Raw genomic sequence first — 137,585 nt, 5'->3', positions numbered from 1 at the left:
CAGTGTGTCACTAGGCCCACTATTCAACTCCCCAGCTTGAGAGCTGGTAGGTACCTATGCTCCTACTGAACCTCTCGGGATTTTTCGGACGGTTAGGTTGGCGGGCTGCCGGATTTTTGCAGTAGCGCAATCTGAGCCGTCAGTGAACGGCGGGATTTGAACCCCGGATCTCTCGATTAGTAGCCAAGAATCATACCATTGCGCCACCATGGCGGGTCATAAATAACAATCACAATAATAATAATTTAGGTGGAAGGTGAATAATTATTCACCAGTCACTCTAAGCACTCAAGAAAAAAGACACATAGAGATTAAGGGAGTTAGTGCTTATCGCTTGTCTTACGAGGCGCACTGCAGGCGGTGCTGAAATATGTTCTGAGCAGCCTGCATTATTTTCTTCCTTTTACTTTCCTTCCGTTCCCTTTGGTTTCTTCCAGCTTGGTTGTTCAGCTTCTCTAACTTCGTCATGCTTCCATAAACATGCACCTCTGTTAAGAACGAATCTGTCGTCTCCTTTATACTAATAGTAAAATTATCATCTGCTTTTCATTGTTCATATTCAGCTTACACGACTAAGTGAATCTACGTGTGGCAAATTTCCTTTTTAGTTTTCTGAAAAGAAAAATATTTTGCCTGCTTTGTCTGTCCGTCCGCACTTTTTCTGTCCGCCCTCAGATCTTAAAAACTAGTGACGCTAGAGGGCTGCAAGTTGGTATGTTGATCATCCACCCTCCAACCACCAAACATACCAAATTGCAGCCCTCTAGCCTCAGTAGTTTTTATTTTACTTAAGGTTAAAGTTAGCCATAAACGTACTTCTGACAACGATATAGGATAGGCCACCACCGGACCGTGGTTAAAGTTTCATGGGCCGCGGTTGGTACAGAATTATACCGAGACCACCTAAAGATAGATCTGTTTTCGGTGGCATTGATTATGAGCTGTGCAGAAAACACGACTGCGCCGAAGAAACTTCGGCGCATTTTTTATTTTCTTTGTTTTCTTTTGATTTTTGTTTGTTTGTTATTTCTCGCACTAAGTAACCCGTCCGGATTCCGAAAGCTGTGATAAGGTACTTTAGTTTAGTATGCAATTAATGAGGCCACACAGGCGAGAGAAAAATGTGTGGATGTTTCCTACTCTAAAAGCAGAAGTTTTTTTTGTCATTTGCTTCTACTTTTTTTTAGACATTCTTATCTTAGCTTCTCTGCTTTTGCATTCCTATTGTGAGTTTACAACATAAGAGATCTTTACTAATTTTTAAGCTGGAAATGCAAAGTTATTTAAAAAAGTTATTTAAAATTTGAATATATTTTTTAGATCTTTTTGACATTGTGTGGATACTCCTTTCAATTAAGAAAAAATCGACATTCTTTAACATCATAATCGCCCCCCTTTTACAGCCTGTTCGATCTCCTTCCCCGAAAATATGTACCTCAACTATGTATACAAAAATTATGTGCCTAATAATCCACTTCAAATTTTAGCTCAGGCACTTTTTTTTTTTGCGTTGTTTATTACTTGCTTCTCCGTTCGTCATTCTAGAAAGGTTGGTTTTCAGGCAAGGGACAGGTCACTTCAAAATCTAATGTTTTCTTTCCGTGCTAATCCGTTTTCCGGCTGCAGATTTCATCATCTTGCTATCATCATCATCATCATCTCTTGCAGTAATTAGCATCAACGTCAGTATTTTGAGTCTTCCTAATACCTTATTTTAAATACATATTCCAGCACTTGCAAAGAATGCCTAACATAACTTCCACTTCATTATCTCTTCTGAACACAATATGAAATCCTATACTCTACTGCCTTCATTCTTTATTCCATTTTCGTATCTGTGGATATTCAAACGATTTTTTTTTATTCATTAGATAAAACCTATTCATATGGAACAAGCCTACAGGGTCATTGACTTGAAATCCAAGCTTCCAAAGGATATGGTGGTTTCAGCCTCCCACCACAGACCCCACACCGCGGCAGTAACTGATCATGATACAGAGCCAGTGATTTCTCATCGCCCTTGGGGAGATGCGAACTCATGACATCTGGGTGGCATTCAAGACACTAACCACTATATAGTGCAGCAGATTGCTGTAAAAATCGTTCAGATAGTGAAACAAGCATGAAATTTGGCACAAACATTCCTAAGACTACGCTCTCTTAGAAAAGGGCGCTGGCCACCTGAAAATCCAAGATGGCGGCTATTTTTCAAAATGGCCGCCATCTATGTTGAGATTCACTGGTTTGGGAGCATCTATTGGATGGAATATGCCAGTTTTTTTTTTTTTAAACCTCGACTTTTAGGTTACAAAAATGTTCCATACCACACATTTTATTGAAAACCCTTACTAAATGAATTGTAACCAAGATGGCGTACAAAATGGTTGCCATAAAAGTTTTTTTTTCTATCCACAGCGCTAGCAGACATAGAGACCAACTGTTTTTATTTAATGGTATATTCATGTGATCAGACAGTTTAACTAATATGCTATTTTCAACTGAAATAGTAATGGTATGGTCACATACAACATTGTGTCTAAGACTGTAACCATAAAAAGAAAAGAAGAGAAATACGGACTAAACGCGCAACCAATCTATGTATAGGTCTCTCAACCTACACCTTTGAAATATTCGAGGATAAGAAGGTAGGCATAGCATGACACGTTGGATGCTCAAGCTAGATTATCTACTGAAGAGAGGGCAATATTTATCTAGACTTCACATTTGCAAGTGCACAGAGCTGTGCAGGGAAGACCCAGCTTGTAGCACTTGCACCTTTCCCGACAGCCTGCTTTGCATCCACATTTGGTAAGCTGTTGGCAACTCTTGGCTAAGGGCGAGTTGGTTGTCCAGAGGACTTGCCATGCTTCACCAGACTTTGCCATCCCCACTCAGCAGGGTTCTCTGGCTGTGGCTGACACTGGGTGGCCTGCCCCCACACACAACCAGCCTGGTACACAGCACGCTTGGTGTGTTGGAGGAGAGCTCCCCTGGTTGGTGGGTGGCTTTGGTATTGCAGTGTTTGGTGGCACAGGGTTCTTTGTTTGAAAGGAAGCTGGTGAGATGTTTGTGAATGTGTCCGGCAATTCAGGCACCAACCTCACTTTCTCAGGTGCAAACTTTAGTTGCTGTCTTTCCTGTCCAGTGTTCTCCTTGGTGGGGTGCTGAAATATGGAGATGCTAGTTCCATGGAAGGAGGTAGTAGCAGTAGTTGCAGATGGGTTGTGGTCGATGTTGTCCATCACTGCAGTGGTGAACAACCCTTTTCGCAGTACTGGGGACAGACCACACCCTCCTCCACATATTTGCTAACTGTGGCATCTCCTAACTGTGCAGAGACCTCCAGTACTCTGTCATAAGAGATACTGAGGCCATACTGATGTAGCATTTCAACCAGGTTTCTCTTCCTGGTTTTGGCATAGACTGAGAGTCCCATGTAGACTGGGAATGGTGTTTCTCTGTCTTTGGAGTGTCTATGAGTTGTTGCTCCCTCTTTGTATCGGGAGTAGCAGTTGAACTGCATGAGCTGTGCAATGGCCTGGTCTGACTCTGATGCTCCAAATCGTAACTGTGACTTGATGTCAGCCCCATGCTCAACCATCCCTACAAACTGGAGCAGGAGAGGAGGCACAGAATTTCGTACACAAGCCTCAGAAAATGTGCCATCAAACCGTGACTGATGATCAAGTATAGACTTTCTGAGAATATTTGCTGCTTTAGCAATGATAACTGCCTCTGAAAGATCAGATGATTGAGCAAGTGCTTTTCCCACATCCTTTTGAAATGCAAGTAATACATCTCTGCCAGATTTATGAGCCTCAAGTTCTGGAATTTCTGCCAGAAGTTTGTCTTTGAGTCTCGTGGAATTTACACTTGGTGACTCTACACCTAATTGTTCCAGACGTTGTTGGTAGAGGTGGCAAATATCTGCCAGCCGAAATGTGACTGGATCATCTGAACAAAGGTTGTTTTCAACAATGTATGTCATCAGTTCTGACAGAACTAGTGGATACACATCTGATTCTGACTCAGTGCTACCTTGGTCTTTCTCAAGGCTCCTCAGGTAGGACCTTTTTCTGTTGTAGAGGGCACAAAGACAGGCATGGTGATACTTAAACTCCTGTGCAATGACATCCCCACCAGTCAACTTAGCAAGGAGCTTGCCATCACTAAGTATCTCTGCACATTCACGCAATTTCAAGTCAAGGCCCTTAGTACTAGCCTGTCTGAGATCAGATGCAGGTGCCACTTTCTCACAGAAAATGCAAACTTCATTGTCATGACTGGTTCGGCGCAGTTTTGCACGACTAGTCTCAGTGTTGCTGGTCTGGTCATTGGATTGTCGCTTTCTTGCACGGTCCAGTTTAGTGTTGTTAAACAACAAGCGACAGTTCACATGGTATTTTGCTGCATTTTTTCCTGAGAGTGGCCTCTATGCCATCACCTTCATCCAGCCTTGCTGGATCTATTATCAGTGGCATTTCATTAATTTCACTGAACATGGGAATGTTCCTTGCCAGCATTGTGTACCCATCATGGTCTAGGACATGATGACTTGGAGGTGATGTCAAGTGCTCACCTCTTTTGTCCTTCTGACAAAGACAACACAAACTCCAGTTTGTTTTTCTACTGCTCAATATTGGATTGGCATCACATTCTGCCATGATTTCACTTTTGATTAAGGCCGAGGGGTTATCCTTTTACCACCTTAAACAAAGCACACATTCCTGTATGGGATTCAACTAGGTTCGGTCTCCCTACACCTAGCCCGATCATTCATCCAGTGCCATTTAAGTCCCGTGTGATCTGTACACCATCCGGGTAAGTACATGAACCATCATGTACAGCCCCCATACCCTTGGCTCGGCTCTCCTGCACTGGCACATCCTGTCTATTCAGGTGCGGCTATCTAACTATAGCTGGTCTGGGGCTGTTAGAAAGCATTTGGGACACTAAACTAAACTATACTACAACTACTAGTCTAAGACTACAGGATTAGTAAAGCTGGATTAGCTGGCACTGAACCCCATGCTGAGTTACACAGCAGTGATGTCACCAGTGTGCCCTGGTTGTGTGCAGACATACACTCTTTTACATTTATTAATTTTCCTTCAAAATTGATGAGTTATTCGAAAGAGATGGCCTCATTAGGATCTAAAACCACAGAAACCAAGATCCATGCTTAAAACGATAATTGTTGAACGGGCATTATTTCTCATTATAATTATTGTTTCTACCTTTTCTTGGCAGCCATATAGCCCCATATTTAAAAGGTAAACTGTACTGGGAAGCTACAGAAACATAATATTCACAAGAAATAGTATGGAAGAGCTTTACCATATTGCTAGAAGCAAATACATGCCATTCTAGTGAAAAAATTAGCCAAAATCTGTCGATACTGGCCGCCATCTTGGAATTTGGCCGCCATATTAAATTTTTGCGTGGCCAGCGCCCTTTTCTGATAGAGGAACTTTAAAGAGCACTTGTGCAAAATTTCATGCTTGTTTCACTATCTGAACGATTCTTATGAAATATGCAATTATCTGCTGCACTATATACCAGCGACCAGCTATTTGACAGATGCAAACCTCTGAGAAAACCAAATATTATTTTTTTCACGTTCTCACACATAATTTTAGCTGGTCACTGTGGACTGCAGTTCCCCCATAAGGCCTTTATGCCATTCCTGTCCCATTCCCATTCCTGAAGACCTTTTTGCATAAACTTAGATAATCTAAGAGCCTCTGTTTTTATCGACTGTGTTCATAAACTTGTGTGTTTGAGAATCAGTTTCAGTCTTCAGACTTTCAGTTTTCTGAAAAAAGAAAACTATTGATATGGTTTTTTGTCTGTCCGTCCGCCCTCAGATCTTAAAAACTACTGAGGCTAGAGGGCTGCAGATTGGTATGGTGATCATCCACCCTCCAATCATCAAACTTGCCAAATTGCAGCCCTGTAGCCTCAGTAGTTTTTATTTCATTTAAAGATAAAGTTAGCAATGATCGTGCGTCTGACACCGATATAGGTGCCAACAACACAGGCCACCACCGGTCCGTGGCTGAGTTTCATACAGTCTTATACGCATTATAGAAACCTGGATTGCGCATTTTTTACTTGGTTGTTATTGGTTTTAACAGCAGATAGGTAAATAACTTGGCTAAGGCTTCTCTTACTTTTACTTTCGTATGGTTTAGTTTTCTGAACATTATTGAGACAAAATTGGCAGGAAACTGTATTCCCAAGTATCTTGCATCTGGCAAAACTGTTCTTTATACCTCATCTACTGGCTGGATCTACACAACATTAGTAGACTGCCTGCAAGCAAGTTTCACTTCAAAGTAAAGTGAAAATATGATTATCTTGAAACTGGAAAGGTCTTCCCTTGCATCTCACGGAAACCAGTACCACATTCTGAACATTCTCAAGAAATACAATAGCTTTAGGGATTTTCTGTCTGACTTTCATTTAGTTTTAAGTGGACAACACAGAATGCTCGTAAACTCTCTGATAAAGGAATAGTAGTTATACGGGTTGCGGGTACTTACCCTGATGATCTGCTGGACAGTGTAGTTTCCTACGAGATGGAGGCAACTGATCCAGTTGCTCCAGCCACTTGTATTCTCTCCTGGTATTGTTGGTTTCGGACCTTCGTTTTTCTGAACCAGTTTGCATCTACCAGTGTCCACAGTCCAGGTCCCAGCGACTGAGACGCACAGAGCTGTCATGTTTTTCTCATTCGTGGTGACGGCCCGTAGCGCAGCTGCTACTTGTCCTGACGGGCAATTGTCTGATGGAATGTCCTCATTCCCGATGGCTATTTCCTTCGTTGCTTCCCAGTCTGTCACTAGGGATGACCCAAATGTAGAGCAAGCGGCATATTCTACATCCTGTGACGAAAAGTCCAATCCCAGAGCAACTAAGGCTGCTGATCCTTGGTAGTTGCAATTTATAACTGAATTTCTCCTTGTTGCAAGTGACAGCGAGGGCAAGGGAGACAGAGCCTTCAGACTACAGCATGTGAAATTTATGCGATCATAACTGGATGCCGTTTGTTGATAGTACATATATGGATTTGTACTTTGATTAGCACTACTACTAGCGGCGATTTTCTTCAGTACGTCAGAGTTACCGCATATAGCCGGGAGATCCCCAGTGCTTCCTTGAGCAGTCAGCGTTGCGCAGGTTGTACCACTGAATATCAAATGAGAGGCCATTTCAGTACACCTCAAATAAAAGTTGTATCTGTCCATGAACATCTCAGTTGGAAGTTTGTTGGAAGGACATGTATTTGTGTACATTTCTGTCGCCCAGTCAATAGGGTCTAGAGTCTCAATTGTTTGACCACAAACAATTCCAGTGATAGCGTTGGGTGAAGGATTGTAAATGAATCCGTAAAGAACAAAAGTTCGAGGACACTGAAACCAGCCGTTAACGCTTCGGTTAACTGAAATCGTATCAGTGAAAAGTGAAGATGATGTGTTGTTAGTCATTATGGTAGTTGACGACGGCGTTCCGACATCTGTTGCGGGAGTCTCCGTAACTATGTTGGTCGCTGACGTTTCTTCTACGCCAGCTGTAGGAGAAACAGGATCTGTGGCAGTTACAGAAGGGGTGACAGATTCTGATGTTGCAGCGCTAGTACCATCGCCGGTGGCTGATCCAGACACCACAGTGCTAGTTGTTACAGAAACCTCCTGATTAGCTGTAGTTCCAGAAATGGTCACGCTTGCTGAAACGGAAGTAACCAGAGCTGTAGCCTCTGAGGTAACAATGGGTATCACAGAGGCCTCTGTAACGGTAGAGGAAGTATCAGGTGAACCAGATGTGTAGGACGAAGTAGAATCTGGAAAGGAAGTGGTACCATAAGGCTCAGATGAAACCACTTGAGATGTCTTGCTATCAGATGTTCCATCAAGTGGAATAGAACTCAGAGAATTGTGGTTCTCTAGTAACAGAAGATATTTGTGAATAATATTGAAAATATATGTAAGCATTTTCCATCTGGCTATTCATACATTTTTCTTAAAATGTGCAAAAATATCATTTAAGTGATGGGTTTGGGTAATTACAGATGCATTGTAGTTTTAAAGCAACAAGATTTTAACATTATGATAAAAATACAACTTAAAAGCAAGACAGAATACCTCTAATGTAACAGGTATATCCTTCCTTAGGCTGATACTGAAGCTCGCTATGTAGAAGGCATGAAGGCTTGGGATTATTTGATGTACTGAAGGCACAGCACGCAACGTCTGATAATATGAATGAATAAATGAGTATCCACAATGAACATTTATACCGTAGAACAGAACTTACAAATGTGACATAAAAAAGGACGATATAGAATTGAACACAAACACAAAAACTCACACACGCACACACACACACACACACACACACACACATATATATATATATATATATATATATATATATATATATATATATATATATATATATATATATATATAAGAAACTGCAAAACAATGGCAAGTGTTTGCAGAAGAAGGCTGAGAACAAATGTGATCGTTACAAGTGTTTTGATGAAAGACGAAATTATAGGAGGCTGGAACAATGAATGTTAACATGGAAGATTGAAGAAAAAGCTTCATTCGTGTCAGCATTTAGAAGTAAACAAAATGGACGATGGTAGGCTAAAAAAAAAAATGTGTCACAAGTGGGTGAAACAAGAAAGGCAGCTGGCTCAGCTCAAAGATTAAGTAGAAATTTGGATTGACTATGGGAACCAAAGTGGGAATGTATGAAAGGTTTGTTAAGCCAGTTGCGTAATATATGTGGCGTAAGACCATACAAGATAATGAGACAGGGAGAGAGGCAGAAGTAGTGAAAAGGTTGGCATAGGGGAAAAGATGACTCAGCGTTTTGAAAGAATTTAGTCATGTGGAAAGAGTCAAGGAGATGGTGGTAACAGTGCATAATTCTTAAGTACTGGGTGATTAGTAGTAACTGACTTAGGACCAAAACCAACTTTACAAAGAGTATATCTTAATGAAAACTCCCTCTCTAGACTTTATTATACAAAGATTTCGTGTATTCTTTGACGTAGTCCTTAAAAGATGTCATTTGACACATTGCATAGACCTATTAGGCTTCAGCCTCGTATTCTGTTCTCTGTGACCATCCAGGAAGTCAATTGCATGTCACCAAAATATCAACAGATTTATCTATAATATCAGCAGAGTTAACTTCTTTCCTCCAGAGAGAGAGAGAGAGAGAGAGAGAGAGAGAGAGAGAGAGAGAGAGAGAGGAGTAGGCCAAACCTTTGGAACAGAAAATAGCACACAGGAGGTCGTTGGCTACAGGCCTGGAATGGCTGACGGGACCACACACTGAAAAACCGACTTCGCGAAATCTGTAGACAGCCGCGGCGTCCTTCGCTCCCAGCATCAGCCAGTGGGAGAGGAAGAGCAGCAACGGCGCCTTCGTCGAAGGGAACTTCATTCCGAGGGCGAAGGTCCCAGGTATACCAGATGCTCTGAAGGTGAAGAAATGACGTGCAGGAAATCCGGACAGACCTCAGTGAGCTTTTATATAGATTTACCTGTGGGATGATCGTATTCAAGGCTTAGTGATTACATGTGACTGACAGCGTTGGCTTCACAGGCCTTAATTGGGCCCACTGCCTCTCACCGCCAGCCTTCCAGTGGCTGCCGAAGGTTTATAAGTACTGATTTTGGGGATGAGGTTGCTAGATACTTATAGTATGCGCATACACACACACACACACACACACACACACACACACACACACACATATATATATATATATATATATATATATATATATATATATATATATATATATATATATATATATATATATATATATATATATATATATATATATATATATATATATATATATATTTACTTATATATAATATATATGTGTGTATAAATACATATTTATACATATACATACAGTACATATGCATGTATATATGTACACACACATATATATATATATATATATATATATATATATATATATATATATATATATATATATATATATATATATATGTAATGATTCAGAAAATGTAAGCGTTACAAAAATCATTCATATTAAAAAATTAGTTATACAGCACACACACAGACACACACACACACACACACACGAAATAAGATTTACCGAAAAGTATTTTCGAACAAAAATTAATGAAATGGAGATAGCTTTTTACGAACGCCAATATCAGTTTTCCCTATCAGTCAGCGAAACAAATGGTGACCGTCAATTGCAGGAGCAGCTGTTGTATAAGCTAATATGACCTTTATTGCAACTTGAAACAGAACCTCTGGATCAATTATGGGTAAACAATGAGGCCCGGGAACCCAATTTCAGCAGCAACTCTGATGCTAGTATGTTCCATCAATCAATCAACATCAAAACTGAAGGAAATAGAATGCAGAGCAAAATCAGAGATGCCAAATCTGAAAAATGCAACCCTGATTGGCCGATTCGCCTTACAAAGCAACCAATCACAGCTGCCCATTAAAAGATAAATTACACTTTGGTCGTTTTATCTTTCCTGGAATGTATGATGAGCTCGAGATCTCATCACGAGGTCAATAAGACCCACAATTGGTACGAAAATTCTAAAGAACTAAACCGACAGAGTAAACGCGTCCTTTAAAGCGTGTCGACAAATAAACAGGCTCTATCATCGTCTGATGCGCGTCTGTGATTGGCTCTCTTTCCGGGCAAATGAGCCAATCACGGTTGAATGATCAGCTTTCTTATTTTCTTGTGTGTCCTGCTAGATGGCATTCACTGAGAGACAGGGTTCATCTGTTGTAAGGAATACGATTTCTGGTTTATTTTTGGCTCCCTTTGTCTTCATAATGTTGGTCTTTGTACGTGTATACTGTATAGTCGACCCTTTGTTGATGCATCTTTGTTAAACTTATTTTCTCTTTTGATTCTAGGTGACTATTTGCTTTTTTTAAATAATGATCAGGATAAGAATAATATACGTAAAATGATGGGAAATAATAATAATAATAATAATAATAATAATAATAATAATAATAATAATAATAATAATAATAATAATAATAATAATAAAAAGTAATGGAATCCTAAGGAGCCAGGATGCAACCCAGAACCCCACACCATAAAAATACCCAGTCGAATAGGATGACTGTGATAGACCAAATAATAATAATAATAATAATAATAATAATAATAATAATAATAATAATAATAATAATAATAATAATAATAATAATAATAATTATTATTATTATTATTTATTATTATTATTATTATTATTATTATTATATTATTATTATTATTATTATTATTATTATAGGTTTTATTGAATATTATTGCTGCTTCAGCTGCATTTATTTTGTAGAAGACTTTTTCTATTTTCCTTATGGCGGGCTTCTCTTCATTGGAGGTGCGTGCTAACAGCTCGCCTATATTTGTCATTTCATGGGGTGAAAAGTAAAAAATCTGGATTCTGCTTTTTATACGCACCTCCAATGAAGAGAAGTCCACAATAAGGAAAATAGAAAAAGTCTTCTATAAAATAAATGCAGCTAAAGCAGCAATAATATTCAATAAAACCTGTTTAAAAGAGGGTCTGCTGCCAAATAATAATAATAATAATAATAATAATAATAATAATAATAATAATAATAATAATAATAATAATAGACATAAAACATGGTATTATGTGTGTAGTAGAAATAAATTTATAAATCACATGAGAATCTAACTCAGGTTTTTCGAAACGAGTCAAAATGGGTAACAGGACCTAAAAAAATCAGGACCTGGGTAGATTGCACACCTTTAATAATAATAATAATAATAATAATAATAATAATAATAATAATAATAATAATAATAATAATAATAATAATAATAATGGAGAAGTTTAGACTTATGAGCAGTGGACAGTTTAGCGCAGTCAAAAATGCATCCGAAAATCTACGGATGTATAACATGATATCTCACCCTCATTTATTTGCGATTACGAGCATATAAAAAGTTAAGTAACCTTCACATACGTAAAAGACATGAGAATTTATAATACAAGGGTTCACCGTCGCATTTTAGCTTTTGATGATATAAAACAGTAACTTTTATTTACATAAGAAACAATAAATTAGTCTTTTTCAGCTCATCATCACATATAACTATATTTTACCTTCGTATTTTTAAGGGATATAAAACTATTTTTCTTCAATATATCTAACTTTCATGAAATTTAACAGTAAATTTCCTTCATCTATATAAGCTAGAAATAGATGAAATATGAATTAGTTTGAATTAGTTTTATTAAGTTCAACTTTTGATATAATAATGATATTTTTACCCCTATAAAGGCCAATTAAAATGATAAAATAAATAAATTTAAGGGATATGAAGCAGTGTTTCCATTCCATATAAAACTGGTAATCCCTATAAAATTAATAAGCTATATTCAGCAAGCATACACATATGTACTGTACGTGTATGACGGAAATTAATTGATTAATTGTGGGTCATCTGGCGTCACCACTACCAGGGTCACTGGTGCCTTGGTATACTGTATACACGAACACATAATTAAGCTACATGATGAATGCCTTATCAATAGATACAAAAGGTTGAATTTCAGTACTTGTTAAGCATATCAATATCACGTAACGAGAACTAGTTAGTCTTGTCATTCAACTCTTGAAGTACTGACTTTCCATATTTTACTCTAATACTGTTCTCCTTGCATTTTAATACATTTTATTCTGTTTGTTAATTTATTAACTTATTTTCTTTTTTATTAAATGAGACCTCTTTCTTTCAGTATTTCCCTTTACCTCTTGTTAATTCTTCCTAATGAATACCATATTCTTTGGAATAATAATAATAATAATAATAATAATAATAATAATAATAATAATAATAATAATAATAATAATAATAATAATACTGGCCAATGTTTCCTAGCACCAAAACATCCGTATCCAGCTGGGTAGTGCAGCCATAATTAGTCCGATGCCCCAACAGCAAGGCCAAAAGGCATAGCCAATCGGGTAGCCCCAGAACTCGTGACCCTAAAAGTAACCCCGTCCCCATCTTAGAGTGACTTTCGGACACACGAACCCAATTCTCAGAGGGTTGAAAATGAGTGTTTTTCGGAAGTCTAAGGTTATGTTTTGTTATTTAAGACAATCTTATACGAGAATCTGCTTCCTCTTACTTCTTCCTAAAGCCACCATGCGGATAGGGCTCATCTTCTGGATAATAATAATAATAACAATAATAATAATAATAATAATAATAATAATAATAATAATAATAATAATAATAATAATAAGAAGAAGAAGAAGAAGAAGAAGAAGAAGAAGAAGAAGAAGAAGAAGAAGAAGAAGCAAGTGATTTTGTTTTTCCCCATTAGGACCAAAGCGTGACAGTCAGTTCCGCTGTTAATATTAATAATAACGATGATAAATTAAAAAAAAATTTCCATACACGGAGATATTCGTGTGTCCGACTACGTAATTGTGAAGGCAAGAACCTTGAGGTAATAATGCATAGATATTTACAACTGATGCCTACTTATTTCGTGTCCAATGCTGTTAGTGTACTTGAAAATGGCAAGTGCAAATAAATTAATAAATAGATTTGCATGAACTTCGGTGTAGTAACAAATTGCACATAAGGAATTGAGAAATTACAATGTGTGCAAGTTAACAAAATAAACAATGTAAACACCAGATTGCTCTTTCACTACACTTACATGCAAGTCATCAAACAAAAAATAAATAGATAAACTAACAAGTTCACTGATTAACTACTGGTATAAATATTGCATTGGTAAACTTATATAAATATTTCACCGATAAACTCATATAAATAGTTCATTGATAAACTCATATAGATAGTTCACTGATAAACCCCTAGCACTCGCTAGGCCCGAGTTCGAGTCTCCGGCCGGCTAATGAAGAATTAGAGGAATTTATTTCTGGTGATAGAAATTCATTTCTCTGTATAATGTGGTTCGGATTCCACAATAAGCTGTAGGTCCCGTTGCAAGGTAACCAATTGGTTCTTAGCCACGTAAAATAAGTCTAATCCTTCGGGCCAGCCCTAGGAGAGCTGTTAATCAGCTCAGTGGTCTGGTAAAACTAAGATATACTTAACTTTAACTGATAAACCCCTATAAATATTTCATTGATAAACTCATTAAAATATTCATTTGATAAACTCATAAGAATATTTAATTGATAAACACGTGTAAATATTAAATTGCTAAACTCATAAAAAATATTTCACCGATAAATTCATATAAACATTTCAGTGATAAACTCATTAAAATATTTCACTAATAGACTCATATAAATGTTTCATTGATAAACTCATTAAAACATTTCATTGATAAGCTCATATGAATAGTTGATTGATAAACTCATATAAACATTTAATTGATAAACTCACATAAAAATTTCATTGATAAACTCATATAGAAATTTTCATTGATAAACTCATATAAACATTTCATTGATAAATTCATTAAAATATTTCACTGATAAACTCATATATATATATATATATATATATATATATATATATATATATATATATATATATATATATATATATATATATATATATTTCACTGATAAACTCATATGAATATATCATTGATAAACTCATGCAAATATTTCATTGATAAACTCTCGTCTTCCTGAGGTAAAAAAAAAAATTACCTGATGCAAGTCAGGGAATCTTGACCTGACCTTAGACGTCCAAATGAAGACTGATCATTGCTTGAGTGCTTTCAGAGTCTTCTACTGGAATCTCGGCGAACGAATGAGCGGCAAAGCAAGCACTCGTTGCCTTGGAAACTTGTACACTTGCTTTAAAGGGCATGTTCGGAACTTATATCGATCTTTACTTTCCAAAAGCTGTTATAAAAACACCATAAACTCACACACACACACGTATATATATATATATATATATATATATATATATATATATATATATACTGTATATATGTATATATATATATATATATATATATATATATATATATATATACATGCATATATATATATATATATATATATATATATATATATATATATATATATATATATATATATATATATATATGTATATATATATGTATGTGTGTGTGTGTATTTCTAGGTCTTTTACATGTCTTATCTAAGAAAAGAGGGTAATGCCGCCATCTCTTTACAATAAGGAAGAAACCCTATCAATAGCGCGTTTCAAGTCTTCATAAAATTGAAAACACATCCCTTTCGGTCCCCTCCGAAATAAAAAAAAAAATCACTAAACTTTGCTCCTCATAATTTAGTGAGGAATAAAGAAAGCACTGGAATTGAACTTGAGATACCTGGTAGCCATACTTAATACAGATTTTTTTATTATTTTTAATTTGCTTGTTATAATCACACTAAAACCATATTAGGGTGCTCTATGCGATGATACTATTATAGTATTAGTAGATTTTTCGACTTTATGTGAGAAGAAAAAACACACAATTTGTTGATCACATTAATTACTTCAAGTTTAATCGCAGTAATTACGCTCCATGAAGAAATTTGGAACATATTTCATATATGCTTGTCTATGTATCCAATGTGTACATATAAATGTCAACCATATGGTCAGCAGAAGCCATTACAGTCAGCAAAAGTAGAAAATATGGAGAGTGTTCGCATCAGGCTTACTAAAGCCTCTCGGTTCAATGACTTGAAAATTAGAGTTTGCGAAGTAAACACGACAACGTTCATAGACATAAATGACCAAGATAGCTGATTGATGAAGTAATCAGGGAAGCACAAGCACATACTCTTTTGCATTTGAGTGTGAGTGTTTGTGTGTGTGTGTGTGCATGTGCATGAGTGGTTGGATGGGCAACTTTCTATATAACCAGGCGATCTCTGAAAAACAATGCCCAAGCAGTAGAAATTTCTATTTGACCTTTGACCTCTGAGTATGACCTTTCCACTTTCTTCCCAAGCGCTGAGAAAAGTATCCTCTTGATGGAAGAGTTGGTTTTCATCACTGACTTCAATCTTGAGAACCAGCGTGGGTTCAAAGCCCATCCTACCTGAAAAAAGAAAACGCTTTCATTAATTTCATTTTTTATTTCAAGGCTGTCATTGGACAGCTCATCGAATAATATTGGGAGACTGATACGTTAAATTGTTCCTAGGGCCATTGCAATACATAGGACTGGTGTTCGTGACCATCAAAAACTTTACTGTTACGGGAAGTTAGGCCAATACTCTCGACTCATTTTGCCAAAAATAATTTTCCATCTCAATGCATTGCTCTTCTTGTACCTTCTGAAGTGAATTTTTCCTTTTATAACAATAGATATTACTGTTGGTTGGATAAATTCTTTAACCATACAGGTGAAGCTTTGTCAAATTAAAAAAAAAATTAATTCCAGAATTAAAACGTGAATGAGTCAAAAACGTAGGTGCCATATTTGTGAGAGCTTTTTGAACGCTGAATAACGCCCAAAGAGTTATAGGCTATGATTTCTTAAAATTCATAAGAAAACACTGTAGTTCCTTTAAGTCTATTATGTCTATAGAGATTTGTGTATACCATTGTCTTTCGTACTTTAACACTCAAATTCTAAACATTTCACGATTACCTTCACTGTTACGCCTGAAGGTGAGAAATGCATCAAATGTCAATATTATGTTTATAACTTATAATTTTTCAAAGGTTCGTTCTACATCATAAAAAAAAAAAAAAAAAAAATTAGGCAAATTCTTAGCAATGTTAATGCAAAAGATTTGAACCAAAATTATACATTGTTTGAGGGTGATATTGCGCAACTTTTTTCTCATTAACCCCATGGTGAGAAATGGCATTTGATGACGTGTGTTTGTATGATTTTGTGTTCGTTATATATATATATATATATATATATATATATATATATATATATATATATATATATATATATATATATATATATATATATATATATATATATATTTAACTCTCGCCATACCCGCGCAATAACTTCTCGCTGCTGGGAAGAAAGGGCGTTGGGTCGGGTATGATACATGAAACATACGTACCGGGGTCTAAGCGATGTCAGGCAGGGCAGCCGATCGAGACCACAGGTCTACCCCAAAGCCAAATCAAAAAGTCCTTCAAAAGAAGGCATCGTGCTTACCCATACAAAAATACAAAAATGGGAATAAAAGCACGTTAAAAGAAGAAGAAGAAGAAGAAGAAGAAGATATATATATATATATATATATATATATATATATATATATATATATATGTGTGTGTGTGTGTGTGTGTGTGTGTGTGTGTGTGTGTGTGTCTGACTGTGTAAAAATATATCTTTTCAGCAAAGGCATAGTCATAATAATTGAAACATTGCATTATTGGTATACAAGAAAGCCATTAAAAGTAGAGTATTGAACATGTACTCGTAAAAAAATTATCCTTCTTTAGGTTCTTTCCGGCCAGCATATTTTCACCGTGATGATTCAACATACTTTATGCTGGAACCATAATTATGTTAATAGTTGATCATCCGCTATTTCTTTTACGAATATTTTCCCTCATTGGATGTTTTATATTAAGCAACTACCTAGGACTGCATATGAGCTGATTTATTCTTATCTCTCTCACCAACGATGCTACTAACGTCAGAGCCACTGGTTTTGATTATGACCAGTTGTGTTTTTGTGGGTAAATAAAATTACGAATAGGCGAGTCCGGAATTACTGATCGTAAATAGGTTAAATTGAACTGCGATCTATTTTTTATGTAATCTGTTTTAGTAGTTTGATGGACGTATTACCTACACAGCTGGCGTTATTGATAACGCCATAAAATTACAATAAAACATTGTTTCATTTTGTGTAAAGTGTACGAAGAGATTTATTAAGGAAAATTTCCAGTCTGTTGTTTTACGCACTTTTCGGAAAATACACCAAAACAGCCTAAAAGTTCTTTAAAGCTATTTCGCAGCATGTGACTGGAGGTTCATCGAACTTCGATTCCAAAATTATTATACTATTATATATCGTGCCGTCATTACAATATTGTGTCTTAAACTGCGCGAAAAAGAATTTAATATCACAGACATTTCCTATTGGATCATGTGAGTGTTATGAAGAAAATATTTTGAGCCTTGAACTGAACGAGTAACTGGATACAGCGGAGGTAAATAGCGGTATAATAGGCGAGGTTGAGACAGAACAAAACAAACTTTTGAAAGAACCAAAACCAGAAGGTAGTGATTCATTGATACGGTTCGTCTGTTAATTCTAAAGTGTAACTGAGTGTGTTAAAGTGTTATATATTTCCCATATCTTGATGGCATGTGTTTTAGACACAGCGCAGCGAGCTAATATGTGACATATTAAGGTTGGGCTGTGTCTGACTCAAGGTAGTTAAGTGGAATAACCCTCTGTAGCTCGATCTAGCTTATCTCAAGGTTAAATTATTTTACACAGCCTTACAATAGTTTGTATGGCCGCCGATTGCCAGGAAGGTTTTAGATAGTTTTGTAGTTCTGTTTGGTAAAGCTTACCGCAGGTAGGCCTAATCGTAGCTTAAGCAGAGCTAGGCCTATCCTGTGTTATGTTTTACGTAGGCTTAGTGTTATAACACTAAATAGCCTAACCTGGTTAGGCTTAGGTCGAAAATAGCCAGCTGTAGACTACTACCTCGGGCTGGTTCCCGCCAGCTGCCGATTGTGGTATATACCGCCTATTCTTTAGTTTTTGTAGATGTTTTTGTCTTATGCCGATGTTTATGAGATTTACTCTTTTATTTATGCTTTCGCATTCATCCCCAAAGAAGTTGGTACTAAGTACGGCACCAAGTCTATTTGCACGATAACCGTTAGTCATCGAACCTAGAAGGGCGCGGTAGTAATCTTCAGTTTCATTGTAGGTATTCTGTTATAATGTTATAAAGAATTATTTCTTGTTGAACATATGAACCATATTTATCAAAGTACCCTAAATCAGGTAGGTCGTGTTAGGGCTTAATTGGCTAATGTTAACCTAGGCTAGGCTATATGCGTGTTTCTCACAGACCACCACTAGGCCTCTTACTTTCTCTTAGTGAGAAATGGGTTTTATGAGTTGGTGGGGAAACTAGGCTAGTTTTGAAAGTGATGTGAGTAGGCTCTAACATTACCTCCGAGTCGAAGTGTAGTCCATGTTTCTGATGTTTAGTGTTACTTGGGTGGGTACAGGGGGGAGGCAAAGCCCCCCTGCCAGGCCAAGAGTGCTGTACGTAAGGTTAGAAAGGTAAATTTTGGTTAGGTCGAGGCACGGCATTCTAGGAAAGGTTAGGTTTGTTTTCGTTCATCTGGCCCCAGAAGCTAAAAGCCAATATTTAGCCTATAGGCCTGTGGTGTGATACTTTTCAGTCTGAATGTCATGTGTTTCATAAATTTTTGACCAGATAATTAATGTTGATGCAGACCATTTGTTTTTGTATGCCCCCCACCACATCTAACTAGTACTGTATGCAGGACCCCAGTGGGACACTGGGGTTTTTGGGATGGGGTAACAAAGAGCTAGTGCAGTGTACCAGTCAGAAAAGTAGGAAATAACGTAAATCACCACACAACCAGCCAAAAAAATATGTGAATTATGGGTAGAACTATAGGGTAGGTCTGCGTCGCCGACGGCACTATAACTTGACATTTTCTACAGTTTTTTGGTTGCTAATTATGAATTTACCTTTCATTTTTGACACTCAAGTCTAATTAACCTGTAATTAACCCCCGAAGTCCATCCAACAAGGGGTTTACATACGCAATCTTCACAATACAGAGCACAGATACGTCTGTTTCGAATGGTTCGTATCCCGTCCGGCAAGTGTAATAACTTGTTAACGTATGGGTACCTAACCCCCCCCCCCTCCCGGGCCAGTACTAAACATGGCAAAGGGACATTCCATTTGGCCGACAACAAACAGATGTACTGCCAGTATCAGAACCCCTAAAAGTGTAGAAAAAAATCAGTTGAAAAGGTAAAAACAGGCGCAGAGCTAATATATAGAATTACCGAATTATGCATAGTCTAGCTCATCAAGAGTAACAATCACTAGAAAATGTCTAAAGGTAATATACATTTACTGCAAAATAGTTGAGCACACATCTTTTTGCTATGCGCGGTATTACATTTGGGGGTTGGGGACTGTGTGCAAAGCTGCCAGGTCATATAGTAAATTACAGGATCCCTCTAAAGCAGCAGTAATTAAAACTCAAATTCCTTAAGTTAAAGCATGTAGGTGTGCCTTTCCTTCATGCTGTAAAGCAAATGGGACATCTTAACACTGTAAACATTGAATTTTCTTTTTTTCAATTGTCAGCATTCTGATAAATCAAATTCTCTTCAGCATGGAGCCAAACACTCCTGCTGCATTTATGAAGTACTATAGTTTGTACATAAAAAAAATATTCCAGTATTTCAACAATTTTTCTTGGGATATCCATCTTTTGTTGTGGTCCTACCCTCTCTGCAATCCTGAGTATGGATGTTGAAGAGAGCTTGGTTCAACAGAATGCTCACAATAAAAATGAAGGGAATAGTTTATAGTGCTGTGCAGTCCCACTTATTTTTTGGCTCAAGGGTAGGGCCCATCTGTATGCTGCTGCTTTAGAAGGATCATTCTGCATTGATATGATACAATATTATTAGTATTGTTATTGCAAGACAAGTTGCAGCCCAAGTTTGGATAGCAGAATGCCTTCAAACCCAAGTACCCTAATAGAAAGCAGTCCAGTACAGGAAAGGAAATTGTGAAGTAAAGAATAAGCTATGAAAAGGGAAATACAGTAACAAAAAGAAGCAAATAAAGTAATACAGTAGCTACAGTAAGACAAATAACAAAATAAAATGGAGACAAATAAAAAATAAACTATGCAATGATGCTAATGTCAGCTTGCTCATCTAAAAAGCATTTGCTTGAAGTTTGAACTGAAGTTTGAACTGTAGGACCAGGAAGGTTTCTGTAATTTGTTTGCAACAGGAATGAAACTTATAGAAAACTGTGTTGTTTGAACAACACAAGAAAAGGCAAGAAAGTTAATATTCATTACATATCTGGTACTATGTGGTGGAATGCGAAGGATGATTAGAATTATGAAAAAGCAAGACTGTTAGGATTAATTAACTACATATCAATTACTACGTGGAGGATGGTATTCACTGAGACAGTCTGAATGCAATGGATGATCAAAATTGTGAAACATCTTATATGTCATGCACATGGACTAAATAGGAAAAAACCTTGAGATAGGCTATCACAAATGAGTAGTGCTTTATGGAGCCACAATATTATGGATTGCCACAATTTTTATAAACTTGGTGAGGACTAAAAGATTCAGTTGTTGTAGGTTGAAGTAATTCAAGTTTTTAATGTAAATAAGTTAGATTTCATGTTCTTAACTTTTAGTCATCAAAGACATGCAGGACTATAGCTTTCATAACTTATGGGGTTCCAGAGCAGTTTTATAACCTTAATAGCCTGTATTAACTTACAATTATAAGTAGTTAACTTATTTAAATGCAAACTTCAAGATTTTAAATGGTCTAGACTTGTCACTGATGGATGTGTTTTTTTTTTCCAGGGTAACATTCTCTTGAAGTTGTGAGGCAAAATAATTTTCTGATGTTTATAAAACGTATGAAGCTGGAGGAAATATGAAGTACAACGCAGTAACTGATTTGTATATGACACCAGTTCAGGCTTATTAATGTGGCAGAAACAGTGTAACAGGTACTGTGTGTTTAATTTTCTTCTTATCCAGTGGTTTATGAACTATTGTAATAAGAAAAGTACCAGTGCAACATTATAAGGTTTAACAGTGGCATGCGGTGGAAATTTACATTATACTGTTTGTCATAGTTACGGACTACCAATGTGGCTTTATTTGAAATACGTATACTGTAGTTGGGTTGCTGATTGCTGACAAAAATGTATTGTGTCAAACCTTTTGACAGTATGCATATGTTTTACACATTGTTCAACGTGCCTTGTTACCACACAATCACTAACCCTTGTTGACATAGGTCTTGCATTGATGCCCTCTTCCAGTGATAGACAACCCAGATTTTAGTAATAACCGAGGAAATTTTTGTGTGTTAGAAGTGGCACCTAATCAGTGCCCCATTGTATGAAATTTTCTGTCAGTATCATTATTATGAAGTAAATTAACCAGAAAAGTCTGTTGGATTTCTAGTTCTTTTGAGGCCAGCCGTCAGATTTGCTCCAAAGCATACAAAGTGTGGGAATTAAAGATTGGTCTGGAAAAAGGTGAAATAATTGAACACTCAAATGGCAGAAGAAAATAAAGGGAATTGTTGAGAAGTCAAAGTCAAGAAACATTGCGGCTGAAGGTCAGATGGATTAACAAAGAATCTATAATACAGTATGCCATTTGAGACATGCTGCAAGGAGTATCTTCACTGGGGCATTCCATGTTAATTTGTACAGGCTATTAGGAGGACTCTTCAGTTTTTCTAAATTTTCCCACATCACTTCTGCTACATGTTTGACCTGGGCCTGGATATCAGTAGTTTTCCTATGTTGTTTTAAACAGCAGCCCTTTTGACTCTAGTATGCAAGCCTTTTTGTTTCTCAGCGTCTTTACGTCACCTCAGTTTAATTAAGTCTGTTATGCAGAATTTATACTGTATACATAATGCATCGAATTGCCAAGGCATGTTGGTTTAATGAAACTGCTTGTTTACTACATATGATATCTAGTAAATTAGAATAGGTATCTCTTGAGCCATATGCATCCTTAGTTACTCAGTGTGGGAATAGATACATAAAGTATACCTACAGGCGATTCGTCATGAGGTGATTAACACCTTTTGATATTAAAAAAAATTTTTGATGGCAAGTTTCTTCCCAACCCCATCGATTGGGTCAGTCACAGCTGTCATTTGCTGAGATTTAGAATGACAAATGGTGAAGTAGTGAGCTTGGAGTTTTATATCAGCGGAGATTTTCATTTAGGAGACTGATCTAGGCACTTCTGTTAAGAATAACTTACTGCTAAGAAACAAATCTATTGCTTTCTTACATTAGAAAATAAGAAATTTATATTTATACTGTTAAGCATGTTTTAGAAACAAAGTAAATTTCTTCATACAAACACTACTGCTGAGAGTAGTGCATTCTAGTGTTAATATATGGATTATTAATTTTTTCTCTAGTTTTCATTGAAATACTCTTATTTACCAGTAGTAATAGCTAAACTGAGTTGAAAATAATGAGGGTTGATAGTCATAAGATTTTCACTCTGAGTGTGGTCATACAGTGAATTTCTCTTTATTTTTGCTGATACCATTTTATGATATTGAGTCACCCAATACCACTGATATCCAACAACTGGAACTAGAATGAAAGGGACAGAAACTGCAGTAGCGAGAAGAGGCATAAACAGTAACAGCAGTACTAATAGCAGGAACTTTGTACCCAGGAAATAGTTATTTTCTGTCAAACATTTCTTATCTAGTTGGCCCTGACAAACTAGGCAGTCCCCTGGAATTTAGATTGTAAGTACTGTAGTTGTTGTTAGTCTTCCAACTTAATTTCTATTAGAAAACTTATGAAGAATCTAAGCCTATTTTTACAGTGGAGGTGACTCACATTCCCTTGAAAAACCACCAGTTGTTTCATCAGATTATGAGAGGATTTTCAGGCCTGCGATAAAAGTTGTTAAGGCTACTAGAAAAATTCCTTGAGCTCCATTTTTGCATTTTTAATGTGCAGCAGTGTTAAATAAATGACAGATGTATTGGGGAAAGCATGTTTTTTTGTTTTGGTTATTGATATTTACCCAGAAATAACCTTGAGTTCTAACATCAAAATGTAATTGCAGTAAAATTAATTTTCATCACAAACCTATTAGACATAATAGCCCAAATTTTTGTTTGATGAATTCCTCCAGACATTCAGTCCTTGTAAAGAGAATGACAGTAAGGAGATGCACATTGATAAGTGTGCCCTCAAATTGCTGGGTGTCCAGTAACGCACTAGCTGCTTTTCATTTTGTCTGACTACTAGCCGCAAGAAAGGTGGTTGGAAGGTGGGAACTTTTTATTAAAGTAATGAGTTTGTATTAAAAAAGAATTAAAAGGAAATTACATTAGTTTCAAAACAAAGCTATCACATATAGTAATTTAGTCCAAGTTGCAATTTAGGGGGGAAGGATGGAGCTGCTGGAACCGAAGGTTGTCTCGTTGAGAACCAGGGTTAGTTAGTTATAAATGATTTGTTTAACCAGAAGGGTTCTTCTCGGGCTGGAATGAGAACCAGGTACCTATTTTAGTTTCAGCCCCTGGTATTGAATGCACAACAGAGTCCTTGATCCTAACAGTGACCAGGGATTTTGGTTGTGCGCCATAAACCTGATGATAAAGAGTGATTCTAAGAATTTTTAACTATATTCACCAAGTTAATATATCCACCGTCATGTCTTCCCTTTCAGGGTAGGAGGTGGGTGGGATATAGGGCCCCCTCCTGCCATGGGATACTTTCTGGATTGGCAAAAGTAGCTAAAGGCCGTATATGCCTGTTATGTATGATGTAAAGATAGATAGTTTCAGAGAGTCTTGAGCCTTGTAGGATGCTTTAAAGAGTAAATTACTTAAGATTAGGATCAAGATGATGTATCAACTGGATTCTGAATCTCAGCCGAAGTGGTGGACACCTGTCTCACATTTACCACAAACCATGAAGAGTAGGGCTATAGTGTCTGTGTGTTGTCCCTTTGATAAAAACTTACTTCCATAGTTTAACACTACCCCATGCTTGCCACTGAAATGAAATTAAAATCAAAATTATAGTTTTGACAAGCAATGAAGGAGAACTATCTCTGATTTCTTTGAGAAGTCCTTGACAGTTGTGAAAATATATTTTCGGGAGATCAAATCTTTTACTTTGGGGTAAATGTTCAGATTTACTTTTAGCTGCTGACAGTAGTATCTAAAAACAATTGTCATTTTAGTATAGGTAAGCCACTTTGAAGGCTTACCAATGGCTCTACTGCTTGTGCTGATGCAAGGCCCTCTGACTCTTCCTCCTCATCTTCATAACACTCTGGTAGTATCTTCATCATTAAACTCTCGGGTATCTGCCACTGTACTTTATACATGAAGTGAGAATATTTCTTTCTTTTCAGGTTACTAGGAGGTTTGACTAGAACAAATCATAGTCAGAACATAGAGGTCGCCTGATTCCAGTGGTTTGCCTGGCTTTAAAGGCCTTAACCTTATACTGTATTGTTGAACTGATGAGAGTCTCCCACCTAAATAGCTACGCAGGCTATCATGAAGTTAAAACAAGTGCAGTTTTTTAAAAACTAAAATTTTAATTTTTTTATACAAACCATTCACTTTCTGAAATTTTTCATACCCTTCTGCCTGCCCAACTCTTTCTCAGGAGTAGGTTAGACAGTACTTAGGAAGAATTTAAAGTATACTGCTATTTGAGGGTTCTTTAGAGCTGGGGTGTGCAGATGACCTTCTTCCGCTTTTGAGTGTGTGAAGAATGAGCTGATCACATTTAAAGCAATTGTAAAGTGATGGGTTTGTGTAAAAAGGTTTTTAAAAAATGCATTTTTCAGGTGTTTTTAGAATTTGTCACAGTAAATAGCATTTCCATATAAAGTGCTGCCTCTGTTATTTTTGTTCAACATATTTAGGTATTTTCCAGCAAGATCGCTTCATTGTAATTATGAGTTTAACACATACAACTTACCTGTTAGTTACATATAGCTTTAGTCTTTGGCGTCACGGCAAAATTTCAAAACGCATGCAGCGCCAGTCCGAATATCGGGTGATCGCCTTACCTGCCCTCTGTCGGGTACTAGGAACTATTCCAACATGCTTCAGAATAATTTTGCCGTCACGCCGCGACATTGTTGTCGGTACTCGAGCGAAATTTCATTGTATCTGCCTACATCGAGCTGTTTTCACTTGGTGAAGTACTCTCTTGTTGGTTTGCGGCTTTGCCAGTTATTTGTCACCTATTTAGTCAGGTTTTCTGATAATTATGTCAGATTCTGGGTCTTATACCTTTAGGGTATGCAGCAAAGGCTGTAAGACGAGGTTGGTCAAGGCTAGTCTTGATCCTCATTCAATTTGTGTGGCTTGTAGAGGTCAGGAATGTTCATATGAGAGGAAGTGTGATGAATGTGTCAGTATGACTGAAAAAGATTGGAAGGCTCTATCTAAGTATGTAAAGAAGCTTGAGAAAGATAGAGCCAGGAAAGCTTTAGCTAGAAGTTCTTCTTCTCTCTCTCAGAAACCGGAATCTCCCTTAGCTATGCAGGAAACTTCTATTAATATCCCCGTGGCTACTAATATTCCTATTCTGACTCTGATATCCCTGAACCCGTTACCGTGTCTGAGTATCAAGTCCAGATGGACGCCAGATTTAACCTTATTGTGGGCGCCATGGAGGATATTGGCGTTAACGTGAAATCCCTTCATGAGCGTATGGATTCTTTCCAAAATATTGTGAATAATTTAAGTGCAGTGCAAAGTGTTAGTGTGGTGGAGGAGGTGGTTGCTCGGCCTACTCGTTCTCCTAGACCTAAGCCTCTGTCAAGCTCCCCTGCTCCTGGGAGAAGACATGCTGAAAGTCCAAGGGAGGCGAGTGGGGTCTGCTCACGAGCAGCCGCCCCCTCGAACAGTCCTGTTGTTTCCCAGGCTGTTTCAGGCGCCGTTGGAAAGGCGACTCAAGGAAGTGTCTTTCTTCAAGCTCCAGTGATTCGCCTCGCAGAGGCTGGAGATTTCCGACGAGTCTAGACCATTGAAGAGGTCCAGGAATCTTTCGCCTTCAGCGGTTCAGAAGAAGAAGCCATTTCGCTTATCACAGCCTTCCTGTAGTTTTTGGGAGAGTCCGGAGAGATTTTCGTCGTCTGAAGAATCTTCTCCCAGGCGCAAGGCTCATGTGCATAAGAGGTATAAGACTTCCCATTCGGTATTGCCCAGCGTTCCCGGTGTTTCTCCTTTGGTTTCACGTAAGCCTATTGTGGCTTCTGCGCCTCTTCCTCATCACGATCCTGGCTCTACTGATCATCGTTCCCCAGTTGGATCCTCGTCTACTCATGACTTTCTTCGAGCGATGCACAAGAAAATTGGAAGCATTCTTGGCGGGCTCGGAAGGCCTGGTTCTTCTCCAGCAAAGCCTTCTGAAGTGTATTTGATGCCTCCTCCTTCGTCTCGAGCTCTCGGAGCGCCCAGTACGAAAGCTCCTCCTCGATCTGTGTCTCTTGATCCTCCTTTGGTTCAGGCTCAGGATCAGGCTCTTACGCCTAGTCAGGCTCAGGCGCTCCCTCAAGATTTAGCGCTCTCTCAGGCTCAAGCGCCTCAGGTAGCGCCTGGTGAGGCGCCATCCCAGGCTCCTTTTGTGGCGCCAGTTCAGGCTCCTCTTGTGGCGCAGGCTCCTCTTGTGGCGCCAGTTCAGGCTCCTCTTGTGGCGCCTACTCAGGCTCAGGCTCCTCGTCAAGCTCTTATTCAGGCTCCTACTCTTCCTTCACAAGATGTGTGTGTGCAAGCGGAAGGTTTTTCTCCTATTTCGTCTGAGGAAGAAGTTGTGGAAGAGTTTCCTGTAGACGAACCAGACTCCTCTCGCTCGGATTACAAGAAGCTTCTTCGCTTCTTTATTGATAATTTTCCTGAGGATTTTGCACCTGCGGCTCCGGCTTCCCCTCTCTCTCAGTACGCAAGAGACTCGAAACCTCCTACCTCTTCCTTTATGAAGTTAGTGCTTTCTATTTCAGCTAAGAAGGCATTAAAGAAAATGAACTCCTGGTTGGAAGACAAGCGTGATCAGGGGAAAACCACTTTCTGCTTCCCTCCTTCCAAGCTTTCTACTAAGCGAAGGCTTGCTACGACACTGGGGAAGTTTTTCTCTCTGGGAGCTTCTGCCTCCTCTCAGGGAGACTTCTCCAGTCTCGTTGATTCTACCCGTCGTTCTGCGATGAACTCGGCTCGGATTTTCTTCTCTCCTTCAGAGTTGGACCACCTTTTGAAGAACGTTTTCCGAGTTTTGGAAGTCATCAGTTTTATGGACTGGACTATTGGCGCTTTGGGTAGGAAGGTAAAGTCTTTTGGTCTTTCGAGCGCATTTCGATGATTTCTCTTCTGTTATGTCCTGCTTAGATAAAGGGATTCGTGACGGTGCGTCTGAGTTAGCCTCCATCTTCACGTTAGGAGTTCTTAGAAGCGACAACTTTGGTGCTCTTTTGTCGCTCGTGGAGTTTCTAGGACTCAAAGATCGGCTCTTCTTTTCGCACCTCTGGATAAGAAGTACCTTTTCCCTCAAGAACTTGTGGCCGAAGTGTCGAAATCCCTTACTCAGAAGTCCACACAGGACCTTTTGGCGCAATCCTCTAGTAAACCAAAAGCTCCTCAACCTTCTCTGCCAGCGCAAACTCGTCCTTTAGTTAATCAAAATAGGCCCTTTCGTGGCAGGCCCTCACCCGTACAGGATCTAGTTTCGGGCAAAGCAAGATTTGTCTCCAGGGCTATCAAACCCTCAATTAAAAAGTGATCTGCATGTCCTCCATGCACTAGTAGGAGCCAGACTTCAGCAGTTCTGGCAAACTTGGGAGGAGATCGGAGCGGACCAGTGGACCACGTCCGTGCTAAAGGAAGGATATTCTATCCCCTTCCTCAAGAGGCCCCTCTTGCAACAGAACCTTTAGCTTTGACAGCATATTCCAGCAACTTAGAGAAATGCTCGGTTCTGAGTGCGGAAGTAGACTCCATGCTTTTAAAAGGAGCGATAGAGATCGTGGAAGAAGTCAACTCTCCAGGCTTTTACAACCGTCTTTTTCTTGTTCCAAAGGCCTCAGGCGGCTGGAGACCAGTCCTGGACGTAAGTTCTCTCAACCTTTTCGTGAGAAAACCAGTTTCTCGATGGAGACGACGCAATCCGTCCTCAATTCTCTTCGTCCGGGGATTGGATGGTCTCAATAGATCTGCAGGACGCTTACTTTCACATTCGATCCATCCCGCGCCCAGGAAGTTTCTTCGCCGTTTTCCAGGAGAAGACTTATCAGTTCAGGACTCTGTTCTTTGGTCTGTCCACAGCCCCTCAAGTATTCACAAGAGTTATGTCCACTGTTGCCAAAGCTCTTCATCTCAGAGGAATAAAGATCTCTCTCTATCTAGACGATTGGCTCCTTCGTTCCCAGTCTCAGTCTCAGTGCTTGGAGGATTTGAAAGTAACTCTCGACTTGACTCAGAAGCTAGGACTTCTAATCAATTGGAAGAAGTCTCACCTATCTCCCTCACAATCCAGGATCTATTTAGGAGTGAGACTGGAAACAGTTCCTTTTCTGGCTTTTCCGTCAGATCAAAGAATCTCGGACTGTCTCGCATAAAAAGTCCAGAACTTTCTGGATATGGATACCTGTTCCATAAAGGCTTGGATGAGCCTCCTGGGAACTCTGGCGTCAATAGAAAAGTTTGTCTCCTGGGAGACTTCACATGAGGCCCCTTCAATTCTACCTCAGGGAGCAATGGAACAGGAAAACGCTTCCAGACTCCTTCTCCTTTCCAATCTCGGACCGTATCAAGGAGGATCTAAGGTGGTGGTTAGATCGAAGAAAATTAGAGAAAGGTCTCTCTCTTTTCCGTCGAACCCGAACCACGAACTGTTTGCAGACTCGTCAGAAGTAGGATGGGGAGCGGCGTTGGGGGTAAAAGAAATTTCAGGTTTGTGGAATGCGACAGAAAAAGAATGGCACATCAACAAGAAGGAGTTGAAAGCAATCCACCTGAGTCTCGTACACTTCCTACCTTTCGTACAGGGACAAACAGTTCTGGTTCATTCAGACAGCACCACAGCGTTGTCTTATATAAAGAAACAGGGGGCACTCATTCTTACTCCCTCAGCGAGGTAGCAAGAGACCTCCTTTTGTGGGCAGAAAAGCACAAGATTCTGCTCCTAACGAGATTCATTCAGGGAGCCCTCAACGTGAGAGCGGACTCCTTGAGCAGGAAGCACCAGGTTCTGTCCACAGAGTGGATTTTGCACGAAGAAGTGTGCAAGTCGCTGTGGAGACTTTGGGGTCAACCTCTGGTAGACCTGTTCGCGACGAACAAGTCGAACAGGCTCCCAATCTTCTGCTCTCCTGTCCCGGACCAAGCAGCCTTCCAGACGGACGCAATGCTACTGAATTGGTCGGGTCTGGACCTTTACGCCTTCCGCCGTTCAAGATGTTAGGTGCGGTGTTGAGGAAATTTCAGCACCACTCCAACACCAGGATGACGTTGATAGCCCCTTCTGGCCTTCCAGGGATTGGTTCCCAGTTCTCATGGATCTCTTGATCGACTTCCCGAGGAGCCTTCCAAACAGAGTAGATTTACTCAGACAGCCCCACTTCAGGAGATTTCACGAAAACCTGTCAAGTCTGCGGCTAACTGCGTTCAGACTATCGAACGTCTTCTCAGAAGCAAAGGATTTTTCAGAAGAAAGCGGCTCAATCCATCGCTAGAGCCAGAAGACCATCTTCGATCAAGGTCTATGAGTCCAAGTGGAATATGTTTCGTTCATGGTGCAAAGATCATGACATTTCCTCTTCCAGAACCTCGGTGACGCAGATTGCGGATTTTCTTTTGTTCCTCGGGAATAAGAACCTTTCTGTATCCACACTTAAAGGTTATCGTAGCATGCTGGCTACTGTTTTTCGTCACAGAGGTTTGGATATCTCTAATAACCAAGATATAACGGACCTTATTAAATCCTTCGGTACCTCTAAGAGGTCAGATGCTAAAGTTGTTTCGTGGAATCTTGATGTAGTCCTGAAGTGGCTTATGTCTGAGAAATTTGAACCTATGGATTCTGCTTCTTTAAGAGATCTTACGAGGAAAACCCTCTTTTTAGTTTTGTTAGCTACAGCTAAGAGAATCAGTGAGATCCACGCCTTGGATAAGAGAGTAGGATTCTCTGCTTCAAAAGCAATTTGTTCTTTCAAACTGTTTTTATGGCCAAGAACGAGACCCTTCGCACCCGTGGCCTCGCTCTTTTGAGATTCCGAGTCTGTCGGAATTGGTAGGTAAGGAGCAGGAGAGGTTCCTCTGCCCAGTCAGAGCCTTGAAATATTATTTGCGAAGGACTAAAGATATTAGGGTCCTTCAGATTCCTTATGGTGTTCGGTCAGGAACCCTCTTAGACCAATGTCCAAGAATGCCATGTCCTTTTTATTAGAGATCTGATTTCTGAAGCTCACTCCAATATTTCCGAGAATGATTTGAAAATGTGTAAAGTGAAGGCTCACGAAGTGAGGGCTATCTCTACTTCTCTCGCTTATAAAAGGAACCTCTCCCTTCAAGATATTGTGCAAGCAACCTACTGGAGGTGTAAGTCTGTATTTGCTTTGCATTATCTCTCATAAGTGCAGACAGTGTTTGTGAGTGCAGCACGTTAGGGCCCTTTGTTGTATCTGGCACGGTAATGGGTAAAGGGGTAAAGGAGGATTAACCTACCTTTACTTACTTGTTTTTTGGAGTGTGAAGGTTTTTTATGGTTGTCTGTGAGGGTAAGTGTTGGTTAGTTTTACCCCACAGTTGGTTTTGGTTTTTATGGTTATACTTTTTCTTTGGTGTTGGGTGACCCCTTTTGTAATTCATGATGTTTGTGCTGCGCCTGAGCAGGGGCATACTTGTGGTATTGTCACGGCCATGTCCTAGGTGACTGATACCCAGCTTAAGCAATCTGCGACCAGGTCATTATACCCAGCGGTTGCTCTGAGGATAGCAGGTTACTGAGGCAGTAACTGTGGAATCAGCTACCTTAGCAGGTGAGGAACTAAGAAATTTTCTACATTAATAACCTTAATGTTTCCAACAACTCTTTTTAGCTGTCATTGCCCCACCTCCTAAAGGTGTCAATCAGCTATATGTAACTAACAGGTAAGTTGTATGTGTTAAAATGACATTTTTATTCTAAAATAATGTTTAACACATACTTACCTGTTAGTTACATATACGAAAAGCCCACCCTCCTCCCCACGGGGACAGGTAGGCAAATTATTCTGAAGCATGTTGGAATAGTTCCTAGTACCCGACAGAGGGCAGGTAAGGGCGATCACCCGATATTCGGACTGGCGCTGCCATGCGTTTTGAAATTTTGCCGTGACGTCAAAGACTAAAGCTATATGTAACTAACAGGTAAGTATGTGTTAAACATTATTTTAGAATAAAAATGTCATTTTTGTTGCGTTGAAACAATTGTTGGAAAGAACTGGTGATAGATATATTACCGCATGCTATTGTAAAAGCCAGAAAAGTGCATGACTGCATTCAGTTATCACATTTATTTTAAATTCACTCATTTTAGAAATACAGCAGTAGAAATTATTTGCTCTGAAAGTCTTATAATAGCACATACATTTTTTGTATTGTAGGGCAGTATGTCACTGATTGCATCTTACATGCTTTTGTTTTTTGCCAACATCCAAAATTGTTTTTGCATGTAAAGTATGTTGATCCGTAGATTCAGACATGTGGCACAGGTATACAAGAAAACAAGTACTTGTCGCCTAACTTATTGTATTATGTGATAGAAGAGCCTAATAGCACATGTCTCTTTCAGTTTGGTGATGACAGGGTAAGGCATCTTGGGACATGGATTGAGATTGCTGCAGCAGGATCTCAAGTGCCCCCTTTTATTGCTGTCACCATGCTTTCCAGTTCCCGTAAGAAGGACTCAACAGCGAGTTGTGACAGCTTGGCTGGAAAGTACATCAAGAAGGAATCTCCATCTGGGGTTCCTATCATAAATGTATGGCCAAATCCTGGTCAAAATGATGTCAAGAAACGGAAAAGTACTGTTACCCCACCCTATGTCAGCAGTAGTAATCCACCCTCTCACAATGCATCTTTGTTAGTAAATAGGTACTCAACTGGATCTAGAACACCATTGAATGGCATGTCACATGGAGGAATTGAAGGAAAATACACTCCGAACATAGGAGAAGTTGCCCAGCGTCTAGGTGGCCTTTACCTTGGTAGCCGTGGAAGTTTAGATGGCATGTTGAAACAACAAGCACCTTCGTCCCCAGCTTTATTTAGTCACACATATATAAATCATTATACTGGGTCTCAGCGCAGCCTTGATCAGATTCTGTATGGTCCCAGGGCATCTGTTGACCAGCCAACTCAGGGTGTTAGTTTTTCTTTTATGATGCAACCTGGACAAAAGCAACAACAGCCACAACAGAGACAAAATTTATCCCAGTCTTCAACCCATATTGGGAGTGGATCACCACAGCCTCCTTCTCCACGTTTAGAACAAGAGCTTCCTCTTCCACCTGGTTGGTCTGTGGACTACACTTTACGAGGCCGTAAATATTACATTGATCACAATACAAAGACAACACACTGGTCACACCCACTTGAGAAGGAAGGATTGCCAGCTGGGTGGGAGCGGATAGAATCCCTAGAACATGGGGTCTATTATGTAAATCATATAACTCGGCAAGCACAGTATGAACACCCTTGTGCTCAACAGTATCTGACAAGAATTCCTGAGGAAAATGCCTTAGCATCACACAGACCCTTGCCTATACCCCACCATACTGAGTTCCGTCAGCCCTTGTCTCTTATGCCAGCTTCACCTTATTTACATGAAGAAATTCCATACTGGCTACATGTGTACTCCCAAGCATCCCCTGAGCATGATCACAAGTTACGATGGGAATTATTTAGACTTCCAGAACTTGATAGTTACCAAGCAATGCTCAATAGACTGTTTAAACAGGAGCTTCATGGAATCGTCATGAGCTATGAAATGTATCGCATAGCTCTCACCCGTGAAATTGAAAGAAGAATGCAGCAAATGAACATACCTACTCATGGATCAAGTGGTTTTGGAAGTGGTGTGACAATAACAGAAATTAATGATGACTGCCCCAGTAATGAAAGTGCTTCCACACCAGATCACTTAAAACAACAAATATTGAATGCAGACAACTTGTTTGAATCTAAAGTGTAGGACTAATGCAGTTTTTTTGAAACATAGTATGGGTCCATGTGGTTTTCTTCAAATTTTTTTATTTGCTTACTGTGGCAGCTTTGTGGGGACAATTGTTAGTGCCTTTTTTAGAATGTGGTTGATTTAGTCTTTATATCTGTGATTATTAGAAGTAATGTTTGGCTCTGCACTGAAGTATTGGATTTTATGTGTTTTCACTGCACTTTCCTTATTTTATTGTTGCCAAAGATCAGAGCTTAGCTGACAGTTGCTTTAGCACTTCTCTCAAGTAGTTTGAAGTTCAAACATGACGTGTCTCGAGCTTCAGCAGTTGTACGTTTGGTGAGTTTTCCATCCTGTTTTTATTACATTTTTAAACATTAGTCTAGATTGCCACATATTTCATTAGTCCATATTATTTGTTTCCAATTTTAAACAGTTAATTTTCCATTTTTTTTCTTGTGGGTAAGTGCAAGGTGCACTTTCCATTTCATATATATATATATTATAAAATTTCACCATAAACCATATCCTCGAACAGGGGAGTGGCTCCCAAGAGAAAAAAAAAAAGAGAAAAGACAACAGTTACTGCCGCATTCACACTTGAACTGCTGAATCATGGATGCACCTTGTGCAAAAAACTTCCACAATCCCAGCTGCTTTGTACACCAACACATAGGGTTACCAGGTGCACATTAAACACCCGGATGCACACCGTACTATTCACCTCTATCTTGCGTGCACTCTCATATTTGCTGGATGTGGAGGCCTGTCTTTTCCAGTACCTCTTTCATGTCATTTATCCTGGTCCTCCCTGCCAACTCTTCTGTATTAGTGTCAGTTTTCACCAACTGATCGTCTTTTGTCTTTCTTCATGAACAAAACATTCCGATCATACTTTCACCTATGCTGAGCCTTTTTCCACTCTTGCTTATCCACATTTTTTCACTCCAGTTCTTCTTATATCACAAATACTAAGCAAAAATTTTATCTCTAAAAGTTCTACCTTTTTTTTTTCTCTCATTCACTTTTGGTATATACACTTCATTTCCAAAAAAGGAGAATTGCTTCAACAGCCCCTTCTTGCATTCCAACCTTGGCTTCCATAGAGACTAAAGTCTCCCAGTTTTGTGCACACATCTACCTACCTTTCTGGCTTTGACTTCTCTTATAGTACCATCATCTGAAATATGTACTCCCAGACATTTATAAGAATATACTGCTTCATTCTCTCATTGTCCATATTGACATTACTGTTTCATCTTCATGATTCTCATTTACCCCCATAACTGTACTCTTGCTCATGTTTACTCTAAACTTTTCCAGCGTGCAAACACTCAAACTCTTCCACTAAATCTCTGCTGGTTTTTGCATGATGTCTAATCACTATTGCATTATCTGCAAACATTAGCCATTCCACACCATTTGTTAACTCTGACTTTTCACATCACTCCATTCGTAAAGGTACTTGTGGCCATGGAGCATGCCACACCCATTTTTACACCAAGTCAGTCACTATAATGCTTTCAGTTGCTAAAGCATACTTCACTTCTGTCATAAAAACTTCTTGTCTTTGCAGTTGACTCTATACCATATATTCTCAACACTGTCCCTAATGCCTCTATTTCTGTCATAGGCTTTCTTTATATCCATGCTTCCCACATAAATCTTTTCTCTTTTTACTCGTAAACCTCTTATATTACTGTTTCATAGTAACCATTTGATCCCATACTCTTCCCTGTTGAAGTCCAGAAACAGTTCTTTTCATTTGAAAATTTTTATCATCTGTCCTATCAACTATGCATGCAGAAATTATGCAAAAAATATAAACAAAGCAAACAGATGAAATAAATGCAAATTTGATCTCACTATACCTGTAAATGGGAGATTTGATGGCCTATGTGGAAGGTGAGAAGGAAGATGAAGAGGAGATGTTATTGTCTTGGAGAGGAGTCCCTTTTCATAAAAAACAGGCAACTCTACTTTTGGGGTTGTTTCTCGTCTGTCTCTTCCTACTGTTTTCTTTTTGAGACTCGCTGTTTCTCACTGAAAACCTGTCCAATGATGTTTGTTTTTGCTTGCATTTTAAAATGTCCCTAAAGTGAGAGATAGCATTGTCATTCAGGAGGTTTATAACACAGTTTGCTGGAGCTTTGTTAGGGCCATATTTTTCAAGGAAACACTACACTTATATGTTTTTCCATTGTTCACTTTTGAATTTATAGAATTTCTCTCTCTCTTTATCCTTACTGGCATCTCTAGTCTTCTTAGGAGCCATGATAATTAACATACAGCATGGTTACTAAGCACTTGATTAAGGAAAAACACACGTAGACAAAATTTAGCAGAGATGTGCACTGATTGAGACCCGTGCATAGTTGAACCATTCCCCTTGATCTAGCTGGGAATTGCTCACACATGTTAAATCTCAGACACATTCTAGCTGGTTGTTTTTATCCTTCCTTAGGGGCAGCTTTTTCCTTGGATGAAACTTCCTGTTACAAATGGTCGTCTGATAACTGATGTATAACTGTTTGCAGATGACACAACATTGTTTATTGGGAATAGTAAAGTGGTTAAAGAAGAAGAAGTTAGGAACAAATGTGAGCAACAACATTTGTTTATTGGGAATAGTAAAGTGGTTAAAGAAGAAGTTAGGAACAAATGTGAGCAAGAGTGAGTTGTAAAGGTAAAACAAACTAGGAAGATGAAGCAGCGAGTGTTGGTGGAGATAGTGGGAGAATGGAAGCAGGAGACTCATAAAATTATTTTCAAGTAAATATGTTGGATAATGGTATAGGTTGAGGGAGGAGGTAAAAAAAAAAGACAGGTTGCAGGATTTATGCAAAAGATTAGGAAGACGTTAGGAGAGTCTTTGGAGGCCAGTGAATGGATTTTTGAGCCAACTCACCTTTATGGATGTAAAATGCAAATGGAAGACAAAAGTTTAAAGCTGTTGAGATGAATTGTTTGTGCAGTATTTGCAATGAAACATAAGAGTTGAAAAACAAGAAAAGTCAGGATGTACAAAATCACTAGAACTGTTAGTGTAGTTGAAAGGATGGACTGAAGATTTTTTTTTTTTTTTTTTTAGAGGGTTTGGTCATATGTGAAGACCAGAGGATGATTGTTGGAGTGTACAATTCATGAGTGCAGTATTGGGAGGGAGGAGGAGAGGAAAACAGAAAAGTATGGATAGATGAGTGAGAGAAGTATTAGAAAATCAGGGCTTCAAAACCCAGAAACACTCACTGGTACCTCAGTGATCTCACCCTTGAATTTTGTTTATTTATTATAAACTCTCTCTACTGGGTCTCTTTAACAGTAGCCTATTTTTTGTGTAACTTCTTGCAAGTGATTTTCATTCCTTTCATATGCAAGTCGGTAAGTTATAGATGGAGACACATTTTGAACCTTCTCCCCAGTTAGAGATTTATATTTTAATTTTTTCAACAAGTTAACACACCAGGCACTTTACATCTCGTTGTGTTATCCATTAAGATACCATTTCCTCACCACATTCTTTGTCAGCACAACCTTGAGGATCATGGGTCTTCTTCCTTAGTTCCAACAATCGAACCCCTTTCAGAACACATTTTCCCAAGACTATCTGTTTTCATTATTCAACAACATAACAACCCACAGATCTATCTAAATACAATTAACAAAGTCATCAGCTAATGATTCTTCCATTCAGGTATCCATCTTGAGCCCCCCAAATATCTAACCCATTGTACCATGTATTTTAAGATGGGAAAATACTTCTAAGCTTACTGTGTTTATATTGCAATTAGTCTAAGCATGTTCTACTTGCCATTAGTGCTTCTGTTATGGTTTTCATTTCTTTTTTAAGTGCTTGTATGTATTCCGGTGTGGCTGTAGTTAGCAGTGTATGATGGGGTGATTCTGATGATTATTATTGGATTTAAGCTTTTGTTTGTTAGATATAAGCCTGTTTGTCACTCAGTGGAGACATGGTCACCATGCAAGGTATTTTTGGTAAATTTAGTCACCCAGTTTCTGAAAGACAATCACTTGCCCCCAGCAATGACTTGTGTGGGCCAGTATGGCTGATAAAATGACTCCTCATTCATCCAAATGCTGAGCTCTGATTAAAGGTAACAACTGAGGATCATCCCACAGGATTCCTTCTCTGTTCTCTAGTCCATACAGTACTTGGCATATCTTCTGAGATAATGCTACAGCTCATTCTTTTCATAGTCCCCAGGGGGGGTTAGTGCCGTCAGTGTACCTCATGCGATGCACTGTAGCATTACTTAAGGTTCTTTGCAGCTTCCATTCAGCCCCTAGCTGCAGCCCCTTTCATTCCTTTTACTGTACCTCCATTCATATTCTCTTTCTTCCATCTTACTTTCCATCCTCTTCTATCAGTTGATTCTTAGTGCAACTGTGAGGTTTTCCTCCTGTTACACCTGTAGAGTCTTGTTATTCTCAATTTCTCTTTCAGCACTGAATAACCTCATAGGTACCAGTTCTTGGCCTATGGCCTAAATTCTATATTCTATTCTGTATTCTCTTTTTGATAGTGGCAAATGAAAATAAAAAACTATAAGGTAGTCAAGGTTACTGGAACTCATTGATCTAGTTAGACCACTTAATACTGTAATAATAGTATTAAAATGCCTTAGTTAGATATGGAAGGGACCTGGCAAATAAACTGTCATGCAACTGGAAGTGGTTGATTGATTGATTGATCAGTTTATGTAAAAGGACATTGTAATGGCTATGTTCATCAAAACTTGCAAAAAAAAATTTTCAAGGAACAAAATGAAGGTACCTTTCAGAAACTGATTGATGTGATGTATGAAAATCCCTCCCTTCCAGTTTTTCTCAGGTAGCCAGTTTTTTTTTAGTTAACAGACAGTTGTACATGAAACAGCAAGACTTTACAGGAATAAATAAATACCTGTAACAGCCATTGCTTAAGCCATTACCAAATTATGCCATTAAATAAAAATGGCTATTTTGAGGGCTGTACGCCCTCGTCCATTTACTAGGGTTTTGCTGAATTCACCTTGTGCATCCTTTGTTGCATAACTACATTTCATACCTATATCAAGGTCAGATCTTAAGTTTTCTAGCTGTAATGTTAAAAGAGAAATGTGTACAAAAACATTATTCATCGCCCTCAGTGGGTGCACCTCATGGGTGGAATGACCTTAGGAGAATGTTGTTGCTTGATTCTAAAAACTTGGGTATTATAATCTACAGAGCTCAGGCATCCAGAGTGTAAGATAGACCAGACAAGGAGAAATAGCTGAATTCAGTCCTAACTTTTTTTTATTATTATTATTGAAAAGAGTAGCTGATACCACGAAATATTCATGAAGTCAATGGAAGTTCAAGCTGAATTTGTAGATTCTGCCCAGTTCATGTTTTCTGGTGTTTGTCTCAGCCTTGTAGATCCTCTCAAAGATGTCAGAAGTGCAGCTTACTGAGACCTAAATATTTACATAATGCAGTACATACAAAAAAAAAAAAAAAGAGTCAGTATCTGATTGTGCATATGCCATAGCTGAACTTCAGACTAGACTGTGAAATGCGTCAGGTCAAGTCAAACCAAAGCTGCCCTTTGGCAAAGTTGGATTCTCCACAACTCTCTTGAACAGTCTTTGACATCTGGAGGAAGCACAGCCCATTTCATCAAGACCCCATCAATACAATATGTCCTCACATTTGTGGTGTGGAATATCCACAGTCAGCAGTCTTTTGTCAAAAGGACAAGTATGTTAATCTAATGGTGTATGCGCCACCTGGACCAATAGGTACCCATCAGTCATTTTTCTCTCTTTTATTTTGAGGTTGCAGCACTGTTATTAACCACTTTCGGAATCCCCTGCTTGTATCTTTGCTGCAGGATTGCTATTTGTCGGTGTCCTTTTATTCTTAATTCTATTATTCATGAGTTAGTTTTTCATTTTTTCATACTCTTTTCACTTTTTTCCCTTCAGTTAGTGATACAAGTGAAATTTTTACTCCTAAGTGGGTTCTTTGGATTGCCAGCTTCAGGGCGAGTAATGCACAACTACTCTGTTATCCTGTGGTTAGCAATTTAGCATGATTTTCTGGTTTTTAAAGGTTTGAACACTTCTGCTTTATCTCAGTTATATTGTCAATGTCCAATCAATTGTTTACACTAACTAAGGAGCCATCGTCAGGTTAATGCTTAGAGGTAGGTGTTCCTTTTTTGTGTACAGAACCATTTTGTGATTTAAGGGAAATTGACTTTCCTTATTGTTTCATTCTTTATTTTTGCTAATAGGTCAGTTTTTGGCAAATTTGGCAGGGTTTGAAATTTTGGGTGCTAACTTCCTAGTGTTAGCAGTCAGTGTTTTTATGGCTAGGTAAGCATTTTTCTTGCATTTCGATTTCCTACTGAATTGTGATTTTTATGAATATACCAATTATGTCTATTGGCTACCATTAGTTGTTACCTAATCATTTGTGTTTTCAGCAGATTTTGTGGTATGTTATATGTACTAGTTCCTTTAAGTTATTTTTGTTGTGTTTATTGACTTTTTTATGCTAAATTATCTGCTATGTGGGTTATGTATAGTGTTTTGTGCATTTGATATCTTTCCACTATATACAGTATCTGTAAACATATGAAGGTCTTCTAATGGAAATCTCTCTCTCTCTCTCTCTCTCTCTCTCTCTCTCTCTCTCTCTCTCTCTCTCTCTCTCTCTCTCTCTCTCTCTCTCTCTCTCTCTCCTGCCCTGATCTGCTCCCTTTGACACTGGATTGCAAGGTTTTCCAGCACTGCCTTTTCTCCAAGGTGTTTCTGTACCCCTCCTGCTTTATAAGTGGCAGCCAACTAAAAAGTAGAGTTAGGAAACTCCTCCCTCAGATCCCATGTCCTTTGAATGGAATTTCCAATGTTTTTTGGGAGAAAGACAAGGTTTCAGCTTTTTTTTCCGGTGCACATTGTTCAAGTGAACTTTGGTTTTGGGTACTGAGTGCAGGATCCTCACTGACAGTTTAAGTGAACTTTGGTTTTGGGTACTGAGTGCAGGATCCTCACTGACAGTTTAATTGAACTTTGGTTTTGGGTACTGAGTGCAGGATCCTCACTGGATCTTCACCGACAGTTTAAGTGAACTTTGGTTTTGGGTACTGAGTGCAGGATCCTCACCAACAGTTTAATTGAACTTTGGTTTTGGGTACTGAGTGCAGGATCCTCACTGACAGTTTAGGTGAACTTTGGTTTTGGGTACTGAGTGCAGGATCCTCACTGGATCTTCACCAACAGTTTAAGTGAACTTTGGTTTTGGGTACTGAGTGCAGGATCCTCACCAACAGTTTAATTGAACTTTGGTTTTGGGTACTGAGTGCAGGATCCTCACTGACAGTTTAAGTGAACTTTGGTTTTGGGTACTGAGTGCAGGATCCTCACTGACAGTTTAAGTGAACTTTGGTTTTGGGTACTGAGTGCAGGATCCTCACTGACAGACTTGTGATAATAAACACCAAAATTTTAAAGATTATTTGTTTTTGCAGAAATACAATTCAGAGCCGTTTATCATAATCCCACCTCGGCCAACCTCACATTGCCCATGTTTGCCAGTGGAAAAATTGACAAATTACCAACAGGTGAATGGGCAGTACTTAGCTAGTCACCTGCTTCAACAATTGTTACCAGTTCTTGGTGGAAATACTTGTATTTAAAAGGCTCTAGTATGTACATCAAGGAAAAATACAGATTATTTTAAAAATTTGGTTCAGTGCAATATATTAGTGGTGATAAGACTACTTTTTATATTTAATAGACAAAAGACTAGTGAGCTTGGGGGTATACAGACCACAAATAAGGCTTATATGGTAGACAATTAATTGTTTGTATGAGAAAACTTTGTGTTATGAAAATATTTTTCGCTAAATATGAATCTATGGAATGAATTGTATAGCCAGTACACTACCTCAAAATCCCCCAAAAATTAGATAAGTGCTGAAAGATGACATACCATATATGCCGGCATATAAGATAACCCCCATTTTTCATGTAAAAATGTAGGTTTAGAGGTATGTTTGCTGAATAAGACAGCCCCCAATTTATTAAATTGAATAACACTTATCAGCTGATGTAAGTTAGTTGGTACATAAATAAAATCAATAGTTATTGAAATTATCATACCAGAAACGTGTAAAATCAGTATCTCCAAGATTTTAAAATGTTTGGCAAAGCTTACCATTACCAAAAATTACTTTTGTATGCCCTTACGAAAGATATACGGTAAACACCACGGCAAATGCTCAGCGCCTGTGACGTCACTAACTGCGGATTAATACTTGTTGGAAGTAGATCCTCATGAATGTACAGTATTCCTTTAAAACTGGAAAGAACCTCGATATTAAGGATAACTGGGGAACTGTCGATATCCCAAAACCCTTTTTAGTTTCATATTAAAATACAACTAAGGAAATATTGGCTTGGCTACGTTTCATAAACAAGAGTTAGACTACCCCGATTCACCCTTTTGGTAACTTCAAATTATCTGTCAATGTTAAAAGGACATTGTATAATAAGTATCAATAACAAAATTGTCTAATATTATTGTCGTATAATAATGGTACTCTGGATAAAGCTAGTAACAAAGTGAGAGCTCGCTCATCCTAATGTTTAATTATGCTAAATACCTGCTGTAATTACAGTTTTGTTTATTGTATCAATAGTTGTGTCGCTAGTGATTCACTTGAATTACCTACGGTGTTTACCGTTATTTTAGTTATTTTGTTTACAGTGTTGATAGTTGTGATGGTAGTTAACTATTGACACTTCAGGGGTTAGCTTATTAAAAATCTTGTTAGGATTTAAGGTTTGCTTTTTATACTCGACATATAAGACCACCCCCTATTTTGGGGGAGATTTTTTAAGGTTAAAAGGTCTCCTTATACACTGGCGTATATGGTATATTTTTAGTCAACTTCCATGAGCTCGGTGTCAACAGGCAATTTCCATTGGCGCCTTTGTTCCTATACTTCAAGAACTAGTGTGTGTGTTACTCATTTTGTAGAGCATCAGCCTCCACTTTTTGTAAAAATTCCATGCTGGGAGACTTACAAGAAACCTTATACAGTACTGTGCTGTTAAACTGGAATGAGCTGCATGGCATTACATTAAAGTATGATTGATGCTTGATGTACATAAGTTTAAGAGAGATATTTAACAATACTGTAATGCACTTTGCACCAATACCTTAGTTTTTGTTGCTGTTTTTGTAAGAAAATGTTTTTATTTATGCTTGTTTGTTTCTGTTTTGCTGTTTTAGATTTTTCAACATATGTTTGGGCTAGTTCCATATGAATTTTTGCTCACTTTGAATGTAAATGATAATTATTAGAGATGTTAAAGGAAAGATTTCAATTTTTCTTTTAGTTGCCATATTTTATTTAATTGATATACAGTATGCTGAATTGATATGTGCCTTTATCTTTTTGCATGTGCCCAAATACTGGTAACAAAGGTAATGCACTGCTTTCATATGCTGTCGATTCCGTTATATGTTGTGGCTTTTGTTATTGTAGAGTACTTGCTAAAATTCTTGCTGCATCCATGTCTGTTTAGGAGTATTATGCATACATGTAATTTTGCATGGAGTTTTCTAAGGTCTTTCTTTTAATTTCCATTTTCTTGTTCACATTGCAATAACTTTGATTTCAGGTAACATCGTTTATGCATTCCTTTGTTTTTCTTGATTGCTGGCAACTTGTATTTCACATAAATACAAACCATAATATTTTACACTTGCTCTTATCAGTTGAGACCAACAGATCTGTCACCCAAATATCCTCTGTTAGCAGAGAGTGGTGTTCAGTATTCTCCTTCAACATGCTGTACTATAATTTCATTTTCCAATTCCATAAATTTTCAGTATGGGGTACTATTGTCCTCTCTGAGATGCAGTTTGCTACTGCTACAACTTCTAGAATAAAAATGCTCATGATGCACTGCAAAGTTTTAGGTAAAAGGGAAATGTAATTGGCTATAGACATTTTATTACTCTGTTAAACAGTGGGCAAAACAATTGCATGCATCATCGACTGCCTAACTGTACAGCAAGCAATGCAGTGAGACTAGGGGTCCAGTTTCATTTCCAAACCAATAAAAGAGGTTTTGCTGATACTTTCCAAAGTTAGTAGGTTTGGGTGTTGACGAGTTTCCCCAAAGAAATTGATTATTGTAATGCTTTAGGAAAAAAGCTTCAAGAATGGAAAAGAGCTGTAACTTATAACTACTTGAAATGTATTTACAACTATATTTAGATCATCATGTTGCTTTGCTAGAGTAGGCAGGAAAACAAAAATGTATGAATTATAGGGTAATGTGTAAGGTATAGCAAGATAGTAAGAACAGGTTGATCTCAAATTTATTGAAGTATTCAAACATATACTGTATATACTAGGTACATGTAAAATAAAAGCAAAGTAGTCTTAAATTATACATTATGAATGCATGTAGATCTAGGTTTAAGAAGAGGTACTGTGTTAAAAGCTTTTCTGAATGGTTTGTTTTCCATGCTACATGCAACCAGAATAACTTTGACTGCTTTTAACAATGAAATAAAGAGTATAGTAACAGCAGAGATAAAGCTGGACTATATGATTTTACACTAGAATTATATTTGATATCATTAACATAACTTGCTGTCACTGCAGTACTATTCTGTCAATTTTTGTATCTTTTTGATTCCCATGAAGTAGTGTTTAATTACTGTATGAGTAAATAAGTGGACAAGGAGACAGAAGAGTATGAAGGAATAATTTATAAATGTAACATTGTAAAAATTGAAATGATTTTCAAACAGTTTTGATAAAGACATTTAATGTTTGTATTGTCAGGGGAAAGAAAGATATATTTTTACCCGCAGTCATGCTTGACCAAGAGTTGCAGTTTTAAGAGAGCAATAGGGAAACATGATAATATTAACACAGAGGGAAAGAGACGGAGAATCTTACACAATAACAGAAGCTGAGCAATTAAATTTGTATATGTATGAGAAGTCAAGAAACAAGTCAGAGGATTATACGTTAATAAAACTTGGTTTTAAAGACAGTTTAACCAGACCACCAGTTAAAATTCTCATTGCTCATTGAGCTGGAGGAACCATTGGAAGTGAAACAAGAGTCTGATAAGTAGTACAAAGTTATCAACTTCTCTCATTGTCAGGTCTTCAGAAGAATTTTTTTAGGAAGTAACTCTTGGTTTGGCTTGATGAAAGTAGAGAATGGAAAGTTAATACCATAAACATTCCTTTGAAATGATTGTTCAAATATCAGTACGGTACACATAGTGATAATAGATACTAATGGTTAATAAATAATCAAAATTAAGATTATGGTATGGCATAGGTATGTTGTAATGATAATGCTTATTGTGTTAAATCTCTCTCTCTCTCTCTCTCTCTCTCTCTCTCTCTCTCTCTCTCTCTCTCTCTCTCTCTCTCTCTCTCTCTCTCTCTCTCTCTCTCTCTCTCTCTCTCGTGTGTCTCCTTTATTTTTCACGTGAGAGCAGTCTTGTATTTTCAAATGTGCTATTACTAGTAGACTGAAGAAAAGTTGTTATTGAAGCTAACTTTTTCACAGTCTTTGTATAGCTCTTAGCTGCATTGTTTAGGCATTTTTCTTCAATATTTTCCTTTTTAAAGTTAGCTTCCCAAGGCAAGCTTTGCTCCAGTTTTCACCTCATTTAAAAAGACGTTCTTGAACTATTTCTCAAGAGAAAGCTATAATAGTAATGTGGCAGTCATGCAATCCGCAAACCATTCAAGCTTTCTGGAACTTCATTCATATAGTTTTCTAATCCATTTGTGCAGTCCAGGATGTGATTTGCACAGATCAAAAACAAGAACGTATGTAGTTTATTGTATGGATTCAGAACATCCCTGTCATAAAATAGGTGTATAAATCTGTTCCTTGTACAGTACTTAAATGGGTTGGGAGCCTTGTCTTTGGGGAGAATCCCCCGTTTTCTAGGACTCTCAAACACATCCCTTGGAAATTTCAAGGGCTTTATATTGTTATAAGTACCTTTCTCTCTCTCTCTCTCTCTCTCTCTCTCTCTCTCTCTCTCTCTCTCTCTCTCTCTCTCTCTCTCTCTCTCTCTCTCTCTCTCTCTCTGGGCCTGTGCCATTATTGCTTAATTTTTTTGACTGGACAGGGTGACATGAATGAGCACATTCCCCAAAATCCAGCATGCCTGTTTACCTTAGCAGTTAATTAGGTATATAGATGTTAGTTGACTGTTCTGAGTCACAGCAGGGATAGAGAAAAAGAGAGAAAGAAAGAAGAGGTAATACACTAAACATGAATGTTCGTTGCTCTGTCAAAATCTATTTCCTAATGAGGCTGTCTTTCTTCTGCCCAGTTGAAACCATTCATAAGATGATAGGACGAGACTCTCTTACATGATTGTGATTTATTTTCAGAATAGCTACATTTTTCATTTTGTTTGTGTCTCCTTGGATAGATTAGTAAATCATTGAGGCATATTTATTCATGTCTCTCTCTCTCTCTCTCTCTCTCTCTCTCTCTCTCTCTCTCTCTCTCTCTCTCTCTCTCTCTCTCTCTCTCTCTCTCTCTCTCTCTCTCTCTCTCAGCAAATTCAGCATCGTGTGTTTCTGTTGACTAAAAAAGTGAATTAGGTTCTGTATAAGACCGTTAGTTGGCATTTGTGGACTTCATGGTGGGTCGAGAGAGATAAAGAAATAAAGATAAAAAAGGATTAATTATTCACTACATTAAAATATTCTTAAATAAGATATTCTCTCGTAAGGTGTCTGACAGTCAATCTTCAGGTGTTTGTTGAACAGCTGTATAGAAAAATATTTATGAATTATTCTAAGAACATCGTAGAAGCAGTGGAAGCATTTCCCCAATTTTTTTTTTTTTTTTTTTTTCCTGCCAGAATTTGAGAAAATTTTTGTCATCAGTAGCTCACAGTTTTCATAAAGAACAGTAATACTGTAAATCGTAGCTTTTTGCATAGTACTTGATGAGCGTATGTATAAAGATATTAAAGAAGGCTCAGATAATTTCTTTGGTGGTTAATTGATATCAAATCTACAGTGCTGGTATCCATGGTATACTCGTACATTTCCTTCTTGTTAGTGCCCAGGAAATATTTGATGCAATGTCTTACTTTTTTCAGGAGGAGGGTGTATCATCTGTAAGGCCTTGGAATTGTCAGAATTCATCCTACAAAGTTTTCACATATCTTCTAACAGTATCTGAAATACTCAGCGTCGTAGCTTAGAGGTTTACAGTATCTTTAAAATGGGGTTTGATGCTTTAATGGAGTCCATATCAGTCATAGAATCCTTGAAGGAGTCTCTGTCAGCTTATGACAAGAAGTGTACTTCCTTGTACAATTTAGCGGATCAAATTACTGGGATTGAAAGGTAGGTTTTGTTTTGTTTTTGATATTTGATTATTTCCATGAGTTTCTTGTCATGTAATTTAAACAGTTCTGTTATAGAAAATATGCACATAGGAAGTTTCCTGGAAATTGGTTTGTGGTAAATGCATAAATTTGATGGGAACCATCCCTGCTGTATCAGAATTTCACCTTCTTGGGTTATGCATCATACCCAAACATGTACCATTTTATACAAGTGGTGAATTAAAAAATATGCATATGGGATTTGCTATCTAAGCATCAAGGAATTGTTGTTGTACCAGGTATTTTTATAAAGCAAAGGCAACTAGTATGTTTTGAAATTGTTGATTCTAGTTGATAACTTCTAACTTGTCTCTGTGGGATCAACAGTATTATCCTGGTCTCTACATCAATTTTTAAAGAATTATATTTATATATTCTGATAAAACCATTTTCTATAATAGCCCACATTCATTGGTGACGGATTACTGTAAGATTTGTTTGAGTAGTGTTAACAAAAATGTCAGTAGCCAGGTAAGTGAATACAGACTGGTGCCTTTTTGGCTCTCGAATCCCAGTTGTATGCAAAACAGGTATTCATTTATTTTTTGTGTTTAAGTGTATTGCCCTCATTGTGATTTTCCCCAGATTTTGCCATTGTTCATTTATTCATTTTTCACCCTTATTACCATTCATTCACACTCACCCATAAGTGAGTACCCACAACCATGGCCTTGGTAGTGCCTCAATTGTGAAGCCAAGCCAGTGCTGGAACTGTGCAGGTAGCTGGCTTCTTATTGTTCTTGTGTCAAGCAAGGAAGCTGTCTGCACCAATCATTAAGGGATATCTCTAATCTCTTTCCCCAGGTTTTAAGGTTCATGGGCTGGACTTGGGTTCTACTCAGAACCCAGAAGTTGGGGTCAGCACTTGAAGAAGGGATTACCAAGAAGACCAACCAAATGACCATGTTATGATCTTTCTCTTGTTCTGCAAAGTTTAACTTGGGCTCCTTTTGAATCTTTAGATTAAGACTTCCAGAAATCGTACACGTAGGACTATTTTTTACGAATAGAACTTACCTGGCAGTTATATATATATATAGCTTAATCCCTGTCGAACCGGCAGATTTTTCAAAACTCGCGGCAACCGCCCGAATGGTAGGTGTCCGATGGGTGGTTAACAACCCTTATAGGGTGGTAGCTGGAATCATTCCGTTTTCAGTTCCTCAGATCATCTCTGCGGTTGGACCGACAACATCGTTGTTGGTTCTCCGTCGGGTTTTTCGCTCGCTTCCCTAGGTCGCTGTGTTGGACCTTTTATTGGTGACGATATTTTGACCTTTGGATTGGCAATCGCTTTTGTGGCTTGTTTGGATTTATTCTTTTGACTGTTCTTGGATAAGATGTCTGATCCTAAGTTTTTCAGTATGTGTGAATGAAGAATGTAAGGTTAGGTTGCCCGAAAGCTTGGTGGACCCTCACACTGTTTGTTTAGGGTGCAGGGATTTTGAGTGTGCCTTGGATAAAAGATGTAAAGAATGCGAGGATTTGGATGAAAAGAAATGGATGGAAATGAAACGCTATGTGCGTAAATTAGAGATGGATAAGTTAAGGAGGGCCTCTAAATCTAAATCTAGGTCTGTGAGTGATGTTAGCCTAGACATTTCTTTTAACCCTTCTATTCCTAAATCACCCTTAGAAGTAGATCCTTCTCCCGAGGTGGTAACCCCCGCTCCTTCTACAGGAACTGTATCTGCTGTTATGGACCCTCAGTTCGCCAGGATGGCGGCTGAGATGAAAGAATTAAAGGATCAACTTGAAGCCTTGAAAAAGGTAAGAGTACAAGTGAAGTTTGTGATAATGATTGTGCTAGTGCAGTGGAGGTGGCGACTGATCGAGCCCTGTCATGCCCCTAGATCTAGACCTCTACCAAGCTCCCAGGACCAAGGAGAAGGTATGTCGACGATCGTAAGGGGGTGAAGGGACGTATCCTCGGTCAGCCGTCGCCTCAAGCAGTCCTGTTGCTTTTTCCCAGGCTGCTTATGACCGCCACAGGAAAGGCGTGTCGGGAAGAGCTTGCGTCTTCTCTAGCCCCTCTCCTAGACGTAGATGGCAGTTTGAGGATTCGAGACCGACCAAAAGAAGATGGTTGCAGCAAGAGGATCAACCCCGGACTCGCTCTCCCCTTTCGGGTGCGTGGAGCTCCCCTGAATCTTTTGCTTCCGGCGACGGCCGAAACGCCTCTCCAGCAAAAAGGTCAAGACCTTTTTGGAATGCTCTCTCGCTGTTCGGAGGAGGGAGAGTTCTCTTCTTTCTGCTTCTGGAGAATTCTCGAGGAATCCTTCTCCTGCTCCCAGCTTGTCGACAACCTTCTCCCTCGGATCCTCAAGATGCAGCTGCTGCGGCTAAATCATTTATGACCGTCATGCAAGGCCAATTGGCTTCTCGTTCAGGCCTTTAGTCGTCCTCCCCCCCAGTCGGTCAGGCGTAAGGACTCCAAGTTACCAGTGAAGAGATCTAGAAGGGAGTCCCCTGCTGAAGTTTCTCCTAGGGATAAAGAGAACTGGATCCCTCTCCCGTTCGAGTCAACAAAGGCGCTCTTCTGGCCTGGAACATAAGAATCTTTTCGTTTCTCCCAAGCAAAAACCTCAGGGTTCTTCTCCTGAGGCTCGACTCTGCTCTCTCCACGCCTTAAACGACAGGAATTTTCTTCCTCTCGCCGGGAACATTCTTCCTTTGTTCAGCAAGATTACGACTTGGTTCTCCAGGGAGGAAAGAACGCAGTGGATTTCCTCGGACGCCAGGCGCGCATTCGCTCTCGGCGCCAGGACGCATCCAATTCTCGGCGCCAGGGCGTATCAATGCTCGGCGCCAGGGCGCTTCCAGCTCGCGATACCAGGGCGCATCCAGCTCTCGACATCGGGATTCTTCTAGGGCTGTTTGTCAGGGCGCAACCAGCTCCGCCAGGGCGTAACCAACTCTCGCCGCCAGGGCGCCGGCGATCAATCGTCCTCCCGGGTACAATACAGCGGGAAGAGAAAGAGACAGAGTTGGAAGGAATGCATGATTTGGAAGACGTTTCAGAAGACGAAGATAAACCTTCTAATGCGGCTGATGACTATAAGGTTCTTTTCGCTCTCTTTTGGAGCTGTATGGTGAGGAGTTTAAGCCTGCTGCTCCTCGTTCTCCTCAGTCCCAGTTTAACAGGAAGAAATCGAGGAAGCAGTCAGCCTTTATTAAAATGAAGCTTTCCATTTCTGCTAAGAAGGCTCTGACCAGGATTGATAACTGGCTTAAGGAGCGTAGGCAAGCAGTAAAGTCCTCCTTCTCGTTTCCTCCAACTAGGCTTGCTTGAAGGCGGGTATGTGGTATGACACTGGAAGCTCTTGGCCTGGGAGTACCTGCCTCCTCCCAGGGGACTTCTCTGGTTTAGTAGACTCTTCTAGAAGACATGCCCTTAACTCAGCTAAGGTGATGTGGTCTATGTGGAACTAGACCATCTCATTAAAGGAATTTTAGGTCTTTTGAAGTGTTCAGTTTTTAGACTGGTCTGTTGGAATTCTATCCAAGAAGATGGAAACCATGCAGGCTACAGGAATTGAAGACCTTTCCAGTATTATGGCCTGTATGGATAAGGCTCTGAGGATGGAGCAAATGAGATGACTTCTCTTTTCACTGCAGGGATTTTGAAGAAGAGGGCTTTGTTATGTTCCTTCACGTCAAAATCTACTACAGTCGCACAGAAGGCGGAGCTCCTTTCGCCCCCTCTCGGAGCATTTGTTTTCGGAGTCCTTGGTCAGGATATTTCTCTGACTCTGGCACATAAAACTCATAAGATTTACTTTCTCGCTCGGCTAGGAGGTTTCCTTGGTAATTCCTCCAGCTGCCAAAAAGGAGGAAAGAGAGTTCAACAGCCCTTTGGGGCAGAGTTCCTTCTAGAGCTGATTTCAGAGGAAAAGACAAGAAACAGGGGTAGAACTAACAGAAGGGCGTTTAGAACACGCTCTAGAAATTGAGAAACAAGTCCTCCAGACAACAGTAGAGCAAGGCTGTCTCTATTTTGGCAGGCTTGGGAAGCAAGAGGGGCGGACAACTGGTCTCTCTCAGTCATCAAGGAAGGGTACAAGATCCCTTCTCGAGGAAACCGCCACTTTCAACAAAGCCACTAGCCCTAGTGGCTCAGTACTCGAATGCATTGAAACGAAGGGCACTCCTGAATCTAGTAGACCAGATGTTGGAGAAAGGAGCGATAGAACCAGTTTTGGAACTAGGATCCCCAGGGTTCTACAATCGTCTGTTTTTAGTGCCCAAGAGTTCGGGGATGGAGAACGGTCCTGGATGTCAGCGCATTGAGCGGTTTTGTGGAGAAGACCAAGTTTACCATGGAGGCGTCTCAGTCTGTGCTGGCAGCAGTCCGTCCAGGGGACTGGATGGTATCCCTGGACCTGCAGGACGCTTACTTTCATATTCCCATCCACCCGACTTCAAGGAAGTTTTTGAGGTTTGTGATCCAGGACAAATGCTTCCAGTTCAAAGCTCTTTGTTTGGCCTCAGCACAGCTCCTCAAGTGTTCACCAGAGTAATGTCAAATGTGGCAGGATGGCTTCATCAAGAAGGGATAAGAGTATCCCTGTACCTAGGCGACTGGCTGATAAGGTCCCAGTCGAAGAACAGGTGTCTGGAGGACTTACACAAGGCGTTTATGATTGCTCAGGATCTGGGTCTCATTATCAACAAAGAGAAGTCTCAGATCGAACCGAGTCAGACGATTCTTTATTTGGGGATAGTTCTGGACTCAGCTCGTTTTTGGCTTCTCCCTCACAAGAAAGACAAATCAAGTGCCTCGAGAAGGTTCAGTATTTCCTGGGGAGGCAGAAGTGCTCGGCGAGGAGTGGATGAGTTTGTTGGGCACCCTCTCCTCCCTCGAGAAATTTGTCTCTCTGGGAAGGTTGCACCTCAGACCTCTTCAACACTTCCTTTCAAGAATCTGGGACAGGAAGAATCAGGAGGACTCATTTTCCTTCCACATTCCAGCAGAGATCAAGAAACATCTGAGTTGGTGGCTGGACCCGTCGATCTTAGGGGAAGGAATCTCCCTCAGAAAGAACCCAGACCTAGTGTTGTTCTCAGATGCTTGAGTCGGGATGGGGAGCAACACTGGGGAACAAGGAAGTTTCAGGCTCTTGGGAAGAGGGACAAATCGGATGGCACATCAACAGGAAAGAGTTGATGGCCATCTGGTTGGGTTTAAAGCCTTCAAGGAATCTGTCGCGGGGAAAGTAATAGAAGTGAATTCCGACAACACCACGGCTCTTGCGTATATCAGCAAACAAGGAGGGACTCATTCTTTACCTCTTTCGAAACAGCAAAGAGAGCTCCTTCTGTGGACAAAAGACCACAGGGTGGAGCTTTTTGAGATTCGTGCAGGGGCAGAAGAATGTAAGAGCAGACATGCTCAGCAGAAGAGGGCAAGTTCTGCCCACGGAATGGACTCTCAATCTTCAAGTTTGCCAGAAACTGTGGAGTTTATGGGGGAGGCCTTCAATAGACCTCTTCGCCTCCAGCCAGAACAAGAGAATCCCGAACTACTGCTCTCTAGTCCCGGACAGAGAAGCAATAGCAGTAGGCGCCTTCTTGATGGACTGGACGGGGATGGACACTTATCGTTCCCTCCGTTCAAAATAATCAATCTAGTAGTCAAGAAATTCGCCCTCCTAGATTCAGGAGAATGACCCTGGTAGCCCCCTTTTGGCCAGCAAGAGAGTGGTTCACAGAGGTGGTGGAGATGTTAGTGGACTTTCAGAAGTCTTCCCCCCAAGTCCAAGGCTTCTCAGACAGCCCCACTTCGAGAGGTATCATCAAAACCCCTCGCTCTTCAACTGACTGCATTCAGACTATCGAGAAGCTTGTCAGAGCGAGAGGATTTTCAGCTCAAGCTGCAAGAGCTATCGCCAGAGCGAGGAGGGTCTCTTCACAGAGAGTTTACCAATCAAAGTGGGAAACCTTTAGATCTTGGTGTAAGCAGCATAAGGTTTCCTCAACCACTACCTCTGTGAGCCAAATAGCTGATTTTCTCTTGTCCCTCAGGCAAGATTCTAAGCTGGCCGTATCCACCATAAAAGGATACAGAAGCTTGTTGTCTACCGTCTTTAGGCACAGAGGCATTGATTTGTCTCAAGATAGAGACTTGAGAGACCTTTTAAAGTCTTTCGAAACAACGAAGCAGACTTTGAGACCCCCGTCCTGGAATTTGGATGTGGTTTTGAAGTTCTTGTGCAGCAGGAAGTTGAACCCATCTCTCAAGCAACCCTGAGAGACGTAACAAAGAAAACTCTTTTCCTTCTCGCTCTTGCTACAGCGAAAAGGGTTAGCGAGATTCAGGCTATTCAGAAACAAGTAGGCTTCAATCGTAATGGAGCAATATCGCATTAAGGCTTGACTTCCTTGCTAAGAATGAGAACCCTTCCAAACCCTGGCCGGGGGACGTTTGAGGTTCCTAACCTCACTGATTTAGTGGGCCAAGAGGAGGAGAGACTACCCTGTCCAGTTAGAGCCCTCAAGGCTTATATTTCCAGGACAAAGGACGTAAGAGGTTCTTCCAGTTCCTTGTGGTGTTCAGTGAAGGATCCTCAAAAGCCCCTCTCGAAGAATGCGTTATCATTCTTTTTGGGAGACAATAAGAGAAGCTCACCTTTTATGTGAAGAGGAGAACTTTGGTTTGTTGAAGGTGAAGGCTCACGAAATAAGAGCCATTGCAACTTCTCTGGCTTATAGAAAGAATATGTCAGTTAAACAAATTATGGAGGCCACTTTTTGGAGAAGTGACTCTGTTTTCGCTTCTCATTACCTCAGAGAGGTAAGAGTAGATTATGAGAAATGTTCGCCTTGGGCCCATATGTAGCTACAGCTTCGGTATTGGGTAAAGGAGTGACTGCCTCCCCTCAACCTTAACTTTTGTTTGGGATACCTGTAATTGGGCTGGTGTTTTTATGGTTGTCTGAGGAAGCTTCCTTGTGGGAACAGCAACCCCAGTCTAACTAGATAGGTGTATATCTAGTCTGCAAGGTTAGGTGGTTAGATTGAGTAAGGTTACAGGTAATAGAAGGGAATAGGAAGTACAGAAGTCTAGTCACGTTGTTGGTCTCACCCGTTTGACAGACTCGATTGAGTTGTTTCAGTATAACAGGTCTTCACCTGACTGGCGCTCCCTAAGGGAAAGCGGCTCAAGAGGCAGGAACCTTTGAAGTCAGCTACCTTAGCAGGTAAGGAATCAAGGTGTTTACCTACGACTTTTAGTTGTTTCCCAACAATGTTGGCTGTCTTTCACCCTCCTCCAAATGTGTGAATCAGCTATATATATATATAACTGCCAGGTAAGTTCTATTCGTAAAAATGAAGTTTTATGATAAAACAAAGTTTTATGAATACTTACCTGGCAGTTTATATATATTTTAAATCCCACCCTCCTCCCCTCAGGAGACAGGTCGGGCAGAGATGATCTGAGGAACTGAAAACGGGAATGATTCCAGCTACCACCTATAAGGGTTGTTAACCACCTATCGGACACCTACCATTGGCGGTTGCGCGAGTTTTGAAAAATCTGCCGGTTCGACAGGGATTAAGCTATATATATATAACTGCCAGGTAAGTATTCATAAAACTTTGTTTTATCATAAAAACTTCATATTTTTAGATCATTTGCAAGCTTGCAGTTGGTGAAATTCACACAGTCTCAAGTAGAGTCACTTACTCTAAGGATTGGATGGAAATTGGCATGTCCTTCTCTCCAGTTTGTCAAAGTCCCTTGCATCAACTTTTGCTCTTCCATGTCTTGCTTATTAGACAAGGGATGTGGAGGATCATGTGTGTCCCATCAGACTGTCATGGAGGAACGTTTTTGGACCAAGGACTTTAGAGACGGAGTTTAACAAATGTGTCTATCCATAAGGAGGAATTAGGCCAAGAAACTGCTCTTGTACCATTATTCTTCATTAGTGCTGATGATGTTTTTGTCACTTGCAACCTATGTGTTTAGAAGATAAGTTTCTTGAAATACTATCAGTGAACCAGTTTGCTTCTGAGTCCTTCAGTGAGTCAAGCCTCCATCATTCACAGTTTTTACTGAATCAAGAATAGGCTAGGTAAATATAAGTTGGTAAAAGAAAATAATTTTTAAAAATTTCATGTTTACATAGTATAGGTAAATTATAAAGTAAATAAGATATACAAAAGTATACAAAAGTAAAGCAAGATTATTAAACCATTACAGTATAAGGGCAGAAGAAAAATAAAGCAAGCAGAAGCATAGAGCAGTACACTAGGTTAAGCACTTTAGTAAATCCTATGAAAAAATGAGGACCAGGACTTGTGACAAGGTAATTGCCTAAATCCTTTATTATTTAACCTCCTCCAACCGATAATTCACAAAACAAGTGTCAGTCGACCGTGAAAGTGAGAGAAAATAGTAAATACAGTAGAAATATTTACATGTAAGTTTATACAGTAAATGCCTAAAAGTATGCAATTTATAAAGAAGGATATGCATAAGCAGTATGTACATGTTTAAATACCTTATGTTACTGGGCATTACAGCATTTTACATAAGGATATGTATCATCACAGAGTTTTACTTACCAAGAATGTTGTGTCCTGGAACCAGGCACCCATCTAACACGAGAGTCAACAATAATGAGTTTGCTTGGAAGAATTGATTTTATTTATAAAAAATTACATTTTTATTTCTGAGGGAATATTTGGATTATTTGAAGATAGCAGCATTCAAATTTCCATCCTTGTGCTATGTTAATGCTAGTAAAGAGCTGTAGTGTATTTTATGTCCTTGTTTTCTCCAGGTGTGAGAAGGGGCTTTTCAACTTGCATCAAGATACATTTCATCACCTTCAGAGCAGTATTACATCGAAAATGATCAGTGAACTGCATAGTCTCACACTTATCATGTTAGTATTATCCTTTCAAATTTGTGTTAGAAGTTCTTTAAAACGTTAGTATTTTCAAGGTTTTTTGGTTACTGTATTCCTTTGAAAAGAGATTTGAAATAGAAATTTAATTTCTTCACCCTGGAAGTCTTTTATCATGAGCTGACCCCTCTAATCAATCCAACATTTGCCTCTGTTGCTGAAGAAAAAAGTGATGCTGATAGTCAAGTTAGTGAATGATGGCCGTATTATTATTATTATTGTCACTAAGTAGTTTAACCAGACCACTGAGCTAATTTAGTTAGCTCTCACAGGGCTGGTCCACTAGGTAACTACCTTGTCTTCATCAACCAGAGCAGCTTTTGTCAAAGATAATCCATCTAAGACAGGTTTTGTATATCTAGGAAAATTGCAAATTTACTCATTTTGTAATTTTTACTTCCTTATTGGATACAAAACACTTTGAGGTAAGATCTACTTATTTGTTAGTTTTTATTTTTCTTTTGTTCAGAATATATTTGGGTAATTTGGAGTATATTTGATTCGTAAGTGTGAACCATAATTGTTCAGATTGGTAAAAAATGGGGAAGAGTTGTCAGTACGTTAATGACACATTTATTTTCTCAAGAGATGTTTTCGAAGAAATAGGGTACGCAAATATTGTAGTAAGCTTATTTGTGAATATTGCTTCTTGAAAATTTAATTCTACCCAGTTGAATAAACTTGGTTGTTACAAAGAAACTGTAGGAGGTTTTGAACTTGCTGGCTGCCAGATACTATGCTTCATTTTTGGGGTGTGTTGGAAAGATATTATAAATGAAGTTGAGGAAGGATGTGGTGTCCAGTGATTGTAAAACAGACTAACATCTGAAAAACTGCTGTGGTTTGTCATGTTAGATATTCATGTTCATATGTTATTGTATTGAAATTGTATTTCATTTTAATTTTTTACAGATCAGATATGGAAATGCAGAAGACATCCATGGAATCTGTTGTCACCCGAATGGAGTCGCAGTGCAAATCTTTGATCAATACCAGTCCAAATAGTGAAGCATTTGCCCAGCTCAGAACTGTTTATGCCATTTCAAATTACTTAACAACTTTGATAGATATGAAGAGATTCCACCTTGAAACAATGGATCCCAGTGATGTAAAATCAATTTCAAAAGCAAGGAAGGACACAAGTTGCAAACCTATTGAGAAGGAACTTGACCGATATGTTGCTGCATCAAAAAAGAAGTGATCAAGTAGGATGAGTTTTTCAGCTGTGATATATTTTGTTGAGTTGTCACATTGTGACTCTTTGATTTGATATAGTAACTATTTTCACAGTCACCAGGTGAAAGGGGATATACACGTGGGAAGGGCATGTAATTCGTACTTTTTCCTTCTTTAGATTAATGTTTATTGGCATTATAGTTGTTTAAGATTTTTCCTCCTGTTATAGGACCAGGTCTCTGGCCAGTGTTTCATTCACCTTGATGATATAAACTAAAGGAGGGAAAAACAGTCTGTGATTTCATCCAAGCCGCTGCTATGAGAGGGCTACCTTGCTTTTTTAAAGTATTTAAATTTTATGCTTGTAAAGCATGAGATAACTTGTAAATTGACAGCTATTACTTATTGGAACTTATGTGTAATTTTTTTTTTTTTAATGTTTTATTACCAAGAGTTTTGTAGGTTTGAGAGGTTTATGTACGGGGCAGTGAACTGCATTTGTTAAATGTCTAATGAACCTCATAATTCAGGTAGGTGATTTTTTGTAATTTTCATAATTTATTTGAAAAAAAGATTTGCGTAAATAGTCTACAAACTTTAAAACCGTATGGTAAATTAATTAAGTTCAGAAAGATAAAAAGGATACAGAAACTGAATTAAATGACAGTTAGGACTTTGATACTAAAACAGGTACCTATTATCTTTCATTTGTTGAATTACAATTAGAAGTGAGGTTTAGGAACTGATAGTTCTTGGTGAAGAGTAAGTAAACAAGAAAGAATACTTAAGCACTAATATGTGTTTTTTGCCAGAATTATATTTTGGTTTGGTGTGAAAACATGTTCATCACAAACCCATTTCTTTTATATAGCCTGCTTGTGCATTGCAGGGTGATACCAGACATAACAGTTCATTTGTAGAAGAAATAGATCAGGTGACTCTTATATTTAGTAAGCTCACTGATGGTGCTTGTATTAAGTCATATGTTGTTCATGATGGTCCAGGTGCTATTCCATTTTTTATCCTCCAAGGCCCCTTTTAGCTACTCCATGTGGTTTGTTTTCCCATTGGATCTTCTATTGTGCCAACATCCTCAAGTTTATGTTGATTTTCTTTACAGTATTTCAGTTTTCAAAATACTGCCTCTATTGTTCCATTATCTCATTACAGTACTTTCAACTGTAATTTCTCCATTTTCATCACTTATTTTCTTTGACCTATTTAATGCTTTTCCATTATTGGTCAGCCACTACTATCCTGGATGCTTTCTCTTAACCCTCTGCTATGTTGAGATTCTGATTTCATTCCTCCCACCATTTCTTCTCTCCCCCTGCCACTTACCTTTTAGCCTCCCTAGTATACATCTCTATCCTCTTCCTAGGTCTTTTTTTTTATTTTCTTTCTGTCCAGCTTAGAAATTATTCAGTGTGTTTCCTCCTAAAATTCTTCCTTTCATGACTTAATTTTTCCCTGCTGGGTTTAATTCAAGGGCCCTCTATGGAAACTCAGTGTTCCAGAGACTAGAGGATGATTGTGTTGGTATGTCTTTCAGTCACAGTGAGAATGATTTTCAGCCCTATTATCCTTGGTAGCTGTCAGTTCATGGAGTCTCCCAGCTTGGGAAAAGTTTCCCGAGAAGTCATACTTGTTATTTTTCATCCAGGAAAGTGGGAATCTTTCAGCACCCCATGGTGAAGCTTTTGTTGCATTAGGCAAAATAATCTATTGACTGAGTAAATAGAAGGAGTGTTCTGATCATTGCTGCTGTTCTTTTTTTTTCATTAGGCATTTACTTATTATCGCTTGCCAGTGAGTTGTGATGTCTGGGAGATCTTATGCACATTAGAGATGGTCGTTAAGGGCTTGTGTGTGCCTCTCTTCACATGAGAACCCAATGTTTGGTACAACAAACCTTTTCACATCATGCTTCACCATTCCCTTCTAGGCTCCCATCACTGTCAAGCAAAGAAAACATTTTGCAAACCTGTTGCCCAAGGGGTAATGCTGTATGGCATATTAGCCATGGGGCAAAGGGTGAAATAACTCTAGATTAGACTAAATTCATCTTGAACTAAGGTAAGCTTCTTGCCCTAGTCAGGATCATTCACAGAATAAAATTAGTTTCAGGTGCATGTATTATCTTTGCACTTTCTATTCATCATAGACTTTACAGAGATTACTGGACTAGTGCTTGACCATATGGACTCTCATATCAGGATGTATTACCTGCTGGAAAAGAAAATGGAAACTTCATTTTCATTTTCACTGGGAGAGGTCTTTTTGGAGATTGTGACGTCAACGAAGTAAATGTTTTTCTCTTCCAGTTTGGAAAGACCTACCCAGTACCTTTTACAAATCATTAAGCTATTAGCAATATACTTGGTTTCTGATACCTTACAGTCCTGAAATACTGTATTGGCCCCTAAAAGCATACAAAATACTAGGACCCACAGTATCTCAGCTTTTCACCTAAATAGTAATTTTGGTATACAGAATATATAATTTTTTGGATTTTGACGAAACTCATGAGTTTGTATTGCAAAGTAATTTTTTCATGCAAATGCGTGAATCATATAAGTGTTCTCCTCCCAGCCCTATTGATTCACTATCGCACTTAGAATTTCTCCAGAAGTGAGGTTACTAGGCAGTGTATACCTGAGAGAGTCCAGAAGTTATGTATGTGGTGTGGTGAGACTACCTTCTGTCTTACTGACTAAGAAATATCACAACCACAATATTTGGCGTATAGAAGGTTAATGGATCTGTATTAAAAAAAAATTGTCATAAAAACAATTGTGATTTTTAGGCAAGGTCATATAATCTTCGTTTCATGCAATCTTTCAAGAACCTCATTAATATGAAGGTCTTCATCTTCAGTCACTCTGGCTTTTAACAGATCTGAAAGCATTCAGCCTCTTTTTTCATGAAGGATAAATTTTTTTTCTCCATGTTTCAAACAAACAAAACTTCCTGCCTGTGTTGCCCTTTGCTTTCTCACTGGAAGGGTAATTGCAAGAGGCATTCTTAGTTTATTCTTCTCCGTGGAAAATGATAGGATTTGGGAAACTTAATTTTTTTGGGTCAGGCAGGTCTATTGCTTCACTGGCATCATAGTTAATGTCTCTTCCCATTCTATTGAAATCAGAAGAAAGACTTAACTTTATGCCACCACCTTAAGTGCTAGAAGCCTTAATTTTCTTGTAAGATCATCCTTTGCATACCCCCTGTGGCCAAGTATTACTCGCATCTACTTTTCCTCAGCCATTGCATCCTGACTCGCTTTGAAGAGGTTAATACACCTGTTGTTTGGGCTCTGTCACCAGTGCTTACTTTTCTCCAGTTTTCAAATGTTTCCAGCCCAACTTTTGACCCCATCTTATTTGTGGAGCCTAGGATTTTGCTATGCATCTTTGCCCAGGAGCTCCCTTGCCCCTTCAGGTCCCTTTTCTTTTGGGGCTCAGCAACTGAAGTGTGCTAGTCAGGCCGTGTAAAAATAATGGGTGACGAAAGAAATTCATTTTTATAAAAACAAAACCAATGTTTTAATAAATACCCATTACCTTTACTAGTGAGCCCTCTTACTGTCCCCACAGCTATAACACTGTGGGATCAGGATGAACCACACAAAGAATGACGAGTTATCTGCTGGGGATTTAAGGAACCATAGACACATGACCTAATACTGTATACCAAAGTCACCAGATCTTTTCTCCTACAAGTGAATTGATGTGTCTGGAATTGCCTGTGACTTTTGAATATCATGTAGTTTTAAAAGAATGTAATGTTTAAGGGTTAATTGGGGATTATCTCAGAAAAAGGGCCAGAGAAATGTTTAGCAGTCCCTTATTGCATATCAAATAATAAGGATAATGGTTTTTATTCCAAGTGAAGGTTCATTTTATTGTAATATGTTACTGTCAGCAAATTAAAATGTTTCTTTTGATGATGGTGATCCCTTTATGTCACAGATTATGCAATGTGATAATTGAAATTTCCCATTGATATTTTAAATTGCCTTTTGAATTAGATGTTTTTAAAATTACCTCATAGAAGTTGATGTTCAATGATTATTTTGATTTCTTGTGTTTTCGTAACAATTTATGTTAGTAAATGGTAATTTTAGATTAAAGTGTATTACTGTACATCACTTTTTGTAACTTATCTTCCAGTACGTTTTCAGCTTGCTTACAGTGATGGTATTAAAGTAATTAGATGTATTTACATGGGACTTAATTTTTAAGATTTTCATCTTGTGACAAGTCACTGAAAAATAGAAATGTGTATGATAGCAACCAGTTTTCAAAATTGTGTTTGAGAATATTTCAAGTAGTTCACAAGATATCAGACCTAATCTCTCTGTAGTTATAATTTTTTCCCTTTTTCTTTAAAAAACTTATATACAAATGAAGTAGACCAAGCTTTTTAATTTAAAAAAGTACCTCTCAGTGGTAAATAAGTATTAAGGAATGGTGTAGTAAGAGTTATTTTTATAGTAGCTCTCAGTCTTCAAAAGTTTTGTATGATAGAGCATGCTATTTTCATGATGACTAGATTTCCATACTCTATAAATATTGAAGAAATAATGTAATTTTGTATGGTAGCTCTCTTTTGTATAAGAATGAATTCTGTTAAAGGTGTTGAGAAAATGATAGTCAATAGTGTTCCAGTTATTGATTTTGTTTATTGTATAATAATAGAAATTGTTGAAAATTTACTTTAGACTGTTTATTGTAACTGACATGAATCTTGTGTAGTGAATGTGGCTCACTTACCATATTTCCCAGTGTCGAAGACACCTTAGTTTTGACTAGCAAAGCTTTTCAAACAAAAACTAAACATAGGAATAAGGTGCAACACTCGTGAGTTGATGGCTTTGTTTTGGTTGGTGCATGTGCACATTCCACTGTCTCGATGCATTACGTACCATGGCTTTGGCTGCTGCAGCATATTGATTAATGTAGCTTTTTCCAGTTAATTTATTTGAAAAATACTCTGATTCATTTTTCCTAAGTTCATTGATTATGTTAAAAAAGTTTTTCTGAAGTTAACTTAGCAGCAAACTGAGAACTTAAACACATTATAATGTAATGTACATGGTATAAACTGCCCAGCCGTGTTGTGTTAGACAGTTCCTTGGCCATCAGTGTGTCAGTGCATTCATTTGAATGAGGCTGGAGCTGGTGCAGTATTTTAAGATTTTGTTAGTATCGGATGTAGGGTTATGCAATAATTTTTTATTCTGACAAAGTACAGTGACATTCCAAATGAAGAAAATAACAATTGAATCAAGAGTAAAATCCACACAGTACAGGTATTACAAATAAGAAAAGCATTTTAATCTTCAGAGCCTGAAAATATTTTGCACATTGTTACCAAATGTAAAAAAGTGTGAAATTTTGAAGAAAATGTCATGGAAAAACAATGCATTAAAAAATTACCTCCTTATCTGCAATACTGCAGTCCTGCTGTTGTAAGATTTACTGGTAAACCTTTAACATACCACAGTTTTTCTTTTGTCACCTGATAATGTTCTCTGAAAGTCAGGATCATTTAAGAAGAGCAAAAATATTTGTAATGATGTATGACCATAAGTTACTACGTACACGTTTGCCGTGATGTGCTGATGTGGGAATGAATCTTTGTGACTGTGTGTCTTGTTTTTTATGATAACTTTTTTTATATACTATTTTCTTGAAGAATAATGTATACACTTCATTCAGAGGACATATACAGGCATTCTGAATACTATCTAGCAAAGATATCCTTCCTTTGGGGTTGGGATGGGCTGAAGTAAAACGTAACCTTTGGCCTCCAGGACGCATGGTAAATTTCCAAGATTTATTTAAAATAAAAAGTAGTGTCTTCGACGCCAGGAAATGTGATACTGTTTATTGGTTATAAGTAGAGGTTAACCTTCTATGTAATGAAATGTTTATTTATAGCTTTGAGTAATTATTGACAGGTCTTGAAAGTATTAAAACTTGCAGCTCAATACTCTTGCATTTTATATAAGCAGTTGTTCTGTGGTTTTTGAACATGACATAATATTGAAATTAAAAGTACAGTATTTAAGAATTTTTTTTATTTCACATAGGTCATTCCCATATATTGATATTTTGCACAAATACTAACTGTTATTCTGAGTATGCCTTGAATTTTCAGTGTACGTGGTTGATATATCATCCAGGTTTGATGAATCATCCAAAGAGATGATTAGCCATATTGAGAAAGAGCAATGACTAATGCCTCATGAAGAGAAAGTTCCATGCCTATCTGGACTCCACGTCTTAGTCAGACGCCCCAGGAGGAGCTAACAGTTGCTTGGCTGTGGGTCGCTACACTAGTTTTTGTTAATGTAGGTGTTTGGTGTATTTTCCCTGTGGAATTAGGCACCATGAATAATGAAACATTCTTTTTCAGTTATTTATTTCATATGTAGCTAAGGCTTTTGGCTTTTAAATTAGACAATATAGAATTTGTCTGTTATTTACTCCAATTACACATGAAATGTGAAAGCTAGGTATGAAGTTTTGCTTTATCTTCGCAGTATCCCCTCATCTGTGAGGCTCTTGCTAAGAATAGAATTTGAAAGAATGTTAATGTTAAAACATTCAGTGCTTATTGAAAAGTCAGGAATACCAACTTTTTAAAAGATATGATTAGTGACACCCCAGTAAAGATTTCTTATCTTTTGCTAGTTATCGAACTGAAAATTTCCAAAAAAGTAAAAATCATTTTTCCTTTATTTATTTAGGCTGAGAATACTTATTTGATCTATAATGACATGTTACAGATTTTCTATGTTGCTCATCCTACATCTTCAATTGAGATGATTCTCTAGGTTACTGGAAGGAAGGTCAAGAGTTTTTGAAACTTTTCAGTTTCCTGTTTGGGAATCATTTTCAAAAGAATACACTATATTTTATTGCGTTTTTCTTCTGTGTTTATTATTATGAAATTTATAATTTGTTCTGCTACAAAATAAAATAGTTTGTCATTTAACCAGAATACAAATACAGTTGTAGAGCATCAGAGCTACCAACAGAAGACAGTGTGTACCATTTAAGTATGTCATCATTTGTTAGGGTTTATTGTAGCATACCTCCCTGTATAGGAGCTGATGTGGCTTCTGTATATTATCCTAAAAAGAATGCAGAACTTTTGGCTCAAGTCTTCATGAGCAAACGGTGTTGTGAGTCGTTGGTGTTGCCTGTCATGCTTTCTAGAGCCTAATTTGTGTTTAATGGCATTCAGATTCAGATAAGTCAAAACTATGCTTAGTGGGCGTGATGTTTACTATGGCAATGACCCCAACCAGATTTTCCCCTTCTTTTTTAGAATGAGCACTGATTTCATTACTCCTGGGATTACTGCTAATATCCAAAAGTTAGTTGGATCTGCAAGTTTTCCTTCTGTTTGGAGGAAGGGAGACATTGGTGCATTACCTAAGGAACTAAGCACTGTCCTCATACCCATTCAGCAAACTTACAAAGATGCTCTGTAGGTGTTTTTGTAAGTGTGTTGCAGATAATAACCTGCTACCAGCATTACAGGTTGGGTTTCATAAAGGCCATGGTATGTGTGATGCACTTATATCAGTACAGTATTACTGCCTTGCAGAGTGCTCTTGATGAGGGTGCCTCTGTAGAAGGGTAGTGTCATTGGTGCACCTCACTTGGTTCATTGTAGGCATTACATAAGGTTCTTTGCAGCATCCCTTCGGCCCTTACTATATCCCCGTCAACAGCCATACCACATTGAAAGCACCGCTTCTTGTCCGATCTTACTATATCCCCTTTCCTTTTACTGTACCTCCAGTCATATTCTCTTTCTTCCATCGTAGTTTCCACCCTCTCGTAATGGTTGTTTCATATTTCAACTGCATGGTTTTCCTCCTGTTACACCTTTTAAAACCTTTTACCCTCAACTTCCCTTTCAGTGCTTAATGACTTCATAGGTCCCAGTGCTTGGCCTTTGGCCTAAATTTTATATTTCATTTTCATTCCATTTCCTTTGATAAGGGTGCAGTCATGCATGGTCGGTTTAGATGTCAGTGCAACCTTTGACCATGTGAAGCATAAAGCAAGCATCTACAAGTTAAGATGATTGAGAATTGGTGTATCTTTTATTGATGTTTTAAATGAGTTTTTATTAGCCAGAAGCCAAAGGGTCTGTGTTGATGGCCAGCAAAGTAGCTTCAGTAATGTCATTCCAGGTGTTCTTTATAGTTGTGTTCTTGGACCTTTGCTATTTTTTATATGCGCTATGGAGGTGGCAAGGTCTGGAGAACAAATTGATAGCATAAGCTAATGATGCTACTCTTCTGGTTTTTGCAGTTTCTCCGTGCCTTAGGTCTGTTGTTGCAGAATCCTTGAACAGAGATCTGGTATGTATTCATGAGGGGTAGACCCTGAGGCCAGAAGCTTAACCCTTCTAAAGCTTTGTGTAATAGTTGATCCAGAATACATTTGTCTGTACAGTATTTTAATTTACTTATTAATAGTATGGTTTTAAATTTTAGTGACAAGATTTTAGGTGTAAATTTTGATAAGAAACTGACTTTGAGAAGCATTTACATAATATTGCTTCCTCTGTCTCAAAAAGTTGGTATCTTGCAGAAATTTTTTGAAGGTTCTGTGGTGAAGTGCTTTGACACTTTCCTTCTTCCTTGTGTGGATAGAGTTATGTCATTAATCAAGTTTATTTTGTCAACTCTCAATGCTGGCTTGGGGAATAGACATAAGTTAAGTTCATTATGTTTTTCGAATATAGTGTACTACAGTGACAAACATCCTGTGCTCTCTTCTTTACTTGACCTTGTGTTTTGGCTCACAACACTAGACAGAGTTTAATTATGGGCAGAGATTTATGCACAGATGAAGAAAACTGTAGACCATATGAGGTGATTTGGAACGAATTCAGAATACAGTATGGTATTCTGAGATGTTCAAGAGTGATAATTCAAAAGTTCACTTAGGAGTAGAATTTTTTTGAAAGCTGGCAGACCACCAAGGAATAGTCGGATCAAAGACAATTGCTAGAACTTCTGTATGGTAACCAGGTGTTGCTGTGAACATTGAAATTCTTGTTAAAAGTGTATGAGTTGTTCATAGCAACAAAATAATCCAAAGCTGGTAAGAGTGGACCCATCAGAATTACCAAGATGTCCGAGGCAACGTGTACACATTGATTTGCTGATCCTTTTTTGGGTTATTTCTATTTGATAGTATATGATACATATAACTGACTAGAGATAACACCAATGCAAACATCATCTTCAGCTTCAGCTATAAGAGCACTTATATCTATTTTTGCAATGCACAGTCCGCCAAAAAGAATTGACAATGGTCCACAGTTCACTTTGCAAAAGTTTAGGAAATTTCCGAGTGTCGGTGGAATACAACATACACTCAGCACCGTATTGTCCAGTAACAAATACAGAAGCAGAAAGCTTTGTTTCAGCTTTCAAACAATGAAATGCAGACAAGTAACCTCTGGTAACATAGTTTCTCACACAGCAAAGTTCCCATTATCCTATAGAACAACTGCATATATTACTACTGGTGTATCTCCATTAAACTTATGGATAGGGAGAAGGATTAGAAATAAGTTAGATTTTATGCAACCCAGTTTTTAAGAGTCGATTAGATGGCGCTGAATAATCCTGATGGGTTCCGGTGCTTGGTCTGCAAGACCTAAATTTCATAATCAATCGAGAGTCGATTAGAACAGAAAAGTTCTGAATAAGTGAAAAACTGTCCAAAATCTTCCTTCATCTCATTTCATCGTAAGGTTGTACCTTACCTCTTAGAAATGGTTACCAGGAGAGATGATCAGGAAGATAGGTATTCTACATTACAAGTGAAAGTTGTAGCCATCAAGTACAAATTGCATTGATCACACAGATATGCAAGATTGAAGCTCTTTGAGTTAATTATGACAAATGTACAAACTGCTTGCCAATACATCCATCCACCAAATGTAACTTGAGAGTCTGCACTTGCACCAACTCAGGACATGCATAAAGTACTCCCAAATAAAATTAGTCGAGAGAAGCTTTGATATATTAGTTTTGTAAGTGTGGAGAAACAATTTGCTAAGTTACATATAAAGGGTGATGAGACTGTTATATATGTTTGCTTAGTAACGAGTAGAACGGGAGGAGACTTATGAATGCTTGCTTAGTAACAAGTAAAAGGGGAAGGAGACTACTATGTATGTCTCATATTAGAGTAAGATTTCTTATGTTACTCTTGGATGGAAAATATCTTACGAAACTCCTCAGCATGGAAACTCTACAATAAATACATAGTGAACATGTTCAATTCTAAGTAGTAGTGCTATACAGAGTACTGTATTGCAATGCTGTTTTCATGTCTAGTATTGAATCCTATTTGAACTACCTTGTGGACTATGATTTGGTTAGTTGTGTAACAGGTTATGATTTCTTTTTATATACTAAGTTCAGACGCTCATTTGTTTTGTTATAACATCTGTTCATTGTTTGCATCTATCTCTCTCTTGTGTCCCATGCTACATTGCCAGCTTACCAATAAACACATAGAGGGTGATCATATTTAATTATCAACCTACACTGAGGATATTTCTGCAATGACAGTGTCGCATGACGTAACAAAACGTCTCTTTACCATTTCAGGTAAATAATGGAACCAATAGCAATATTAACACTAACTTATTTGCTGTCAGCACAGTACTGTAGATGGCTTCTGCTATTTTTATTTTTTATCATCGTTGTAAGAAGAGGTGGTATAAACAGTGCACTGTTTTGACATATGCTAATAGAGTTGATCATGCCATTAATTTCCGTGGAACTATTGCAGTGCGTAACGTTACATTGGTCAGAGCCATCCGGTTCCCACAAACTTTTTAATAAAGTAAATAATATAGCATAAAAATTAAAGTATTCACAAAAAACTATATTGATTTTAAAGGCATAATTCTATATACATTACCTACAATTCCAGGTGCCATCTGCATAACAGAAAATAAAATATCTGGCTTTTCGAGCATATGAAGAATTTCACAATTAGAGTTAGTGAATTGTATTTCATAATTTTATTTTCTTATAGTTTTATGTTTGAAATTTTTCTGATAATAAGCATTAGTGATATACAGGCTCTATCTGTATGAAACTGGAACAGAATTTTTCCTGTTGGGTACTATAACAATGATACGTGACATCACCAGCAGCCGTCAGCTAGGCTTCTATTATTAATTAAAAAAAGTAGTATGATGTAACAACCATTGTAGTAGATAGCCAATCAGGGTTAAGGATGATCATGCCAATAAGAGGGCAACAAGTCTGGTGCCATCCCTAGAAAGAATTAACGTAAGAGGAAAGATTAAGAGAATTAAACTTACCAACATTAGTTTATTGTGGTCTTAGGGATTGGGTGGGAGATTGTAAAGGTAAAGATGGGAAGGGGTTGGTATAGGTGAGGGAACTGTGGTCGGGATGAGAGGGTCCATGGCAGTTTTGGTAGAGAGAGGTTGTGGTTGATGGGACATCCCAGTCTGTTGTTTCATAGGTTGCTCTCTTAAGGTTGAAAGTTTGTTTTGGAATTAGTGCCCTGTACTGAAGCCTTATAAGGTGAGTATTTGGTAATGCATTTTTCATGTTATTTTGAACTACAAGCTATCTAGGCAGTTTTGGTTAAGATGACAACTAAAATCTCAACTGATATGATTAAGCCCTTTAAGGGCGAAGATGTAATTGTGTGGTAAAAGGTAAAACTGGTTGCTACGCTTCAGAAAGTGAATGATATGGCTGCATTTATTTAATTGTTTTTGAAAGGTGATGCATTGGCTTTGTATTTAGAAATGAAAGAAGATGACCAAAGTGATAATGAAAAAATTGAAGAACCATTGAAAGAAGCCTTTTCAGATGGAGCAAGTAGATGTTTTTGCAAAGGAATTAAGAAGATTGGCAGGGTTAGCTGGGTTTAAGGGGGATGGGTTGGACCACATAGTAAGGTTTATCATTTGTGAATGGTATGCCACGTCATGTGTCAAACTTGCATGGCACTGAGCTGCCGAGTTCCTCAGAAGAGTCTAGTGAAGAGGAGGTGAATGAAGAAAGGGATGATGATAACAGGAGAGATCTCGGGAGGAAAAGGCGTGCACCTGCCTGGATGAGGGACTATTAGCTGGAGTGCCTGGAGGAGGAACTTTGAGTTGGAGTAGATTTCTGCTAATAGTGCTGTACAAAGATTGTTGTTGTTGTCTGCTTATTTGTGTGTTTCGTTTGGATGTTGTAGTTGTTTGAATGTAATAAGTTAAAAAAAAAATTTTAATTTTTGATCTTAAGATCATGGGGGGCATGTGGTCTTGGGGACTGGGTTGAGGTTTGTAAAGGTAGAGATGGGACGGGGTTGGTATAGGTGAAGGAAGTGTGTTTTGGGGGAGAGGGTCCATGGCAGTTTTGGCAGAGAGGTTGGTGGCTGTTCAAAATTACGTAACATTTTTTTTTTTTTTTTTACCATCCTCCCCCCTTGTCACTCCTCATAATACATGTCCAGACCCCCCCCCCCTCCAGCAAATTATGTAACATCAGCTAGTATCCTACCTCCCCCTGAATTTAGTATGTTTCATTTTTTTAAATACAATAATATATTAAAGTCTAGACTAATACCTGGAAATTATTACTTTAGTTTTTTCTTAATACTTTTATATTATGATATTAAAGAATCAGAGATAAATTTGAAATGAAAATGTTCTCTTATGCCAATGCCATTTACTTAATTTCTTAGGCAATTTAATTGACAACTCTGAGTGGTCGCCAGTTTTTAGTTCGTGATATTGTTCTTTAAACTTATCATAATACACAAAGTAGACTATGCCTAAGTTTAGAAGAGGATTAATTTAATTTGTGATATATTTATGCAAAAAAATTAAATGCCATATCCTCAATATTACTAATATAATAAAAATATATTGCAGAATCTTTACTATATCTCTTTTGTCCTTCTACATTTATATTTTTTTCAAAAGAAACAAAGGAAAAACTCTGAAAATGTTATGTAACATGGCTGCACTCAACTCGTCCCACCTGTCACTCTCTTAACACTTCACAATACCCTCCTCCCCCCGTAAGGCGCTAGGTAATTTTTGAACGGCCCCTTGTGGTTGTGGGGACGTCCCTGTCTGTTGTTTCATAGGTTGCTCTCTTGTTGTTTTGGAATTAGTGGCCTGTATTGAAGCCTTATAAGGTAAGTTTTTGGTTATACATTTTCATGTTATTTTGAATTGCATTTATATAAGTTCTAGAGATGATATGATAGAAATATACAAGATAGTTTGTGGTAAATAGGATGAGGGTGGATGTGGAGCTTTTTAACAGTTAATGAGGACAGCACCACAAGAGGATATGGCAAAAAAAAAAAAAAAAAAAAAAACAGAAGAAACTATTTCTGCAGCATGATGGTGGATAACTTGAATAAACTCCCAAATTATGTTGATGAGTTCAAATCACTGGAAGATTTTTTTAATTATGCCAAGAATGTTCAACACAAGAGTATGATTGGGCTGGCAGCCTTAATTACATGATTATTACGATACTCAGTTACATCGCAGTGGTTACAGAGATATTTACCTACTTTTGCTTATGCTTTGCCATTCACTAAACATCCCGCACTTAGGAGTGGTGCTGGTATTAAAGTAAAACTTTACCTGAGAAATGTAGAGAGAATCTACCATCAATACTAACACAGAGGGTGAAAATATTAGGTAAGTCACTCATAGAAACGTAGGTTTTCTGTAATTAGAGTAATATAGAAAACGGGACTTTTTTTATCGTAGAAGGATCGGGGGTTAGAGCGTTTGAAACACCATTCGAGCAGGCTTTTCAAACAGCAGGCCATAAATCCTGGGTGTTACCCTATGGCGCGAAATCCCTGTCCTCTAATTGGCTGCATCTTCCTTGGCTGTGATTGGTTGTCGTAGTAGACTTTACTATAGACGTCGACGTCAGAAATAGTTACCGTGTATTGCATTCAAATCTTAAAGCATATTTTAAATTCAAGTGAAACTCTTGTTTATGGTTAAAGCTATCATATTTGGTCTATTATTTGAATATTTATACAATGAAATAATGCATTTGAACCAGAACAAGGGCCTAAAGCAGCAATTAATCATTTTTAATCAAACTAAGTGAAAAGTTTTGCTTCATGAATGAACCAACTGGATTAAGAAACTATATAAATATGTAATTAAATGTTCAGAAGTAACCATAGTTTTGCATAAAATGAACTTCAAATTAAGTCTTACAAAATATAAAATAATAATATCGACACAAATAACCAAGTAATTTAGGAAAAAATTTATAAGTTTTAAAGGAATAATGAACTATACATTGGCTACAAGGTAAGATGTCGTCTGCTTACTTGGAATAAAAATAGTAACTGGCAGTTCAACCACGTACAAGGAATTTGAGAATTAGCGTTAATAAAATGCACTTCACTGTTCCACTTTTGTCTTATAGTATTGCAAATATGGTTTAAAGTCTTTTTATGAAAATATCAGCCGATATAAAGCTGATAGTGATATGAAACTGGATTAAAAACATTTACTTATCGTCTTATGGCAATGACTAGTGACGTCAACATCAGTCTGGCGTCACATAGAATGGTAGATGACCAATCAGGGCTGAGAATGATCACGCCACCTACATTGGTGACGTCATATCGTTGCCACAAGACACCAAAAAAACAAATGTTTTACTCCAGTTTCAAACCACTATGGCCTTTATATTGTCTGTGTTTGTTATAAGAAGATTTCAAAATATATTCTTAAGACTATAAGACGAAAAAAATAATTAAATGCTGTTTATTTTCTCTAATTCTCATTTTTTGTACCTTCGTATTGCTAGTTATTATTTAAGTTTTGTTTTCTGCAGACGACTTCGTAAGGTATAGCCAATGTGCAGCAGAGTATTTCTTTAAATAATATAATTTTTCCTAATTAATATTCTATTTAAACTCATTTTATTTATTAAATTTTAAATATAATTTAATTTTAAGTCTATATTTTATTAAATTGTGATTTATTAGAAGTAATTGAGTAAATTTTTATATAGTTTAGTGTCTTGGTTAGTTCATTTAGTTTTTAAAATTCACCAATTAGTTTTATAAAAAGAGATTTATTCCTGTTATACTGCCTTGTTCTGGTCAAATACTTCATTTCATGATTAATTATTTTAAAATTAGGATCAAAATGGCGATTTTAAACATACACAAGACTTACACTTGATTTTAAAATATGTTTTACGATTAGACTGCAACGTATGACAATGATTATGACGTCACACTTAAACTCTTCCCACACAGGCGAAAACCAATCACAGATAAGGAAGATGCTGCCAATCAGAGGACAGGGATTTCGCGCCAAGAGAATAGTCCCACGATTTATGGGTTACTGTTTGAGAAAAGTCCTCGAATTGCGGCTCAAAGTTCGTCAAACGCTCTAGCTTATGGGGCTGTTAGGGGTAAGTAACCGCTTTTATGGTTTGCTGTTTAGAACGTTGCTCCGATGGCTTTCAAACGCTCTGGCCTCTTCTTTTGAGTTTGTTTACGTTTTCGTTGTAGGATGAATGTTTAATGACGTAATTACTTTTCTCGCCTGGACTGGACGCCGTGCGAATCAGAGCTGTGATATCAAATATAAACAACAAATTCTTCTGTGACGATAACATAAGAGAAAGAACGCATTTTAAATTAAATTAATTAATTGCTTACTCGAAAGGACTTTTATGCTTATTTCCTCGCTAAAAAAGTTAAATGTCTGGTTTTAAATTATAAGAAAGGTCACAAAATATGACTTCGCTTCTGTTTTTTTTATTTTGCTTGTAAGCACGTTTACGTGCAAAATGGGCGGGCGCCGTGTTTAGTATCAGCCCCTTGGGAATGTACGTAAAACATAAAATAATAACGGTAAATGCCATAACGTCTTACATTGTTTTGGGTGTTACGGCCTAAGTGACTTACGGCCGAAACGACCAGGACCGAATTATTCCATCTGCTGAATTAGTTACAATTATTCCCATTTTGTTTTAACAGGTGTTCTCTCTCATTTGCAGCTGTATTCAGGGGATATGAAGAACAGACTGATAATTCACACTAACAGGAATAGGCACTTAGTTCAGTACAAAAACAAAAGAGTATCTAAGGAGTTAAATTTAAGCAAAATTTTAATTAATCTCAGAAAGGCGATTAAAGAAAATGATAAAAGATTGGGACGAAAAAAACATGGAAAAAGTAATTGGAAGCCCAGCGCATTTATTAGTTTATTGCCCAACGTACAGACAATATTAGGAACAGATTTAGATTCGTGCAGCAGCCATATCAAGGAAATAAAGAGGAATGGTGTTAATCCGGTATGTACAGTATCCGCCTACGCGTCACCTCCGAGGTGCTAGTACTAAATAAACAGCGGAAGCTCAATGGTACGCCGTGTTTAGTACTAGACCCTCGGAGATCAAAGATAACGTTTATTAATGTATAAAAATATATAGAAATGGGTGCATATAATACTTTGATCCCCGAGGGGTTACTAAACACGGCGTCCAATTGAGACTCCCCCATATATAGTACGAGCATCGGAGGTGACGTGTAGATACATACCTGGTTAATACCAAGAGGAGCTAAGAGCTAACATCATACCGCTCACTGAGCTATCTAAAGAGGAAGTCGAAAACGGGAAAGAATTTATCAATCAGTTCGGTAAACCAGAAAAAAAATATATTGAAACGATCACAACTAAGGGTAAAATAAACGAGCAAAGGAGTCGTTTCAGAGACCTATCCCTCCTAATACTACTACTACTTCTACTGCTCCTGCTACCCCCACCCCATTAACATACATCTTCATTCGTACGGAGGGAGCAACTGACCATCACTCCCAAGTTCTTATTTCGGAATATTTATTAAAACAAGTATAAAAAATATACAAAAAATTAGAATTTATATATTTTATTACGTTGCTTTAATTTTAGTTTATTTTGATGGAAGAAAATTCGTAATTTACATATAGTACTGTAATCATCAAAAGCAGGATAAAGGCACTTAAGTGTAAAAGAATTTCGTTCTTTTCTGCAGGACGAAAGCGAACTACGCTATTAATACATTTTAGCGGGTTAACCACCACCCAAAATATAAACAATGTTAACATTCTTTTTATAACTGAAAGGTCAAAGGTCCGATAGGAATTTAACGTTAGCCATAATTTGTGAACTCTGAGGAAAAGTCTTCATATTCGGCATACATGATCCATTAACAAAGCTTGTGTAGAGTAAAATGAAGATCGCGATCATGCCTTAGAGGTCATAGGTTAAATATGGATTTAATCCGAGTTGTAACATTTCACACATAGGTAGAATTAAGAATTAGCTCCGCGCCGGGTTTTACCTTGGAAATTAAGTTTTCTATAGTATTTTGGTTGCTTATCAAGAATTTACCGTTATTTTTGTCTGCTCGGCCGTAATTAACCTCAGAATTGATTATATTTTTGCCATTGCGCATGCGCATTGTTACAGGGGAACTTCTGGTAATAGTGGATTTCCTTCACCATGGTGTTTTCGGGGGATGAGGCTCCTGGCTAAGTAACACGGCCTTCAAGGTATAGGGTAGACTGTGTTCGGCATGGATAATTGCGGTGTTTGTGTTCCTTTAATGTTTTAAAGGAAAGAGTTTTCTGTAATACGCTATATCCGTAACTGTTGGGAACATTCGGCATATTGCGATTGTTAGTATTGTTGTTGTTGAGAGCGGGACGACTTGAAGGAACCAAGATGTTCCCAGGATCTTTTAGTATTTCGTCACATCCATCCTTCAAAACCTTGCCGAGTCAGGGTACAAAATCGTACAATGACGACGAGGATTGCTCACCAGGATATATTTTTTGAGGTGAAAAGAACCTGTTCAGCCAGAAAACCGGAGAATTGTGGGCATCGGCAGGAGCAGACAGCATACTGTGAGTGACCTAACAGTAGACGAGTTCAGGTTCAGGGAAACCATGGCTACGCCACTACAGTTCACGCCCCGAGCGACCTTTTCGGAGAAATACCACATCTCCCCCCGAGGAGACGTCAGACGTGGTACAGAAATGGTCAGACTGGAAGGAGCCCTTTTACCTACTTCATAGAAGATAGTGGAGTCGCTGAAGATGGCCAAAAGAAGGCCAGCTTATATATTGCTCCACCAAGCAGGTATGGAGGTGTACAGCGTATTTTTAGAACCCTGACTGTGGCTGGAAACAGTTTTGGAGATGCATTTGCAGTGTTAGATAATCATTTTATGCTTGAAAAGAATGTAGCATAGGAGAGGCTTGTTTTCAGGCAGGCTTGGCGGGGTATGTACGAAAGTGTGGTTTTTTACCTGACTAGGCTAAGAAATTTGATTAAATCATTTGATTATCCCACAGCTGAAGTGAATTCTAATCTTAGAGGTCAGATAATTGAAAAGTTTGGTAGAACTAAGTATTAGCTCTGCGTCGGCTATCACCTTGAAAATTGACCTTTTCTATAGTATTTTGGTTGCTTGGGCCTATAAGAATTTACCGTTATTTTTTTGTCACTTGACTGTAATTAACCCCAGAACTGATTATGGTAGAACCAAGTACTAGCCCAGGGGGTTCTGGGAGGCAGAGCCCCTGCCTAAGTAACACAGCCTACTAGGTTAAGTTAGGTTAGGTTAGGGTACTTTAGGTTAATATGGTTCTTTTATAATAGATTTCCCTAGCTAATCCCTCCTTGACTCATACTCCCTAATGTCTCTGGTATTCGCGGGACAGTTCCATACAGTCCATGCGGAGCTAATACTTAGAGATACCAAGGTGTTTTTTTTTTTTTTTTTTTTTTCAATAAGTTAGGAGTTAGATTTTTGAGAGAGAGAAACTTGACATTAGATAACGTAGTCGAAATGGCAAGAGCTTATGAAATGGCTGAGAGCCAGGCAAATTGAAGAAGATTTTGTGAGAGCTAGGCAAGATGATAATCTCAGAACAAATAAGTTACTGGCCTCAAGGTAGTGAAATTTTTCATGCAAAAAGGGAAGGAAATACAGGAAATCATGTGCATTCTAATTAGCCGAGAAATAATTCGGGAAGGCCTAGCATGAATCAAAGTTGTTGGCGTTGTTGTCTACAAGGCCACTGCCAGAGTGATTGCAATGTTGCAAGAAATAAAACAAATAGGAAATGTGGTAAGATAGGTCATTTGGCTTGTGTTTGTAGGTCCAACATAGTTTCTTATCCTACCTGTGACTCAGAAACTGTCAGTGTCGCAACCTAGTATGAAAATATCTATGGAAAGAGGTGTTGGTACTAGGAATTACATCAGAGTCCAAAGAGGTCAACCTAGTCATAATCAGCATGTTAATGCAGTAAAAGATTTACAGGCAGGGACACAAGATGATGATCATTATGAGGACCATTATTTATTTCATGTCAAAAATGTAAATAAATATCTACTGTATCCAGATTAGTGTCAATAATATACACTCGGCAAAGAAAGTGAGGATACAGTTTTTTTAAATCTTCGGACATATATTGCTCAATAATGTGACATCTGGCAACTTTAGAAAGGGGGAGGAGCTTCAATCTTACTGTGTTGGTTTTTTGCTTGACCTCTTATAACTTTCAATCATATTCTGTGGTTCTGAAATCATTGATACTTGAATGCATTAGTAAGCTTTACAGTATTCGTTCAAGTTGTAATTTGCAGCGACAGTTCTGAGCAAAATAAACATTTTTCGACATAACCTACCAAGTAACCTTACACAAATGAATTTATGACACCACAATGAACGGAATGCTCTGCATAATCGGAAACGCGATCTTCCATAGTGAAATCAAGAGTTAAATTTGATCGATGTCCCACGAAAAACGTGGGGAACAATAAAGGAACGAATGCAATGTAATGATGAGAGAGAGAGAGAGAGAGAGAGTTTCTGTTGTGTAAGCCTAGGCCTATATGTAGAAGTACTCATTTCATTATTTTTCTTCTTTTAGAGATTGAGCGATACTATATTTGTATAGTATGTTTTAGCAGCAATGGAGAGAGAGAGAGAGAGAGAGAGAAGAGTTGCTGTTTTGTAAGCCTAGGCCTATATGTAGAGCTACTCATTTCATTATTTTTTTTCTTTTAGAGATTGAGCGATACTATATTTCTATAGTGTGTTTTAGCAATGGAGAGGGAGAGAGAAACTATGGCAACATTAAGAAACATCCAGTTACTTGTGTTTTCCCGCCGAAGTTTCCACGCTGCCCCTCACTCATAGAGAACGCTCTTGCGGATTTAAATAGATTTGGTTAACCTACACTAGCTGTCACAACATTTACTGCCATTAATTCCAGCTGACCTTTAAAACCATGAAATACAAATATGAATGTGTAAAAATTAAAGAAATTATCATTACCTCGTATGATGATGCAATAATAAGCCTGTTCATAATGGAAAACGAGTAAATATTGCGGTTCTGATAAACAGTACTACACCGAGATATCCACACATTATCTTTTAGATCTCTATGAACGAAGTCATCTGAGAAATTCTGATTACTTCGGACATCCGTGGTGTTTTTAAGTATCTGAACATTTTTGTTTTGCAGATTTAACATATATGATATAATTTGCATTGCATTTTCATATTCTAGAGGAAATTTACCGAGATTATGTGTTTTCTGTAAGAAAAAAATTAAAATTCGATGAACGAAATCTAATGAAAACTGTATCCTCACTTTCCTTGCTGAGTGTACATATTGAATTTCTGATTGATTCTGGTGCTTCCTGTAATATTTTTACTGCAAGTGATTTTGACAAGTTAAGTGAGTCTGTAACCTTGACAGATTGTAAAAAGCATTTACTGTATATACTTATGTATCATGTGACTTTTGAAGACCTAATTTTGAAGCTGATTTTAAGGGGTTGCATCATTCATGAAATAGAAAATTAGCATGATATTCACATAGTATCATAAAATACAAACATAACAAATATGCATCTTTTCCTTGGATCATTTAAAAAGTTATGCTTTACTTCACTGTATCCAATAATACAGTGCTACCCTGGTTTTTCGCGCTTCATTTTGTTGCAGATTTTTGTGGATCACTTTATTCACTTTTCCGCAGGGGAACTTAAACTAATTCACGGATTTTGTAGATAACATTGCTACAGTGTAAGTACACTAAGTTGTTGTTATCATAAAAATCTGTACAGGGTATATATTTAGGTCACAAACAGAATATGAATAAATACAGTAATTAGTGAACAAACAGTATTGCTCTATGAAAAAAAGTGAATAACTGATAAATTTAATTGTTTTTACCCATATGTAAAGAAAATGCGACAGCTTCAATAGTATGTGAGAAAACAGCTATGCTTATGTATACAGGGGTAACTTGATTAGTTGTCAAATGTTCTGTAAGACAGATTTATTTAATTTGTGAACATTTTATCAATATTTTGTTGTTTAAATTAATATTTTAAAGTTAGTACATCATTCTTATAAACATTTTAGGGGGTTTATATACATAAGAGTAGCAGTTGTAAAAGGGTACTAATTTAAGTTGACTTAGGGTGTTTTGGGTTGATGGTTTGAGGTGTATTTTTGTTTGAATTGATATTAAATTGTTTTAGTATGATAATTTAAGGTATATTTTTGTTTGAACTACTAAATTAGGCAGTGAACTTTAGACAGTTATAAGCATTTTAGTTTAAGGGGTGCAGGGTATTTGGCAGTTATAAGCATTTTTAAAAAAATACCTCGTTACTAGGTTGGTCAGGGGTGGGCCTCGGTGGGGTTTCCCCCTTTCAATAAAATAAAAGTATTTGATATAATGAAGAAGTAACACTTGCTTACTTGTACTGATTGACTTTTCTTTGATAGTGAATTTTAAGCATTACATGTATGCATTTAAATGCTTAAAATGTTGCATTTGAAATGTCACATTATATCCATGTGGCACTCCTACATGTATGCATTTAAATGCTTAAAATGTCACATTTGAAATATCGCATTGTATCCATGTGGCACTTCTACTTCGTTAAGATTATAACTACTACTTTTTTTTTTTGTCTGACTCCTACTTATTTTTTTTTTAAGGGCTGCTAGGAGGCCTGGTTGTTCAACAACAGATGTAGCAAGCAAGTAGTGCCAACTGAGCAGCAGTCAGCACAGCAGAGACGAAAGCAGGGAACAACAGTTGCAAGGCTGGAGCAGCCAGCCTAGTGAGCATTGCAAGCATAGGAGTTGTGGTATGGTCACAGCAACAATGAAGAACAGCAGTCACAGCAACCACTGACATGGCACGAGAAGAAACAGCAGCCACAGAAGATGGAGCAGTAAGTAATTGGGACAGCAAACAAAGCAGAGGCAGCCAAGACTTCATATATGGTAGAGAGAGCAGTCCAAGCAACTGCCAGCACATCATGTACAACAAACAGAAGTCATATCTGTCACAGCATGTGTGCTAGAAAAGGCAGTGACACCAATAACACCAACTGCTAGCACAAAGTCAACTTAGCAGTGTATCTGCTAAGTGGTAATAGCAGACAAAGCAGGTGTAACCATCAATACAGCAACAGTTTGCAGATTGGGAAAGATAGGCATTATAAGAGAAGCCAACACTAGACTCTGAGGGAGTAGCAAGTATTGGAGCAAGAGTACCTTTTCGTACAGCAGGAACTTCCGGCATGTTGAGCACAGAAGGCACTGCCAGAGCAGCCAATGCTAAACAGCAGGTGGTGCAGGAGCAGTAATAACAAAATTCCTAGGAACAGACCATACTCCTGGCACACATAACGAAAATTTGGCTCGATCTGGGGATAAATTTCAGAGGAATAGAACAAAAACATTGGCTGAGGTTTTTGTTTATTTTTGTAAAACATCCGAAACAACCAGCTGACTAGGCTTTGAGTTAAAAAGTCATTTTTAGGGTCTAACCATGAACTTCTGCTTACACTCCTCAAATGAAGAGTTTATATCATCTGGCAATAAAGCCTAGTAGTTGGAAAGATAAATTTTCACCATTTATAGTATAAGCAGAAATTTCCAATGGAATGACCAGTACAAAATAAAACAGGAAAAATACTGCCAAATTAGGAATGTTTCTTACTTTGAGATTCCACTGAAAACTTTTTTCTTAATATTTAACTTAAAAATTATATACGGGATAAATTATACATAAATATTATGTGACCCCACACCAGAGGTAGCCCTAAATAGTGTTTTTTTTTTCTCTCTAAACTAATATAGCAAGGGTAGCTGAACAATTCAAGATTGAAAACCCTTGTTATTCTATATCTACTGCAGTTTAACAAAGTGATCACAATAACAAGATTGTTAGACATCAAGAGGTTTTTGTCATATAACAACTATTACCTTGTCATACAAAATTTAAATTTTTTCATACCAGTTACATGCTGATGGTCATCATCCGTGATGGACATTTATGTAGTGACAAAAAACTATCAGTACAATTTTCACAGTCTTTCAAAAATATCTGAGAGTACTTGCTACTAAGGCACAACAAGAGGATTGGTAAAAAAATATCATAATATTGCAATACCTAATTTTCTTAACATTCCTATATATATATACTGACTGGTACTTTCTATTTTTCTGAAAGTGATATAAATTCATACTGTCAATCAACTAAAGTCTTGCTTAAAAACTGCATGAAATTAAATTCTTAAGTTCACTGAAATGCTTGCATACAAGTCCGTTAAAAAACTATTAACACAGATTTGTGAGCAAAAGATTTTTAGATCCCTAACATAAAAAGTTTAAGAAAATATATTGTGATTTTATAAGCTAATGGTCCATGATCATTCTTCATTTCAATACTCTCTTTGCAGGGACTCAGAATTCCATTAAGTTGGGATGAGAACCCATTTAAACCCAGCAACTGAAAATGACAACAAAGAAATATGTACCAAAAAAAATAAAAAATAAAAATGGAAAACAAGCACTGATATCCATGAATTAATCAAAATGCGCCAATATCTTAACACACAGCACATGCACTACTGAATGGATCATACATTAGGTACTGTATCTTCATCTTAGTCAAATTCTTGTCAACATATAAAATACAAGACTGAATGGTAGTCTTACATAATAGTTCAAAATAAATGACATGGAGATGTAAAATTTAATGCGCAAAAAGCTAGCTCATTCCCTTAGCTATGCAAGTGCTTATTATGAAAGGAACCTTCAACACATGAAAATAGTAATTCACTATTTTAGTTAAAATACCTTTCAGCATGATATTTCAAGCCTTGATAACATGCCCACCTAGCAGTTTTATTGTAAGTGGGTATTACACTAAGCATGAAGGCCAAATTAGAAAGAAATAGTTCCACTCAAAAAATCCTAGCAATTATTAAAGGACTATCAATTTACTTGCTATGACCAATATATTCTAAAACAAACCTACAATTATGTATAACTGATTTGGACCAACTGCTGCAAAGGTTATAAAACATAAAAAACACTTCCATCAAGTGTCAAGGGATTTACGAGGAGGGGGACTGATGAACATGGAAAACCTGGTGCCACAGGAAATGTTATGAGGAATATATTAAAACTCAAGGAAGACTGAAAATGGAAGTCACTGGATATACACACGCCGTGGGGCAAAATTAATAAATAAAGACCTAAGCCGAATACTACTGACACATGGTAATATCCAAGCGCTTTTGTAATTCCAGAACGAATGAAATGGTAAGCTGGGCCAGGTTTCCCAAAGCAAATTATAATGCCACAGCACTACCAACTTTGTAATACAGGGTGACAATGTATAGTAATTTTAAATACTTAAGCTGCTCTTTTTCTTGGCTATGTCTGGGCAACTCTTATTGATGAACTGTTGCAAGATTTAACTACTTGAGGTTGAAGTTATAAAGTGTTTAGTGAATTTAGAAGCAATTATATACAAATAAATTATACTGTGTACTGTGACACCAAAAGTCCCGTAGGAATCATACCCCAAAATTCTGTTCTAATATCAAATGCAAATATAATTGTGCATTATAAATTTCTTCTTTCAAAAATACTTGTGGTGCTTCTACTTTCCCATTGTATTTCCTCTCTATTACACTTCATCAAAAGAAATGCAGCCAACCTCCAATATACAATCAGCTAAAATATTTTGTAGGGTTAATGAGTAGGCTATTTTACTGCAACATCTCCAAATGGATTTACCCAAAACTAAAGTGCCGAATTCAGTAAACCAAAGAAATAAATAGAAACTATATGAAGAGAACTCTGTTATATTATAGCCCTGCTCAGGAATAACGTCACTATCATGTGCTTTGGAATCTTACCTGCATGCACACACAGTCGTGCTTCAAGACACCAAATCAGCATCTATTGAAATTAGGCATGTATTTTTCCTTTCAACGTTTACACAATTTACCATCTGTAGTCTATGCAAATATAATTACTATAATTGCTGACTTATAAAAAGTAACCCTAAATACCTTGCCAGCCATTGTGTATCTTAAGCACATGCATGTTGCTACTGTGCTACACCATGTATACTAAAATTCATTGCACAGAAATTCATTTTCACTTAAATACACAGTGATCCAACTTCATTCATAAACAAAATACTGCACCGTATTATAAAAAATCTCTCAAATAAATAAATCATCATTAACTGACTCTGTAATGAAGATGTTAGCAATATTTTCAAGCCTAGATACCCATTAAGCAGTGGCCTCTGGTTTTACAGTATTAATGTCATTAGAAGTAGCATCTATGCACTTCCACAATCCATAGGTCTTTCCTACAGTTGTCTGCCAAAGTCGTAGGGTACCATCCTCACTGCCAGAAGCATACAGCTCTCCATCAGGACTGAAGCGCACACAGTGAACAGGACCAAAGTGGCCCTTGAAGGATTCAATCTCTTCTGTTGTATTGAAGTCAAACTTGTACATCTTAAAGTCTTCTCCACCACATATGAAGAAAGTTCGTCCAGGGTGCAGAGAAGCAGAGTAAACTGTTGTGGGGACAGTGATTTCTTTTTGTTGCTCCAAGCTGTAAAAACACAGCAAAAATTTTAATATAGTATACAACATTACATGATTTTATACTGTACATCCAAATAAAAAAAAACTGTTTGGTACCTTACAAAATGTTTGGACAAAATATCAAGTTCTAAAAATTCCTATTTTACAGTAGTATACAGTATATCCTGTCTTTACATAATGTATTATTTCTCCTGTTATAAATTTATCTATTAGCCTTTAACACTACAGTATTGTACAGTATACTGTATACAGCAATAAACAAAAAACCAATCAAAAAGTTCAAGCTGTTAGGAATTCATTAAATGATATCCCAATATTTTACATCACCAGTACGCCAAGCAGCTATGAAAATCTCGTGTAAATCTACCTGAAAATTCATGGAATATACTTAATTTGTACATAAGTAAAGAATGATCTAATCAGGAGTTATATAACAATGCCGAGAAGCAAAGGACACCATGAAAAAAACAGATATAAAGCTGTAATTGCTTGAGATAAAGTTTTTCATTCAAGCATGCAGAAACTGGTAGCAACAAGTACCACCAATGTTCTGGAGATAATCCAAACTCCTAACCTTCATGACCAAGTTCAGCATAGATAGCAATAACACACCAATTTAAATCCATATGTATTTTCTGGTCCTGTAAAAGAAGGTATAGGGAACAGTTCCCTGGGCAATTCATCACAGTTGTCGAGGAGAATGCAGATATTGATATCATGCGGTATGGACACTTGCCAAGCTAAAAGCATGGGACCTTCTGGCTGCTATTCACTGCTTGGGTCAAGCATGGAATGAGATGAATATCAAGATGCTGGTTAATGGTAGCCATAAGTTGCTGAATGAGAAAGACACCAATGCTAATTTTGAAGGCTGTGTGGCCAGTAAACCTGTAAATTCATTGTATTTCTGACCAAGAGGAGATATGGTATAAGAGGAGGCAGTTGTGAAAGGATTGGAAATTGACAAAAGCAATCCTAGATATCAGATGATGGAAAATGACAAGATCAAGTTTTTGACTGACCTGCACACTGCAAAAGGGGGAGAACAATAAATATGAAGAGGAACAACCAAAAGTTACTGTTATATCCTTATCCAGAGTGACTTGATGACTTGACAAAGTTTGTGCACTGTTGATGACCCTGCCATAAGCAGTTCTTCCTATTATATTCTGCATCAGATCAACGACTATATATTCAAGCTGCAACACCACAGTTAAAGACCCAGACAGCAATGAATGAGAATTTCTTCAGGCCTAAGACTCTAGCCTGAATGCCTTCAGCAGTGCTTACACCCTCATCTACCTTTGAGCTTCAATTATTCAAACTGTTTAACTGAATGGGGTGAAAAATGAACAAGTCTCATTAAGTGTATTTGGGGTAAAATGGATAAAAATGTGATGTACTTTATTCATGGTGAAAATATCTTAAGACATATCCCAATAAATTAAGATTTTTCTTCCAAAACCAGATGTTCCCCTTGCAGAAATGCTCCAAGATGTACACTGTGCAACTGCTTATTCAGACTGAAAGAGAGGAGACCATCTGAACTCTCCAATTGTCTGGATTTGCAGAAAACTGCTAGCCCAGGCTATGAAGTTTACTAGCAACAGGCATCCAACCGAATAATGCCCTCCTAGCAATTTTCATAACAACTAGAATTAGATCTTTCCTAGATAGTGACCCCCAAGGGTTTTTGGGGTCATTATCTAGGACTAATATTTCTTGGGGTCATTATCTCTATGATACTTAGTCTTTTGTTCATGTTTTTATGGTAATCCCCAATGGGCTTGCGGATACATACCGGTGGACACATACCGTGTTAAAATCCTTGGGGTCACTATCTAGGAAAGATCCCTAAAATCATATGGATCAAGCAATGTTTCCCAGCTAGTCTAGCCTCAGGACATACAGCCCAAGGTGTAGGAAACCATCTATTATTGAACCAAAAACAAAACTGTACAGTAATTAGTGTATACAGTATTGCAAAGTTGGCATGAACTATAAGTACTAATTGGATGTAAACAATACTCATACAATCCTTTAACAAGCTTTGTATTTCTTATATTATCTGGAGTGCATTAATCTGTTTCTATTCACTGTATTGTATTTTATTTTCAGTGCACTGTAATGTTTTGTATGTTTATTACATTCAGAAAAGCTAGTATACAGAGATGTACAGTTAAGTGAAAATTTTACAAAAAATAAACTTTCATTCAATTTTGTTTACTAACTGTTATTTACATGTAAATTTTAATATATTTTGGCATTTTATTCTCAAAATAAATTTTTAAAACTTATCCAGATTTCACTTTAGTTTTATTTAAAAAATAGGTTTTGACATACGAAAAACCTATTTTTGGTAGTCGCTGTTGAGTCCTCATGGAGTTACCTTCCTTGGTCATACAGCATTTGGAAAGCTCCTAAGTGTCAAATTTCTCATTCTCTCATCACCATTTAACAAATTTTTCTGCTTTTTACAATCTTTTATAAACACTTTTCTTCCTTGAACATATACTATGTAGGAGAAAATTTAGAAAAAACTGGTAAGAACAGTAAAAACTGTATTGGCAGCACTGAACTTCGAGAATTTTGGAATTCGAGAATTTTGGACAGACAAAGAGCAGTTCAGGATTAATAGTACATTTGAAATGACAGACAAAGAACAGTTCAGGATTAATAGTACATGACAGATGGCTAAGAAAGGGAAGAAGATGGAATGTTGAGGGTTGAATCATCAACATAAGTATAATTGGGAGAACTGGTAGATTTTAGTAGGTTATTGATGTAAAAGAGGAAAAGTTTGGATGAAATAAGAGAAGCATGAAGAATACAACTAAAAGTGGGAGGGGAGCAAAGCTGTATTAGTACATACAAATTTATAGTGAATAAATAAGCAGAAATCATTTTGCAAATGAAGACGGCATCTGCAAACAGAGTCTGACAAACAGAGCCTTATGACCTACTGTTAAGTACTCTGAAATATCAAAAGCTATGACTCAGATTCAGAGCTGAGAGGAAGGCCAAACATCTGCAAGCTGTTCACTTCATGAAGTACAACAAACATCAGCATATTAAGTTTCATTTTACTTGATTTCATGCTAAGACTATTGTCATTCATTGCATGCAAAAGAATAACTTACGTCTCTGGGTTGAGGAAAGCCACTTTAGAACCATACGTCAGTGTCAGGGTCTGTCCATCAGCAGCTAATTCCATGCTTGTGGGATTATGGGCTACTTCTAATTTTCGAACCTCCTATAAATGAAAGAGTAAAGATTACAGATACTGAGTTTTTAAAATCTACAAGTACTTTTTCATACAAGCCATCACTCATATTGCACCCACATCCATGGTCTCAAATGTTTCCCAGACACCACCTCTTGTTTTGCAAAATGGTGAGAGCTGGGGGTTTATATTTCAAAAATATATTTTTAATCATAACATCATCAATCATGTCTTGCCCAAATCACAAGTTATGCAGAGGGCAAGAGGCTGAGAGCTCAAGGTTCTTGGATCATATGGATCCAAGAGAACACTTCAGGGCTGTATAAGAGCAAGGTTCAGGTAATTCCATAGGCTACTTTAAATACAGACACTAATCATTTAATGACTTGCTTTATAAGTGAATTGGTCAATAAGCGAGGAGCTATCCCTTAATGATTTGTCAAACATACTACACTGACAGGAGGTCTGCTTCAACCACTTACAGGATTTTTAGTATATTTTCAAATGTTTATTGAGTAGTGTGCTGCACACTTTAATACTATCCTTCTCTTTCTCTCTCTGGTGCTTAATTTAGTTATGTAGTGTTACAGACAGTCTGCTTGCCTTTCTCTCTCTCTCTCTCTATAACACCAAATTCTTTGTGAAAAAAAAAAGTTTAGACAGACAAGACAGAGATAGAGGTGAGAAAATGCCCATTTAAGTGTGTAGGTTCCCTTAACATGATGCACACATGCAAATGTACATATGCACATAAACAGACTGAAAAATATATGTAATACTACATTACTTTATAGGTACAGTATTGTACTGCATTAAATAAATATCGATAAAATAGTCCACCAGAGACATACAGAGGGGTGGGGGCACAGTAAATGTGCAGTTTACCTTAATGCAGTGCACACACAAGCTAGGATTACAATGATTTTACATAGCAAAAATGCATTCATTTATGTAACTCATTAAAGTTAATGAAAATCTTATTCTAATGCATAATCATAAATCATTTCTTATTTTTAACATAATATTTTGTTTGTAATAAGCAAATTTAAGCATTCATAAATTCATTGTCACCATCTGAATTATTCATCGGAGGCAGAAGAGATGGAGGGGAGTGAAAAGGGGTAGGGACTCCTGAGTAACTGAGGTGGAAGGTTGAAGAGAATTCAGTGGGTGACATAACACTATCACCGTGAACCCTTGTAAGCCTTAGGTTAGTTTAACCACACACAGAGCGAGAGGGAGAGAGAGAGAGGAGAAAAGTAGTAGAACTGGCTGATTGGGAATCAGAGCCTACAATAGGGCTAACTGTCCACTTAAGGGCCTAGCTGATGCCATAAGTAGGCCAGCACTGTTACCTTATGATTGAAGGGATTTGCTTAAAATTTTTACCAATTATTGTATAATTAATACCAAAAATACATGCCTAAAGAAATCACCAAATTCAATCTCTACATTTATACATTACAAAAAATTGTTTATTTTGTGATAACTATGAAACTTTCATAAGGAGAATGCTTATTTTTGCAGTTAAATTATTTGATAGGTAGAATGCTTATTTTTGCAGTTAAATTATTTCTTCATATAAGAAACACCCCCTGAAATTTACAAAATCATATGAAAAATAATGTGGTCCCTGCTGGGCTTCCTCTTAGGTGGTTTGACATTCTTGACAGATCTCCAAAAAACTGGCATCCTTGGAAAGGCAAAAGAAATACTGTTATTTTTTATGGTACTGTATAGCATAAGGAATTTCTGAAAATCCTTAGATCATCCAAACACAATGACTAACATAGCTAAAACCTTGGGTAAATATGTAATGGACTGTGTTGACTGACAAACAGAATTACATCAATCTTATTTTGTTATGGCTTATTAAATCTATCAAAACTTGAAATAAAATAACCATTCACAATGCATGAAAGAGTGGGTGACAGACAGAGAGACATTCATACCAGGGTTATACAGATCCTGCAATTTACACATACAGTTCTCATACTGCAACAATATGGATGGTCGCAAGCTGGTCATAAGTCTGAGCAGTCATTAAAGAAGTTTATCATTAAGTGTGGAGAGTCTGTAATTAAAAATCCCAAAAGGAAAATATGAGCTTTGTACTAGAAATCTGTAAGAATGTAAGCATCAAGTAACCATTCATGTGCGACACAGATGCTCAAAACACCAGTAGGGTAAGTGTCTAGATAATGCGAACAAAGGATATATCAAGGAAAAATTAAAGGAAGATGCAGATTTCCTGCATCTCCCACCACTGATAAAACCAGACCTGAAGCACGAAAGGCCCCAAAGTATACAAGCTCATCTAATGGCGCATAATCCATCCATCAAATATGAAACTGCAAATGAAAATTGGTAATCCCAGGCCTTGTATTTAAAGGGGAACAGTCAGCATCAAGCTTGTGTTTATAACTGAAACATGAAAATGGGGTACTGTGTCCAACTTCCAGGCTGCTGAGTCTGAGTGCAATCAACAGTAGATCAGAGGCTTGTGGTTCAGATCTGCCAATGGCAGGGTCAACAGTCACCAAAGCAACTTGCAGATCACTGGATCCAGCAACATGACTGCTATCATGTTGTGTCTTACTAGAACAAACTTTAGCCCAACGTCAATATAAGAGACTCAGACCCAAAGTTTCAAGGAACAGGAACATGTCAAAAGCTCAGGGGACACACAGGTATCTAATGTCATAATGACACTGGCTAGGAGGTACAACACCATACCAAAGTAATTGAAATGTGGCATGGAAAAAGCACTGGCCTCCTGGTCTTGGCAACAACCTACATCAACTTGCCCCCCATCCCCCACCTGTCATAAGTGACTTATGGTGCCAAGGACCAACCTCTGGTTATAAGACCTTCCATTTAGTAGTTTTAATAAGGTACCTGAAAGTGTGAGAGTGACCAAGGAAGGGTATAAGATGCTAGAAACTGCTTTATAATCCTTTCTGTTGACAAGGATGGGTGGCAAATGGTGCAAAAGAACAGTCCTGTAACTTATAAAATCTGTATAGACTGTGGTCAGACAAAGAGAAAGAATATAGAGCAACCACCCATCATTCTTTGGCCCTCCATCCTCAGCAATGCATCAGCTCAGACATGCATGCTAAATATGGGAAAATGTCAAAACATTTCACAGAAAGAGGCCACCTCTAGCATGGCTTTAATTGCTTTTAAATCATCCTCCTATTTTGAACAATATCTCAAGATGAGAAGATAAGGGTTCTCTTGGCAGCTTCCTGCATTCTAAGTACAGTAGAAATCTTGGGTGCAGTCAGTAGTTATGTAGTCTTCTGTTCAAGGTCCCAGGAGCCAAGGTGATCTTATGGCAATGAAAAAATCTCTGCTTTTGCCATTCAACTGTAGCCACTACAACTAACAAGAACAAACACATCACTAAAGCAAGAAGACATGTCCATCCTACTAAGGTACACCATTCTCTTGAAGCAAGCAGCTTGAAGAAACTCCACCTTGAAGAGTCTGTCCAACTTGAAAGTCTTCCCCGAGCTGCTAGTACCATGGCCATCATTATGACCAGTGGAACTACCTGATTAGTCACATTTAGTGGCCTATCTTGGAATATATGAACTGCAAATATGTGCATGATATAACTGATGGAGTTGTGATGAATACTTTTAATAACAAAAATCTAACACTGCTTGAATGACAATTTGGATTACATATTGCATCTTATTAATACTACTATTAACATAACTCAGTAACCACACAATTACTGTATATTTCCGCATACTGTATAAGTCGACCTTTGGATAAGACGAGGTAAAAAATTATGGCAAATTTTCATAAATTCATCTCATATCTGTAGTATAAGATGAATGCTAAATTACAAAACCATCTGTGTATAGGCTAGCTTTTGCAACAACAGGTATCTTATGAAATAATGGTTATGTAAAGATGATGTTATTACAATTGCTGTTTTACTTACTGTACCCTTAGAAATTCAAAATAAATGAAATAAATCTGATTCTATATCATGTTTTTCCTACACATATCACCTAAAAGGTAAACCATAGTTTTGTTTATGTTTCATCGCCAATCACAAACAACCCCTAGCAACAATACGATAATGTACGATAATTACTGTACATAATTATCATTCGTATGACTGAATTGTTCTAAACAGTTACAAACAACCTGGTGTATTAATGGCCGATTACCTATACTTCATCAACAATCACAAATTGTTTAAGTCAGTTAAAGTTTCTTATTAACTTACTGTGTACCCATATCAATCATGGAACCACCAGCAAAAAGCAAAACATATAAGGCTAGTTTTAAACTGAAAGTTATAGAAGTCCCCAAGAATTTGAACAACTGTGCTGCGGCTAGAACATTCGATGTATGTAATCCAAAATTGTGTTATTTACCACCAAAATGATAATGATTTTTTGATGAAATATGAATACAGTATTATGTTATCTTAAATGTTATTACTACTGTAATTACACTACCATTAAAACATCTGAAAGGTTACTGAAAGATAAAGGTTGCTGTGATAGCAACCGTAACTCAATGTTTACATTTTTTCAGCTGGGCTTGCATTGATAAAAGTTGATTTCATTGATAAGGAATTATTCCTTGAATAGGCTATTTATTACATTAGGAAGATTTGCCAATAATATATAAGGTAAAAATGGTTTTATTACCTTTACTATCAGTTTATTTATAATGTGAATCTTTTCATGTACTGTGTCGTTGGTTATCGCACCAAGGCCGAGGTTAGCCTACTGGTAAACATCACTTAGAATTCTGATATCAAGGTTTGATTTTTAGAATGATATTATGAGACGACCCCCAATTTTTTGGGGCGAATTTTATGATTTGAAGGTCGTCTTATACTTGGAAATATACAGTACCCCATTCAAAACAATACAGAATGATCATGAATGGAGGTGTTTTGTGGAACTTTTTATCTAATTAAGCAAGATTTACAACATTCTTACGATTCTTCAAGTATGCATTTTTTACAATTTTAAGAAACTGCCTCCATAATCACGTTCCTTTACATATGTATGGCACCAACCCTCACCTTAAAATGCATACCTCTATACACCATCATCTCATCAAATGTTTCGGCTTTAAAAAACTCCTTTTACCTGAATACAGTGATATAGAAAACTCTATTGTACTTTTGCATATTTTTCATCACAGACTGTGACTGTTCAACCCGAATCTAACTTCTCGCTTGCACAGGGTGTTTATTACCAAAGGTGGAGGTCTGGAACATAAGACTGAAGTAGACTCAGGAACATCCAACAGTTAAATAATTTCCTAAAATCTATAAGAAAGAACAATACCTGGCCAGAAGCTTTATCCCAGCATCGAACAGTTTTATCTTCTGCACAACTTAACATCTGTTTACCCTGGTTCATGAAGAGGACATGTTTTAAACCTCCAGTATGGCCAGAGAAGACTTGAGGCTCTGAAAAAAAATCAATAAAATGAGAAATCCTGGAATGCTACTTTACGTTCTTCTAAAGACATTAGAAATTTCAAAGCAGCAAGATTTCCAACAGTAACTTTCTTCTGCCTATGTGAAACTGCTAAAATAAAAGTAAGCTATACATCAAATCTGTGAATGATAACACACGATTCTATACTATACTAATGTGTGCGTAAAATTTACTTAAAATGACTAAGCAAAGCAGCAAAAGTACAGAGAGATAATATTTAAGTCATGTATATAACAGACACTATTAAAGGGTTCCAAGCTGTATCCCTTTGGCCCTATTCTGCACTACCTTCTGCCTCTTATTTCTCACTGTCCCCTTTGGTGTCTTTCCACCTAACTTTCTGACTTCTTAAAACAAATCCTTTGTGCAAGCCCTAGAGTGTCTTAAAATATAATTCATTAACATCAACAGAGTATTTTAAAATAATAACCATCATCATCAACAAAAGGATTTTGACAAAGGAAAAATCTATTTCTGGGGAGGGGCCCGTGTCACCCGGTGAAATAATCCATTCAGCACTTATTTCTAGGTAATTCCGTTGCTAGATACCAGAGAAAAGCTAAATGTAAAGCTGGGGTTACTACCCCAGAGCGAGCTCCAAGAAATGGAGTCGATATGGTAAAGGGTGAGATTGTCACAATCACGGGACCCTGCCCTATAAAGATTCCCAATGTCAAAAGTCCCAACGAGAGAGGTGCCGATACAAGCCCATGCACTACTCGTGGACTGTACACAAGGCAACACTAGTCGCATTCCATGTTAGCACCCACCCCACTAGAATGATGTTTACCATGGGAGGGGAGAGAATGAAAAACAGAGGTGGGTCACGGGTGACACGGGCCCCTCCCCAGAAATAGATTTTTCCTTTGTCAAAATCCTTTTTCTGGATCGGGTCCCGTGTCAGCCGGTGAAATAATAACAGAGAAATAAACATCATTCTTATGCTATTAAAGACTTAAATAGAGACGTTGAAAACTAGGAGAATTTCTACCCTGAACATTAGTAAGGACCTCTAAATTCATGTAATGAAAATAATGTAAGTGGTCACCGTTAAGATCATGAGCTTTAGAATTGAACCTGAATAGGCTTGTATTAAGAAAATACTTTCTGCCTAATAGCAGACACAATGACTGAATGGATTATTTCACCGGCTGACACGGGACCCCGATTCAGAAAAAAGGTTTCTATGTCAGTTTTTACCTTAACAGGGCTAGATGTAAAATTAGTTCTCTCCTCCATAATCTGTTCCGTACCCTTCCTGCCTAAAATTCCATCAGGTCTAGGTTTTCACCTATCCCCTTCCTCCATGATTTCCTGGGTCTTCCTGCAGCCTTTTGTCTACTGCTTGCATATCTACTGCTTCCTTGATCAAATGTTCCTCATCCTTTTTCATTATTTGTGCCTATCCAACTCAGTCCCTGAGATCTCCAATCTCTTTTCCCATCTCTTGATACCATTTATCTCCACCATTTGTAATACTATATGATTTTCCCACTACACTCCAGTCACGAACATTGATTCTATGGATACTCTTCAATACTGCTGCACAGAGCAGTACGTGGCTTCTGTACCCATTTTTAGTCTTTACACTCTATTGTGTGATATTTTTATTTACCAGTAATCTAGTAACTTCTCCATAATAATAATATTCACATACTGTGAGTTACAGAACGACAGCATGAAGACCATGAAGAATCTAAATATGATGAACATCAATGCTGTATTAAATATTAATCTTAAAGGAACAAACTCAGCAATGGTCTAGAAAAATACAGAACCTTGAAAATGACATTACTGCTACCAAAATGATGTTGTCCAGAAGTCCTGAGTTAAGAAAAATATACTGACTAGCACTAAACCGAATCCCTAGCACCTGATATCCTTCAACCAACACCCGAACTGATTCCTGCCTTTCACTTTTCATCCATTCCTTGCTGAAAGTCTTTACTGTACTGTGTTTCAGTTTCCCTTGTTATTTAAGATGAAAAATTTCATGTGAGACCTATGAGAGTCTAGAAATGTTCATGTTCTCAATTAAACCACTTAATAACAACAATTCGCATGAGATATGAGAGACACAGCCACTAAGTACTGCATTTCTTTAAGATACTGTCATTGTCTTTTAAAATAACAAATCATACCTGCTTCTGGTTTGCCCAGGTCGAAAATCTTGAGCAATTTCTCATTCGATCCGGTTAACAACTCTGTAGAATCGGGAGAGAAATCCACACTCTTGACAATATGGGAGTGACTAAATGTATGTAATTCTTCTCCAGCCACAGCATCCCAAATCTGCAACATTATTTTGAAAAGTGAGCTTCGGGATTTTAATTCCCTAATGAGATTACCTGTGTAAAAATTATGACACACAAAGGCTTGGCATGTCAACAGAGAGAAAACTGTCTTTCAACAAATGGATGACATCTGCTAGTATAAACATGCTATGATATTTTCATATAAACTGAAAGAATTATTAAAATGTAAATTGTCCACAGACCTAAATAAATTTATTCATTGCCTACCTGCATCATATAGCACAACAAAGAAACCAGCATTAAAATGTGGAAAAATCAAATTGTTTTAGATTACAATAGTTGTTTACTTTAAAGAGCATGCTATTGCTTCACATATGACATTTATCAGTCTTTCAAACTGTCTTACTACGGCTAGTCCCTTTGTTTCTCTGCAGTCACTCACAAGTGAAGGGGAAAAGAACTTTCCGTTTAATTAATGTTGTATCTAGGATATATATTTAGTTATATAACATGTGTCTTCATAACTGGTATATATAAAGTAACTTGGGTATGATATGAAAATCACTTCCATGATTGCTTTCCCAGCTGGTAGTACCTGGATTTACCCCCTGAGCTCAGGGGTTGAGCACCTGTTGCCTTGTAAGTTGTCACCTCTTAGGCACAGGCTAGATTTAAAACAGAAAATCATGACCTCGCTCAGGATGAGCACCAGAAATCAACATCAGCAGGGTGATGGATATAGTACTGGCCTGAAAGCTTTGTTTATTTTATTTCAATTCTGAACACCTGGCAGATGACCTTAGTTAAGCATATTTATAACAGTAAAAACCAAGGGTTTTCTCAAATATTTTTTATAATTAAAAAAAATTTCCTAGTAATGAAGATGGCATCTCAAAATGTGAACTCTATCTGGCCTTTGTTTGTAAGCTTCATAACCAGAGAATTTCCCATAAAACTTTAGTGCCTGTGGCCCAAGACCAAGTGCATATCTCTCACTTGGTAAAGAGGTACCATTCACATTCTGGTTGGGGTGTAGTGTTATAACACTGCTTTGTACTAGGAGTCCATTTTCATGGCAATACTGTAATATTATGGAACTTTCACCCAATAAAAAGACTGACATGTTATGGCAGGGGTCACTGACCTTAGTCAACTGGGAACTGCCTGATACAAGGAACTGGCTTAGCCTTAGCCTATTTACCCAAAGGATATTGAAAGATGATTATGAACCTCCTTAAAGTCCAACTAAATTGTGCATACAGCAAAAGAATGGAAAAATTAGCTTCCTGATCATGTACATGAGGATGGATAAGGCTGACTCCTGTAACCTCTCATACAGCCTAGTGGGAGGCTAATAGGGTCTGTCTTGGTCCACAATGAAGAACCATACTCCAAGGCAGATTCAGAGAAACCTGTTTTTCCCTAAAAAAGCAGAGACTAAAGACGTAGATTTCATAATCAATCAATCAATCAAGGTCAGTAGGTAGCAAATGCAATTATCCCAAGGATGGATAAAAAGGATACATGTATCCTTCACCCACTTGTAAAGAATGGCAAAAAGAACACACGGTCAAGCTGAAGGCATTGAACTGGTGCTTGGTAATGTAGTTCACCTGCACCGCCATACCAACATGACCACAGGTTAGACTCAAATGGCTAGTAGGGGGACAAAAAATGGGAAAAGACCAGTTATCCATTAGATCTGGTTCATCACATTCAATGCCAACTTGGGAAACTACGCAACAGTTATAGTAATCACTATACTAACCTGAAAAAGTCTATGAAACTTATAGGTGTTTGCTAGGTAGAAACAGAAAAGAAGTCTGTCATTCAGACTCCTACAAATCCAAGTCTAAGAGTATTCCCTTGCTGGAATATCGGAGTGCCTGCTTTAAAGACAGAGAAGGGAAAGGGATCACATCACTGCAGGCAGTTACAACAGACCCTGCTCAGATGATGCAAGCATGGGCCACTTAAAAAAATTAACCAGAGACAAAAATCCACTTGTTCATAAGAGCCTGTACAGCAATAAAGCATGTCAACACCGAGCAAGTAACCAAGTAGCGTGGTAAATCTGTACCGGGCACAAAAATGACTCAAAAACTGAGTATCCTTGCCAACATTGGCACCAATCATGCATAAAAAATCTGTCTGATGACCAAGAATCAGAATGATACTGGTTAGGAGTATAGTAGATGGACTGACTGGGAGATGCAAAGGCATGTGGTGCAACCAGCACGAGCATTGCCTGAACCAGAAAAGGGCCCTGGTCACATCGGACAGGAATTAGTAGTGCCACCAGACACTGGTAGAGCTCTGGCACAAGAGGCACCAGGTACATGCCATATCAAAACAAATTGTATAATGATGCAATGGTAAAATACACTGTCCATTCAGACAGTATCAGCCACAAACCATGGACCACAACAGAAGCCCTTCACCTACCCTGAAAACTGAACGGCAAGCTGATCGGTCCCATGCCGGGAAAAACCTGCTTGATGACCAAGTAACCCAGATTGATACTTGAGCCCTTTCATGTATGCAGAGAGAGTATGATTGTGAATAACATACTGCATAGGCTAATATACATTTCTTATACAGATACACATATGCTCTATTTTTTTTAATAAACAAATTTTTTTAATAAACAATTAAGACAAAAATAATTGACAACAGAGAAATTACCACCTTAAAATATTTAGAAATAACAAACTGTACACACTTACATACTGTATGTGATGGACAACTTCTACATGTACACACACTTTCTGCATGAATTATTTAAATATCTATCTCAGTTATCCTCACAATGCATACTATCTACATAGTTACATACAATACTGTAGTCTATCCAAATCAGTATGATACAAAATCATTGTTCTTGCAGGGCTGGTTAGTAATAATAAATATTACTACAGATAATGCTGATAATAAGCACCATTCATGAATACAGATAATGCTGATAATAAGCACCATTCATGAATACAGTAACTGATTTTTACACTCTGCATAAGTAGGACTACTATCTGGAGGGACTAAGGATCAACTACAAATAAATCCATTTCTCACCTTAGCAGAAAAATCTGCAGCTGCAGTAGCTGCCCTAGTGGCATCCGAATTGAGAGCTACACCCCATACAGCACCCTTGTGTCCTTCAAAAGTACCAATCCAATCTCCAGTGTTCCCTTGACGAAGCATTGGTTTTCCATCTGTCAATTTAAAATGGGCATGCTTAAACATAACACTCAAAAACATACAACTTTTCGTTAAAGATACTAAAAACAGTATTACACATTTTCTTGATCTAACAACATTATCAAAATAAAGGCAAATTCTAAAGTGTTTAAAATTTCACAGCAAACAAACTAATGCTCTAAATAAACCTTTACAACTGATTATCAACGGTATAATAGAAATCTTTTAGAAATCCTATGAAAGATTAGCAGTAGGTAACCCAAAGCATGCTAATGACAGATGCAGAGCCTGAGAAATCCTCACTCAAATGCAAGAACCTTCCATCAGTCAATGCAAACACACTGATCAGGAAGTTTAAGGCAGAACTGGAATGCTAACTATAATAAGCATAAGTGTCATTATCTTGCACTAACAACAACAAAGCCACAAAACAAGCCTCATGATTGAAACCACTGAAACCAGAAAGGAAAAAGAGCTGGCTTCAACAACAGCCATGTTAAAATAAGAGCACGGAGCAAATGTTTCTACAGCAACCTCAATTAAAATTGACTCCGCCAGGTTCCTTCTCCCCAAACTTGCTTGCTTTGTTACCAGTCTTCAACATAGAGCTCTCTCTCTCTCTCTTTCTATATATATATATTATATATATATATATGTATATATATATAGTATACTTTCTCTCTCTCTCTCTCTCTCTCTCTCTCTCTCTCTGATATATATATATATATATATATATATATATATATATATATATATATATATATATATATATATATATATATATATATATATATATATATATATATATATATATATATATATATATATATATATATATATATATATATATATATATATATATATATATATATAATCATATATAATCAGTTGATAAAGCAACAGAAACTAAAACACTATGCAACAATGGTAAGGCTCCAGCAAAATCTGAATTCAACAGATATAAGTGAAGTATGTATAAGCATGAATTGACTTATACCATCCTCTGTGTCCCAGTGCTTAAGCTTAACCTCACCCTAACTGAATGTGCCCAAATTTAATTCTCCTTACTGGAAGTTTGGGGTTTACCCATTTGACTGTCATTTTGGGGTCAAAATGTATAAAGAAACAATGTTATACCTTAAAGTTACCATAGCCATTATAAATAGCCTACATAGCCTAGCCTATACATGTTTACTGGCTATACGTAACCAGTAGTTATATTCATAATGTCTTAGTTAGAGATAGAGAACAACTTAAAAACAACAATACTTTCCTGTACACACTAAGTGTAAGATCTAAGTTACTCATACTTCTATAATATATATTATTCACAGGATTTCTCCCACACAACACCACCATTATCCCTCTTTGGTCACTCATTACTACTAGATATATGGTACCAGTAACTGCATAAATGCTTACCTAATCCATGAAGTTTGTTGAATATATAAGATAAAAAGGCCACTTAGCTAAGCCAGATGAAAAAAAAAATTGGCTATGCCCAACACTCACGACCTACATAAATTCAAAACATTACGAAAACTAGTACCATTGAAGTTTTGACCTCATAAGCAAAAACTTCAACATTTACATTAAGAATTAACCTTTTTAAAATGGAACAAATCATAATTAAAAGGAAAACAAGAAAATCCCATGGGCTACGCTATTATAGGGCATCGGTCTCGTCAGGTGAAAGTTGCTAGCCTACGAAGTTGTCAGGTAGCCAAACCACGATACCATCATTAAATACAGTTACCTGTGCCTTTAATTACGATCATACAGCATTCCTACCAAACTCTCAGCGTAACGACAACGGAAACATGAGAACCACAAAAACTATTTGCATGAAGAGATTAGTACATAAGGGGAGAATGTACAGCATAAGGAAGTTTCACGACGAAATGTCTTTATACGATTGTTTCAGACCTTTGCTGGCAGAGATCAAAAAGTAGCCATCAGGGCACATCTGGGAGAAGGCCAGGTGGACGACAGGTCGTGTGTGGCCACTACAGGTGAGTGGTGTCTGGCGAAGGGTTGTAGCCATGGTCGGACTTCAAAGTGATCTCCTGGGTCGTCTTTTGTCGTCTGCCTCGTCGTAGCAGCAGCAGTCCGTCAGTCCCGTTCCGTCTCACAAGAGGCTCAACGCACGAGAAAGTAGAGTCGTTTAGAATAGTAAAATATATATTTTTACGCTTTGGATTTGCTATAATTAGTAGATGAGCTTAATTTTAGTAATTTATGTCGATTTTAGTAATTTTAATACTTTTGATAAATCTACATTGCATACTTTTCCTTTAGTGTGTATGGAAAATCGATTCATTTTATAGAAAACAGGACATAAAAATACTACGACTCGCTGTCAACTCGCGTACTCGTTGGAACGCACCACCAGCTGGCAGGCACAGGCTGGCAGGTGCCGCTAGCCAGGCTTTCTTCTTCCCACGTAGTACTACTATAGCCACGGGCAAAACGCAACACATATTGGTAACTGTATGATAACAGTTAAAAAAGGAAAAAGAGAATGCCAATAGTTCTGAATGAAAGATGAACATTTAATATATATATTTCGCCATCACGATCATTTATTTCAAGAGAAATGGAATTGCGTAAGATCATTTTAATCAAAACATGTAAAATAACGAGAGAACTTTTTTTGTTCTATGTAGTTTTTCTCTCTGCTGGCTATATATAGCTCGGACCCCAATAATGCTTTCCGGACAGGTGCAGAACTCTTACACTCGTGAACAATTTGTTTACTGAAAAAAATAATATGGTCAGCATGAAAAATATGGACTGAATGCTATATAATAAAAGCGCAGGTAATCTAAATTAACGATGGTATCATGGTTTGGCTACCTGACAACTTCGTAGGCTAGCAACTTTCACCTGTTGAAACCGATGTCCCATAATAGATTGGCCTATGGATTTTTTTTAGAATCCGTTCCATTTTTAAAGGGTTAATTCTTGATACAAACATTGTAATTTTTTTATATGCGATTATAACTTCAATGGTACCAGTTATTGCCTAACGTTTGTTTGTTATTTCAGCAATACTCAGACTGAATATTCCCAGTTTTATTTTATTTTATTTTTTTAAAGAGAGCACTGAGGTCACCTGGTGGCAGCTGGAAGAAGCATCAGGCGTATTTGAGCAATTAAAAAGAAAATATTGTTTTTTATAGGAAAGTGAAATAAAATTTTACATATACCAAAATTCAGCAACTTTATAAAAAGCAAATTACTTTAATGAAATATGAAAGCATAGCCTACACTATTTGAAATAAAATTAAAAAGTTCATAAAAAAATTCACAATATTGGTTCAGCAAAATAACGGGGGTCTACCATGATAACCAACAAAATAATAATAAACCTCATTTTATTATGGACAAATGTGCATCCATTCTGAGGCAGCATCTGAGAGAAAGGAATCATGCAGCAATAATCTCAGCCACATTCTTGATATACTCGTATACAATGTATAAGATACGTTACTTACTCAGCTAAGCTATTTTCAAAATGTTTACAGGTTTGTGTTCCTGGAATAAAAATTGCTGAGCTTTTTAGTTTTCTCCTAATTACATGATTGCAGAGTACCAACTCTGGTGCTTGCTTTCAGCTCATGTATAAACTTATTTAACATATAAACTCTTTTTCGTTGGAGATAACGTCAGGATTGGCAGATGTCTACAGAAACGATAACATAAACAAACTGTTCAACCTGACAATGAAATATAAACGCTTATATTCTCTCATCTTTTAGAAGGAAGTGATAACCAGCTCTTTTTCCGAAGTTGCACTGAATCAAAGTCTAGTCTTACACGATACCAACGTCGCATAAATCTTGAGCAGAGGCTGTTTGAAGGGCTTTTCTGTAGTGTGGAAAAATGGGGCATCTCTTTTATGGGAACTAAGAAAAATGGTATTCCATTTTGATGATGCATATCTATGGTGCCAATCCACATGCTTCTAATTATTATCCAGATGGATTTAAGGTTGGCTATTTTGATTAATAAGATGGCATATTTCGAATTTCTTGCTATTAAAGCAAATTCGAAAAATTCGCTCAACACAAATCATATTGGCATCTCCAAATCTTTAAACATTTTGATCTGAGTGATAATTGAAAGGAATGGTGGTGTTTAGAACCAATGGCCAATGAAAATCAGGAACACCAAGTATTAACTACTTTAAGATAGAGGAATTTCGGTTAATTTGAACCGAATTGCTCTCACGCAGAAACATTTTTTGTAATGCTGTCTTTTGCCCTCCTGAGTTAAGCCTTATTACGGTTGATGGAAAACTTATTCTTAGAATCTCTGACTGAGATATATTGAAAGCGATTACCACAGGAAAATAACAGGCAGAATTTCAGTACCAAGTGGTTACATGTTTATTCAGACGGCTTGATTTATATATATATATATATATATATATATATATATATATATATATATATATATATATATATATATATATATATATATATATATATATAACTCTATGCAGGTATATGAACATCAGCGCTTAAATCCATTATCATTTTCTTTACAATTGTTAGCCATGTTTCAGGGTATCTCTGTCCCCAACCTCAGTTAGAGAAATTAAAAACATGAAAATAATAAAACACAACTAAAAGCAAAATTCCAGAAACGTAACTTTAATAACAAGGAATGCTACTGTTTTTAGGACCGGTGTTCTTATTCCTGCATGGAATTGAATTTTCAAATTAAATTTTGATTTATATATATATATATAATATAATATATATATATATATATATATATATATATATATATATATATATATATATATATGCATGTGTTTGTGTGTGTGTGGAACATAAAAAAGCAATGCCATGGTTTTGTTTGATCTAAAAGATTTACATGAGGACAGATGCCGCCACAGAAAGAAAAAACACTCCTGTCTCCGACTTGCCCATTGCCCATTTATTGAGCTCGATGTCTATCACATGAAATTTTGGCGGTAATGTTTTAATGATTAACTCACTTATCTACTCCAAACATATCTTCACGGTAATGCATACCATCAAGAGTTTAAACTGACTCTCTTGAAAACTATAGATCTGAAATGACGTTTAGAGAAGAAAGCTTGCTGGTGCTCAGCACCAAAGCCTATGGAATATACGAACGGTAATGGGACTGTATAAATCAGCCCAGTACCCTTGCATTTAATTCGAATGTTACCTTATGAAGAATATTATCAGTCAAATGGCAGGCTAAAACGGGAAATGATGCCATAAGTGAAATTGCTGAAGATATGATAACAATGAAAGGGAGATGGCTTGGACATGTCCTTCTCTCCACTTTGGGGAGAACAGGGAACGATATTGGCACTGGGCTTGATGGCGGGTTGGAGGTGAGTGCAGTGGAATGAGAGCTCAGGAAGGACATGAGTGGTAGAGTTTCACAGAGGCCCCTTTGTGTTACACAGCACTGTAGGCGATGATGATGAAGATGATAGTAACTGAACTTCTTTTTAGAAATCTTGATTGGTCATTGACAAAACAGAATCTCACTAGACCATCGAGCATGCTTAAAAGTGTCCAAATGTACTTTAGAACCTTATGGAATAATCGGAGGGTAATTACATAATTACTGAGGAGACCAGAACACGAACAGTACAGAACCACAACCCAACAAAGTGTACAGTCCTGTTCAACAGAAGGAGAATACGTATCCAGTAAGTACTACAATAAGCTGCTAAGTGCTGCAAAATCAGTACTAAAAAAAGTTCCTCAAGGATAAGTATTTCAGAGCAGTAAGGTTCCAATTGGCCAGTATAACTCTACAGGCCCGGAGCCAGGCCTGCTGGAGAGGGTCGTTGGGTGGGTGGGCAGGGGGCGGAGGCGGGCGGGGGGGTCATCCTTTGGAACCAAATTTGGACTTGTATGGTAACCACTTCAGTTTAAAGTTTAGTCTTGGTCACTCATTTTCATAAACATGGTGGTAACTGATTGATAACTTTTTAAATTCCCTGATGAGAGAAAGGCACTGAATGAATGCAAATAAGTTAATCATATGTGCAGAGCTGATCTATCAATACACAAAAAGAAAGCCAAACAAAAAAATGGGATGGAAAGGAAACGAGATAAAACTGGCAGTCAAAGTACTGATTTAATGAGAACTAACAAATCACAATCATACTGAACTTTAGTTTTATATCAGGGAAAAATATGAAAATTTTCTCTTTTTTATAGATGTCAATAAAGCCAGAGGAAAAAGTCCAGATAATTTCTCGGTTGGAGACTCTAAGAAAGTGGACTTTTCAGTTGGGAGGGGTGGGGACGGGGGGGTCTCGGCCTAATTTCCAAGGACGTTTGAATTTCCAACACCTCCACCTCCCTCTTCGGCTACGGCTCTGCTACAGTGAAGGACTGCAACCCATCCACTATTTATTGATGATATAGCTACCATCGTGTCCTTCATTGGATCATCAAGGAAGCAGTGTTCTACCGTCCACATCTGCTTCTTCTGTCAGAGGGATAATTTTTTTGGTACTTTACACATATCAGGGGGGAAAGGTGGCGGATTGCAGAGAATAACCCCTAACTCGTATTGATCAGAGGTACATTAAAACTATTGATCTCTGATTTGTTGATGTTTACAGCCTTACTAACCTATAATAACAAAATCCAAAAGGATCTGATCTTGTTTGTCCTACCCTGGGTGACAATAAGGGGAGACATGACACAGCCACCCACCCTGGCAAACCAGTTTGTCCGCTCCGGGTGGGGGCATGGTAGGTAGGGGAACGGGAGGTTAGGGCAGACATTCACCCTCCTCCTGTAAACCGGTTTGTCCGCCCCAGGTGGGAGCGGGATAGGTAGGGGATCGGGAGGACAGGGGAGACAGCAGACCCAGGTTCCAGCGTGTGTAGAGCGTGCTAACAAGCTCGTAGAATATATCTCACGATGGAATGGAATATAGGATTTTGGCTCAAGGCCAAGCCCTGGGACCTATGAGGTCATTCAGCGCTGAAAGGGAAATTGATAGTCGAAAGGTTTTAAAGGTGTAACAATAGAGGAAAACCTCGCAGTTTCATTTTGAAACAACTGTTAGGAGAGGATGGAAAGTAAGATGGAAGAAAGAGAATACGAACGGAGGCACAGTAAAAGGAATGAAAGGGGTTGCAGCTTAGGAGCCGAAGCGACGCTGCAAAGAACCTCAAGTAATACCTACAGTGCAACGCATGAGGTGCACTGACGATACTACCCCACTACGGGGATATTTCACGATGGTAATAACGTCGTCTTATATGTACAATACAATAAAATTAAGGTATCTTTAATAGGCATAAAACGGCAGTATCATTCAGATACAGGGTGTGAGAAAAAAGAAAGGCATTCCAAGAAAGTAGCTCATGACGTGTCATGGAAAAGTTTGAGGATTTTGTAATTTTTTGTAAACTACGCCAGATAAAAAACAATTAATATAAAGCATCTATATACGCTTAAGGTTGCAGTGTGAAAAGAGTCACAAATAGGCGGTTACGTATGCTAACAACTCGGCGAATATACGAACATTTGACAAATCGAAGACTTGATCTTGGATGACTTGCAGTTTATTTAGTATGCGGTATAGATATTCGAGTACTGGGAGGAACAGTCTCCTGAAAAAATAGGCCTATATTCTTTGGTTTTCGGTGGGAGATTTGAAACCTCTAGGGCCTTGAGATTTTTAGTTTTATCATTCTTTTATTTATACTCCTTCGTGAATTGAATTGAATTTAATATAGAATTTATGCCAGAGGCCAAGCACTGGGACCTATGAGGTCATTCAGCGCTGAAACGGAAAGTGACAGTAAAAGTTTGAAAGGTGTAACAGGAGGAAAATCAATTGTTAGGAGAGGGTGGAAAGTAAGGTGGAAGTAAGAGAATATAAAAGGAGATACAGTAAAAGAAACGAAAGGGGTTGCAGCTAGGGCCAAAGGCATGCTGCAAAGAACCTTAAGTAATGCCTACAGTGCACCGCATGAGGTGCACTGACGGCACTAACCCCCTACGGTGGATATATACTCCTTCGTGGGCAATTCCCGACTCTATTGGTTATGGTACATCCTATTAAATTTGTCTGGTTTATGATTGGAATGTAGACGCTGTTTATGCAGGAGGTCGCACAATATCCGAGTGTACCATCCGTTGCTCAGATGTTTGTTATATAGCTTTCTTTGTACTTGCTATTTATTTTTCTTTTGTAGATATAGAGATCACCGCACTTATAAATGAGTGATGGCTTCGTATCATGTTTTATGCCTATGAGGTTGTATCGTCTGCTTTGCAGTTGTTTGTGATAACCAGACCTTCTAATATATCTGTATGCTGCGTGCTTCAGTGCTTGCGTATATAGACCGAACCACTTTTACCATGTTCCAGGAAGTCTTGCAGACAACAATTTTTAGCAATATCTCTAGCAGACAGATCGATGGGTCTGTAGGTACGAAGATCGTTTTTTCATTGTCCGGTTTGACAAGGAAGATCATTTTTTAAATCTGATTTCTACTGAATTTTGATGTCCGTCCCTTTCAGATTTGGAAACATCTGACCCCTTTACTGAATTTATTGAATTTCGATGTGATGGAAAGGACAAACCATCCTCTCTATAGGAAGATTCAAGTGGAGATCTTTTTACCACAGAAAACTACCATCCAGTTATGTCAAAGTCATTTGTTTATTGATCATCCACCCTCCATCATCATCAAACATATCCACAACTGTCTTGTATTGAAGGAAACTGTCAAACGATGTTACTCCCCGTTCATCTGCATATTCTTCAGTACATTTTTATTTTGATTTAAGATATGAATAGCGAGTTAGATCTTAAAATATCAAGGTGTGCCTGTTAAGGTGTTTGTGTTAACTTGATTAAATTCTGGTACAGTAACCAAGAACTGTGTAGGATTTGGAGGGCCTAGTATCGAGGTCCTTTTATATTTGCATTGCCAGACAGGACTTTAAAGTTTTAGTTTTCTGTAAAGGAAACTATTGAGATGGCTATTTGTCTGTCCGTCCGCAACTCAGGGCCGAGGGCTGCAAAGTATTCGATCATCCGCCTCCAATCATCAAACATACCAAATTGCGGCCTGAGAATTTCAGGTTGTTAGCCATGCTCCTGCGTCTGGCACCGTTTGCCAACAACATGGGCCACCACCGGGCCGTGGCAGTTTCATGGACGCTGCTGAGAATTTCATGAGCCGTGGCTGAGAGTTTGTACAGCATTGTACGCTGAAGAAACTTGCGCCGAAGAAACTTCGGCGCATTTTTTACTTGTTTAATATCTTTATCAAACCACTCTCTAAATGAAGTTTCTAATACGAGATACAGTGGCAAGCTTGGAATTGCTTGTGCCATTATCATAGCCTATGCCTCCAGCTGCTTTCAGTCAGTATAGTTGTTGATTAACGAAGTTCACTGGTCAGTAGCTGACTCGTGGTTGTGCTTCAGAGAAGACTATAAATTGCATAGGTCTTAGTGCCGTCTTAGTATAGAGGAAAGAGTATATGCGTGTCCCTTCATAGTGGAGGGAAAGCTCATTCAGTTTGCAACTTCATTTAAATATCTATGATTTATATTCCAGAGTGATTTAAAAAACTGAAGACGCAGATTACATATGAGGTCAATTTTACGTAGAATTCAACTGTATTGTTGCTAAAATAAGTTATTCTATCTCTGTTAAACAATATCATTCACCTAATGATTCTGAATCGTGAATTGGCGATAATGGTTATACTAACCTTTTGACAGTTTGCAATCGATTCCCATAATGCAGTTTAAAAGATTCTGAAGGTCTCAATTCATGACTCTAATCACGTTTCCTGTCATGAAACAAGGCTGCTCACGTTAGAACATTTAATCAATAAACTGAAAATTTATGCAGGTTTGAGGTCTGTAAATATTCCCGCGTGATTTTATGAAGAAAACGCTACCGTTTTTAATAGCATCATCTTTCATTTGTAGAGATTTATATTACGATATATGTTAAGGAGCACAGGTAGTATTATAGATTCAGGGTTTGGAAATGATAAGGTGCTATCATGAGCAGTATAATTATTGCCTATGAAGGGAATCATATGCTTCAGTATATGGTCATATCGCTCTGAATCCAATATAACTATAATTGACTTTTGATAACTTTCGATAAGTTTTATTCATATTTATTTCTTCTGAAGAGGGTAATACCATTTTAAGCGTGCTTTGTAATCATTATTTAACTGAATTACATATGATTATTTGAGCATGTTTTTATACCAAATAGCTTTAGGAATCCCGACCATATAGCTCTGGGCTGGTATCGTTGTGTTGTTTAATTCTGAAGAATTCAGTGTTTTTTATTTTCCGTTATAACATTGCGTATAACTGATACGAATTAAAGCTTAGTACTACTACTACTACTACTGTTACTACTACTACTACTGCTACTGCTGCTATTACTACCACTATTACTGTTACTAATGCTACTACTACTATTGCTACCTATCCATAGTGCGTCATATTTTCCACTGGAATTAACCTTAAGGTAATTCCAGTGACTCTCGAAGTTTATTTACTTGTTTTTTAATGGCACTACATGAAATTCAGTACAATTATCTGAATAAAAAAAACACACACAAACAAACATATAATATTATATATATATATATATATATATATTATATATTATATATATATATATATATATATATATATATAAATATATATATATATATATATATGTATATATATTATATATTATATTTATATATATAACGAAAGTAAAAAAAGAGGAATTAAAAAAAAGGGATTATTAAAAACTAAGAAGGATTTTATCCAGACAAAATGAAAAGGTTAAAAGCACACCAAGAAATCGCGATGAAAAAGTCTGCAGTGCGCTGTGACATAATACCGTGTTAAGCCCCCAAGTCTGTTTGGCTGTGTTCGAATCCTTCATTTTCGTAAGAATAACAATTTTTCACTTCCTATCCAGACCGTTGTTCTATTACCAAGCGTGCTTGAGACAAGCGAACCACACTCAATATGTTCTCCACTGACCCAGTCATAGTACCTCATGACAAGAACGCTTTTAATGACAGCTTTCGAGAGCGATTATGAATGAAAAACACTTCCATGCATTCCCACGCACGCCTTAACGTTCAAGAAGTGTTTTAGTTATGCACAGAATCTTGCTCCTTCCACAAAGACGTGGTCGAAATGCAAAAACAGAGACAAGAACTTCATTTTTCTCCTTTTTAAGTAGATACTAACAAAACCAAATTCTTTATTCTAGGAAATTTCTTTCTGTCCATATGGCACTTTATGGAACTATATTGATTTTATATGGTTTGCTTTCTCACTTTATAAGTATATATATTATGTATCAGTATGATAAAAAAATTTCCCCACTGAAATTCTTTGGATATTTCAACACTCAAGCTGTTTGTCGATTAATTGTAAAAGTTCTTACTGAAAACTCCAACTGCAAGTTTTCACTTTTTGCTGGTAGAATATTGAATTTAGGCCAAAGCCCAAGCGCTGGGTAGTGCCGTCAGTGCGTCTCATGCGGTGTACTGTAGGTATTGCTCGAGGTTCTTTGCAGTGTCCCTTCGGCCCCTAGCTGCAACTCCTTTCATTCCTTTTACTGTACTTCCGTTCATATTTTCTCTCTTCCATCTAACTTTCAACCCTCTCTTAACAATTGTTTCAAAGTGTGCAACTGCAAGGTTTTCCTCCTGTTGCACCTTTCAAACCTTTCTACTCTCAATTTCTCTTCCAGCTCTGAATGACCTCATAGGTCCTAGCGCTTGGCCTTTGGCCTAAATTCTATAGGAATTCAAGGAATCACAGTATTAATGGCGTCCATCACTCGCATCTAGCAGAAAAGAATGCAAGTCAAAGAAATTAACGGATCTTTGAAGAATTCACAAATTATCACCCGTCCTGCCGTTTCGCAGATAGTCGATACTGGCTTATACTAGGCTTTTCCCGTCCATGAGACTCAAACATTTTCTTGCACTTATGAAAAGGTCTTGCTCCCGGTACGCTTTCTGTCAATATGAAATTTACGATTCAACGCGACTCTTACTCAGAAAGTAACATTTCTGCAGGACTGAGGAGACTTTCTTCTGTGTGTGACAGTTTTATATTATCATCATTATTTCAGTAGATGAAGCCTATTCACACGGAACAAGCACACAGGGGCCACTGACTTGAAGTTCTAGCTTCCAAAGAATGTTGGTGACAACCTCTCACCGCAGACCCCACACTGCAGCAGTACTGATCATGACACAGAGCCAGTGATTTTTCATCGCCCTTGGTGAGACGCGAACCCTGGACATCTAAGTGGCATTCCACGACACTAACCACTTTCAGCGGACCAGCTATACGCAAGAATTTATGCAGCCGCACTAGTCATATTTAAAACTGGAGGATTTTAGTGTGCAACAATTTCATAGGTGACTTTCACTAGATAAGATGGAAAATGGAACAGGCAGATTGATTAATGGTCTTGCCAATTTCATCCAAATTGGTCGCCAGGGGAAGAAGGAGGGAAGTAAATGCATTCAAATGGAAATTGTGTCTTTATCACTTTGGACTCCTTTTCATTTAGTAAACGACAAGTTTGTGTTTTCAGTTTCTTTCCGGAAATGGCGACCCAACTCATCTTTTGCGTCACTTTATAACAAATGCCTCTGACATCAGTCATTTATAATTATCAAGATAATAGCTCATTTGCCTTCAAGTAGATCCGTCCTTAGAATAAAGCAAATTGATAACGAATATTGTTTCTATAGAATACTGAAACTAATTTCAGGTGAATGTTACATTTCCATAGAATGATGAAACCCATTCCAAGCGTTTATTGCTGTATTTGAAGGTCACTCAGCCTATATTCCAGATAAGATATCCAAATCTTCTAAAATGATCGGAGGTACATTCAGTTTTCCACACTAACAAAAATTCCCATCATGCATCTGTTGGTGAATCAAACGTTAATATTCTATCGCGCAATGCAGACAAGAGAACGTTATAACGGAAGAAGAATCGGAAGCAGAGGAAGAAAGAAAATGCATTTTGGAGTTGTAGTTTACAAGCAAATATAGAAAGCAATGATCAGGCATAACGATAAAGAGAAGACTAGAAGTCTTGTGGGACAACGTCGAATGATTTTTTTTTCTCAACATCGCTTAATGTACACCAAGGTAATTAGAGTTACGGTGCAAAAATTAATCACTACGCTTTTACTGAACTGCGATCAACACGCAAGGTCTTATTAAGCACTTATTCAACGATAAACCGATCATTTCCTAATTCAAATTCGTGATATTTTGCAGCGCATTAGCCGCCGATACCTCGTCAGCCCCAGAGGTCGAGCCCTCTGTGGGACTAAATGTTGAAAAATCAGGAAATTTTGGATCCCAAAAGTTTGACATCGAGAACGTCGTTTAAAAACTCATTATTTTCCCCTGTTGCCTGTGAAAGAGTAACTGACTCAATGGAATGGAAAGCGATTCTGTCATGGGCTATATCACAGGTTGTCGTTGTGAGTGTGACAGCTTCTACGCCAGGAGGTCTTTTCCGGTTTGTGTCCATTTCTCAGTCACGACTGACGACTGCAAAACGAAATGAATCCAAGTTCATACCCCATGCAGTATAATTCTGTTCAGTTGTCTCAATACGCCTGCTGCTCATCATGTCTCGAACTGAGTAGGTGTAATCTGTGTTGTCTTGTTCCCTCATCTACTGACTTTTTGTCATCTCTATGACATATGTTGTGGCCGGGTATCAAGGAAGAATACCCAGGATGCTGTCACCTGCTACACGAAGAAGGTCACTGCTACGTCATCGGGGCGGGCATAGAAGGGGCACCGCCTCTGCCTCTGTGTCCTCAGAGAGTGATCACGAACATGGTTGATGGAATCTTTGACAGCATAATAGACACTTGTTACTACAACTCAGCTTCAACCCTTACATCAAGCTGGATTTACGCAGCGTGAGACCAATTCATCGGATGTTAATCATCTCACAAATAAATACGTTAGCTGCTCTTATCTACGACATTGAAGCTCGCGTGGGGATCGATAATAAGACCGAAGCCAACTTCTCCGAGTATGAGTTCTTCGTATTCTTCCCTGGACCCTCCTCACCTGGACAGGAGATCGTCTTCACCAGGATCCGCCCAAAATGGGTCGCTGTGTCACCATCCAGCGAATGAGCGAGTCAGTTTGCCAACCTGAAGGCTGTGTAAATTTCGGCATATGTAATTTGCAGTTATGCCACATCGAAATCAACTAAAGCTTCTTGGAAGTCAACTTAAAACCCTTAATCAGCGAACAATTTTTCTTTCTTTTTCTTGATAGTGTGGCATTTGATCACACACACACACACACACACACACACACACACACACACATATATATATATATATATATATATATATATATATATATATATATATATATATATATATATATATATGTATGTATATATGTATCATATGTGTTTGTTTGTGTTTGTGTGTTAATTACAGTAGTAGCTCTGCTTTCAATCAAAGTGTTTTGAAAAGCGTAGATTCTCAAAATACGGAAGCAGTCTAAAGACGGTATAATAAGATTGAAAGATATTCCCACGATAATTAGTATTTATAAGCATATCCACCTCAGTATCATGTCACGGGTTATAGAATGGAACTCCAAATACAACACACACACACACACACATATATATATATATATATATATATATATATATATATATATATATATATATATATATATATATATAGAGTATATATATATATATATATATATATATATATATATATATATATATATATATATATATATTATATATTACTTTTAGACTACATCGTCTCAGATACAAAAGATCCACCGCTTTGGTGAAGCTTTTAGTGTCTTAATGGGTAATAAGTATTCTCTTAAGGAAGACTGCAGTTTTGTAATCAGCCCTGCTGAAAGAAGTGGTGATTCTGGAATAATATGTGTTCTTTAGAGGCTGAGATTCAAGGCAGTTAGATCTGAATGCTGAATAGGCCTATCTGTGCCCCTGGACGTGGAGGTCACGCTGGAAAAGAGTGAGCCTTTTGAAATTGCGCCCAGAATCCAGGCTTGTGTATGAATCGTGGTTCGCACGCAGATGAATTGTTGTTTCAGGTTCTCAAAAATAATTTCGTGTGAAGCATCTTCTGACTTACTTTGTGATCAGACTGCTGTAATTACCAAAGTTAAATGTAACCTACTATTTATGTAATCATTCTGGAAAACTTTCTAAGATAATCTGTTACAGAATTATTTTCTGTGGTTTTTCAAATACTCATTAAAATCAGTTAACCAATTCTGAAGAGATAACACGTGATATATATTCTTCTTTTTGTTGTACTGTGGCTTCAAAGTATTAGCTAAGCTTAGAGAAGAAAAAACATGCACGCGTTTTTTTTCACAGAGTAACTAGCTTTCAAAAGTTGTGTCTAAAAGGTTTATTACAATCGATAACATTCCAGAAGGGAATATTACATTACCATAGTAACGAGAAAATAATTTACGGTGCAATACTGATTCCTGATTGGTCGATTTCCTTAGACTATTTTTGTTTTCACTTGTTGATGTTAATATGTTCATTTTGTAATCAAGATTCCTGAGAGGCGAACGAAGATTTTTGTGATCTGTTGTTGAAATATTGCCCAAGGCTTAGTTGTCCTCTTCTGTGGTCTAGATCCCTGTTGTTTCTCCTGGACATTTGTTCTTCCTGAAAGAGAGACAGCCAGACTGAGTGCTTGGTTCTACCCAACGATTAAAGTCTGAAAGTTCTTCGGATTTCTTGTGGCTCCAGCATTTTCGTCTCCGGTGATGAGGACGTCCTAAAGGAACAGGAAAATATATCCGGATTAAATTCATGGCACAAAGTTTTGACGGCCGGTCTCGCAGCTTCACAGTGCAAGTTTGACTCGACGTCAAAAAACTTAATTTTGAAAATGCATAGATTATTTGTTCAAAATGATAGTCTGTTTCTCATATATACCTTTTCCAGATCAACAATACGAAACTGATCAGTAAAATCCCAGTTTTTTCTCAGAGTGAAAACTTGAAACTTGTTCACAAATTGGAGGACTTCTGAAAGGATTTCCTAAAGGACTTCTCCAAAGTGTTTAAGAAGCTTCCTTTATGCTGATGCACTTTGCTGAGAACAATTATATGTTAGAATATTATAACGATTCACAGGGATCGACTTTCCAGCCGAAGACATTACACGAAGACACTACTCTCGCATAATTCTTCTTATTCATCCTGATGTTTATGTGCTGTTATATGCTAGTTCGAACAAATAAAGATTCCTCATTCTTCAATGAAGGGGTAATTTTGGGAGCATCTTCCAAAATCAAAGTCAAATGTGTGTGGCACTTATACCCTTTGTAAATGGCCCTTGATTTGCAATATTACTGGTCTGAAAGTCCTGTCTAATGTTTATAAAGGAACTCTTTATTAAATATGAAAAGGTTACTTTAGATTCTCATTGTCAAATCTGTGATGTTGAGGAGTTAGACATTCATAAGGTATGATTCTTTAACAAACTGTAAATATCGTATAGCTGTTTAAAAAAGTGCTTGTCTTATTTAAATGTTCAGACTAGGAATTTACTTAGAATATTGTATTTGAAGATCTAAGTGGCTTCAGAGTAAAAAAGGAACACAAAAACTTTATTCATAGCTATCAAGTTTTACTGTAAATAAGATAGTATTTAAATTTTGAATTAGAAGTGAAATGAAAACTACTGTTTCACATAAAAGATAACTGCATTCTACAAGATAAAGTTTGCAAGCATTTCACGGAGAATTGCAGTAGTATTGATCACAACGTATTTCTGATGAATATTTGTATAGGCGATTTATTGAACTTTTATGCTAATATTTTTCTACATAGAATATTAAAACGAAAAATTCACTAATTCATAACAAAATTTATTATTGCTAAAAGCTGAATTGCTATGCAAAGTATTGTCAGTCTTTCACGCTGAGCTGAAACACGGTAAGCACGATTGATATTGTTTCGGCATTATGGAATTTTTAAGTGAAATGGAAAATATAGTCGTAAAAATTACAGTATCTTACTTTTCATTTGCCAATTTATAGTCTCAGGTAGAATATACTTAACGCTGACTATTTAATGAGTTCCCCCAGAACTACAAGAGATGAAAACCTTAGAAACATTACAAAATTTAAAGATATATATATCCAAAACAATTTGTCAAGGAAGAGCAAGTTATTCAAGGAAAATTATATAAATGCTAATTGACAAATAAATGGGTCCCATTCACTGAATTATAGGCCTAGTCACAGCTAATTCGACTTGTGCACTGATCGACCAGTAGCCTACCTTCTGGTCAAGTCATACCATGGTTGAATACTTCCTCCCCCAACCCCACACACAAAATCGGAACAACACAGAAAACCTGCAACACAGAGAGCACCCAGACATCCATAACTGAAGATAGTCAAACCCAGGGCATAAGAGACTCCCCAAGTATTTAACATTTATATCCAGTTCTCTCTCCATTTTCATTCAGCGAAGATGTCTCTGAAATGGGATCTCCTTCCTCATCCAAAGCCACATCGAAATCAAAAGCCACACAAGAACTAGGCTCTGAACCTGAAGGTACTAAGGCACTACCAGCAGTTGTTAACCACGACTCAAGAGAACCTGTTCCACACAGAACAACACAAAGCTAAAGACTGCATAAAAGATAAGCTGTAATTTGGGTCTCTTGCCCACAAGGACGAAATCTGAAGAATCACAAAGTCACAGGAATAATAATAATTAAAACACTAACAGAAATACACACTAACTAGTCTTATTTATCATAATCATATTATTATAGGCAAACATAAGAAACTGCAAAAGATAGGAATACCTTCTTTCTAGTAAATTAGTCAGAACCACGACATTATTTTGCTATATGAAACAGGACTGGTAACAGCACTACTGAAGCTGAGATTTTATAATATACTAGATTATAAACAATGTGCAATTATTCAGTCACCATTCATTTCCAGGAAATCATATTGGGAAAGTTTTAAAATCTCTGATAAAGCCAGTTCCTATTCCGAGAACAACACAGTGTACCATCAACAATACAAAGAGAAACTATTGTGTTTAGAAACCACTGACTTACTAAACCAAAACCCCATAAAGGTCTTAGGCACTGAAACAGGACCATTTAAGGTCATAATCAAAGCACCTAACCTAACCTATAGTCTAATCCAAGTTTTGCGAAAAGAATTGTAACAAAGTGCCTGCAGTATTACTTGGCGTATGACTACCTTCTGCTAGAGAAACAGCCCATTTTCAGTCGTCACCGGAGCACCCAACACCCAGTTACACTGACGAACGTGGCAGGAGTTTTAATCTACAATTTGAGCAAGGAAGATGTTGGCCCACTTTCAATGGCGCAGTAGTGAGAATGATTTCTCCATCCTCCTCTTATACGCTCTGGTGAGTTTTTCAATTTTATGCTCTAAGGGTCTTTGAAAAAACAGAGCCAGGCAGGTAAAAAAACCTTGAATTAGAGCAGACAGATGACTGGAAGAAACACTGGGAGATCGGTAGCAATGCAGTTAAGATCTTGGCTACACCCACAGGCTCACTTACCAGCACCAGTGAATTATAGAGGACTCGATATCAATAACATTAACATCTCCCAGGTTAACATCCCCACCGGGACACAGACTAAAAAAACTCTGGCTTCACATTTCCCAGCCATCCATCGCAAAATCCCAAAGCGTGCCATATTCAAAGGAAAAAACAAACCTCAGTTAACTCTGCGAGTTAGCAATGCTCAACGGAGAATCAAATTGATTCTTTAAATCGCTGATTAGGCCTATAATGGGATCCCCACCTGCAGCAGTAAACAGTTTTTAAAAAATACATAACAAAGCTACAAATTAGTACAGAATAACTCATGAACTTAACATACTTTTAAGAAAGTGGAAAACACAAAAATTCACGGAGAACTGAAGCGACTCTTTATAGCGTGCAGGTTAACGACACAATCACGAGAGAAACCCAAGATTAATGGGGAGTTGGGGGTGGGGGCAGAATGCGGCCCCTCCCCCACCCCAACCCCTTATCCCTTTCTTGAGAAATATGGTTTTGTACCCGTCGGCCTATGTAATAAATTAAATACCTGCTATTTAATGCACTCTTGTGGGCTGGAACGTGCGATATTCAGAGCATTCGTCACGCAAAAAGGATAACTTCTAATTTCAGCATTTGACCTTGAGATGAAATATGGCATTCAGTAACATTGTTATGGCAGTTTATACATTGTGATTTTGTAGTGAATTCATTCTTGTTTTAGTTATTGACATCGAAAGAATGATATGAAAACGCAAAATAATTTTTAATAGAAAAAGTGTGCGCTTATAATTTCAAATCTGACGGCAAAATCTAGATAATTTTTCAGTTTTTCCAGTTGCATCGTACTTACGAAATGTATAAGTACAAACTAACAACACACAGAAAGAAAGACAAGTAATTAAAATCAAAGAACAATTAATAATCGTGTAACACTCTTCATGTCGAAAATGTTCTCGTTTGGGCTTCTAAGGCTGATGACGTCATCAACCATTTTCATGAATGGGGCTGTAGAACCCCAATCTAGCTGTTGACGTGATCATCTAGACGTCAGGTGTCATTAATGTAAAATTAACAGATTAACGTTCCGGTCAATATTCACTTAATAAGGTGTGTCTGCTCTTGCATCATGGTAACTGTTAAAGGTATGGAAACATCGGAGGTGCAATGAAGTAGCCTATTCTCTTGGCCTCCATACAAAGTATTCTTTGTACCTATTGATCAAGCAAGTAACCGGCTAATCTTTTTTCGTTACTAATGCATCAGTAATAGTTGTTCATCTCTCACAATAATTATATGGAAGGATATATAACCTGAAAGAAAGGCATCACAAAAGACATTAGATTTTACACCTCTGGTTGCATCAAAAGCTGAGGTCGTTTTTTGCTTTTAACTCTATAGACCCCTTGGATTAAAATACACTCTTCACGGCATTAAAAACGATAATTGGCAAATCTTTTATGAAGAAAAACATGAAATAATTGGCATTTACAGTGTTTCTTTACTTCAAGTCTATCTGAAAATATTCTATATAGATTTCAAGACTTTGTGACAATGGACATCTACACATAGACGGTATGTTTCGAAAAATGACTTTTGACATTTAGACGGATTGTTTATTAACAGCTACAGCATTAAACGGATAATTGGATGCGTTAAGAACTTTGGATTTTCTTTGAATTCGTTTCATGTGAAATTATTTATTTACATTTTTCTCAGCAGCTTTCTTTGAGACAAATAACTTTATAAGCATTACTGTATAGACAGAAGAGTAAAATATTTCCTATAAAAGTAAAGCTCCCCTCATCCTTTGTAAATTGGGGTATTCATTTAGTAAATGATTAAATGAATGGAATTTTTGCTTTTAAACATTATTATTATTATAATTATTGTTGATTTTACACATTAGTACATGTTACGACCTAGTCAGGTGTGCTCCCATATAAGAGAACACCCAGCTCTCTAAACATAAATATATATATATATATATATATATATATATATATATATATATATATATATATATATATATATATATATATATATATATATGTGTGTGTGTGTGTGTGTGTGTGTGTGTGTGTGTAGTGTTTATCTTTATATACATACTGTATACTGGTGATTCTTCTAGTCCTATGTCTGCTCCGATTCAATCTTTGCTTTTACCTACTCGGCTCTGTTTCTTCATAGGCTCTTAAAACATACCACATGCATCATAATTATGGTCAACAAACTAAAAAAACTCTCCTGAGTGTAGAAGAGGAGAAAGGAGAAATTATCCTCAGTACTGCGCCAATGAAAGTGGGCAGCATCTTTTTGCTCAAATTGTAGATTAAAGCTCCTGCCATGTTCGTCAGTGTAACTGGGTGTTGGGTGCTCGAGTGACGACTGAAACTGGACTGTTAAACTCTCAGGCGGAAGGTAGTCATTCGCCAAGTAATATTGCAGGCACTTTGCTGACATTTTTTCGCAAAACTTGTGTTTGACTAGGTTAGGTTAGGCGCTTTGATTATGACCTTGGATGGTCCTGTTTCAGGGCCTAAGACCTTTATGGGGTTTTGGTTTACTATGTCAGTAGTTTCTAAACACTGTAGTTACATGTTGTTGTGACTTTAAGTTGTTCTCAGAGTGAGAACTGGTTTTATTAGAGATTTGAACATTTTCCCCTGTATGATTTCCTGGAAATTAATGGTAACTGAATGTTGCACATTTTTTATAAGCTAGTATGATATAAAATCTCAGTTTAAGTGGCCCTGTTACCAAACTTGTTTCATTTAGTAAAATAATGCCGTGGTTGTGACTGCGTAATTTACTAAAAAAATTTTTTTTTTTTTCATTTGAAATATTACAATTCCATGACGAATAAGATTATTTACTGCGTAGTACTATTAGTGCTCACATTAAATTTATTATCGTTCCTCGGACTTTGTGATTCTCCAGGTTTCGTCCTTGTAGACAAGAGGCCCAAAATACAGCTTATCTTTTATAGTCTTTAGCTTTGTGTTGTTGTGTGTGGGACTGGTTCTCTTGAGCTGTGGTTAACAACCACTGGTGGTATATCTTAGCACCTTCAGGTTCAGAGTCTAATTCTTGTGTGGCCTTTGATTCCGATGTGGCTTTGGATGAGGAAGGAGATCCCAGATCAGAGACATCTTCACTGAATGAAAAGGGAGAGAGATCCGAGTCTGAATATTAAATAGTTAGGGAGTCTCTCATGGCCTGGGTTTGATTACCTATAGTCTCAGGTAGAGTGCATTTAAGGTTTTAATAAGTGTTGTACAAGAGATTCTGAAATATTGGGTTGATGGGGTGTCAAGGGGGGCAAGTTATTCATGGAAAATATATAAATGCTAACTGTGACAAATGAATAAGCCCCAACCATGGTACGATTTGACCAGAAAGCAGGCTACGAATCGATCAGTGAACAAGTCGAATTGGCTGTGACTAGGGCCTATAATTCAGTGAATGGGGCTTATTCATTTGTCACAGTTAGCATTTATATATTTTTCCCTGAATAACTTGCTCTTCCTTGACAAGTTTTTTTGGAGAGACATTTATTTAACTTTTTCAATATTTCTAGGGTTTTCATCTCTTGTAGTTCTGGGGGAACTTATTAAAATAGTCAGCGTTAAATACACTCTACCTGAGACTATAGGTTGGCAAATGAAAAGTAAGATACTGTATTTTTTACGCCTATATTTGTTTTCCATTTCACTTAAAAATTCCATAATACAGATACAATTTCAATCGTGCTTGCCATATTTCAGCTCAGCATGAAAGACTGATAATAGGCTACTTTGCATAGCAATTCAGCTTTTAGTAATAATAAAATTTGTTATGAATCAGTGAATTTTTCCTTTAATTTTTTTATACAGAAAAATATTTGCATTAAAGTTCAATAAATCACCAATACAAATATTCATCAGAAATACATTATGATCGATGATATTGCAATTCTCTGTGAAATACTTGCAAATTTTATCTTGTAATATGCAGTTATCTTTTACGTGAAACAGTAGCTTTCATTTCACTTCTAATTCAAAATTTATATACTATCTTATTTACAGTAAAACTTGATAGCTATGAATGAGGTTTTTGTGTTCCTTTTTGACTTTGAAGGCACTTAGAAATCGAAGGACAACATTCGAAGTAAATTCCTGATCTGAGCATTTAAATAAGACAGAAATTTTTTTAAACAACTGTATGATTATTTACAGTTTGTTGAAGAATCATACCTCATGAATGTCTAACTCCTCAACATCGCAGATTTGAAAAAGAGATTCCAAAGTAACCTTTTGCATATTTAATATTGGGTTTCCATAAAAACATTAGACAGGACTTTCAGGCCAATAATATTCCAAATCAAGGGCCATTTACAAATGGAAGAAATAAAATTAGCTCTTCATTAAAGAATGAGGAATCTTTATTTGTTCGAACTAGCATACAACAGTACATAAACATCAGGATGAATAGGAAGAATTATGCGAGAGTAGTGTCTTCGTGGAATGTCTTCGGCAAGGAAGTCGATCCCTGTGAATCGTTATCATATTTTAACATATAACTGTTCTCAGTAAAGTACATCAGCATAAAGGAAACTTTTAAGCACTTTGGAGAAGTCCTTTAGGAAATTCTTTCAGAAGTCCTCCAATTTGTGAACAAGTTTCTAGTTTTTACCTTGAGAAAAAACTGGGATTTTACTGATCAGTTTCGTATTGTTGATCTGGAAAGGGTATGTATGAGAAACAGACCATCTTTTCGAACAAATAATCCATGCATTTCAAAATTAAGTTTTTGACGTCGAGTCAAACTTGCTCTGTGAAGCTGCAAGACCGGCCGTCAATCTTTTGTGCCATGAATTTAATCCAGATTTATTTTCCCGTTCCTGTAGGACGTCCTCATCACCGGAGACGAAAATTCTGGAGCCACAAGAAATCCGAAGAACTTTCAGACTTGAATCGTTCGGGAAAACAAGGACTCAGTCCGGCTGTTTCTCTTTCAGGAAGGAACAAATGTCTAGGAGAAACAACAGGGATCTAGACCACAGAAGGACAACTAAGTCTTGGACAATATCTCAACAAGAGATCACAAAAATCTTCGTTCGTCTCTGAGGAATCTTGATTACAAAATGAACATATTAACATCAACAAGTAAAAAAAAATAGTCTAAAGCTCTCGACCAATCAGGAATTTTAAACGCGAACAACTTTTGAAAGTTAGTTACTCTGTAAAAACGCGTGCATGTTTTTTTTTTTCCTCTTAGCTTAGCTAACACTTTGAAGCCACAGTACAACAGAATGAAAAAATATACATCACATAGTATCTCTTCAGAATCGGTTAACTGTTTTTAATGAGTATTTGAAAACCACAAAAATTATTTACATCACAGATATCTTAGAAAGTTTTCCAGAATAATTAAATAAATAGTAAGTTGCATTTAACTTTGGTAATTACAGCAGTCTGATCACAAAAATCACAAAATAAGCCAGAAGGTGCTTCACATAAAATTATTTTTGAGAACCTGAAACAATAATTATTCATTAGTGTGCGAACCATGATTCATGCTAAAGTCTGGATTCTGGACTCAGTTTCAAAAGGCTCACTCTTTTCCAGCGTGACCTCCAAGTCCAGGGGCACAGATAGGCCCAATCTACGTATTTCAAAACACTTTGATTGAAAGCGGAGCCACTGCTCAACACACACATACACATACACACACAAAATAATATATATATATATATATATATATATATATATATATATATATATATATATATATATATATATATATATATATATATATATTGTATATAATGATTCCAGGCGAAGATATATGAAGGCATACAGCGGGGTCAAAACACATATAATTTATTTATGGAGAAATGTGCAAAGCAAATATAAAAATTGTTAAAATTTACAAAAAACTATTTTAAAAGATAATTAAAAGGAAAAAATTATTTCAAAAATTAAAATTAATAAAACTTGAAAGGTATACAGTAAAAAAGAAACCAGTCTGAACAAACCATTCAAAGGAGGAGGAAAGAAGAATGACCAAGACCTTTTTCAGTAGATGATTTCGATGTTGGTAATCACAACTTGTTCCACCAATAATAGAGAAATGTTTTTATTTAGATTTTTATAAGGCATGGTTCTTTATATTAGAAAATTCTGGTTTACTCAGGAGAGTTTGTATTGCCAATATCTCAAGGCCACGGCAAAATTGATTCGGGCACTTGAATTTATAAATCATGAAGGTCTGCAGTTTGTCCTAACCAAAGGATCTTGGAGTGGATTGATTGGGACATCTTAAGGCAGCCAAATTCCTGTTCCTGGAAACTTGTTGTCAAAAATAAACGGGATTGTTGCATATATAGGCTATTTTTCTTTAAGATTCGGGTGACGGATTAGAGAAGTGTTGTGACAGTAGTCTGTTAATGACTTTAAAAACCAAATTTTCAGGATAGGAGTTCTGTAAGAAAAATTTGACTAAAAATAAAATCTCAATATGAAAAAAAGGTCGAAGAATAACGAAGGCCCTATAAACTAAAGTGTATATGGAATTTAGCTCAAAGTTCTTAAAACATGAACTATAGAATTCAGTGTACTATACACAGATGTAGTGAATTCACCATTGGACATTGATATCTAAAAAAGGTAAAGAGTTGTTGCTTTCTTTTTCCATGGTAAAGTTTATATTTTGTTATCGATGGTCCAGAAACCCTATGCCACGCGAACAACGCTTCAATGTCAGTTAGTTAAAAAGGTTTCTTCTAAAAAGTAAAAATATTAGCAAACACAGGTCCCAATGGGGGAGCCCATGGCAACTCCATCGACGAAAAGAGCTGATTATTTATTTGTTAAAAAGACGATCGTCATAAAAATCTTGTCTAAAATAATGTTGATGGTTTCATTCAGAGGCACATTTGTAAAAAGAGATTCTCATCGCTTGTCATGTGTAGATCACCATCTTGTAGGACAGAACTCATAACCATTTTTAAGTGAAAATTGGTTGTAAGCGAAAATCCAGCTTGATGTAAGGGTTGGAGTTGTCTGAGCTGAATAACAGCCGTCCATCAAGTTACGATAGATCCCATCTACCAAGTTTCCGATCTTTCTCAAATCAATGCGAGGCGGTGCCCCTTCTATGCCCGCCCCGATGACGTAGTCAGTGACCTTCTTCGTGTAGCAGGTGACAGCATCCTGGGTATTCTCTTGACACCCGGCCACAACATACATGTCGTAGACATGACTAAAGTCAGTAGATGAGGGAACAAGACAACACAGATTGCACCAACTCAGTTCGAGACACGATGAGCAGCAGGCGTATTTAGACAATTGAACAGAATTGTATTGGGGTACCGTTTTGCAGTCGTCAGTCGTGACTGAGAAATGGACACAAAACCGAAAAAGGCCTCCTGGAGTAGAAGCTGTCACACTCACGACGACAACCAGCGATGTAGCCAGTGAAAGAATCGCTTTCCATTCCATTCTGCTCATGAGTCAGTTACTCTTTCACAGGCAACAGAGAAAAATAATGAGTTTTTAAACGACGTTCCCGATTTTTCAAAGTTTGGTCCCACAGAGGGCTCGACCTCTGAGGTCGACCAGGTTTCGGCGACTAATGGAATATGCAGCAGCAGAAAAACGGGAATTTAAAATGTGAATTGATCGTTTCATCGATAAATAAGCATCTAAGACCTTGCGTGTTGCGTAAAGTACAGTAAAAGCTTTGCAAACTCATTTTTCTACATTAGCTCTCGTTACGGTATATTAAGAAAAGAAAAATGACTGCCAGTAGACTTTTTAATTTTATAAAGCTACGTCACAAATGATCTCTAGTCTTCAGAGTTCATCTTCTGAATAATAATAATAATAATAATAATAATAATAATAATAATAATAATAATAATAATAATAATAATAATAATAATAATAATAATAATAATAATAATTAGAATTATTTTTATTATAATAATAAGAAATGATAATAAAATTAAGTTTATTCTTGCCTGAATAAAACAAATTCAAAGATTATATTTCATTTTATGCCCAATAATTCGCTCGAAGTATTGCTGTTCACTGGCTGAACATCCACGGTTTAGAAAAGCATTTTTTTTTATTAAGAATTCAAAGCTTTGAAGAAATAGGTGCTGAATCAAAGCAACTGGCATGAATTGAGGCCTATACTATCAGGTATCTATCGAATATTTTGGTAAAAGTAAACTCTTCTATGCCGTGAAAATGCACTGTATAATGCACCAGTGACGCAATCACGCCCCCACCCTCCCCGCCTCTTATATCTGGCTTCACACTGTCATTGTTGTTTTACGGGGGTAATGTGGTCATGAAATAATGATTTTGTATTTTAGGTATCCTAGATTAACACATTCGTCGAGATATTTTCTTTCGTTCGAAAGATTTCCTGACAAAGAAAATGGATTTCACTGGCTAACTACGTTAGGAGTAGCCCCCTGACTTCAGATGTGTTAGACATTCTAGGCAACGTACACAGGAAAGTCGTTCTGATGTAATTCGTGTCTTTGTCTTCCACTTAATCATAAAATAACACACTCTCTCTCTCTCTCTCTCTCTCTCTCTCACACACACACACACGCACTGGATACTGTCGAGCTAGATTGCCTAGCTAATGTTGGTCACGATTCTGAACGACTGAAAAGCACTCAACATTTAAACCCCTTCGTTTGGTTGAATGACTATTTCCTTAACAATAACGCCCTTATTCACAGAATGGCTTACTCTCCACTGCAGCGCAAAATTTACATGACTGCAGTAATATCAAGACCAACTGAACAAAACTTCATATATTACCACTTATTTTCTGTCAGGAGACACATTGTTAAATAGTTAAGTCATCCCACTGTTCTGAGTTTGAGATCTGACGTTACCCACATGATCAGGAAAACAGAATTCAGCCTTTCTTGTACCTTGAAACGAGCCTTGATAAAGGAAAGTGTCATCTGTGGTAGGATGAATCCACAGCACATCGTTTTGCACAATATATTGCATAACTTTCAGACTGGTGTTACCCTTGCCTTGAAAAGGTTACAATATGTCATCAATTTGAAACTGCGCCATTAAAAGTTGAATTGGGCTGTACTGTAATTTAAAACCTAACGGAATTCATAACGCATTATGTACAACAAACTATATATAATCGTGCATGTTTTGTGTTTGTTAGACATAAAAGTAGCCCCACCTTATAATGCGGAAAAGGCATAAATACCAAACAGGCAAAGAATCTTCATGTATTAGGCTACTAAAAATTTGACATAATTGTAATCTAGCATATGTTACCAAACAACTTTTAACGCTGGTTCTTTATGAAAAAGAAGAAAATGCTGATATTTACATGTTTACCTTGAATTTCTGAATAAACTACAAAGTGATCGTAATAAACCAGACGTCATTAGATGAAAAGTGTTAGTATCAACACTGGTTGAAGCTGAATTTCATGTTGAAACGTCAGTCGTATAGAGAGCTATAAGAGATTTACCAAAGCCCTCCATTTCGGTAAAATAGTGGCGGCCATCTTTAAAGAGGGGGTCAAAATGCCATTTGGTGAATTGATCTGGAAGTATAACAACTGATTTAGGACACTTCAGCTGTCAAGCCTATAAAGCATTTTTGTTCTCCCCAAACTTCTTTCTCATCGTCTTTCTTCTATTTTTATTTTTATTTTCTTTTTGCAATTTTTTCTTCTCTCACTTTTTTCCTTCACTGCCTTACCCTCCCTCCTGCATTTCTATCTGCATGTGATATTCTCTTCTGAAATGCAATTTTACTTTAAAAAATCTCTTATTTTTCTCTGCTAAACCTGTTTTTTTTTTTTTTAATCCTGCCATTTATCGTTTTAGTTCCTCTTTGTTGCCCTCCTATACCCACAAACATTTCCGATTTCCTTATGACCCGGTAATGGAATTATACACACTCATCAACCCCTTCCACCTCTGTCTTTAATCCTGACCCATATTTCAATAACCTGGTAATTATTTGTTATTCTCACTTCCTTCTCATCAAATTCATCGGTGTTAATTACATTTCCTGACATATTGTCACCCCTTTTCTTCAGGAAAACTCGGCCTATATCTCTCTTAATTTTTCCTGCAGCCAAATGATGATCAGATATGCCAAAAGCACCTCTCTTATCACCATGACATCCACTAGTTTACCAGCTTGCCCTTCCACGCACTCTGCACTAACATAATATTATACTCTAACAAATTCTTATCCCAATACTTTTTGCACAAGTATATTAGCTTATGAAAATTTTTCTTTGGAAATCGCATACTTCCAACAACCAAATCTCCTTCTAAATACATTTTCACAAGACTGTCTTTCTCATTTACCCCAGGGACCCCATACTTATCAATATGAGTTTTTTTTCTATGATATTTGCATTTAAATCACCCAGAACAACCACCCTTACATATTATTGAAAGCCCGCGAATGCTCGGATTCAGATCTCCCAAAAAACATGAGCGTTCTGTTTCGTTATTTTTCATCCCTAGCCCAAGCACACTATAGTGGTATAGTGGTTAGTGTCGTGGCATGCCACTCAGATGTCGTGGATTCGCGTCTCCCCCAGGGCGAAAAAAATCACTGGCTCTGTATCATGATCAGTTACTGCTGCAGTGTAGGGTCTGCGGTGGAAGGTTGAAACCAACATTCTTTGGAAGCTTGAATTTCGAGTCACTGGCCCTTTTGGTGTGCTTGTTCCATGTAAATAGGTTTCATCTTCTTCTTCGTTTAACGTGCTTTTTCCCATTTTTTATATGGGGTAAGCACGGTGTCTTCTTTTGAAGGACTTTGATTTGGCGTTCATCTACTGAAGTAATAATAATAATATATTCAATTGGCACACTTGGTTTTACCCATTTACCCATATCACCCTCGACTTGTCACAAATGTACCCTTCACTGTCCTTAGAGTCTTTCTGACACTGCTACCCTTTCCATCCCCGTTCGCGCAAAGACTCCCTTTTTACTTTACACATTAAAAGCCGAAACGTGCATCTTTCTCATCTTGAACAAATCAAACATTATACATTTTTCTTTTTTATCTGCCGCATCATATCCACACTCGTTCAAAAGTCCAAGACCTATATAGTATTTTATTTATTTATTTATTTTTGTGTGTTGCCTCAATACTAGAGATAAGAGTCTTATTTCGGGAATGGGGTTGGGAGGTAATTTTTTAGACCTGCTTCCTGAAAAATCATTGCACTCTCGCTGACCTAAACAGCGAAAATCTAGTGGTTGCTTAACTGTGGTTGACCGCTGGCAGGGTAAAGAAGGGCATGGTGCTATCAGCGTCATGCCAAAAATACTTGAAATATTTGAAAAGTATTCTTTAGTCTAACCAGACCATTGAGCTGATTAAAAGCTCTCCTAGGGCTGGCCCGAAGGATTAGACTTATTTTACGTGGCTAAGAACCAATTAGCTACCTAGCAACAGGACCTACAGCTTATTGTGGAATCCGAACCACATTATACCGAGAAATTAATTTCTATCACCAAAATTAATTCCTCTAATTCTTCATTGGCCGGCCGGAGAGTCGAACGCGGGTCCAGCAGTGTGCTAGCCAAGAACTATACCGACCTGTCCAACGAGGAACTTTGAAACATTTGAGAAACGGAGGTTTCAGGAGAAAATACATTTACGTGTCTGTGAAAACATGGTTATGCATAAGAGAAAATCCGTGCTACATGCTTTTATTGTGTACAGGAGACCAGAAAATATAATAATTATTATCACTGCCGAAAGTATATAGTTATTTGGCACACACTCGCATAACATACAAATGTATATATGCACATGAACGTACGTGGATGTATGTCTATGTACCTAATATAAACAAGGTATTAAAGGCTAACATTAAATTTTTTCCCTTGTAAAGTTTACATAAACCCGAGAGAAAATAAAAAAAGATACGATTACCCATAGAAAATGAGACTTTGAATAAAGTATACATTGTGTATGGCCACGGACGTCTAGAATGAAAAGGCTCGGTCAAACAAAGGCCCCCACCCCTTTTCTTTTTGTGAAGACGAGATTTATATTTTTGTAGGAATTCCATTTCGAGGGATATATTCTCCCGAGCCTTTTGTTAGATATCTCTCCCTTTTTCAAATAACGCCACAATTGTGTCCCTTCTATTTTTACAGGTCTGTTCCAACAGTCAATTCCAATTTATTTTTCTCCTCTCTCTCTCTCTCTCTCTCTCTCTCTCTCTCTCTCTCTCTCTCTCTCTCTCTCTCTATAACGCTTTCCCTTTCAGACTGCAGAGGGATGAGTTTTTTTTTTTTTTTAAAGCGGAAAGGAAAAGTAAACTAATTTATTACGAATACATTCTTTTGTGTCGCTGAATAAATTGGAGGGGTGGTTGCGAAGGATTGGGGGGAGGGGGTTGGGGAATAGGAGTGAGGGGGAGACGGAGGAAGGGGGGAAGGGAGGAGTAGAAGAGCCAGAAAGAAGAAGGGGTCATTGCAAGTTACATCTTTAATAGACAAACTGGGCCTCAAAAGAATGAAGACCGAACGGCTAGTATAACAAATAGTATTAAGATAGAGTGCCTAAAAACGTCCCTGTAAATTGCCAGCGGCCAATGGGGTTCCAGCATTGTCTCCGGTGATAAAAAGAATTCGGTGGGTAAATCGTCCAGAACCAATGGGAGAGCGGGATGGACAAGGATGCTCCTCCCGTGTTGACATTTATTGGCCGTTTAGAATCTGCGCCGAGAGATAACCAATGGTTTTTCCAGCTTTGGCGGTGTCACGCCTACTTAGTCGTGGCCACGCCCTCTATTTTCTTCCCGTCTATTCAGTCGCAAATCGGCTACGGTTGGTGATGGGTCTCCAGAGGTGGAAGAGGGAAAGGGTCTCTTCTATTATATGGCAAATTGTCTCGATCTTGTCGATCCGGGAAATAAGGACTTTACTAGCAAATCTCCTAAGGTTCATTTTCTTTTTATGGCACTCATTTCATTGTAATATAAAAAGGACATCGTTGCTTTGCATATTTCATTAAATAAATGAAAATTGACATTGAAACACATGGATAAATACTGACCAGTGTCATACGGGGTATATGTCATAATTGAAAAAATTTTCTTTAATTTTAAATCAAATTTATCTTAATTTTTTTCTGTTTTTCCATCGGATACACAAAGACACCTCTTTTGTTTGTCTCCCATTAAAAAAACGAAATATATATTCCAGACATTCTAAGAAAGTCAGAGACGTATATAAATATACATATTTGGAAAAATCTTGCCCTCTTCATTTGGATAAGATAAAGATAAACTGAAATTCTTCAAGTTCGAAATTTTGGCAAAATTTAAAAAAGGGTGATGATTTTATATAGTATATTTTATTAACGCCGACGATTGTGACACAGTCTTTACAAATTTATATCGGTGAAAACAACGGTATTAATTGGGGTAATTAAATAATAAGCGCCCGGAAATATGTCATCATTATCACCATCACCCTAATTATCTTTGTCGTCCGTCAGTTTTAATTCGTCGAGATAATTTAATGAATATTATTGTCACATCTCGTTTTTGCTTTGGTTGCAAATTAATGACACAATATCCAGAGATTTTAGTCTCATTATTTGTTGACATAAGTGTCCTCATTATATCTAGGGAATGGTGATCATTTTCGACTATGAATTTCTTCAGCCAGTTTCATTGTGCAATTATCGTAATTATTATTTACTGTACTGCAGCCGTTGTTGAACTGACTGAATCCCGTTAAGAAATTATGTAAATTTTATGGGGAGCACCCTAAATCCAAATATCATATATATATATATATATATATATATATATATATATATATATATATATATATATATATATATATATATATATATATATATATATGTATCTAAATATATATGTATATATACACATGCTGTATATATATATACATATATATATATATTATATATATATATATATATATATATATATATATATATATATATATATATATATATATATATATATATATATATTTATTTATACATACATATATATATATACATAATTAAACCTGTTTCAATAATAATAATAATAATAATAATAATAATAATAATAATAATAATAATCATAAATAATAATAATCTCGAAAAGCGCACAAAAACTTCCACACTTCCTATAGCTTTATCTAGCCTATTCCCTTCGTGAATAAAATGGCCCATACAATAAAGAAATGTGGATGTTTGCGCACTGACACTTGGTCATACGTACGCGCGCGTGTGCGCGCGGCATTAAACTGCAACGCATAAACTGACGAAAGTGAACGTGATTCAGAAATTCTGTAGGCTTCGCAAAGTGGCTTTTTATTGTTTATGGATGAATTCGTTCATGACAGAAGATAACCAGGAATATATCCTGTAATAATAATAATAATAATAATAATAATAATAATAATAATAATAATAATAATAATAATAATTATTATTATTATTAAATACAAAATCCACATTTATGTAAAAGTACTGTATTTACAAATAATAAAATGAATTATTATTATTATTATTATTATTAAAAGGATGGCTTATTATTATTTATCTTATATAGTGTCTTTCTATTATGATTATTATTATTAGTCAGTAACTGGCCGATATTATTTCAACAGGTCGGAATAAGTCTTTTATTACAATATTCAATCAGAAATCGTTCGTCTGGGTTAGGTTAGGTACTGTATGTTTCGACCAGCTCGTTGGTCATCCTCTGGATGGTTGCTCTGAAGAAACGATGCTCTATATATTATTATTATTATTATTATTATTATTTCAACAGGTCCAAAGATATATATATATATATATATATATATATATATATATTATCTGGAATATTATGGTTTTATACATTTATCAAATAAACAAACTACTGTGGGCGTAAAAAACTCATCAATATATAAAGTTGTTTACTAGTGATAAACAAAACACAGTTTGTAAAATGCGGAAGTGAATAAACTCTCATACTGGCAATGTCATGAATTCATAATATCTATAAATTCAAATCGAACAATTCATGCTTTTATCAATTCCAAAATTGATCAGGTTATTCATTTTTAAGCTCGAATGATTACAAACGTATTTGTCCGTAAGTTACGCAAATCATGGATGTATACATTCGCAAGATAAAAATAACCATCCATTTATGTGCTTATAAATCCAAATGTTGAAGAAATACAGGATATATACAAACACACACACACAAATATATATATATATATATATATATATATATATATATATATATATATATATATATATATATATATATATATATATATATATATTTATAAATATACATTATATATATATATATATATATATATGTATGTATATATATAAATATATATATATATATATATATATATATATATATATATATATATATATATATATATATACATACATATAAAACGAAAACGACGTACGCCACGAGACAGAGTTTAACCCCTTACCGCTCCCATATACAATAAAAGGTGTAATTGTTCTTGCTACCTCATTCTGTCATAATCACTGATTTTACTTCTATCGGTGTTATCAGTAGTAATATCATGGCCCCGGTCAACGAGGATGAAGGTTTTGCTGTCATGGCCAGCGACCTGCAGTTAAGCAATCGACACACCGTTAACCCGTTCATCCTTCCTTTCAACGCGCTCTTTGGAACGGCCCCTCTTTCGGATGTGACAAGAGAGGCGTCACGGCAGGGAGATAGTGGACATTTTGTATTGATGTGAAAATTTTCCTCTTAAAATCACAAGACAGTTAGATGGTCGTAAACGAGGTCGAATATAAGAGAGGGAAATTCAGGCGTGGCAAAAATTATTCATTACTTTTCTATGCGCTTGAAAATAAATGAGGTGATTATTCGAGAGAGGAAAGAGGGAAATAATCATATTTGTAGTCACGGAAGTTGTTATCAAGAACTCAGTTAGCTAACGACTCTGTAAAAATAAGTTTATAAATTCACAGACGAAATGAGTATACGTGTCCTCTCTCTCTCTCTCTCTGTCTCTCTCTCTCTGTTCTGTTAACATTACATTTGAGAATTTGGTATCAACTAAGCGGCTACGATGAGTGTATCATTTTACTAAAAAAACTGAAAGGAAGAACCTATCATTGGTAATTGCAACAATGTAATAATTTAACCTCCGGTGTGACAGACATCAGTGCTTTTGGACTACACATTTGTTTAAAGCTTGTTTAGTGACTATGTGAAAGCCATGCGTTTTATGCAACCTGCAGAGCTTCAGCCTATAGCCTCTGGGCTTATGAGTTCGTTTATTCTGAATAGCTGGCAACAAATACATAGCTTCTAGTCTACATAGCAAGATAGAACAGAATATCCTTCAGTTCTGTCAGCCTTCAGCACTGGAGTTAACAGACAATCAACACCACAACAGGACTGAATTTTCTCAGTGCCTGTGGAGGGAATGCTTGATGTTACAGAACTGAGCTTTCTCAGTGTCTGAGGAGGGAATGCTTGATGCTATCAACCAGCAAAAGCTTTCTGTTACTGAATTTCTAAGGCAAACAGCAAACACACAAAAATACTTTCGGAAAGGCTGAATACTGGCAATATACCCGCGATGGTTCTCGAATGCCATAATTTGAAGAGATGTCAGCTTCTCTCTCTCCTAGTTTAGGCTTCATTGTCTTTAAAGCCTCTGAGATTATAGTCTCTGAGCCAGAGAAATGTGGAAAAAAGTCCTTTTTATTCAATTTAGCTAGGATTTCTCTCTCCTTTCCCAAAGAAATGTCTGAATATTTGATAAGTCACTGTATCAGGAAGAAGTTAGACGTTTCTACAAGAAAAAGGCCAGAAAAGAATATAGAGAGGCCTACAGCGGAGGGCTGTAGACTGCAAGAGAGAATCGACCATGTAGAAGTTGTCGTGTGATCTTAGGCAGTAAATGTTATTTTGAGAACTGGTTTCCTCGTAAAGCAGTTCTGAACTTTTTCAGACCATCTTTTTTTATTAATAGGCATTTTGAAGTTGTAGGTTTTCTTCGAGAAAAATTTTAATTGAAGGGGGACAGTTTTCTGTAGGTTATATACCCTGCGTCCTTCATAAATAAGTTCAGTCAATATCATCTGTGCGTCTGGCGTAAGTGAAAGAGAAAAGCAAAATTTAATTCTGATATAAAAAGTGGATTAATGGAAAGATACAATAAATAGTATAGGAAATCTAAAATTAATAAGCTGAAACCATAACTCCCATTTCCTGCTCCAGAGAAATTGAACGAATTGCGTAACTTCAAAACCAAGCTAAAATTCATACAATGAATAGCCTAAGCTAAACCTTGCATAAGAACTAAGCGAATTCCTAAAAGAACAGCCAAAACGATAACGCACATTTTCCTTAAAAACTGATACACAGGGATAAATGCAAATAAAAAAAAATAATAAAAAAAATGTAATTGAGAGTTATGAGAAATCCTAAAAAAAAATAAATAAAAATAAAAATAAAAACAACACTAATGTGCATTTCTCTCGCCAAGTGAGGGTTCCTCTTCCAAGTATGAAAATCGGTTCCAGGAAACAAAGACGCCACGGAAGAAGGTTAAAGGGGAAAGAGACCGGAACCATCATCTCGAGGGCTCCGAGTCGATGAGGGGAATCTGGCCGAGAACAAAGGGGACACCTATGATGATGACGGAGGAGGGGGAGGAGGAGGAGGAGGAGGAGGAGCCTTGAGGAGGAGGTTTAAGGTTTTTTTTTTTTTTTTTTTTTAATGATTTCTCCTTTATCTAAACCAACTGTCTCTCTGTCCGTGTCAGTTCAGTTTTCATATCTCGTTGTTCGTTTCCCCCTCTTCTCTCTCTCTCTCTCTCTCTCTCTCTCTCTCTCTCTCTCTCTCTCTTTCTACACTTATTGCATTTGCATGCACGTCGTTTTGCACAAGCACACAATGGCATTTGCATACATCCATACATACATAGCCTACATACATACATACACAATAAAAAAAAAAAAAAAAACGCATACATCCATATATATATATATATACATAATATATATACAGGTATATATATATATATATATATATATATATATATATATATATATATATATATATATACACACACATATATACTGTATATATAATATAGTTGTGTGCAATAGGTTGTATATTGATTTTGCACGCGTATTTTTCTCTCAACAACACTGGGATTCGTAATTATTTAGTCATGTATAGAAAAGTGATTCCTATTTGTAGCAACAGTACTTGAATCTCATTATAATCTCTTTTATTTTGATCTCCTATTTACCCTTTTATCTATTTTTCCACCTCTCTGTATTCATAATAATTAAGGTTTTCATATTTTCGGTTTGTACTCCAATGTACATAGCAGCGTGTGTCCTGTGTCGTAACATTTGTAGTTTAAAAGCAAACTATTTATCTATGTGACGAAATGTTCACTGAATCTGCGATTACTTCTCTCTCTCTCTCTCTCTCTCTCTCTCTCTAATTTTAGCACATTTAATTTCTTTAATCGCAGCTTGACTCTGCAGTAAACATGCAGCTTAACGAAGCTTATTAAAGCTTCACGCCAGCTTATGCGTTCAGAGGGAATTATCACCATGATTAAAACCAGGTTTGAAATAAAATGTGTCTCTAATTTAAACGACTCACTTTTATTTCTGTCTGTGATGATCTCAACTTGGATTGGATGTATCACAGGTAATATGCAGCTTAGCCAAATTATACTGTAGCTTATACAGCGCATGCGCTCAGGTTATTGTCTGTAAATTTTACCGGTGTTTATATCATACACTGTACAAAACTGAAGGCTATTGCCACCGAGTTGTTAATAATGCTATTGAATCTTGCACTGCACTGTCTGCAATGTATATTTGAAGAACTGGAATAAAATGACTTTTAAAGAAATGGTTTCAGGGGAAATTTTGATTGACAGTTCCTCGTTGGACGAGTCGGTTGAGTTCTCGGCTAGCACTCTGCTAGGCCCGAGTTCGAGTCTCCGACCGGCCAATGAAGAACTAGAGGAATTTATTTCTGGGGATAGAAATTCATTTCTCGCTATAACGTGGTTCGGATTCCACAATAAGCTGTAGGTCCCGTTGCTAGGTAACCAATTGGTTCTTAGCCGCGTAAAATAAGTCTAATCCTTCGGGCCAGCCCTAGGAGAGCTGTTAATCAGCTCCTCAGTGGTCTGGTTAAACTAAGATATACTTTTTTTTTATTTTCTTAATGTGAAATTATCTAGATTAGCCTGAAAACATCATCTAACGTGTCAATGATCTTAAACTGAACTCTCAAAGTGAATATAGCCTTCAAAGAAACTGAAGGATTAACGTTAGCGATACTGAATTCTCAAACTTATAACAAAAATCCTCAAAGGAGTAGGTCTGCTGCTAAGTGAGGTATGCTTGATATTTATTTTTGTAGTCGGTGAAAGAGGGAAATTGGGAAAGCAGATATTAGCGTCGTGTCACTGTGTACTGGAGAGAGAAACTAAGATGGATATTAGACACTGACAATAGAAATTAGGTTGGTGTTGCTAAGTAATAGAGGGAGAAATTTGCATGGTTTCCTGGATACTGAAGAGAGAAATTAGAATGATCTTCTTCTTCTTCTTCTTCTTCTTCTTCTTCTTCTTATTATTATTATTATTATTATTTCAGTAGATGAAACCTGTTCATATGGAACAAGCACACAGGGACCACTGACTTGAAATTCAAGCTTCCAAAGAATGTTGGTTTCAACCTCCCACCGCAGACCCCACACTGCAGCGGTAACCGATCATGACACAGACCCAGTGATTTTTCACCGCCCTGGGGGAGACACGAACCCGCTACATCTGAGTGGCATTCCACGACGCATTAACCAGCGGACCAGCAATAGATCCCAAAGGAAGAAATTATGGTGTTCTTACTAGGTACTAAAGGTAGAATTGCAACGGTCTCACTACATACCGAAAGGAAAAATCAGGGTCACGTTAGGTATTGCAATGAGAAATTAAGGTGGTCTTACTAGGTATGGGAGGATGTAGAAATTAGAGTGGTCTCGCTAGACATGGCAAGGAGCAATGAAGGGGGTCTTACCAGATACAGGATGGAGATATTAAGGCGATCTAGTTAGATAATGAAGCCATAAATTAGGGTTGTATTATCTTAGGTACTGAGAGCAGAAATACAGATGGTCTGGCTAGACCGTGGTGAGGGTGGGGGGGGGGGGAATTATGATGGTCATACTAGGTAATGGGGGGGAAAAGTAGCATTGTCTTATTGTATATATCAAGAAAAAATTAGGACTGCCTCACCAGGTATACTGAAGGTAGAAATAAGAACGATCTTGTCAGATATTGAAAGGGGGGAAATTACTGTGGCCTTACTGGTCTAGTTAAATACTAAACCAAGAAATTAGGAAGGTTTTACTGGGCACTAAAAGAAGAAATTTAGAGGATCGTATTAGATGTGGGAAGGAGAAATTGAGGTGGTAACAGATGCTATATATAGATAAATTGGGATGCTCTTACTAAATTCTAAAGGAAGAAATTAGGATTATCTTACTAGGTACTGAAAGCAGGAATACGGATCGTGTCTCTGGGCTAGGAAAGGGTGTTAGGTTGCACTTCCCATTGTCCAGTGCACTAATAAAAGAATCCTCTGCTTCTACATTCATCAAGGACAATGATGAATTCTCAGAATAATGCCGCTACATTGGAAGAAGAGGTTAAAAAAATGATCCTACTGAGAGATGACCTCAAGGTGATATCAGTCACAAAACGATGTCAATTACCCTCACTTTAGTCAAGGGGAAAATACCCTTTATTTACATAAAATGTAAATGTACAGTTTTCCACTTGGGATGCCATGAAAAGAAAAATACATAGTCGACACTGACTCTTCGGTGACTGAAGAGAAATATGTAATAAGTATACTTTAGTTTAACCAGACCACTGAGCTGAGTAACAGCTCTCGTAGGGCTGGCCCGAAGGACTAGATTTATTTTACGTGGCTAAGAACCAATTGGTTACCTAGCAACGGGACCTACAGCTTATTGTGGAATCCGAACCACATTGTAACGAAAAATGAATTTCTATCACCAGAAATAAATTCCTGTAATTCTTCATTGGCCGGTCGGAGAATCGAACGCGGGCTCCAGCAGAGTGCTAGCCGAGAACGGTACCCACCCG

General features: G+C 37.3%; 3 protein-coding genes and 1 long non-coding RNA gene across 9 annotated transcripts; 2 read left to right on the top strand and 2 right to left on the bottom strand.

The window, feature by feature from the left end:
* Nucleotides 1-6,162: 6,162 nt before the first annotated feature.
* On the bottom strand, nucleotides 6,163-9,690 carry LOC136852137 (uncharacterized). Its single transcript, XM_067126587.1, has 3 exons — nucleotides 9,282-9,690; nucleotides 8,145-8,252; nucleotides 6,163-7,843 (listed from the first exon to the last, which is right to left on the bottom strand). The coding sequence occupies exons 1-3, from the start codon at nucleotides 9,460-9,462 to the stop codon at nucleotides 6,462-6,464; spliced, it is 1,671 nt and encodes a 556-aa protein (XP_066982688.1). The 5' UTR covers nucleotides 9,463-9,690; the 3' UTR covers nucleotides 6,163-6,461.
* Nucleotides 9,691-18,114: 8,424 nt separating this feature from the next.
* On the top strand, nucleotides 18,115-63,614 carry sav (salvador). Of its 6 annotated transcripts, XM_067127115.1 has the most exons (7): nucleotides 18,115-18,260; nucleotides 21,621-21,769; nucleotides 32,615-34,011; nucleotides 47,161-47,410; nucleotides 55,658-55,763; nucleotides 56,241-56,345; nucleotides 57,279-63,614. In XM_067127115.1, the coding sequence occupies exons 3-4, from the start codon at nucleotides 32,702-32,704 to the stop codon at nucleotides 47,180-47,182; spliced, it is 1,332 nt and encodes a 443-aa protein (XP_066983216.1). In that variant the 5' UTR covers nucleotides 18,115-18,260; nucleotides 21,621-21,769; nucleotides 32,615-32,701; the 3' UTR covers nucleotides 47,183-47,410; nucleotides 55,658-55,763; nucleotides 56,241-56,345; nucleotides 57,279-63,614. The 6 variants fall into 6 exon arrangements, with proteins under 6 accessions (XP_066983216.1, XP_066983214.1, XP_066983218.1 ...); XM_067127113.1 differs by lacking the exon at nucleotides 55,658-55,763; XM_067127117.1 differs by lacking the exon at nucleotides 55,658-55,763 and having other exon boundaries at nucleotides 32,615-34,336.
* Nucleotides 63,615-75,105: 11,491 nt separating this feature from the next.
* LOC136852468 (uncharacterized) lies at nucleotides 75,106-81,509 on the top strand. Its single transcript, XR_010857150.1, has 2 exons — nucleotides 75,106-75,761; nucleotides 79,656-81,509. It is a non-coding gene; the product is annotated as an uncharacterized lncRNA (long non-coding RNA).
* wmd (serine-threonine kinase receptor-associated protein wmd) lies at nucleotides 80,412-99,895 on the bottom strand. The gene is made up of 6 exons (XM_067127111.1): nucleotides 99,673-99,895; nucleotides 97,621-97,760; nucleotides 94,438-94,588; nucleotides 92,141-92,265; nucleotides 86,728-86,840; nucleotides 80,412-83,594 (listed from the first exon to the last, which is right to left on the bottom strand). The coding sequence occupies exons 1-6, from the start codon at nucleotides 99,788-99,790 to the stop codon at nucleotides 83,264-83,266; spliced, it is 978 nt and encodes a 325-aa protein (XP_066983212.1). The 5' UTR covers nucleotides 99,791-99,895; the 3' UTR covers nucleotides 80,412-83,263.
* Between the last annotated feature and the right edge of the window lie 37,690 nt (nucleotides 99,896-137,585).

This window comes from Macrobrachium rosenbergii, chromosome 25 (genome assembly GCF_040412425.1).
Source record: "Macrobrachium rosenbergii isolate ZJJX-2024 chromosome 25, ASM4041242v1, whole genome shotgun sequence".
Taxonomy (NCBI): Eukaryota; Metazoa; Arthropoda; class Malacostraca; order Decapoda; family Palaemonidae; genus Macrobrachium; species Macrobrachium rosenbergii.
Note: the sequence above shows the minus strand (reverse complement) of the source record. Positions and strands in the feature narration are given on the sequence as shown.

Coding starts and splice junctions, on each gene's coding strand:
- sav (XM_067127116.1), top strand. CDS start 32,702: ATGCTTTCCAGTTCCCGTAAGAAGGACTCAACAGCGAGTTGTGACAGC. Junction 34,012..47,160: donor AACTTGTTTGAATCTAAAGT/GTAGGACTAATG, acceptor TACTTTTTTCAG/GAGGAGGGTGTATCATCTGT.
- wmd (XM_067127111.1), bottom strand. CDS start 99,790: ATGGCTACAACCCTTCGCCAGACACCACTCACCTGTAGTGGCCACACA. Junction 94,589..97,620: donor CTGCAGATTTTTCTGCTAAG/GTGAGAAATGGA, acceptor ATAATGTTGCAG/ATTTGGGATGCTGTGGCTGG. Junction 83,595..86,727: donor GCTTTCCTCAACCCAGAGAC/GTAAGTTATTCT, acceptor GTGTTTTTACAG/CTTGGAGCAACAAAAAGAAA.
- LOC136852137 (XM_067126587.1), bottom strand. CDS start 9,462: ATGAAGTTCCCTTCGACGAAGGCGCCGTTGCTGCTCTTCCTCTCCCAC. Junction 8,253..9,281: donor TGCTATTTTCTGTTCCAAAG/GTTTGGCCTACT, acceptor TCATATTATCAG/ACGTTGCGTGCTGTGCCTTC. Junction 7,844..8,144: donor ATATACCTGTTACATTAGAG/GTATTCTGTCTT, acceptor CTTCCTTTCCAG/ATTCTACTTCGTCCTACACA.